Below are 132703 nucleotides of genomic sequence, written 5' to 3'. Positions count from 1 at the left end.
ACGTATAAACATAGTATATATAACCAGTAAAACCGTAATATATAACACAGTAAAGCAGTAATATATAACACAGTAAAACAGTAATATATAACACAGTAAAACAGTAATATATAATACAGTTAACAGTAATATATAACACAGTAAAACAGTAATATATACCACAGTAAAACAGTAACATATAACGCAGTAAAACAGTAATATATAACACAGTAAAGCAGTAATATATAACACAGTAAAACAGTAATATATAACACAGTAAAACAGTAATATATACCACAGTAAAGCAGTAATATATAACACAGTAAAACAGTAATATATAATACAGTTAACAGTAATATATAATACAGTAAACAGTAATATATACCACAGTAAAACAGTAATATATACCACAGTAAAACAGTAATATATAATACAGTTAACAGTAATATATAATACAGTAAACAGTAATATATACCACAGTAAAACAGTAATATATACCACAGTAAAACAGTAATATATAACACAGTAAAACAGTAATATATCACACAGTAAAACAGTAATATATAACACAGTAAAACAGTAATATATAACACAGTAAATAGTAATATATAACACAGTAAAACAGTAATATATAACACAGTAATATATAACACAGTAAAACAGTAATATATAATACAGTTAACAGTAATATATAATACAGTAAACAGTAATATATAATCCAGTAAACAGTAATATATAACACAGTAATATATAACACAGTAAAACAGTAATATATAATACAGTTAACAGTAATATATAACACAGTAATATATAACACAGTAAAACAGTAATATATAATACAGTAAACAGTAATATATAACACAGTAATATATAACACAGTAAAACAGTAATATATAATACAGTTAACAGTAATATATAACACAGTAATATATAACACAGTAATATATAACACAGTAAAATATAACACAGTTGTCATCAATCCAGATATAGACTATGATAAAAGCTATAGATCTGTGAACAATCCAAAGGCTAGGGGAAACAAATTTAGAAACTATTTACGATTACAATTTAGTCGATATCTATAGAGAGCAGCACCCAGAAATCATTAGATACACATGGAGAAAATCAAACCCATTGAAGCAGTCAAGATTAGATTTTTTTTTAGTTTCCGAAAATTTACTATCACATGTAAACGACTCTACAATTGAAATTGGTTACCGTTCAGATCACTCGTTCCCAAAAATAACTGTTTTATTTCAACTTGACAATGGTAAAGTTATAACAAATCAAGAGGAAATCTTACAAGAAATTAGATGTTTTTATGAAAAGCTCTATAGTTCAGATGATAACCTAGAAGACGCAACTCTAGATTCTATACTTGATTTTGAGAATATTCCAAAACTTACCGCTTCAGAGTCTATAAAATTAGAAGGATTGATATCAGTAGAAGAGGCTGGCAGAACTTTGAACAAAATGAAAAATAACAAAAGCCCTGGATCTGACGGATACACTGTAGAATTTTTTAAATTTTTCTGGAAGCAGTTAGGTAACTTTATTGTGCGATCTCTAAACTATGGGTATATGAAGGGGGAACTATCTATTACACAACGCTATGGGATAATTACTTGCATTCCAAAAAAGGACAAACCACGTCATTTTATTAAAAATTGGAGACCTATAACATTATTGAACATTATATATAAAATAGCATCAGGGGTAATAGCCAATAGAATTAAGTCAGTTTTAAATAAAATTATTAGCAAGGATCAAACAGGATTTTTGGCGGGGAGGTACATAGGGGAAAATACTAGGCTTTTATTTGATGTACTGCAATATACAGAAGAAAATGACATCCCAGGAATGGTTTTAATCGTTGACTTTGAAAAAGCTTTCGATTCGGTCTCCTGGAATTTTATAATTAAAGTTTTTAGATTTTTTGGTTTTGGAAACAACATATTAAAATGGGTTAAACTTTTCAATTTTAATGTGGGGGCCACTGTAAATCAAGGGGGAGATCTTTCGTCTTTTTTCAAAATTAGTAGAGGTTGTAGACAGGGCGACCCAATTGCACCATACATCTTCATTTTATGTGCAGAAATAGGAATATACATGGTGTTAATATTGAAAATATAGATATGTTATTATCGCAATACGCAGATGACACTTATTTGACCTTAGATGGAACGGAACAATCTCTGAAAGAATCATTAAAGGAATTGAATATGTTTGCATCTATTTCAGGTTTGAAAATTAATATTGATAAAACAGAGATCATATGGATAGGTAGTAAAAAGTATAGCCAGGAAAAAATGTTACCTGAATATAACTTACAATGGGGGAAAGAGAGGTTTACATTATTAGGAATGGATTTCTGTGTGGATCTACATAAAATGGTTAAAATGAACTTTGATAAAAAAAATAGTTAAACTAAAATGTATAATCAATGGTTGGAAATGGAGAAACATAACAACAATAGGGAAAATCCACTTAATCAAATCACTTATGATATCACAATTTAATCATTTATTCATTACACTACCTAACCCAGATGAAAAAAACAATAAAAAATATCAATTCCGTACTTTTTGAATTTTTGTGGAATAGTAAAGTAGATAAGGTGAAAATATCTGTTATAATGCAGGAATATAATAAAGGTGGCTTAAAAATGTTAAATATTCACAATTTTGTTGATTCACTAAAACTTAGCTGGGTAAAAAGATTATATTCATCCTCAGGAAAATGGAAATCACTGTTGACAAAAGCTGTAAATTTAGATAAACTCTTGAAATTCGGAGGGAAATTTTATAGATATAAGTCAAGAATTATCAAGTAATATATTTTGGAAAGATGTGCTAGGGGCATGGTCAAGACTGGAAAACTGTTATAATATGAAAGTAGTCAAAGGGAGATCACTCGTACAAACCCCAGTATGGTACAATAACAATATAAGAATTGGTGGTGAGACTGTTTTTTTATTCAAAATGGCATGAAAAGGGTGTTTATCTGATTAGTGATTTTTTAAAAGATATCAGATCCAAATCTTTTTTCTCATATGAAGAATTTACAGTTAGATATAACATTAATACAAATTTTTTGAAATATAATGGAATATTATCAGCCATTAGAAAATATTTACAAAATTTGGATACAAGTGATATTGAATTGTTATATCCTGTGTTGCCAACACATATTTCAGTATTCCTCGGAAATATCAAGGGGGTGAAAAGATTATACGAATTATTGAATACCAAAAACACACTTGAAGCCAAGGGCAAAGAAAAATGGGAAGAACACTTTGAATATAATGATGAAGATTGGATAACTATTTATACTCTTCCTTATAAAATAACTAAAAATTCTAAACTGTAGTGGCTACAATTTAGAATTTCTCATCACATTCTAACAACCAACTCTCTACCCTCTAAAACAAAATTATTAAATAACCCTTTTTGTAACCTTTGCCAGTCGGATAGAGAAACAATTGTGCATTTATTTTGGGAGTGTGATGAAGTACACAATTTTTTGGAAAGCTTTGATGAGCTGTTGATTGCATTATACATCCCTTTCACAATAAATAAACAAACTTTGTTATTTGGTAAAATAGATAATAACAATAATCCAGCTTTTAAAGTGGACAATCTAATTATTTTACTGATAAAGCAGTACATTTATAGGTGTAGATGTTTGCATCAATCGCTAAATATTCAATCATTTCTGTATTCTTCAAAAATAAAACAAATACAAAAAAAATATATAACACATTAATATATAACACAGTAATATATAACATAGTAAAACAGTAATATATATTACAGTAATATATAACACAGCAAAACAGTAATATATAACACAGTAATGTATTACACAGTAATATATAACACAGTAATGTAAAACAATGATATATAACACCTAACGCGGTTATAGAGTATCTCAGTAATGTATTACACAGTAATATATAACACCTAACGCGGTTATAGAGTAGCTCAGTAATGTATTACACGGTAATATATAACACCTAACGCGGTTATAGAGTAACTCAGTAATGTATTACACGGTAATATATAACACCTAACGCGGTTATAGAGTAGCTCAGTAATGTATTACACGGTAATATATAACACCTAACGCGGTTATAGAGTAGCTCAGTAATGTATTACACAGTAATATATAACACCTAACGCGGTTATAGAGTAGCTCAGTAATGTATTACACGGTAATATATAACACCTAACGCGGTTATAGAGTAGCTCAGTAATGTATTACACAGTAATATATAACACCTAACGCGGTTATAGAGTAGCTCAGTAATGTATTACACGGTAATATATAACACCTAACGCGGTTATAGAGTAGCTCAGTAATGTATTACACAGTAATATATAACACCTAACGCGGTTATAGAGTAGCTCAGTAATGTATACACGGTAATATATAACACCTAACGCGGTTATAGAGTAGCTCAGTAATGTATTACACGGTAATATATAACACCTAACGCGGTTATAGAGTAGCTCAGTAATGTATTACACGGTAATATATAACACCTAACGCGGTTATAGAGTAGCTCAGTAATGTATTACACAGTAATATATAACACCTAACGCGGTTATAGAGTAGCTCAGTAATGTATTACACAGTAATATATAACACCTAACGCGGTTATAGAGTAGCTCAGTAATGTATTACACGGTAATATATAACACCTAACGCGGTTATAGAGTAGCTCAGTAATGTATTACACAGTAATATATAACACCTAACGCGGTTATAGAGTAGCTCAGTAATGTATTACACAGTAATATATAACACCTAACGCGGTTATAGAGTAGCTCAGTAATGTATTACACAGTAATATATAACACCTAACGCGGTTATAGAGTAGCTCAGTAATGTATTACACAGTAATATATAACACCTAACGCGGTTATAGAGTAGCTCAGTAATGTATTACACAGTAATATATAACACCTAACGCGGTTATAGAGTAGCTCAGTAATGTATTACACGGTAATATATAACACCTAACGCGGTTATAGAGTAGCTCAGTAATGTATTACACAGGTAATATATAACACCTAACGCGGTTATAGAGTAGCTCAGTAATGTATTACACGGTAATATATAACACCTAACGCGGTTATAGAGTAGCTCAGTAATGTATTACACGGTAATATATAACACCTAACGCGGTTATAGAGTAGCTCAGTAATGTATTACACAGGTAATATATAACACCTAACGCGGTTATAGAGTAGCTCAGTAATGTATTACACAGTAATATATAACACCTAACGCGGTTATAGAGTAGCTCAGTAATGTATTACACAGTAATATATAACACCTAACGCGGTTATAGAGTAGCTCAGTAATGTATTACACAGTAATATATAACACCTAACGCGGTTATAGAGTAGCTCAGTAATGTATTACACGGTAATATATAACACCTAACGCGGTTATAGAGTAGCTCAGTAATGTATTACACGGTAATATATAACACCTAACGCGGTTATAGAGTAGCTCAGTAATGTATTACACGGTAATATATAACACCTAACGCGGTTATAGAGTAGCTCAGTAATGTATTACACGGTAATATATAACACCTAACGCGGTTATAGAGTAGCTCAGTAATGTATTACACGGTAATATATAACACCTAACGCGGTTATAGAGTAGCTCAGTAATGTATTACACGGTAATATATAACACCTAACGCGGTTATAGAGTAGCTCAGTAATGTATTACACGGTAATATATAACACCTAACGCGGTTATAGAGTAGCTCAGTAATGTATTACACGGTAATATATAACACCTAACGCGGTTATAGAGTAGCTCAGTAATGTATTACACAGTAATATATAACACCTAACGCGGTTATAGAGTATCTCAGTAATGTATTACACAGGTAATATATAACACCTAACGCGGTTATAGAGTAGCTCAGTAATGTATTACACGGTAATATATAACACCTAACGCGGTTATAGAGTAGCTCAGTAATGTATTACACAGTAATATATAACACCTAACGCGGTTATAGAGTAGCTCAGTAATGTATTACACAGTAATATATAACACCTAACGCGGTTATAGAGTAGCTCAGTAATGTATTACACGGTAATATATAACACCTAACGCGGTTATAGAGTAGCTCAGTAATGTATTACACAGTAATATATAACACCTAACGCGGTTATAGAGTAGCTCAGTAATGTATTACACGGTAATATATAACACCTAACGCGGTTATAGAGTAGCTCAGTAATGTATTACACGGTAATATATAACACCTAACGCGGTTATAGAGTAGCTCAGTAATGTATTACACGGTAATATATAACACCTAACGCGGTTATAGAGTAGCTCAGTAATGTATTACACGGTAATATATAACACCTAACGCGGTTATAGAGTAGCTCAGTAATGTATTACACAGTAATATATAACACCTAACGCGGTTATAGAGTAGCTCAGTAATGTATTACACGGTAATATATAACACCTAACGCGGTTATAGAGTAGCTCAGTAATGTATTACACGGTAATATATAACACCTAACGCGGTTATAGAGTAGCTCAGTAATGTATTACACAGTAATATATAACACCTAACGCGGTTATAGAGTAGCTCAGTAATGTATTACACGGTAATATATAACACCTAACGCGGTTATAGAGTAGCTCAGTAATGTATTACACAGGTAATATATAACACCTAACGCGGTTATAGAGTAGCTCAGTAATGTATTACACAGTAATATATAACACCTAACGCGGTTATAGGAGTAGCTCAGTAATGTATTACACGGTAATATATAACACCTAACGCGGTTATAGAGTAGCTCAGTAATGTATTACACGGTAATATATAACACCTAACGCGGTTATAGAGTAGCTCAGTAATGTATTACACAGTAATATATAACACCTAACGCGGTTATAGAGTAGCTCAGTAATGTATTACACGGTAATATATAACACCTAACGCGGTTATAGAGTAGCTCAGTAATGTATTACACGGTAATATATAACACCTAACGCGGTTATAGAGTAGCTCAGTAATGTATTACACAGGTAATATATAACACCTAACGCGGTTATAGAGTAGCTCAGTAATGTATTACACGGTAATATATAACACCTAACGCGGTTATAGAGTAGCTCAGTAATGTATTACACAGTAATATATAACACCTAACGCGGTTATAGAGTAGCTCAGTAATGTATTACACAGTAATATATAACACCTAACGCGGTTATAGAGTAGCTCAGTAATGTATTACACAGTAATATATAACACCTAACGCGGTTATAGAGTAGCTCAGTAATGTATTACACAGTAATATATAACACCTAACGCGGTTATAGAGTAACTCAGTAATGTATTACACGGTACTATATAACACCTAACGCGGTTATAGTGTAACTCAGTAATGTATTACACGGTAATATATAACACCTAACGCGGTTATAGAGTAGCTCAGTAATGTATTACACGGTAATATATAACACCTAACGCGGTTATAGAGTAGCTCAGTAATGTATTACACGGTAATATATAACACCTAACGCGGTTATAGAGTAGCTCAGTAATGTATTACACGGTAATATATAACACCTAACGCGGTTATAGAGTAGCTCAGTAATGTATTACACGGTAATATATAACACCTAACGCGGTTATAGAGTAGCTCAGTAATGTATTACACGGTAATATATAACACCTAACGCGGTTATAGAGTAGCTCAGTAATGTATTACAGAGTAATATATAACACCTAACGCGGTTATAGAGTAGCTCAGTAATGTATTACACGGTAATATATAACACCTAACGCGGTTATAGAGTAGCTCAGTAATGTATTACACGGTAATATATAACACCTAACGCGGTTATAGAGTAGCTCAGTAATGTATTACACGGTAATATATAACACCTAACGCGGTTATAGAGTAGCTCAGTAATGTATTACACAGTAATATATAACACCTAACGCGGTTATAGAGTAGCTCAGTAATGTATTACACGGTAATATATAACACCTAACGCGGTTATAGAGTAGCTCAGTAATGTATTACACAGTAATATATAACACCTAACGCGGTTATAGAGCAGCTCAGTAATGTATTACACAGTAATATATAACACCTAACGCGGTTATAGAGTAGCTCAGTAATGTATTACACGGTACTATATAACAGCTAACGCGGTTATAGAGTAGCTCAGTAATGTATTACACGGTAATATATAACACCTAACGCGGTTATAGAGTAGCTCAGTAATGTATTACACAGTAATATATAACACCTAACGCGGTTATAGAGTAGCTCAGTAATGTATTACACGGTAATATATAACACCTAACGCGGTTATAGAGTAGCTCAGTAATGTATTACACGGTAATATATAACACCTAACGCGGTTATGGAGTAGCTCAGTAATGTATTACACAGTAATATATAACACCTAACGCGGTTATGGAGTAGCTCAGTAATGTATTACACAGTAATATATAACACCTAACGCGGTTATAGAGTAGCTCAGTAATGTATTACACGGTAATATATAACACCTAACGCGGTTATAGAGTAACTCAGTAATGTATTACACGGTAATATATAACACCTAACGCGGTTATAGAGTAGCTCAGTAATGTATTACACGGTAATATATAACACCTAACGCGGTTATAGAGTAGCTCAGTAATGTATTACACGGTAATATATAACACCTAACGCGGTTATAGAGTAGCTCAGTAATGTATTACACAGTAATATATAACACCTAACGCGGTTATAGAGTAGCTCAGTAATGTATTACACAGTAATATATAACACCTAACGCGGTTATAGAGTAGCTCAGTAATGTATTACACAGTAATATATAACACCTAACGCGGTTATAGAGTAGCTCAGTAATGTATTACACAGTAATATATAACACCTAACGCGGTTATAGAGTATCTCAGTAATGTATTACACAGTAATATATAACACCTAACGCGGTTATAGAGTAGCTCAGTAATGTATTACACAGTAATATATAACACCTAACGCGGTTATAGAGTAGCTCAGTAATGTATTACACAGTAATATATAACACCTAACGCGGTTATAGAGTAGCTCAGTAATGTATTACACGGTAATATATAACACCTAACGCGGTTATAGAGTAGCTCAGTAATGTATTACACGGTAATATATAACACCTAACGCGGTTATAGAGTAGCTCAGTAATGTATTACACGGTAATATATAACACCTAACGCGGTTATAGAGTAGCTCAGTAATGTATTACACGGTAATATATAACACCTAACGCGGTTATAGAGTAGCTCAGTAATGTATTACACGGTAATATATAACACCTAACGCGGTTATAGAGTAGCTCAGTAATGTATTACACGGTAATATATAACACCTAACGCGGTTATAGAGTAGCTCAGTAATGTATTACACGGTAATATATAACACCTAACGCGGTTATAGAGTAGCTCAGTAATGTATTACACGGTAATATATAACACCTAACGCGGTTATAGAGTAGCTCAGTAATGTATTACACAGTAATATATAACACCTAACGCGGTTATAGAGTAGCTCAGTAATGTATTACACAGTAATATATAACACCTAACGCGGATTATAGAGTAGCTCAGTAATGTATTACACAGTAATATATAACACCTAACGCGGTTATAGAGTAGCTCAGTAATGTATTACATTATTATCTTGTGTAAGTCATTAGTCTGACTAGAGTGATCTCCCCTGTATAAAACATCGACCGTGTCGTTCGGCCTGACAGCTTTGTTTTCGATTTTAAAACCCTGAAATGTGTCCTGATGTGTCCTGATGTGTCCTGATCTTTTGTCATTTGTTTTTCTTTACAAAGTTGATATTGGTATATAACATAGTATATATATATAATAAAATATATTGTTAAATTGATTAAATTGATATTCTTGTCGATGAAAATATGGATCAAACATGTTGATAATTTATAATTTGTAATCTTAAACAAACAGACTAACCTTAACCATTGTTTACTATTTAATACATGTGTGTATGAGTCTCTATATCATGTACGGGTCTCTATATCATGTGCGGGTCTCTATATCACGTGTGAGTCTCTATATCACGTGTGAGTCTCTATATCACGTGCGGGTCTCTATATCATGTACGGGTCTCTATATCATGTACGGGTCTCTATATCACGTGTGAGTCTCTATATCACGTGTGAGTATCTATATCACGTGTGAGTCTGTATATCACGTGTGATTCTATATATCACGTGTGAGTCTCTATATCCATGCGGGCCTTTATATCACGTGTGAGTCTCTATATCACGTGTGAGTCTCTATATCACGTGTGAGTCTCTATATCATGTGTGAGTCTCTATATCACGTGAGGATCTCTATATCACGTGTGAGTCTCTATATCACGTGAGGATCTCTATATCACTTGCGGGTCTCTATATCACGTATGTCTCTCTATATCACGTGTGAGTCTCTATATCACGTGTGAGTCTCTATATCACGTGTGAGTCTCTACATCACGTGAGGATCTCTATATCACGTGTGAGTCTTTATATCACGTGAGGATCTCTATATCACGTGTGAGTCTTTATATCACGTGTGAGTCTCTATATCACGTGCGGGTCTCTATATCACGTGCGGTTCTCTATATCACGTCCGGGTCTCTATATCACGTGTGAGTCTCTATATCACGTGTGAGTCTTTATATCACGGGTGAGTCTCTATATCACGTGAGGATTTCTATATCATGTACGGGTCTCTATATCACGTGCAGTTCTCTATATCACGTGTGAGTCTCTATATCACTTGAGGATCTCTATATCACGTGTGAGTCTCTATATCACGTGAGGATCTCTATATCACTTGCGGGTCTCTATATCACGTGCGGGTCTCTATATCACGTGTGAGTCTCTATATCACGTGAGGATCTCTATATCACGTGTGAGTCTCTATATCACGTGAGGATCTCTATATCACTTGCGGGTCTCTATATCACGTGCGGGTCTCTATATCACGTGCTGGTCTCTATGTCATGTACGGGTCTCTACATCATGTGCGGGTCTCTATATCACGTGTGAGTCTCTATATCACGTGTGAGTCTCTATATCATGTGCGGGTTTCTATATCACGTGCGGGTCTCTATATCACGTGTGAGTCTTTATATCACGTGAGGATTTCTATATCACGTGTGAGTCTCTATATCACGTGTGAGTCTCTATATCACGTGAGGATCTCTATATCACGTATGTGTCTCTATATCACGTGCGTGTCTCTATATCACGTGTGAGTCTCTATATCACGTGTGAGTCTCTATATCACGTGAGGATCTCTATATCACGTGTGAGTCTCTATATCACGTGTGAGTCTCTATATCACGTGCGGGTGTCTATATCACGTGTGAGTCTCTATATCACGTGTGAGTCTCTATATCACTTGTGAGTCTCTATATCACGTGTGAGTCTCTATATCACGTGTGAGTCTCTATATCACGTGTGAGTCTCTATATCACGTGTGAGTCTTTATATCACGTGAGGATTTCTATATCACGTGTGAGTCTCTATATCACGTGCGGATCTCTATATCACGTGCGGGTCTCTATATCATGTACGGGTCTCTATATCACGTGCAGTTCTCTATATCACGTGTGAGTCTCTATATCACGTGTGAGTCTCTATATCACGTGCGGGTCTCTATATCACGTGTGAGTCTCTATATCACGTGAGGATCTCTATATCACGTGCGGGTCTCTATGTCATGTACGGGTCTCAATATCACGTGTGGTCTCTATATCATGTGTGAGTCTCTATATCACGTGTGAGTCTCTATATCACGTGTGAGTCTCTATATCACGTGTGAGTCTCTATATCACGTGTGAGTCTCTGTATCACGTGCGGTTCTCTATATCACGTGTGAGTCTCTATATCACGTGTGAGTCTCTATATCACGTATGAGTCTCTGTATCACGTGCGGTTCTCTATATCACGTGTGAGTCCCTATATCACGTATGTGTCTCTATATCACGTGCGGGTCTCTATGTCATATACGGGTCTCAATATCACGTGTGGTCTCTATATCATGTGCGGGTCTCTATATCACGTGCGGTTCTCTATAGCACGTGCGGGTCTCTATATCATGTACGGGTCTGTATAGCACGTACGGGCCCTATATCACGTGCGGGTCTCTACCATGTGCGGTGCAATACTCATGACATGAAGTTTACTGTCTGGGCATTAACGATACATTTTATAATAATAAGATTATTGTAAAATAAATATGAAAAAGACAACAATACCATTCGTGTCGCTGTCAAAATGCTTTAATATTAATGAACATCAACACATGTACAATTACAGAAGATAATACGTTAGGACTAACTATCGTGACAAGGTTAATTACGTGACAAGGTTAATTATCGTGTCAAGGTTAATTATCGTGTCAAGGTTAATTATCGAGTCAAGGTTAATTACGTGACAAGGCTAATTATCGTGACAAGGTTAATTACGTGACAAGGCTAATTATCGTGTTTAGGTTAATAATCGAGTCAAGGTTAATTACGTGACAAGGCTAATTATCGTGACAAGGTTAATTACGTGACAAGGCTAATTATCGTGTTTAGGTTAATTATCGTGTCAAGGTTAATTACGTGACAAGGCTAATTATCGTGACAAGGTTAATTACGTGACAAGGCTAATTATCGTGTTTAGGTTAATTATCGTGACAAGGTTAATCATCATGTCTATATTCATTATCGTGTTAAGGTGAAGATATAAGTAAGGTGACGACTACTTATCAGAGAGGTCCTCCAAACGTTTGACATTACCACATATTAAACCAAACTCTACCATGTCATTACTGATCTACGGTTGGTTGAATATTTTGAATTTGAATTTTCCCAGAGATGTTAACCGGGTATATAGATAATGTATAATGTAAGGAATTTGCTTGAAAATATCTCGGGAACATTTAAGATAAAAACATAAATAGATAGTATGAGAGATTTGTATTGAAATGTGCAGCTACCGGATGTCGCCGGATGTTACCGGAAGTGAACATTCTTCTTGCCAGACAATGGCTCCGTCTTCTTTCTCTGTCGTGACAATAGGAACGCTGATATGATCGTTATTAGCTGGAAAAGTAATAAACAGCATTACTGATGATCACCGTGATGACCACGTGTTTACTGGAATAAACAAATATATTACTCTGACGGCTACCGTCTTTAAACTTTGTTAGTGTTATTCCTTTGACTGCACCACGTGCTTTATGTGATTTGAAAGAAAGTTGAACACAGAATGCATGTTTAAACATTTTAATTTTCACAATAACATCAATGATGTATTGAATATTGAATTCTCACCAATAAAGAAGAAGAAAACCCCTCTCACTGTACACAAATCCCCTCACTTTTCTTTCTTTTAACAGCATCCAACCATCAAGTGACCGTAATCGTCATTTTTGACGGAGGTCTCACCAATAAAGAAGAAGAAGAATTTTGATGAAAACCGGAATATCCGTGTACCTCTGGGTGTGTTTACGTCACATCCCTGATACAATGGTATAATTCATTGATCCCCACATGCTAGTCTTAAGATATTACTCTATAACCTATCGTATACGATACGGGATGGATTTGTTTGTACAGTATAAATCTTATGACATGTAGCTATTGATATCTCACACAAGAAAAAACAAGTTTGGTTAACGTCTATTAATAGAGTTATCTCCCTTTACTCACCTCGAGGAACAAGATGGCACTTCCTACTCCTATAATATATGCCGCGTACGTATCCAGGAAATCCTTGATCTTGTCGTAACAGCCCTGGGGATACGAAATAAAAAAAACTGTCAAGTCTTACGAATATTCCAATAATGCATGGTAATTATCAAACAGAGACAATACAGGACGCCGACATAATGTATGGTAATTATCAAACAGAGACAATACAGGACGATGACATAATGTATGGTAATTATCAGAGACAATACAGGACGCCGACATAATGTATGGTAATTATCAAACAGAGACGATACAGGACGCCGACATAATGTATGGTAATTATCAAACAGAGACAATACAGGACGCCGACATAATGTATGGTTATTATCAAACAGAGACGATACAGGACGCCGACATAATGTATGGTAATTATCAAACAGAGACGATACAGGACGATGACATAATGTATGGTAATTATCAAACAGAGACAATACAGGACGATGACATAATGTATGGTAATTATCAAACAGAGACAATACAGGACGCCGACATAATGTATGGTAATTATCAAACAGAGACAATACAGGACGATGACATAATGTATGGTAATTATCAAACAGAGACAATACAGGACGCCGACATAATGTATGGTAATTATCAAACAGAGACAATACAGGACGCCGACATAATGTATGGTAATTATCAAACAGAGACAATACAGGACGATGACATAATGTATGGTAATTATCAAACAGAGACAATACAGGACGACGACATAATGTATGGTAATTATCAAACAGAGACAATACAGGACGCCGACATAATGTATGGTAATTATCAAACAGAGACAATACAGGACGCCGACATAATGTATGGTTATTATCAAACAGAGACAATACAGGACGCCGACATAATGTATGGTAATTATCAAACAGAGACAATACAGGACGCCGACATAACGTATGGTAATTATCAAACAGAGACGATACAGGACGATGACATAATGTATGGTAATTATCAAACAGAGACGATACAGGACGCCGACATAATGTATGGTAATTATCAAACAGAGACGATACAGGACGATGACATAATGTATGGTAATTATCAAACAGAGACAATACAGGACGCCGACATAATGTATGGTAACTATCAAACAGAGACGATACAGGACGCCGACATAATGTATGGTAATTATCAAACAGAGACAATACAGGACGCCGACATAATGTATGGCAATTATCAAACAGAGACGATACAGGACGATGACATAATGTATGGTAATTATCAAACAGAGACAATACAGGACGCCGACATAATGTATGGTAATTATCAAACAGAGACAATACAGGACGCCGACATAATGTATGGTAATTATCAAACAGAGACAATACAGGACGATGACATAATGTATGGTAATTATCAAACAGAGACAATACAGGACGCCGACATAATGTATGGTAATTATCAAACAGAGACAATACAGGACGATGACATAATGTATGGTAATTATCAAACAGAGACAATACAGGACGCCGACATAATGCATGGTAATTATCAAACAGAGACAATACAGGACGCCGACATAATGTATGGTAATTATCAAACAGAGACAATACAGGACGCCGACATAATGTATGGCAATTATCAGAGACAATACAGGACGATGACATAATGTATGGTAATTATCAAACAGAGACAATACAGGACGCCGACATAATGTATGGTAATTATCAAACAGAGACAATACAGGACGATGACATAATGTATGGTAATTATCAAACAGAGACAATACAGGACGCCGACATAATGTATGGTAATTATCAAACAGAGACGATACAGGACGCCGACATAATGTATGGTAATTATCAAACAGAGACAATACAGGACGCCGACATAATGTATGGTAATTATCAAACAGAGACGATACAGGACGATGACATAATGTATGGTAATTATCAAACAGAGACGATACAGGACGATGACATAATGTATGGTAATTATCAAACAGAGACAATACAGGACGCCGACATAATGTATGGTAATTATCAAACAGAGACAATACAGGACGCCGACATAATGTATGGTAATTATCAAACAGAGACGATACAGGACGATGACATAATGTATGGTAATTATCAAACAGAGACAATACAGGACGCCGACATAATGTATGGTAATTATCAAACAGAGACAATACAGGACGCCGACATAATGTATGGTAATTATCAAACAGAGACAATACAGGACGCCGACATAATGTATGGTAATTATCAAACAGAGACAATACAGGACGATGACATAATGTATGGTAATTATCAAACAGAGACAATACAGGACGATGACATAATGTATGGTAATTATCAAACAGAGACAATACAGGACGCCGACATAATGTATGGTAATTATCAAACAGAGACAATACAGGACGCCGACATAATGTATGGTAATTATCAAACAGAGACAATACAGGACGATGACATAATGTATGGTAATTATCAAACAGAGACAATACAGGACGCCGACATAATGTATGGTAATTATCAAACAGAGACAATACAGGACGCCGACATAATGTATGGTAATTATCAAACAGAGACAATACAGGACGCCGACATAATGTATGGTAATTATCAAACAGAGACAATACAGGACGATGACATAATGTATGGTAATTATCAAACAGAGACAATACAGGACGCCGACATAATGTATGGTAATTATCAGAGACAATACAGGACGCCGACATAATGTATGGCAATTATCAAACAGAGACAATACAGGACGCCGACATAATGTATGGTAATTATCAAACAGAGACGATACAGGACGATGACATAATGTATGGTAATTATCAAACAGAGACAATACAGGACGCCGACATAATGTATGGTAATTATCAAACAGACACAATACAGGACGCCGACATAATGTATGGTAATTATCAAACAGAGACAATACAGGACGATGACATAATGTATGGTAATTATCAAACAGAGACAATACAGGACGCCGACATAATGTATGGCAATTATCAAACAGAGACAATACAGGACGCCGACATAATGTATGGTAATTATCAAACAGAGACGATACAGGACGCCGACATAATGTATGGTAATTATCAAACAGAGACAATAAAGGACGCCGACATAATGTATGGTAATTATCAAACAGAGACGATACAAGACGCCGACATAATGTATGGTAATTATCAAACAGAGACAATACAGGACGATGACATAATGTATGGTAATTATCAAACAGAGACAATACAGGACGCCGACATAATGTATGGTAATTATCAAACAGAGACAATACAGGACGATGACATAATGTATGGTAATTATCAAACAGAGACAATACAGGACGATGACATAATGTATGGTAATTATCAAACAGAGACAATACAGGACGATGACATAATGTATGGTAATTATCAAACAGAGACAATACAGGACGCCGACATAATGTATGGTAATTATCAAACAGAGACAATACAGGACGCCGACATAATGTATGGTAATTATCAAACAGAGACAATACAGGACGCCGACATAATGTATGGTAATTATCAAACAGAGACAATACAGGACGATGACATAATGTATGGTAATTATCAAACAGAGACAATACAGGACGATGACATAATGTATGGTAATTATCAAACAGAGACAATACAGGACGCCGACATAATGTATGGTAATTATCAGAGACAATACAGGACGCCGACATAATGTATGTTAATTATCAAACAGAGACAATACAGGACGCCGACATAATGTATGGCAATATCAAACAGAGACAATACAGGACGCCGACATAATGTATGGTAATTATCAAACAGAGACAATACAGGACGATGACATAATGTATGGTAATTATCAAACAGAGACAATATAGGACGCCGACATAATGTATGGCAATTATCAAACAGAGACAATACAGGACGCCGACATAATGTATGGTAATTATCAAACAGAGACAATACAGGACGATGACATAATGTATGGTAATTATCAAACAGAGACAATATAGGACGCCGACATAATGTATGGCAATTATCAAACAGAGACAATACAGGACGCCGACATAATGTATGGTAATTATCAAACAGAGACAATACAGGACGATGACATAATGTATGGTAATTATCAAACAGAGACAATACAGGACGCCGACATAATGTATGGTAATTATCAAACAGAGACAATACAGGACGATGACATAATGTATGGTAATTATCAAACAGAGACGATACAGGACGCCGACATAATGTATGGTAATTATCAAACAGAGACAATACAGGACGATGACATAATGTATGGTAATTATCAAACAGAGACAATACAGGACGATGACATAATGTATGGTAATTATCAAACAGAGACGATACAGGACGCCGACATAATGTATGGTAATTATCAAACAGAGACAATACAGGACGATGACATAATGTATGGTAATTATCAAACAGAGACAATACAGGACGCCGACATATTGTATGGTAATTATCAAACAGAGACAATACAGGACGCCGACATAATGTATGGTAATTATCAAACAGAGACAATACAGGACGCCGACATAATGTATGGTAATTATCAAACAGAGACAATACAGGACGCCGACATAATGTATGGTAATTATCAAACAGAGACAATACAGGACGATGACATAATGTATGGTAATTATCAAGAGACAATACAGGACGCCGACATAATGTATGGTAATTATCAAACAGAGACAATACAGGACGATGACATAATGTATGGTAATTATCAAACAGAGACAATACAGGACGATGACATAATGTATGGTAATTATCAAACAGAGACAATACAGGACGCCGACATAATGTATGGTAATTATCAAACAGAGACAATACAGGACGCCGACATAATGTATGGTAATTATCAAACAGAGACAATACAGGACGCCGACATAATGTATGGTAATTATCAAACAGAGACAATACAGGACGATGACATAATGTATGGTAATTATCAAACAGAGACAATACAGGACGATGACATAATGTATGGTAATTATCAAACAGAGACAATACAGGACGATGACATAATGTATGGTAATTATCAAACAGAGACAATACAGGACGCCGACATAATGTATGGTAATTATCAAACAGAGACAATACAGGACGCCGACATAATGTATGGTAATTATCAAACAGAGACAATACAGGACGCCGACATAATGTATGGTAATTATCAAACAGAGACAATACAGGACGCCGACATAATGTATGGTAATTATCAAACAGAGACAATACAGGACGCCGACATAATGTATGGTAATTATCAAACAGAGACAATACAGGACGATGACATAATGTATGGTAATTATCAAACAGAGACAATACAGGACGCCGATATAATGTATGGTAATTATCAGAGACAATACAGGACGCCGACATAATGTATGGCAATTATCAAACAGAGACAATACAGGACGCCGACATAATGTATGGTAATTATCAAACAGAGACGATACAGGACGATGACATAATGTATGGTAATTATCAAACAGAGACAATACAGGACGCCGACATAATGTATGGTAATTATCAAACAGAGACAATACAGGACGCCGACATAATGTATGGTAATTATCAAACAGAGACAATACAGGACGATGACATAATGTATGGTAATTATCAAACAGAGACAATACAGGACGCCGACATAATGTATGGCAATTATCAAACAGAGACAATACAGGACGCCGACATAATGTATGGTAATTATCAAACAGAGACGATACAGGACGCCGACATAATGTATGGTAATTATCAAACAGAGACAATACAGGACGCCGACATAATGTATGGTAATTATCAAACAGAGACGATACAGGACGCCGACATAATGTATGGTAATTATCAAACAGAGACAATACAGGACGCCGACATAATGTATGGTAATTATCAAACAGAGACAATACAGGACGATGACATAATGTATGGTAATTATCAAACAGAGACAATAAAGGACGCCGACATAATGTATGGTAATTATCAAACAGAGACAATACAGGACGATGACATAATGTATGGTAATTATCAAACAGAGACAATACAGGACGATGACATAATGTATGGTAATTATCAAACAGAGACAATACAGGACGATGACATAATGTATGGTAATTATCAAACAGAGACAATACAGGACGCCGACATAATGTATGGTAATTATCAAACAGAGACAATACAGGACGCCGACATAATGTATGGTAATTATCAAACAGAGACAATACAGGACGCCGACATAATGTATGGCAATTATCAAACAGTGACAATACAGGACGATGACATAATGTATGGTAATTATCAAACAGAGACAATACAGGACGATGACATAATGTATGGTTATTATCAAACAGAGACAATACAGGACGCCGACATAATGTATGGTAATTATCAGAGACAATACAGGACGCCGACATAATGTATGGTAATTATCAAACAGAGACAATACAGGACGCCGACATAATGTATGGCAATATCAAACAGAGACAATACAGGACGCCGACATAATGTATGGTAATTATCAAACAGAGACAATACAGGACGATGACATAATGTATGGTAATTATCAAACAGAGACAATATAGGACGCCGACATAATGTATGGCAATTATCAAACAGAGACAATACAGGACGCCGACATAATGTATGGTAATTATCAAACAGAGACAATACAGGACGATGACATAATGTATGGTAATTATCAAACAGAGACAATATAGGACGCCGACATAATGTATGGCAATTATCAAACAGAGACAATACAGGACGCCGACATAATGTATGGTAATTATCAAACAGAGACAATACAGGACGATGACATAATGTATGGTAATTATCAAACAGAGACAATACAGGACGCCGACATAATGTATGGTAATTATCAAACAGAGACAATACAGGACGATGACATAATGTATGGTAATTATCAAACAGAGACGATACAGGACGCCGACATAATGTATGGTAATTATCAAACAGAGACAATACAGGACGATGACATAATGTATGGTAATTATCAAACAGAGACAATACAGGACGATGACATAATGTATGGTAATTATCAAACAGAGACGATACAGGACGCCGACATAATGTATGGTAATTATCAAACAGAGACAATACAGGACGATGACATAATGTATGGTAATTATCAAACAGAGACAATACAGGACGCCGACATATTGTATGGTAATTATCAAACAGAGACAATACAGGACGCCGACATAATGTATGGTAATTATCAAACAGAGACAATACAGGACGCCGACATAATGTATGGTAATTATCAAACAGAGACAATACAGGACGCCGACATAATGTATGGTAATTATCAAACAGAGACAATACAGGACGATGACATAATGTATGGTAATTATCAGAGACAATACAGGACGCCGACATAATGTATGGTAATTATCAAACAGAGACAATACAGGACGATGACATAATGTATGGTAATTATCAAACAGAGACAATACAGGACGATGACATAATGTATGGTAATTATCAAACAGAGACAATACAGGACGCCGACATAATGTATGGCAATATCAAACAGAGACAATACAGGACGCCGACATAATGTATGGTAATTATCAAACAGAGACAATACAGGACGCCGACATAATGTATGGTAATTATCAAACAGAGACAATACAGGACGATGACATAATGTATGGCAATTATCAAACAGAGACAATACAGGACGATGACATAATGTATGGTAATTATCAATCAGAGACAATACAGGACGATGACATAATGTATGGTAATTATCAAACAGAGACAATACAGGACGCCGACATAATGTATGGTAATTATCAAACAGAGACAATACAGGACGATGACATAATGTATGGTAATTATCAAACAGAGACAATACAGGACGATGACATAATGTATGGTTATTATCAAACAGAGACAATACAGGACGATGACATAATGTATGGCAATAATCAAACAGAGACAATACAGGACGATGACATAATGTATGGCAATTATCAAACAGAGACGATACAGGACGATGACATAATGTATGGCAATTATCAAACAGAGACGATACAGGACGATGACATAATGTATGGTAATTATCAAACAGAGACAATACAGGACGATGACATAATGTATGGTAATTATCAAACAGAGACGATACAGGACGCCGACATAATGTATGGTACTTATCAAACAGAGACGATACAGGACGCCGACATAATGTATGGTAATTATCAAACAGAGACAATACAGGACGCCGACATAATGTATGGTAATTATCAGAGACAATACAGGACGCCGACATAATGTATGGTAATTATCAAACAGAGACAATACAGGACGCCGACATAATGTATGGTAATTATCAAACAGAGACAATACAGGACGCCGACATAATGTATGGCAATTATCAAACAGAGACAATACAGGACGCCGACATAATGTATGGTAATTATCAAACAGAGACAATACAGGACGATGACATAATGTATGGTAATTATCAAACAGAGACAATACAGGACGCCGACATAATGTATGGTAATTATCAAACAGAGACAATAAAGGACGCCGACATAATGTATGGTAATTATCAAACAGAGACAATACAGGACGATGACATAATGTATGGTAATTATCAAACAGAGACAATACAGGACGATGACATAATGTATGGTTATTATCAAACAGAGACAATACAGGACGATGACATAATGTATGGCAATTATCAAACAGAGACAATACAGGACGATGACATAATGTATGGCAATTATCAAACAGAGACGATACAGGACGATGACATAATGTATGGCAATTATCAAACAGAGACGATACAGGACGATGACATAATGTATGGTAATTATCAAACAGAGACAATACAGGACGCCGACATAATGTATGGTACTTATCAAACAGAGACGATACAGGACGCCGACATAATGTATGGTAATTATCAAACAGAGACAATACAGGACGCCGACATAATGTATGGTAATTATCAGAGACAATACAGGACGCCGACATAATGTATGGTAATTATCAAACAGAGACAATACAGGACGCCGACATAATGTATGGTAATTATCAAACAGAGACAATACAGGACGCCGACATAATGTATGGCAATTATCAAACAGAGACAATACAGGACGCCGACATAATGTATGGTAATTATCAAACAGAGACAATACAGGACGATGACATAATGTATGGTAATTATCAAACAGAGACAATACAGGACGCCGACATAATGTATGGTAATTATCAAACAGAGACAATACAGGACGCCGACATAATGTATGGTAATTATCAAACAGAGACAATACAGGACGCCGACATAATGTATGGTAATTATCAAACAGAGACGATACAGGACGATGACATAATGTATGGTAATTATCAAACAGAGACAATACAGGACGCCGACATAATGTATGGTAATTATCAAACAGAGACAATACAGGACGCCGACATAATGTATGGTAATTATCAAACAGAGACAATACAGGACGCCGACATAATGTATGGTAATTATCAAACAGAGACAATACAGGACGCCGACATAATGTATGGTAATTATCAAACAGAGACAATACAGGACGATGACATAATGTATGGTAATTATCAAACAGAGACGATACAGGACGCCGACATAATGTATGGTAATTATCAAACAGAGACAATACAGGACGATGACATAATGTATGGTAATTATCAAACAGAGACAATACAGGACGCCGACATAATGTATGGTAATTATCAAACAGAGACAATACAGGACGATGACATAATGTATGGTAATTATCAAACAGAGACAATACAGGACGCCGACATAATGTATGGTAATTATCAAACAGAGACAATACAGGACGCCGACATAATGTATGGTAATTATCAAACAGAGACGATACAGGACGATGACATAATGTATGGCAATTATCAAACAGAGACGATACAGGACGATGACATAATGTATGGTAATTATCAAACAGAGACAATACAGGACGCCGACATAATGTATGGTACTTATCAAACAGAGACGATACAGGACGCCGACATAATGTATGGTAATTATCAAACAGAGACAATACAGGACGCCGACATAATGTATGGTAATTATCAGAGACAATACAGGACGCCGACATAATGTATGGTAATTATCAAACAGAGGCAATACAGGACGCCGACATAATGTATGGTAATTATCAAACAGAGACAATACAGGACGCCGACATAATGTATGGCAATTATCAAACAGAGACAATACAGGACGCCGACATAATGTATGGTAATTATCAAACAGAGACAATACAGGACGATGACATAATGTATGGTAATTATCAAACAGAGACAATACAGGACGCCGACATAATGTATGGTAATTATCAAACAGAGACAATACAGGACGCCGACATAATGTATGGTAATTATCAAACAGAGACAATACAGGACGCCGACATAATGTATGGTAATTATCAAACAGAGACGATACAGGACGATGACATAATGTATGGTAATTATCAAACAGAGACAATACAGGACGCCGACATAATGTATGGTAATTATCAAACAGAGACAATACAGGACGCCGACATAATGTATTGTAATTATCAAACAGAGACAATACAGGACGCCGACATAATGTATGGTAATTATCAAACAGAGACAATACAGGACGCCGACATAATGTATGGTAATTATCAAACAGAGACAATACAGGACGATGACATAATGTATGGTAATTATCAAACAGAGACGATACAGGACGCCGACATAATGTATGGTAATTATCAAACAGAGACAATACAGGACGATGACATAATGTATGGTAATTATCAAACAGAGACAATACAGGACGCCGACATAATGTATGGTAATTATCAAACAGAGACAATACAGGACGATGACATAATGTATGGTAATTATCAAACAGAGACAATACAGGACGCCGACATAATGTATGGTAATTATCAAACAGAGACAATACAGGACGATGACATAATGTATGGTAATTATCAAACAGAGACAATACAGGACGCCGACATAATGTATGGTAATTATCAAACAGAGACAATACAGGACGATGACATAATGTATGGTAATTATCAAACAGAGACAATACAGGACGCCGACATAAGGTATGGTAATTATCAAACAGAGACAATACAGGACGCCGACATAATGTATGGTAATTATCAAACAGAGACAATACAGGACGATGACATAATGTATGGTAATTATCAAACAGAGACAATACAGGACGCCGACATAATGTATGGTAATTATCAAACAGAGACGATACAGGACGATGACATAATGTATGGTAATTATCAAACAGAGACAATACAGGACGATGACATAATGTATGGTAATTATCAAACAGAGACAATACAGGACGCCGACATAATGTATGGTAATTATCAAACAGAGACAATACAGGACGCCGACATAATGTATGGTAATTATCAAACAGAGACAATACAGGACGCCGACATAATGTATGGTAATTATCAAACAGAGACAATACAGGACGCCGACATAATGTATGGTAATTATCAAACAGAGACAATACAGGACGATGACATAATGTATGGTAATTATCAAACAGAGACGATACAGGACGATGACATAATGTATGGTAATTATCAAACAGAGACGATACAGGACGATGACATAATGTATGGTAATTATCAAACAGAGACAATACAGGACGATGACATAATGTATGGTAATTATCAGAGACAATACAGGACGCCGACATAATGTATGGTAACTATCAAACAGAGACGATACAGGACGATGACATAATGTATGGTAATTATCAAACAGAGACAATACAGGACGATGACATAATGTATGGCAATTATCAAACAGTGACAATACAGGACGCCGACATAATGTATGGTTATTATCAAACAGAGACAATACAGGACGCCGACATAATGTATGGTAATTATCAAACAGAGACAATACAGGACGCCGACATAATGTATGGTAATTATCAAACAGAGACAATACAGGACGCCGACATAATGTATGGTAATTATCAAACAGAGACAATACAGGACGATGACATAATGTATGGTAATTATCAAACAGAGACAATACAGGACGCCGACATTATGTATGGTAATTATCAAACAGAGACAATACAGGACGCCGACATCATTATCAGACCATAATTCTCAAAAGTCACAATCGATAAAAACGTGTTAAATTTGAACAAAGACAGATTAACACGGAAATCATCGTACAAGGAATACATGACCAGGTACCCCGGGCGAGTAACCGTCTTCTGATTCATTGACGATACCCACCGTTCTAATGGTGGTGTACAGAGTGGAGATAAATGGAAAGATGATTAGTTGTGACGTAGTCAGTATCCCAGCATGACTACAACCCTGACTAGATTATACTAACAATGATAATAACAGGTTTAGATAAGGGTTAACTCGGATCAACAATAAATCCTCGTTTATAAGGATTCTTGTGAAGTTTAGTATTCAATATAAACGGGTATATTGCCATCCTTTCTCATTATCAAGCAATTTGAAATCTCGGCAACACTAAAACTTATTTGACGGTATAGCGTCTTGAGAATACCTTGACGATATGTAGGTAGTGCTACCCTGGCTGATTGGCATCACTACTTTACCTTTTAAACAGGCAATGTAATGGTGTCTACAGACGAGGACCGAATCACCAGGTAACTTCAGGCTCAACCACAAACCTGTCAGGTACATCTTTATTGTGGTTTTCACATCGGAATCAAGAAATACAGACATTTTGTTTTTAATTTTAAGCTTCTTCATCTTTTAAGAGTTGCTGGTTTTAATTAATTCTGACAGTGAATCCTCGTTTGAACCATTTTCTGGGGAATCCATAAGTATCCTGAATGTGGCTGCCATTTAATGCAAGGTATCTCTCGATGATTTAGACATTTAGTGAGATGCTCTCTTAGCTTATGATTAGGAACAATACAAAGGGCGCTTGTTACAGCATGTCACGTGACTGTGGATATATCGAGATGCTTTACGAGGAGTTGCTAGAAGGTCATCCAAGTTCAGCTGTTGTCGAGTTTTCTCCTTATCAAAAAGATTTAGAATCAATTGGTTTGAACTAACGGTAAGAAGTGACAGTAACATTGTGTGATACGGAGGATATTATCCGACACCATCATTTACTAAAACCTCTTCCTGTTTAGAGATTGGATCGTCAGGCCGGATATAACAATGTGTCCAGATATTCTAACTCTCTATAAGGAACGTTAACATACCCTGGAGGTGAACACTTACTTTGGAGGCGTAGGAATACATATCATGGAGAGTGAACACTCACGTTAGAGGCGTAGGAATATATATCATGGAGAGTGAACACTTACGTTAGAGGCGTAGGAATACATATCATGGAGAATGAACAATTACTTTGGAGGCGTATGAATACATATCATGGAGAGTGAACAATTACTTTGGAGGCGTAGGAATATATATCATGGAGAGTGAACACTTACTTTGGAGGCGTAGGAATACATATCACGGAGAGTGAACACTTACGTTGGAGGCGTAGGAATACATATCATGGAGAGTGAACACTTACGTTGGAGGCGTAGGAATACATATCATGGAGAGTGAACACTTACGTTGGAGGCGTAGGAATACATATCACGGAGAGTGAACACTTACGTTGGAGGCGTAGGAATACATATCATGGAGAGTGAACACTTACGTTGGAGGCGTAGGAATACATATCATGGAGAGTGAACACTTACGTTAGAGGCGTAGGAATACATATCATGGAGAGTGAACACTCACGTTAGAGGCGTAGGAATACATATCATGGAGAATGAACAATTACTTTGGAGGCGTATGAATACATATCATGGAGAGTGAACAATTACTTTGGAGGCGTAGGAATATATATCATGGAGAGTGAACACTTACTTTGGAGGCGTAGGAATACATATCACGGAGAGTGAACACTTACGTTGGAGGGGTAGGAATACATATCATGGAGAGTGAACACTTACGTTGGAGGCGTAGGAATACATATCATGGAGAGTGAACACTTACGTTGGAGGCGTAGGAATACATATCATGGAGAGTGAACACTTACGTTGGAGGCGTAGGAATATATATCATGGAGAGTGAACACTTACTTTGGAGGCGTAGGAATACATATCATGGAGAGTGAACACTTACGTTGGAGGCGTAGGAATACATATCATGGAGAGTGAACACTTACGTTGGAGGCGTAGGAATACATATCATGGAGAGTGAACACTTACGTTGGAGGCGTAGGAATACATATCATGGAGAGTGAACACTTACGTTGGAGGCGTAGGAATTCTCTGTAGTTGGAGACGATTTACACGTCGGATCTGACGGATTTCCATAATTAGGGTAACTTCCTGGTACTACACAACACGTGACCGGAATGACGTCACTACTTCCGGTTCTATTCCATTTCGTAGCGGAGTGGAGATCTGAATACGTGTTTATACCACAACATTTGTACTGTAAGGGAAAGTTAAAATATCGTCACCCTCTATAGATACTGTATCTATACCAAAACAAACTGTATCTATACCACAACAAACTGTATCTATACCACAACAAACTGTGCCTATACCAAAACAAACTATATCTTACCACAACAAACTGTATCTATACCACAACAAACTGTGTCTATACCACAACAAACTGTATCTATACCACAACAAACTGTGTCTATACCACAACAAACTGTATCTATACCACATCAAACTGTGTCTATACCACAACAAACTGTATCTATACCACATCAAACTGTGTCTATACCACAACAAACTGTGTCTATACCACAACAAACTGTATCTATACCACAACAAAACTGTGTCTATACCACAACAAACTGTATCTATACCACAACAAACTGTATCTATACCACAACAAACTGTGTCTATACCACAACAAACTGTATATATACCACAACAAACTATATCTATACCACAACAAACTGTATCTATACCACAACAAACTGTATCTATACCACAACAAACTGTCTTTACCACAACAAACTGTATCTATACCACAACAAACTGTGTCTATACGACAACAAACTGTGTCTATACCAAAACAAACTGTGTCTATACCACAAAAAACTGTGTCTATACCACAACAAACTGTGTCTATACCACAACAAACTGTATCTATACCACAACAAACTGTATCTATACCACAACAAACTGTTTCTATACCACAACAAACTGTGTCTATACCACAACAAACTGTGTCTATACCACAACAAACTGTGTCTATACCACAGCAAACTGTATCTATACCACAAACTGTATCTATACCACAAACTGTATCTATACCACAACAAACTGTTTCTATACCACAACAAACTGTGTCTATACCACAACAAACTGTGTCTATACCACAACAAACTGTATCTATACCACAACAAACTGTTTCTATACCACAACAAACTGTGTCTATACCACAACAAACTGTTTCTATACCACAACAAACTGTGTCTATACCACAACAAACTGTATCTATACCACATCAAACTGTGTCTATACCACAACAAACTGTATCTATACCACAACAAACTGTATCTATACCACAACAAACTGTGTCTATACCACAACAAACTGTTTCTATACCACAACAAACTGTATCTATACCACAACAAACTGTATCTATACCACAACAAAATGTATCTATACCACAACAAACTGTATCTATACCACAACAAACTGTGTCTATACCACAACAAACTGTGTCTATACCACAACAAACTGTCTCTATACCACAACAAACTGTGTCTATACCACAACAAACTGTATCTATACCACAACAAACTGTATCTATACCACAACAAACTGTTTCTATACCACAACAAACTGTGTCTATACCACAACAAACTGTGTCTATACCACAACAAACTGTATCTATACCACAACAAACTGTATATATACCACAACAAAATGTATCTATACCACAACAAACTGTATATATACCACAACAAAATGTATCTATACCACAACTAACTGTATCTATACCACAAACTGTATCTATACCACAACAAACTGTATCTATACCACAACAAACTGTGTCTATACCACAACAAACTGTGTCTATACCAAAACAAACTGTATCTATACCACAACAAACTGTATCTATACCACAACAAACTGTATCTATACCACATCAAACTGTGTCTATACCACAACAAACTGTATCTATACCACATCAAACTGTGTCTATACCAAAACAAACTGTGTCTATACCACAACAAACTGTGTCTATACCACAAACTGTATCTATACCACAAACTGTATCTATACCACAAACTGTATCTATACCACAAACTGTATCTATACCACAACAAACTGTTTCTATACCAAAACAAACTGTGTCTATACCACAACAAACTGTGTCTATACCACAACAAACTGTATCTATACCACAACAAACTGTGTCTATACCACAACAAACTGTGTCTATACCACAACAAACTGTGTCTATAACACAACAAACTGTGTCTATACCAAAACAAACTGTGTCTATACCACAACAAACTGTATCTATACCACAACAAACTATGTCTATACCACAACAAACTGTGTCTTTACCACAACAAACTGTGACTATACCACAACAAACTGTGTCTATACCACAACAAACTGTATCTATACCACAACAAACTGTATATATACCACAACAAAATGTATCTATACCACAACAAACTGTATATATACCACAACAAACTGTGTCTATACCACAACAAACTGTGTCTATACCACAACAAACTGTGTCTATACCACAACAAACTGTGTCTATACCACAACAAACTGTGTCTATACCACAACAAACTGTATCTATACCACAACAAACTGTATATATACCACAACAAAATGTATCTATACCACAACAAACTGTATATATACCACAACAAACTGTATCTATACCACAACAAACTGTGTCTATACCACAACAAAATGTGTCTATACCACAACAAACTGTGTCTATACTACAACAAACTGTATCTATACCACAACAAACTGTATATATACCACAACAAAATGTATCTATACCACAACAAACTGTATCTATACCACAAACTGTATCTATACTACAACAAACTGTATCTATACCACAACAAACTGTGTCTATACCACAACAAACTGTATCTATACCACAACAAACTGTGTCTATACCACAACAAACTGTGTCTATACCACAATAAACTGTGTCTATACCACAACAAACTGTATCTATACCACAACAAACTGTTTCTATACCACAACAAACTGTGTCTATACCACAACAAACTGTATCTATACCACAACAAACTGTGTCTATACCAAAACAAACTATATCTTACCACAACAAACTGTATCTTTACCACAACAAACTGTATCTATACCACAACAAACTGTTTCTATACCACAACAAACTGTGTCTATACCACAACAAACTGTGTCTATTCCACAACAAATTGTGTCTATACCACAGCAAACTGTATATATACAACAACAAACTGTATCTATACCACAACAAACTGTGTCTATACCACAACAAACTGTGTCTATACCACAACAAACTGTGTCTATACCACAACAAACTGTATCTATACCACAACAAACTGTGTCTATACCACAACAAACTGTATATATACAACAACAAACTGTGTCTTTACCACAACAAACTGTTTCTATACCACAACAAACTGTATCTATACCACAACAAACTGTATATATACCACAACAAAATGTATCTATACCACAACAAACTGTATCTATACCACAACAAAATGTATCTATACCACAACAAACTGTATCTATACCACAAACTGTATCTATACTACAACAAACTGTATCTATACCACAACAAACTGTGTCTATACCACAACAAACTGTATCTATACCACAACAAACTGTGTCTATACCACAACAAACTGTGTCTATACCACAATAAAATGTGTCTATACCACAACAAACTGTATCTATACCACAACAAACTGTTTTTATACCACAACAAACTGTGTCTATACCACAACAAACTGTATATATACCACAACAAACTGTGTCTATACCAAAACAAACTATATCTTACCACAACAAACTGTATCTTTACCACAACAAACTGTATCTATACCACAACAAACTGTTTCTATACCACAACAAACTGTGTCTATACCACAACAAACTGTGTCTATTCCACACCAAATTGTGTCTATACCACAGCAAACTGTATATATACAACAACAAACTGTATCTATACCACAACAAACTGTGTCTATACCACAACAAACTGTGTCTATACCACAACAAACTGTGTCTATACCACAACAAACTGTATCTATACCACAACAAACTGTGTCTATACCACAACAAACTGTATATATACAACAACAAACTGTGTCTTTACCACAACAAACTGTTTCTATACCACAACAAACTGTATCTATACCACAACACACTGTTTCTATACCACAAAAAACTGTGTCTATACCACAACAAACTGTGTCTATACCACAACAAACTGTATCTATACCACAACAAACTGTGTCTATACCACAACAAACTGTGTCTATACCACAACAAACAATGTCTATACCACAACAAACTGTTTCTATACCACAACAAACTGTGTATATACCACAACAAACTGTGTCTATACCACAACAAACTGTATCTATACCACAACAAACTGTGTCTATACCACAACAAACTGTGTCTATACCACAACAAACTGTATATATATACCACGTTTGTACTGTAAGGAACAGCTATAATGTCGTCGCCCTCTACAGTTAACTATCGTTACTGTCTTTAGTGTAAGGAACAGCTATAATGTCGTCACCGTTTACAGTTAACTATCGTTACTGTCCTTAGTGTCAGGAACAGCTATAATGTCGTCACCCTCTACAGTTAACTATCGTTACTGTCTTTAGTGTCAGGAACAGCTATAATGTCGTCACCCTCTACAGTTAACTATCGTTACTGTCCTTAGTGTCAGGAACAGCTATAATGTCGTCATCCTCTACAGTTAACTATCGTTACTGTCCTAAGTGTCAGGAACAGCTATAATGTCGTCACCCTCTACAGTTAACTATCGTTACTGTCTTTAGTGTAAGGAACAGCTATAATGTCGTCACCCTCTACAGTTAACTATCGTTACTGTCTTTAGTGTCAGGAACAGCTATAATGTCGTCGTCCTCTACAGTTAACTATCGTTACTGTCTTTAGTGTCAGGAACAGCTATAATGTCGTCACCCTCTACAGTTAACTATCGTTACTGTCTTTAGTGTCAGGAACAGCTATAATATCGTCACCCTCTACAGTTAACTATCGTTACTGTCTTTAGTGTCAGGAACAGCTATAATGTCGTCGTCCTCTACAGTTAACTATCGTTACTGTCTTTAGTGTAAGGAACAGCTATAATGTCGCCGTCCTCTATAGTTAACTATCGTAAGTGTAAGGAACAGCTATAATGTCGTCGCCCTCAACAGTTAACTATCGTTACTGTCTTTAGTGTAAGGAACAGCTATAATGTCGTCACCCTCTACAGTTAACTATCGTTACTGTCTTTAGTGTCAGGAACAGCTATAATGTCGTCACCCTCTACAGTTAACTATCGTTACTGTCTTTAGTGTAAGGAACAGCTATAATGTCGTCACCCTCTACAGTTAACTATCGTTACTGTCTTTAGTGTCAGGAACAGCTATAATGTCGTCACCCTCTATAGTTAACTATCGTTACTGTCCTAAGTGTAAGGAACAGCTATAATGTCGTCACCCTCTACAGTTAACTATCGTTACTGTCTTTAGTGTCAGGAACAGCTATAATGTCGTCACCCTCTATAGTTAACTATCGTTACTGTCCTAAGTGTAAGGAACAGCTATAATGTCGTCACCCTCTACAGTTAACTATCGTTACTGTCTTTAGTGTCAGGAACAGCTATAATGTCGTCGCCCTCTACAGTTAACTATCGTTACTGTCTTTAGTGTCAGAAACAGCTATAATGTCGTCACCCACTACAGTTAACTATCGTTACTGTCCTAAGTGTAAGGAACAGCTATAATGTCGTCACCCTCTACAGTTAACTATCGTTACTGTCCTTAGTGTTAGGAACAGCTATAATGTCGTCACCCTCTACAGTTAACTATCGTTACTGTCCTAAGTGTTAGGAACAGCTATAATGTCGTTACAGTTAACTATCGTTACTGTCCTAAGTGTAAGGAACAGCTATAATGTCGTCACCGTTTACAGTTAACTATCGTTACTGTCTTTAGTGTCAGGAACAGCTATAATGTCGTCACCCTCTACAGTTAACTATCGTTACTGTCTTTAGTGTAAGGAACAGCTATAATGTCGTCACCCTCTACAGTTAACTATCGTTACTGTCTTTAGTGTCAGGAACAGCTATAATGTCGTCGTCCTCTACAGTTAACTATCGTTACTGTCTTTAGTGTAAGGAACAGCTATAATGTCGTCACCCTCTACAGTTAACTATCGTTACTGTCTTTAGTGTCAGGAACAGCTATAATGTCGTCACCCACTACAGTTAACTATCGTTACTGTCCTAAGTGTAAGGAACAGCTATAATGTCGTCGTCCTCTACAGTTAACTATCGTTACTGTCTTTAGTGTCAGGAACAGCTATAATGTCGTCACCCTCTACAGTTAACTATAGTTACTGTCTTTAGTGTAAGGAACAGCTATAATGTCGTCCTCTACAGTTAACTATCGTTACTGTCCTAAGTGTCAGGAACAGCTATAATGTCGTCACCCTCTACAGTTAACTATCGTTACTGTCTTTAGTGTAAGGAACAGCTATAATGTCGTCACCCTCTACAGTTAACTATCGTTACTGTCTTTAGTGTCAGGAACAGCTATAATGTCGTCACCCTCTACAGTTAACTATCGTTACTGTCTTTAGTGTCAGGAACAGCTATAATGTCGTCACCCTCTACAGTTAACTATCGTTACTGTCCTAAGTGTAAGGAACAGCTATAATGTCGTCGCCCTCTACAGTTAACTATCGTTACTGTCTTTAGTGTAAGGAACAGCTATAATGTCGTCACCCTCTACAGTTAACTATCGTTACTGTCTTTAGTGTCAGGAACAGCTATAATGTCGTCACCCTCTACAGTTAACTATCGTTACTGTCTTTAGTGTCAGGAACAGCTATAATGTCGTCACCCTCTACAGTTAACTATCGTTACTGTCCTTAGTGTCAGGAACAGCTATAATGTCGTCACCCTCTACAGTTAACTATCGTTACTGTCTTTAGTGTAAGGAACAGCTATAATGTCGTCACCCTCTACAGTTAACTATCGTTACTGTCTTTAGTGTAAGGAACAGCTATAATGTCGTCACCCTCTACAGTTAACTATCGTTACTGTCCTAAGTGTAAGGAACAGCTATAATGTCGTCGCCCTCTACAGTTAACTATCGTTACTGTCCTTAGTGTCAGGAACAGCTATAATGTCGTCACCCTCTACAGTTAACTATCGTTACTGTCTTTAGTGTCAGGAACAGCTATAATGTCGTCACCCTCTACAGTTAACTATCGTTACTGTCCTAAGTGTAAGGAACAGCTATAATGTCGTCGCCCTCTACAGTTAACTATCGTTACTGTCTTTAGTGTCAGGAACAGCTATAATGTCGTCACCCTCTACAGTTAACTATCGTTACTGTCTTTAGTGTCAGGAACAGCTATAATGTCGTCACCCTCTACAGTTAACTATCGTTACTGTCTTTAGTGTCAGGAACAGCTATAATGTCGTCACCCTCTACAGTTAACTATCGTTGCTGTCCTAAGTGTCAGGAACAGCTATAATGTCGTCGCCCTCTACAGTTAACTATCGTTACTGTCTTTAGTGTAAGGAACAGCTATAATGTCGTCACCCTCTACAGTTAACTATCGTTACTGTCCTAAGTGTCAGGAACAGCTATAATGTCGTCACCCTCTACAGTTAACTATCGTCACTGTCCTAAGTGTCAGGAACAGCTATAATGTCGTCGCCCTCTACAGTTAACTATCGTTACTGTCCTAAGTGTCAGGAACAGCTATAATGTCGTCACCCTCTACAGTTAACTATCGTTACTGTCCTAAGTGTCAGGAACAGCTATAATGTCGTCACCCTCTACAGTTAACTATCGTTACTGTCTTTAGTGTAAGGAACAGCTATAATGTCGTCGCCCCCACAGTTAACTATCGTTACTGTCTTTAGTGTAAGGAACAGCTATAATGTCGTCACCCTCTACAGTTCACTATCGTTACTGTCCTAAGTGTTAGGAACAGCTATAATGTCGTCGCCCTCTACAGTTAACTATCGTTACTGTCCTTAGTGTCAGGAACAGCTATAATGTCGTCACCCTCTACAGTTAACTATCGTTACTGTCTTTAGTGTCAGGAACAGCTATAATGTCGTCACCCTCTACAGTTAACTATCGTTACTGTCTTTAGTGTCAGGAACAGCTATAATGTCGTCGCCCTCTACAGTTAATTATCGTTACTGTCTTTAGTGTAAGGAACAGCTATAATGTCGTCGCCCTCTACAGTTAACTATCGTTACTGTCTTTAGTGTCAGGAACAGCTATAATGTCGTCACCCTCTACAGTTAACTATCGTTACTGTCTTTAGTGTCAGGAACAGCTATAATGTCGTCACCCTCTACAGTTAACTATCGTTACTGTCTTTAGTGTCAGGAACAGCTATAATGTCGTCACCCTCTACAGTTAACTATCGTTACTGTCTTTAGTGTAAGGAACAGCTATAATGTCGCCGCCCTCTACAGTTAACTATCGTTACTGTCCTAAGTGTCAGGAACAGCTATAATGTCGTCACCCTCTACAGTTAACTATCGTTACTGTCTTTAGTGTCAGGAACAGCAATAATGTCGTCACCCTCTACAGTTAACTATCGTTACTGTCCTTAGTGTCAGGAACAGCTATAATGTCGTCACCCTCTACAGTTAACTATCGTTACTGTCCTAAGTGTAAGGAACAGCTATAATGTCGTCACCCTCTACAGTTAACTATCGTTACTGTCTTTAGTGTCAGGAACAGCTATAATGTCGTCGTCCTCTACAGTTAACTATCGTTACTGTCCTAAGTGTTAGGAACAGCTATAATGTCGTTACAGTTAACTATCGTTACTGTCCTAAGTGTAAGGAACAGCTATAATGTCGTCACCCTCTACAGTTAACTATCGTTACTGTCAGGAACAGCTATAATGTCGTCACCCTCTACAGTTAACTATCGTTACTGTCCTAAGTGTAAGGAACAGCTATAATGTCGTCACCCTCTACAGTTAACTATCGTTACTGTCTTTAGTGTCAGGAACAGCTATAATGTCGTCGTCCTCTACAGTTAACTATCGTTACTGTCCTAAGTGTCAGGAACAGCTATAATGTCGTCACCCTCTACAGTTAACTATCGTTACTGTCTTTAGTGTCAGGAACAGCTATAATGTCGTCACCCTCTACAGTTAACTATCGTTACTGTCTTTAGTGTAAGGAACAGCTATAATGTCGTCACCCTCTACAGTTAACTATCGTTACTGTCTTTAGTGTAAGGAACAGCTATAATGTCGTCGCCCTCTACAGTTAACTATCGTTACTGTCTTTAGTGTCAGGAACAGCTATAATGTCGTCGTCCTCTACAGTTAACTATCGTTACTGTCTTTAGTGTCAGGAACAGCTATAATGTCGTCACCCTCTACAGTTAACTATCGTTACTGTCTTTAGTGTAAGGAACAGCTATAATGTCGTCACCCTCTACAGTTAACTATCGTTACTGTCTTTAGTGTCAGGAACAGCTATAATGTCGTCACCCTCTACAGTTAACTATCGTTACTGTCTTTAGTGTCAGGAACAGCTATAATGTCGTCACCCTCTACAGTTAACTATCGTTACTGTCCTAAGTGTCAGGAACAGCTATAATGTCGTCACCCTCTACAGTTAACTATCGTTACTGTCCTAAGTGTCAGGAACAGCTATAATGTCGTCACCCTCTACAGTTAACTATCGTTACTGTCCTAAGTGTCAGGAACAGCTATAATGTCGTCACCCTCTACAGTTAACTATCGTTACTGTCTTTAGTGTAAGGAACAGCTATAATGTCGTCACCCTCTACAGTTAACTATCGTTACTGTCTTTAGTGTAAGGAACAGCTATAATGTCGTCGCCCTCTACAGTTAACTATCGTTACTGTCTTTAGTGTCAGGAACAGCTATAATGTCGTCGTCCTCTACAGTTAACTATCGTTACTGTCTTTAGTGTCAGGAACAGCTATAATGTCGTCACCCTCTACAGTTAACTATCGTTACTGTCTTTAGTGTAAGGAACAGCTATAATGTCGTCACCCTCTACAGTTAACTATCGTTACTGTCTTTAGTGTCAGGAACAGCTATAATGTCGTCACCCTCTACAGTTAACTATCGTTACTGTCTTTAGTGTCAGGAACAGCTATAATGTCGTCACCCTCTACAGTTAACTATCGTTACTGTCCTAAGTGTCAGGAACAGCTATAATGTCGTCACCCTCTACAGTTAACTATCGTTACTGTCTTTAGTGTCAGGAACAGCTATAATGTCGTCGCCCTCTACAGTTAACTATCGTTACTGTCTTTAGTGTAAGGAACAGCTATAATGTCGTCACCCTCTACAGTTAACTATCGTTACTGTCTTTAGTGTCAGGAACAGCTATAATGTCGTCACCCACTACAGTTAACTATCGTTACTGTCCTAAGTGTAAGGAACAGCTATAATGTCGTCGTCCTCTACAGTTAACTATCGTTACTGTCCTAAGTGTCAGGAACAGCTATAATGTCGTCACCCTCTACAGTTAACTATCGTTACTGTCTTTAGTGTAAGGAACAGCTATAATGTCGTCACCCTCTACAGTTAACTATCGTTACTGTCCTAAGTGTAAGGAACAGCTATAATGTCGTCGTCCTCTACAGTTAACTATCGTTACTGTCTTTAGTGTAAGGAACAGCTATAATGTCGTCACCCTCTACAGTTAACTATCGTTACTGTCTTTAGTGTCAGGAACAGCTATAATGTCGTCACCCTCTACAGTTAACTATCGTTACTGTCCTAAGTGTCAGGAACAGCTATAATGTCGTCACCCTCTACAGTTAACTATCGTTACTGTCTTTAGTGTCAGGAACAGCTATAATGTCGTCGCCCTCTACAGTTAACTATCGTTACTGTCTTTAGTGTAAGGAACAGCTATAATGTCGTCACCCTCTACAGTTAACTATCGTTACTGTCTTTAGTGTCAGGAACAGCTATAATGTCGTCACCCACTACAGTTAACTATCGTTACTGTCCTAAGTGTAAGGAACAGCTATAATGTCGTCGTCCTCTACAGTTAACTATCGTTACTGTCCTAAGTGTCAGGAACAGCTATAATGTCGTCACCCTCTACAGTTAACTATCGTTACTGTCTTTAGTGTAAGGAACAGCTATAATGTCGTCACCCTCTACAGTTAACTATCGTTACTGTCCTAAGTGTAAGGAACAGCTATAATGTCGTCGTCCTCTACAGTTAACTATCGTTACTGTCTTTAGTGTAAGGAACAGCTATAATGTCGTCACCCTCTACAGTTAACTATCGTTACTGTCTTTAGTGTCAGGAACAGCTATAATGTCGTCACCCTCTACAGTTAACTATCGTTACTGTCTTTAGTGTCAGGAACAGCTATAATGTCGTCACCCTCTACAGTTAACTATCGTTACTGTCCTAAGTGTCAGGAACAGCTATAATGTCGTCACCCTCTACAGTTAACTATCGTTACTGTCCTTAGTGTCAGGAACAGCTATAATGTCGTCACCCTCTACAGTTAACTATCGTTACTGTCCTAAGTGTCAGGAACAGCTATAATGTCGTCACCCTCTACAGTTAACTATCGTTACTGTCCTAAGTGTAAGGAACAGCTATAATGTCGTCGTCCTCTACAGTTAACTATCGTTACTGTCTTTAGTGTAAGGAACAGCTATAATGTCGTCACCCTCTACAGTTAACTATCGTTACTGTCTTTAGTGTCAGGAACAGCTATAATGTCGTCACCCTCTACAGTTAACTATCGTTACTGTCTTTAGTGTAAGGAACAGCTATAATGTCGTCGCCCTCTACAGTTAACTATCGTTACTGTCTTTAGTGTCAGGAACAGCTATAATGTCGTCGCCCACTACAGTTAACTATCGTTACTGTCCTAAGTGTAAGGAACAGCTATAATGTCGTCACCCTCTACAGTTAACTATAGTTACTGTCTTTAGTGTAAGGAACAGCTATAATGTCGTCGCCCTCTACAGTTAACTATCGTTACTGTCTTTAGTGTCAGGAACAGCTATAATGTCGTCGCCCTCTACAGTTAACTATCGTTACTGTCTTTAGTGTCAGGAACAGCTATAATGTCGTCGCCCTCTACAGTTAACTATTCGTCCGTATCTAGGTTTTCTTTATCAAATGTTGATGCTGATCACCGCTTTTTTCGATCGAAACTACTACATTGTTGGATTATGAACCGTTAATTGCAATAAAATCATTATTAATATGACAATATATTAAATAGATTAGATAATAAATAAGACATACGAATGAATGTAATTTGACATAATCCTCGATTCTTGTAAGTAAAACGGAACTCGGAACTCGGAACCAACCTCAGCCTCCCCATCCCGAATGTCTGTCTAGAGGTGGCGGCTTGTAGTCACCATTCAGGATATAACTATCCCCTAAATTGTCTATAAACATTACACATACTGTAACGAAGGCGTAGTACCAGGCGTTAGGGATTATATAAACATTACACATACTGTAACGAAGGCGTAGTACCAGGCGTTAGGGATTATATAAACATTACACATACTGTAACGAAGGCGTAGTACCAGGCGTTAGAGATTATATAAACATTACACATACTGTAACGAAGGCGTAGTACCAGGCGTTAGAGATTATATAAACATTACACATACTGTAACGAAGGCGTAGTACCAGGCGTTAGAGATTATATAAACATTACACATACTGTAACGAAGGCGTAGTTCCAGGCGTTAGAGATTCTATAAACATTACACATACTGTAACGAAGGCGTAGTTCCAGGCGTTAGAGATTCTATAAACATTACACATACTGTAACGAAGGTGTAGTTCCAGGCGTTAGGGATTATATAAACATTACACATACTGTAACGAAGGCGTAGTTCCAGGCGTTAGGGATTATATAAACATTACACATACTGTAACGAAGGCGTAGTTCCAGGCGTTAGAAATTCTATTGGTGACTTCAGCGCCTCCGTAATCGTCGTTGATTGTCGTCTGTAGAGCATCTGTTAGCCGCTCGTCTATCTGATGATTAAACAGAGGATCACGTGACCTCGGATAGAATAAAACAACGACAGAAATGCATCGGCATCGGGCTGTGTTTGTTTGATTATGTGTTTGCTTGTGTGTTTGTTTGTTTGTTTGTCTGTTTATTCGGTTGTTTGTTTGTTTGTTTGTTTGTTTGTTTGATTATTCGGTTGTTTGTTTGTTTGTTTGTGTGTCTGTTTATTCGGTTGTTTGTTTGTTTGTTTGTTTGTCTGTTTATTTGTTTGTTTGTTTGTTTGTTTGTTTGTCTGTTTATTCGGTTGTTTGTTTGTTTGTTTGTTTGTCTGTTTGTTTGTTTGTTTGTTTGTCTGTTTATTCGGTTGTTTGTTTGTTTGTTTGTTTGTTTGTTTGTCTGTTTATTCGGTTGTTTGTTTGTTTGTGTGTTTGTTTGTTTGTTTGTTTGTGTGTCTGTTTATTCGGTTGTTTGTTTGTTTGTTTGTGTGTCTGTTTATTCGGTTGTTTGTTTGTTTGATTATGTGTCTGTTTATTCGGTTGTTTGTTTGTTTGTGTGTTTGTTTGTTTGTCTGTTGATTCGGTTGTTTGTTTGTTTGTTTGTGTGTCTGTTTATTCGGTTGTTTGTTTGTTTGATTATGTGTCTGTTTATTCGGTTGTTTGTTTGTTTGTGTGTTTGTTTGGCTGTGTGATAACCCGGCTGTAATAACAATGTACATTGATAATTACATCAGACACACTGAATTACATGATTTCAAACACAAACATCGTATTCATTGTGTATATAACTACATCAAGGAAAGGTAATTCAATCCCAACCTCCAGAAATTAATTGAAAACTACAGACGGCATAATTGATAATTCACAATGTATTAATAGAAAATAAAAATGGCTGAAACAAAAACATTACGTAAGATTTGCTATTGTCAATACTGCAATTGAGCAAAATCGATCATAACATTTCCTAATATTACAGGAGATTTATAATGCTGTAAATTGCCTAATTATATACCACACCATGGGCGTGTTTACTTAGCTGATAATGTTTATGTAGATCAGATGCATATACGAATGTAATTGAAAACCCAAATCACAATTTTACCGGTAATTTACGGAACGGAATTTCCAACATTTTAAAGGATTAATTCCTACGAGATATTAATGCATAGTTCATTTATTAACGTTCGGCAATATATTATCTAGTATCAAACACGAGTAACTATCACAAAGGATAATGTCGGATACATTTACTGTATAAACATTTCACTATCACAGAGGATAATGTCAGATACATTTACTGTATAAACATTTCACTATCGAGGATAATGTCGTATACATTTACTGTATAAACATTTCACTATCACAGAGGATAATGTCTGATACATTTACTGTATAAACATTTCACTATCACAAAGGATAATGTCGGATACATTTACTGTATAAACATTTCACTATCGAGGATAATGTCGGATACATTTACTGTATAAACATTTCACTATCACAGAGGATAATGTCTGATACATTTACTGTATAAACATTTCACTGTCACAGAGGATAATGTCTGATACATTTACTGTATAAACATTTCACTATCACAGAGGATAATGTCTGATACATTTACTGTATAAACATTTCACTATCGAGGATAATGTCGGATACATTTACTGTATAAACATTTCACTATCGAGGATAATGTCTGATACATTTACTGTATAAACATTTCACTATCACAGAGGATAATGTCGGATACATTTACTGTATAAACATTTCACTGTCACAGAGGATAATGTCGGATACATTTACTGTATAAACATTTCACTATCACAGAAGATAATGTCTGATACATTTACTGTATAAACATTTCACTATCGAGGATAATGTCTGATACATTTACTGTATAAACATTTCACTATCACAGAGGATAATGTCGGATACATTTACTGTATAAACATTTCACTATCGAGGATAATGTCTGATACATTTACTGTATAAACATTTCACTATCGAGGATAATGTCTGATACATTTACTATATAAACATTTCACTATCACAGAGGATAATGTCGGATACATTTACTGTATAAACATTTCACTATCGAGGATAATGTCGGATACATTTACTGTATAAACATTTCACTATCGAGGATAATGTCGGATACATTTACTGTATAAATATTTCACTATCACAGAGGATAATGTCTGATACATTTACTGTATAAACATTTCACTGTCACAGAGGATAATGTCGGATACATTTACTGTATAAACATTTCACTATCACAGAGGATAATGTCTGATACATTTACTGTATAAACATTTCACTATCGAGGATAATGTCTGATACATTTACTGTATAAACATTTCACTATCGAGGATAATGTCTGATACATTTACTGTATAAACATTTCACTATCGAGGATAATGTCTGATACATTTACTGTATAAACATTTCACTATCGAGGATAATGTCGGATACATTTACTGTATAAACATTTCACTATCGAGGATAATGTCGGATACATTTACTGTATAAACATTTCACTATCGAGGATAATGTCTGATACATTTACTGTATAAACATTTCACTATCGAGGATAATGTCGGATACATTTACTGTATAAACATTTCACTATCGAGGATAATGTCTGATACATTTACTGTATAAACATTTCACTATCGAGGATAATGTCTGATACATTTACTGTATAAACATTTCACTATCGAGGATAATGTCTGATACATTTACTGTATAAACATTTCACTATCACAGAGGATAATGTCGGATACATTTACTGTATAAACATTTCACTATCGAGGATAATGTCTGATACATTTACTGTATAAACATTTCACTATCGAGGATAATGTCTGATACATTTACTATATAAACATTTCACTATCACAGAGGATAATGTCGGATACATTTACTGTATAAACATTTCACTGTCACAGAGGATAATGTCTGATACATTTACTGTATAAACATTTCACTATCGAGGATAATGTCTGATACATTTACTGTATAAACATTTCACTATCGAGGATAATGTCTGATACATTTACTGTATAAACATTTCACTATCGAGGATAATGTCGGATACATTTACTGTATAAACATTTCACTATCGAGGATAATGTCTGATACATTTACTGTATAAACATTTCACTATCGAGGATAATGTCTGATACATTTACTGTATAAACATTTCACTATCGAGGATAATGTCTGATACATTTACTGTATAAACATTTCACTATCGAGGATAATGTCGGATACATTTACTGTATAAACATTTCACTATCACACAGGATAATGTCTGATACATTTACTGTATAAACATTTCACTATCACAGAGGATAATGTCGGATACATTTACTGTATAAACATTTCACTATCACAGAGGATAATGTCGGATACATTTACTGTATAAACATTTCACTGTCACAGAGGATAATGTCGGATACATTTACTGTATAAACATTTCACTATCGAGGATAATGTCGGATACATTTACTGTATAAACATTTCACTATCGAGGATAATGTCGGATACATTTACTGTATAAACATTTCACTATCGAGGATAATGTCGGATACATTTACTGTATAAACATTTCACTATCGGGGATAATGTCTGATACATTTACTGTATAAACATTTCACTATCACAGAGGATAATGTCTGATACATTTACTGTATAAACAATTCACTATCGAGGATAATGTCGGATACATTTACTGTATAAACATTTCACTATCACAGAGGATAATGTCGGATACATTTACTGTATAAACATTTCACTGTCACAGAGGATAATGTCTGATACATTTACTGTATAAACATTTCACTGTCACAGAGGATAATGTCTGATACATTTACTGTATAAACATTTCACTATCACAGAGGATAATGTCTGATACATTTACTGTATAAACATTTCACTATCGAGGATAATGTCTGATACATTTACTATATAAACATTTCACTATCACAGAGGATAATGTCGGATACATTTACTGTATAAACATTTCACTATCGAGGATAATGTCGGATACATTTACTGTATAAACATTTCACTATCGAGGATAATGTCGGATACATTTACTGTATAAACATTTCACTATCACAGAGGATAATGTCTGATACATTTACTGTATAAACATTTCACTGTCACAGAGGATAATGTCTGATACATTTACTGTATAAACATTTCACTATCGAGGATAATGTCTGATACATTTACTGTATAAACATTTCACTATCGAGGATAATGTCTGATACATTTACTGTATAAACATTTCACTATCGAGGATAATGTCGGATACATTTACTGTATAAACATTTCACTATCGAGGATAATGTCGGATACATTTACTGTATAAACATTTCACTATCGAGGATAATGTCTGATACATTTACTGTATAAACATTTCACTATCGAGGATAATGTCGGATACATTTACTGTATAAACATTTCACTATCGAGGATAATGTCTGATACATTTACTGTATAAACATTTCACTATCGAGGATAATGTCTGATACATTTACTGTATAAACATTTCACTATCGAGGATAATGTCTGATACATTTACTGTATAAACATTTCACTATCACAGAGGATAATGTCGGATACATTTACTGTATAAACATTTCACTATCGAGGATAATGTCTGATACATTTACTGTATAAACATTTCACTATCGAGGATAATGTCTGATACATTTACTATATAAACATTTCACTATCACAGAGGATAATGTCTGATACATTTACTGTATAAACATTTCACTATCGAGGATAATGTCTGATACATTTACTGTATAAACATTTCACTATCGAGGATAATGTCTGATACATTTACTGTATAAACATTTCACTATCGAGGATAATGTCTGATACATTTACTGTATAAACATTTCACTATCACAGAGGATAATGTCGGATACATTTACTGTATAAACATTTCACTATCGAGGATAATGTCTGATACATTTACTGTATAAACATTTCACTATCGAGGATAATGTCTGATACATTTACTATATAAACATTTCACTATCACAGAGGATAATGTCTGATACATTTACTGTATAAACATTTCACTATCGAGGATAATGTCGGATACATTTACTGTATAAACATTTCACTATCGAGGATAATGTCTGATACATTTACTGTATAAACATTTCACTATCGAGGATAATGTCTGATACATTTACTGTATAAACATTTCACTATCGAGGATAATGTCTGATACATTTACTGTATAAACATTTCACTATCGAGGATAATGTCGGATACATTTACTGTATAAACATTTCACTATCACACAGGATAATGTCTGATACATTTACTGTATAAACATTTCACTATCACAGAGGATAATGTCGGATACATTTACTGTATAAACATTTCACTATCACAGAGGATAATGTCGGATACATTTACTGTATAAACATTTCACTGTCACAGAGGATAATGTCGGATACATTTACTGTATAAACATTTCACTATCGAGGATAATGTCGGATACATTTACTGTATAAACATTTCACTATCGAGGATAATGTCGGATACATTTACTGTATAAACATTTCACTATCGAGGATAATGTCTGATACATTTACTGTATAAACATTTCACTATCACAGAGGATAATGTCTGATACATTTACTGTATAAACAATTCACTATCGAGGATAATGTCGGATACATTTACTGTATAAACATTTCACTATCGAGGATAATGTCTGATACATTTACTGTATAAACATTTCACTATCACAGAGGATAATGTCGGATACATTTACTGTATAAACATTTCACTATCACAGAGGATAATGTCTGATACATTTACTGTATAAACATTTCACTATCACAGAGGATAATGTCGGATACATTTACTGTATAAACATTTCACTATCACAGAGGATAATGTCGGATACATTTACTGTATAAACATTTCACTGTCACAGAGGATAATGTCTGATACATTTACTGTATAAACATTTCACTGTCACAGAGGATAATGTCTGATACATTTACTGTATAAACATTTCACTATCACAGAGGATAATGTCTGATACATTTACTGTATAAACATTTCACTATCGAGGATAATGTCGGATACATTTACTGTATAAACATTTCACTGTCACAGAGGATAATGTCGGATACATTTACTGTATAAACATTTCACTATCACAGAGGATAATGTCGGATACATTTACTGTATAAACATTTCACTATCGAGGATAATGTCGGATACATTTACTGTATAAACATTTCACTATCGAGGATAATGTCGGATACATTTACTGTATAAACATTTCACTGTCGAGGATAATGTCTGATACATTTACTGTATAAACATTTCACTATCACAGAGGATAATGTCTGATACATTTACTGTATAAACATTTCACTATCACAGAGGATAATGTCTGATACATTTACTGTATAAACATTTCACTATCACAGAGGATAATGTCGGATACATTTACTGTATAAACATTTCACTATCACAGAGGATAATGTCGGATACATTTACTGTATAAACATTTCACTATCGAGGATAATGTCGGATACATTTACTGTATAAACATTTCACTATCACAGAGGATAATGTCGGATACATTTACTGTATAAACATTTCACTATCGAGGATAATGTCGGATACATTTACTGTATAAACATTTCACTATCCAGAGGATAATGTCGGATACATTTACTGTATAAACATTTCACTATCACAGAGGATAATGTCGGATACATTTACTGTATAAACATTTCACTATCACAGAGGATAATGTCTGATACATTTACTGTATAAACATTTCACTATCACAGAGGATAATGTCGGATACATTTACTGTATAAACATTTCACTATCACAGAGGATAATGTCGGATACATTTACTCTATAAACATTTCACTATCACAGAGGATAATGTCGGATACATTTACTGTATAAACATTTCACTATCACAGAGGATAATGTCTGATACATTTACTGTATAAACATTTCACTGTCACAGAGGATAATGTCTGATACATTTACTGTATAAACATTTCACTATCACAGAGGATAATGTCTGATACATTTACTGTATAAACATTTCACTATCACAGAGGATAATGTCTGATACATTTACTGTATAAACATTTCACTATCACAGAGGATAATGTCGGATACATTTACTGTATAAACATTTCACTATCACAGAGGATAATGTCGGATACATTTACTGTATAAACATTTCACTATCGAGGATAATGTCTGATACATTTACTGTATAAACATTTCACTATCACAGAGGATAATGTCGGATACATTTACTGTATAAACATTTCACTGTCACAGAGGATAATGTCGGATACATTTACTGTATAAACATTTCACTATCACAGAGGATAATGTCTGATACATTTACTGTATAAACATTTCACTATCACAGAGGATAATGTCGGATACATTTACTGTATAAACATTTCACTATCACAGAGGATAATGTCGGATACATTTACTGTATAAACATTTCACTATCACAGAGGATAATGTCGGATACATTTACTGTATAAACATTTCACTATCGAGGATAATGTCTGATACATTTACTGTATAAACATTTCACTATCGAGGATAATGTCTGATACATTTACTGTATAAACATTTCACTATCGAGGATAATGTCGGATACATTTACTGTATAAACATTTCACTATCGAGGATAATGTCTGATACATTTACTGTATAAACATTTCACTATCACAGAGGATAATGTCGGATACATTTACTGTATAAACATTTCACTATCGAGGATAATGTCGGATACATTTACTGTATAAACATTTCACTATCGAGGATAATGTCGGATACATTTACTGTATAAACATTTCACTATCACAGAGGATAATGTCGGATACATTTACTGTATAAACATTTCACTATCACAGAGGATAATGTCGGATACATTTACTGTATAAACATTTCACTGTCACAGAGGATAATGTCGGATACATTTACTGTATAAACATTTCACTATCGAGGATAATGTCGGATACATTTACTGTATAAACATTTCACTATCGAGGATAATGTCGGATACATTTACTGTATAAACATTTCACTATCGAGGATAATGTCTGATACATTTACTGTATAAACATTTCACTATCACAGAGGATAATGTCTGATACATTTACTGTATAAACAATTCACTATCGAGGATAATGTCGGATACATTTACTGTATAAACATTTCACTATCGAGGATAATGTCTGATACATTTACTGTATAAACATTTCACTATCACAGAGGATAATGTCGGATACATTTACTGTATAAACATTTCACTATCACAGAGGATAATGTCTGATACATTTACTGTATAAACATTTCACTATCACAGAGGATAATGTCGGATACATTTACTGTATAAACATTTCACTATCACAGAGGATAATGTCGGATACATTTACTGTATAAACATTTCACTGTCACAGAGGATAATGTCTGATACATTTACTGTATAAACATTTCACTGTCACAGAGGATAATGTCTGATACATTTACTGTATAAACATTTCACTATCACAGAGGATAATGTCTGATACATTTACTGTATAAACATTTCACTATCGAGGATAATGTCGGATACATTTACTGTATAAACATTTCACTGTCACAGAGGATAATGTCGTATACATTTACTGTATAAACATTTCACTATCACAGAGGATAATGTCGGATACATTTACTGTATAAACATTTCACTATCGAGGATAATGTCGGATACATTTACTGTATAAACATTTCACTATCGAGGATAATGTCGGATACATTTACTGTATAAACATTTCACTGTCGAGGATAATGTCTGATACATTTACTGTATAAACATTTCACTATCACAGAGGATAATGTCGGATACATTTACTGTATAAACATTTCACTATCACAGAGGATAATGTCTGATACATTTACTGTATAAACATTTCACTATCACAGAGGATAATATCGGATACATTTACTGTATAAACATTTCACTATCACAGAGGATAATGTCTGATACATTTACTGTATAAACATTTCACTATCGAGGATAATGTCGGATACATTTACTGTATAAACATTTCACTATCACAGAGGATAATGTGTGATACATTTACTGTATAAACATTTCACTATCGAGGATAATGTCAGATACATTTACTGTATAAACATTTCACTATCACAGAGGATAATGTCGGATACATTTACTGTATAAACATTTCACTATCACAGAGGATAATGTCTGATACATTTACTGTATAAACATTTCACTATCACAGAGGATAATGTCGGATACATTTACTGTATAAACATTTCACTATCACAGAGGATAATGTCGGATACATTTACTCTATAAACATTTCACTATCACAGAGGATAATGTCGGATACATTTACTGTATAAACATTTCACTATCACAGAGGATAATGTCTGATACATTTACTGTATAAACATTTCACTGTCACAGAGGATAATGTCTGATACATTTACTGTATAAACATTTCACTATCACAGAGGATAATGTCTGATACATTTACTGTATAAACATTTCACTATCACAGAGGATAATGTCTGATACATTTACTGTATAAACATTTCACTATCACAGAGGATAATGTCGGATACATTTACTGTATAAACATTTCACTATCACAGAGGATAATGTCGGATACATTTACTGTATAAACATTTCACTATCGAGGATAATGTCTGATACATTTACTGTATAAACATTTCACTATCACAGAGGATAATGTCGGATACATTTACTGTATAAACATTTCACTGTCACAGAGGATAATGTCGGATACATTTACTGTATAAACATTTCACTATCACAGAGGATAATGTCGGATACATTTACTGTATAAACATTTCACTATCCAGAGGATAATGTCGGATACATTTACTGTATAAACATTTCACTATCGAGGATAATGTCGGATACATTTACTGTATAAACATTTCACTATCGAGGATAATGTCTGATACATTTACTGTATAAACATTTCACTATCGAGGATAATGTCTGATACATTTACTGTATAAACATTTCACTATCACAGAGGATAATGTCTGATACATTTACTGTATAAACATTTCACTATCACAGAGGATAATGTCGGATACATTTACTGTATAAACATTTCACTATCGAGGATAATGTCGGATACATTTACTGTATAAACATTTCACTATCGAGGATAATGTCTGATACATTTACTGTATAAACATTTCACTATCACAGAGGATAATGTCGGATACATTTACTGTATAAACATTTCACTATCGAGGATAATGTCGGATACATTTACTGTATAAACATTTCACTATCAGAGGATAATGTCGGATACATTTACTGTATAAACATTTCACTATCACAGAGGATAATGTCTGATACATTTACTGTATAAACATTTCACTGTCACAGAGGATAATGTCTGATACATTTACTGTATAAACATTTCACTGTCACAGAGGATAATGTCTGATACATTTACTGTATAAACATTTCACTATCGAGGATAATGTCGGATACATTTACTGTATAAACATTTCACTATCACAGAGGATAATGTCGGATACATTTACTGTATAAACATTTCACTATCACAGAGGATAATGTCGGATACATTTACTGTATAAACATTTCACTATCCAGAGGATAATGTCGGATACATTTACTGTATAAACATTTCACTATCGAGGATAATGTCGGATACATTTACTGTATAAACATTTCACTATCGAGGATAATGTCGGATACATTTACTGTATAAACATTTCACTATCGAGGATAATGTCGGATACATTTACTGTATAAACATTTCACTATCACAGAGGATAATGTCGGATACATTTACTGTATAAACATTTCACTATCACAGAGGATAATGTCGGATACATTTACTGTATAAACATTTCACTATCGAGGATAATGTCGGATACATTTACTGTATAAACATTTCACTATCACAGAGGATAATGTCGGATACATTTACTGTATAAACATTTCACTGTCGAGGATAATGTCGGATACATTTACTGTATAAACATTTCACTATCACAGAGGATAATGTCGGATACATTTACTGTATAAACATTTCACTATCGAGGATAATGTCGGATACATTTACTGTATAAACATTTCACTATCACAGAGGATAATGTCTGATACATTTACTGTATAAACATTTCACTATCACAGAGGATAATGTCGGATACATTTACTGTATAAACATTTCACTGTCACAGAGGATAATGTCGGATACATTTACTGTATAAACATTTCACTATCACAGAGGATAATGTCGGATACATTTACTGTATAAACATTTCACTATCGAGGATAATGTCGGATACATTTACTGTATAAACATTTCACTGTCACAGAGGATAATGTCGGATACATTTACTGTATAAACATTTCACTATCACAGAGGATAATGTCGGATACATTTACTGTATAAACATTTTCAAATAATTTCAGTTTTAGTGTAACTCGGCGGAACACAATACTTTATTACAATAACATGTGCAACCTTAGAAAATAGGGTTTTTTTCTGGCGTTATTCACCACCTTTGAATGAAACAATGTATTGTAGTATTATGATACAACAGTTCAACTGAAATAAAAATAGATCAAAACACAAGTTTAGAAATGTACAAAAACATTGATATAAACACATGATTGACAGGCACATAAGAAAAGACACAACGGAAAAAACCCAATTAAAACACCCCGTGGGGCCTGAGAAATAAATAAATAATGATATCATATTGTGTGGCGTAAGTTAAGTGGGCCTTCTGTTCTATACCTAGTAAATATAACCCTCGCTACCCTATCATATCGATAACCTTTCCTATATATCAGGATGTTACGGCCCAATTCAAGAATACAAAGGGAAGTCGACTTTTTGATTTCTAGTATCGACATGGCATAGTTGTTTGATGGAGTGGTTCCCCGCACGCGCTAGTGACCGTGAATACGTAACAATCCGTGGTAATGTTAGTACACCCTATATAGCCGTAAGTGGTGGCATTGTTGTTTAGATGGTTTGATGCTATCACGTGCTAAAAGATTTCGGAAACTAAAGTAATGAAAATCGCCAGTTGAATAATTGAGATGACAAGCATGGCTGTCCAAAGAGAACTCCAGACCATCATTACCGAGATACCAAATGGCCTCATCTCGGTTCTTTTTCAGCATGCAGAGGCATGTCGACATCTTATCGAATCGTAATTTCAAAATCCACAAAAATGGCTAAATACAGTACGAACAAAACTGTTATGGATTTAATGGAGATCATCGAAAAACATCCGCGAGATTAGGACCAGGGTTCCATGAAGGTGTACCGTCTTTTGTTTATCAACACACCCGCCACAGTAGTCTAGAGAGAGAGAGAGAGAGAGAGAGAGAGAGAGAGAGAGAGAGAGAGAGAGAGAGAGGCCCAACCGGGTTAAATCACATTCTCAAAATGAGACCTTGAATCAAAGGAACCACTGGGTATATCAACAAGCTAGAATATATTTCTGAGTGAGTTTGGTTTTGTATCGTCCTACGTCATCAGCTAAGGTCAATGAAGAACCGACACCGACTTTATAGTGCTGCCTCATTGGAACATACTGTCGAAAACACCTGACAGAACACCCCACCCGGTCACAACCGACGAAAAAGTTTTCCCACTCCTAATATTAGTAAGTTTCGGTCAGGGGACAGAACCCAAAGCCTTTCTCACAGCGGCGAACGCTCAACTAAAGGCCAAAAGTGAGGCATTGTCAAGGGAGATATTAGTTAAGTAAGAAAAGAAAGATGACATCTCAAGTTTAGTCGCCTCTTACGAGTCATTCCAGGGGTGGGCAGCAGCTACAATTCGTACACCCTACCTGCTGGGCAGAAACGACACACATTTAAATATCAAGCTTTCATACACATTTCGCAACTATTTACTAAGAAAATAATGACAACAATTTAGAGGTTGGAGCATATAGTGGTTCTGTTATCATCAGCACTGTTTCCACGGAAGTGACGTCTACACTCCGCGGAAGTGACGTAAACATAGATAGTTAACTGTTGATCACAAGAATTACCTAAGTTTTATCAGGAAGAGTTTCCTAATTAGATTACAGTCTTCAGTAGAGAAAGGGAGGCCGATCAGATCCGTAATGGGAGAACACGACAAATCACAAACAATATACAAACACGACAAACAATATACAAAGGCGACAAAACACAAACAAGATACAAACAGAATAAAACACAAACAATATACAAACACGACAAAACACAAACAAGATACAAACACGACAAAACACAAACAATATACAAACACGACAAAACACAAACAATATACAAACACGACAAAACACAAACAATATACAAACACGACAACACACAAATGTAAAAATGAGGGCTAACGCATCATCTTTAGTTCCAGTTGTTTATTTCTATAGTTGAAAGCGTTAACAAAGTTAACGACCCTACAACATAAAACAATAACACCTATCATTACCTTATTTCATACAGTCATAAATTACTGCACTCTTTCTATTACATATATATGAACGTGTACTATAATTATATGAATACACATACATTGATATAAATATAGCTATATAATAATCCACACAGTTTATATTATGGATGTACAATCACTACAGCGATATGCTGTTCATACTATTAAATTCATACATGTACATGATTATCATAAACCATTTACTTTTACATCATATTGGAAATATTTACTTATACATATAATACCTACCCTAACAATGGGTCAAGGGTCAAATAACTATCATCTGGAATATCCAGGACAATGATGAATCTAAATACTGGAAATAAAATAAACCGCTAATAAGACAATGTTACACTTGGACCCGTAGGACAACAAAACTATTATCTTGTAAAAAGATTAACGGAACGTATTCATGAACTTAATTAACATCTAGCTGTTACCGAATATAAGGACTATAATCTTTTACTTATATAAAAGATTATTACATGCTATTTCATATTGTAAAATACATAAATGATAACTGCAATCATTTACAATTATTCTTAATCTTAACTGTACATAGTTTAGCATTGTAACATACCTCAAATCTGTCTTGACGGCGACTACATATTTGATCCGTCCGTAGACAATGGCTACCTTTTTAATTCCCGCCAAGTACAAACAAAAGTGACCACAAAGGACAACACATGGACACATATAATGATGACGTCACATAGGTATTAGTGGACAATACATACATGTATATACGTATACGGGCGATAATGAGTGGCTCACTGTAACCGACGCGACGGCCAATTCCGCGCAACGCGGTATAACAATGCGGTATAAAATGACAATGAAAATGACCCTATTACACAAACAATATACAAACACGACAAAACACAAACAATATACAAACACGACAAACAATATACAAACACGACAAACAATATACAAACACGACAAAACACAAACAATATACAAACACGACAAAACACAAACAATATACAAACACGACAAAACACAAACAATATACAAACACGACAAACAATATACAAACACGACAAACAATATACAAACACGACAAACAATATACAAACACGACAAAACACAAACAATATACAAACACGACAAAACACAAACAATATACAAACATGACAAAACACAAACAATATACAAATACGACAAAACACAACAATATACAAACACGACAAAACACAAACAAGATACAAACACGACGAAACACAAACAATATACAAACACGACAAAACACAAACAATATACAAACACGACAAAACACAAACAATATACAAACACGACAAAACACAAATAATATACAAACACGACAAAACACAAACAATATACAAACACGAAAAAACACAAACAATATACAAACACGACAAAACACAAACAATATACAAACACGACAAAACACAAATAAGATACAAACAGAATAAAACAAACAATATACAAACACGACAAAACACAAACAATATACAAACACGACAAAACACAAACAATATACAAACACGACAAAACACAAACAAGATACAAACAGAATAAAACACAAACAATATACAAACACGACAAAACACAAACAATATACAAACACGACAAAACACAAACAATATACAAACACGACAAAACACAAACAATATACAAACACGACAAAGCACAAACAATATACAAACACGACAAAACACAAACAATATACAAACACGACAAATCACAAACAATATACAAACACGACAAAACACAAACAATATACAAACACGACAAATCACAAACAATATACAAACACGACAAAACACAAACAAGATACAAACACGACAAAACACAAACAATATACAAACACGACAAAACACAAACAATATACAAACACGACAAAACACAAACAATATACAAACACGACAAAACACAAACAATTTACAAACACGGCAAAACACAAACAATATACAAACACGACAAAACACAAACAATATACAAACACGACAAAACACAAACAATATACAAACACGACAAACAATATACAAACACGACAAAACACAAACAATATACAAACACGACAAAACACAAACAATATACAAACATGACAAAACACAAACAATATACAAATACGACAAAACAAACAATATACAAACACGACAAAACACAAACAAGATACAAACACGACAAAACACAAACAATATACAAACACGACAAAACACAAACAATATACAAACACGACAAAACACAAACAATATACAAACACGACAAAACACAAACAATATACAAACACGACAAATCACAAACAATATACAAACACGACAAAACACAAACAAGATACAAACACGACAAATCACAAACAATATACAAACACGACAAAACACAAACAATATACAAACACGACAAATCACAAACAATATACAAACACGACAAAACACAAACAATATACAAACACGACAAAACACAAACAAGATACAAACACGACAAAACACAAACAATATACAAACACGACAAAACACAAACAATATACAAACACGACAAAACACAAACAATATACAAACACGACAAAACACAAACAATTTACAAACACGGCAAAACACAAACAATATACAAACACGACAAAACACAAACAATATACAAACACGACAAAACACAGAAACGAAACAAGAGGACAATAACACCAGAAAGAAGACCATGGATTTTCCAGGATATGACGACTTGTTTTTTTTACATTGCTCCAGACACACAATCAGACAATAGGGATTGATTGACAAGTTAAAATATTCATTGTTCGTCCACGGGGCAATAACGCAAAGCTAGTATTTACTCCACCTGCAAATTATTTCTGTTTTATATTAATTTAATCAGGTAGAGGCATTGTTTGTAAATATTGGACTCCTACTTCCTTCAGATATTCTGTTTATCACACGTCGATATACACATGATACAATGAAATAAGGAAGAGAAATAACAAAAAATATTTTTTAAAAAATATATAAACGACATAGTTTTAATGATGGTGGTTATAATGTTAAACTGCAGGTGAAATAAATCAACGAACTAATGCATTTTAGCACGGATAATAAAATTATGTCAGTTTGAATCATTTTTGGTGATAATAAGACTGCATTTGAATCAGGAATATAATTTTATTAATGTGTCATTTGAAAAGATACACCCACTTATTCAGCTTGTATTCTAAACCTTATTTCGTGTTTTACTGCATATCTGCATTTTGCATTTACCGTTACATTGACCAATCACATACTTCATCATGACCAGTAACGCCACCTGTCGCGTCATATCTGGGGCCAAAAGAATATTATACGGCTATGCCGAAAAAAGTGGTCGCTTTACTCACCCAGGTGTCCATAGTGGTACATACAATAATACCGGTCATCTTCCCGACCAACAGGGTCAGCAGCAATCCCGAGTACTGTAACATATCATTATAAACAGTGTCAGCAGGATTACCGAGTACTGTAAAACATCATTATACCACTGTCTACATAATAACGGAGTACTGTAAAATATCATTATACCACTGTCTACATACTGTAAAATATCATTATACCACTGTCTACATAATAACCGAGTACTGTAAAATATCATTATACCACTGTCTACATAATAACCGAGTACTGTAAAATATCATTATACCACTGTCTACATACTGTAAAATATCATTATACCACTGTCTACATAATAACGGAGAACTGTAAAACATCATTATACCACTGTCTACATAATAACGGAGAACTGTAAAACATCATTATACCACTGTCTACATAATAACCGAGTACCACTGTCTACATAATAACCGAGTACTGTAAAATAACATTATACCACTGTCTACATAATAACCGAGTACTGTACAATATCATTATACCACTGTCTACATAATAACCGAGTACTGTAAAATATCATTATACCACTGTCTACATAATAACCGAGTACTGTACAATATCATTATACCACTGTCTACATAATAACCGAGTACTGTAAAATATCATTATACCACTGTCTACATAATAACCGAGTACTGTAAAATATCATTATACCACTGTCTACATAATAACCGAGTACTGTCAAATATCATTATACCACTGTCTACATAATAACCGAGTACTGTAAAACATCATTATACCACTGTCTACATAATAACCGAGTACTGTAAAACATCATTATACCACTGTCTACATAATAACCGAGTACTGTAAAATATCATTATACCACTGTCTACATAATAACCGAGTACTGTAAAATATCATTATACCACTGTTTACATAATAACCGAGTACTGTAAAACATCATTATACCACTGTCTACATAATAACCGAGTACTGTAAAACATCATTATACCACTGTCTACATAATAACCGATTACCACTGTCTACATAATAACCGAGTACTGTAAAACATCATTATACCACTGTCTACATAATAACCGAGTACTGTAAATTATCATTATACCACTGTCTACATAATAACCGAGTACTGTAAAACATCATTATACCACTGTCTACATAATAACCGAGTGCTGTAAAACATCATTATACCACTGTCTACATAATAACCGAGTACTGTAAAATATCATTATACCACTGTCTACATAATAACCGAGTACTGTAAAATATCATTATACCACTGTCTACATAATAACCGAGTACTGTAAAATATCATTATACCACTGTCTACATAATAACCGAGTACTGTAAAATATCATTATACCACTGTCTACATAATAACCGAGTACTGTAAAATATCATTATACCACTGTCTACATAATAACCGAGTACTGTACAATATCATTATACCACTGTCTACATAATAACCGAGTACTGTAAAATATCATTATACCACTGTTTACATAATAACCGAGTACTGTAAAACATCATTATACCACTGTCTACATAATAACCGAGTACTGTAAAATATCATTATACCACTGTCTACATAATAACCGAGTACTGTACAATATCATTATACCACTGTCTACATAATAACCGAGTACTGTACAATATCAGTATACCACTGTCTACATAATAACCGAGTACTGTAAAATATCATTATACCACTGTCTACATAATAACCGAGTACTGTAAAACATCATTATACCACTGTCTACATAATAACCGAGTATTGTAAAACATCATTATACCACTGTCTACATACTGTAAAACATCATTATACCACTGTCTACATAATAACCGAGTACTGTAAAACATCATTATACCACTGTCTACATAATAACCGAGTACCACTGTCTACATAATAACCGAGTACTGTAAAATATCATTATACCACTGTCTACATAATAACCGAGTACTGTAAAATATCATTATACCACTGTCTACATAATAACCGAGTACTATAAAACATCATTATACCACTGTCTACATAATAACCGAGTACTGTAAAACATCATTATACCACTGTCTACATACTGTAAAATATCATTATACCACTGTCTACATAATAATCGAGTACTGTAAAACATAATTATACCACTGTCTACATAATAACCGAGTACTGTAAAATATCATTATACCACTGTCTACATAATAACCGAGTACTGTAAAACATAATTATACCACTGTCTACATAATAACCGAGTACTGTAAAACATAATTATACCACTGTCTACATAATAACCGAGTACTGTAAAATATCATTATACCACTGTCTACATAATAACCGAGTACTGTAAAACATCATTATACCACTGTCTACATAATAACCGAGTACTGTAAAATATCATTATACCACTGTCTACATAATAACCGAGTACTGTAAAATATCATTATACCACTGTCTACATAATAACCGAGTACTGTAAAACATCATTATACCACTGTCTACATAATAACCGAGTACTGTAAAATATCATTATACCACTGTCTACATAATAACCGAGTACTGTAAAACATCATTATACCACTGTCTACATAATAACCGAGTACCACTGTCTACATAATAACCGAGTACTGTAAAACATCATTATACCACTGTCTACATACTGTAAAATATCATTATACCACTGTCTACATAATAACCGAGTACTGTAAAATATCATTATACCACTGTCTACATAATAACCGAGTACTGTACAATATCATTATACCACTGTCTACATACTGTAAAACATCATTATACCACTGTCTACATAATAACCGAGTACTGTCAAATATCATTATACCACTGTCTACATAATAACCGAGTACTGTAAAATATCATTATACCACTGTCTACATAATAACCGAGTACTGTAAAACATCATTATACCACTGTCTACATAATAACCGAGTACTGTCAAATATCATTATACCACTGTCTACATAATAACCGAGTACTGTAAAATATCATTATACCACTGTCTACATAATAACCGAGTACTGTAAAATATCATTATACCACTGTCTACATAATGACCGAGTACTGTAAAATATCATTATACCACTGTCTACATAATAACCGAGTACTGTAAAATATCATTATACCACTGTCTACATAATGACCGAGTACTGTAAAACATAATTATACCACTGTCTACATACTGTAAAACATCATTATACCACTGTCTACATAATAACCGAGTACTGTAAAACATCATTATACCACTGTCTACATAATAACTGAGTACGGTCAAATATCATTATACCACTGTCTACATAATAACCGAGTAAGGTCAAATATCATTATACCACTGTCTACATAATAACCGAGTACTGTAAAACATCATTATACCACTGTCTACATAATAACCGAGTACTGTCAAATATCATTATACCACTGTCTACATAATAACCGAGTACTGTAAAATATCATTATACCACTGTCTACATAATAACCGAGTACTGTAAAACATCATTATACCACTGTCTACATAATAACCGAGTACCACTGTCTACATAATAACCGAGTACCACTGTCTACATAATAACCGAGTACTGTAAAACATCATTATACCACTGTCTACATACTGTAAAACATCATTATACCACTGTCTACATAATAACCGAATACTGTAAAATATCATTATACCACTGTCTACATAATAACCGAGTACTGTAAAACATCATTATACCACTGTCTACATAATAACTGAGTACGGTCAAATATCATTATACCACTGTCTACATAATAACCGAGTAAGGTCAAATATCATTATACCACTGTCTACATAATAACCGAGTACTGTAAAACATCATTATACCACTGTCTACATAATAACCGAGTACTGTAAAACATAATTATACCACTGTCTACATAATAACCGAGTACTGTAAAACATAATTATACCACTGTCTACATAATAACCGAGTACTGTAAAACATCATTATACCACTGTCTATATAATAACCGAGTACTGTCAAATATCATTATACCACTGTCTACATAATAACCGAGTACTGTAAAATATCATTATACCACTGTCTACATAATAACCGAGTAAGGTCAAATATCATTATACCACTGTCTACATAATAACCGAGTACTGTAAAATATCATTATACCACTGTCTACATAATAACCGAGTAAGGTCAAATATCATTATACCACTGTCTACATAATAACCGAGTACTGTAAAACATCATTATAAATTTACCAGTAAGTTAATTGATCATTAGATGTGTTTCCCCTTATATACAACATACTTAATAACATATACTGGCACACATCTTCGTACAGTATCAACCCAGGAAAAAATGTTTTTAGTTTTCAAAGATATTAAAATGCTGAAACAAACTACATGTAAATATATTAACGTATTTTTACATTACACTTTTTGAAATGATTGTGTAATGAAGTAAGGCAAGCTTTCCGGGGGGGGGAGGGGGGGGGGGGGGGGGGGGTGACCTCCGCCATCACATAGATCGATGTATTTTTGTGAGAATGAAGAGGTAATACACGAGTGTTTAATAGTAGACAAAAAGGCGATCGGTTTGATATTTGATATTTAACTGATGTATTTTGTGGAACGATGTTTCCACGTTGTATTCATAGTTTTTTCATGGTCAAATGTTTGTTGTTTTCACTTGGTATGTTCTTATAAAGAATCAACACTGAGATTATAACACTGATAACCCTTCCTTCACACCAGAATCAGCGTGTTTGTTCCGACTGTCGTGTGGCTGTTTAATATTCAGACTTATTGTATCAGAGACATAGATTAGTGTAGGACGTGTAGGAAATCAATAAAGAATGCTGGTTGTATATCTAAGACATCTAAAGTCATAAGTCAGTGTTAAGTTTGTGTAGGCGACATATATCACTTATCTACCGTAACGCTTTCCAGAGTTTATTTCTACACGTCGATCGACAAGTCTACGTAAAGCTGGAGGGCATTGTCTCACGATGCTGGCCGTATAAATATGTTTATTAATCAATAATGCTTTCTCGATAGATCACTAAGAATGAAGTATAGAACGACTCTGTCTTACAGACGATGATTGGGTCCATAGTTCCCCATACGTCCCTGTATATACAGACGATGATTGGGTCCATAGTTCCCCCGTACGTCCCTGTATATACAGACGATGATTGGGTCCATAGTTCCCCATACGTCCCTGTATATACAGACGATGATTGGGTCCATAGTTCCCCATACTTCCCTGTATATATAGACGATGATTGGGTCCATAGTTCCCCCGCACGTCCCTGTATATAAGACGATGATTGGGTCCATAGTTCCCCATACGTCCCTGTATATACAGACGATGATTGGGTCCATAGTTCCCCCGTACGTCCCTGTATATACAGACGATGATTGGGTCCATAGTTCCCCCGTACGTCCCTGTATATACAGACGATGATTGGGTCCATAGTTCCCCCATACGTCCCTGTATATAAGACGATGATTGGGTCCATAGTTCCCCCCATACGTCCCTGTATATACAGACGATGATTGGGTCCATAGTTCCCCCGTATGTCCCTGTATATACAGACGATGATTGGGTCCATAGTTCCCCCGTACGTCCCTGTATATACAGACGATGATTGGGTCCATAGTTCCCCGTACGTCCCTGTATATACAGACGATGATTGGGTCCATAGTTCCCCGTACGTCCCTGTATATACAGACGATGATTGGGTCCATAGTTCCCCCATACGTCCCTGTATATACAGACGATGATTGGGTCCATAGTTCCCCCGTACGTCCCTGTATATACAGACGATGATTGGGTCCATAGTTCCCCCGTACGTCCCTGTATATACAGACGATGATTGGGTCCATAGTTCCCCCGTACGTCCCTGTATATACAGACGATGATTGGGTCCATAGTTCCCCCATACGTCCCTGTATATACAGACGATGATTGGGTCCATAGTTCCCCCGTACGTCCCTGTATATACAGACGATGATTGGGTCCATAGTTCCCCCGTACGTCCCTGTATATACAGACGATGATTGGGTCCATAGTTCCCCCGTACGTCCCTGTATATACAGACGATGATTGGGTCCATAGTTCCCCCGTACGTCCCTGTATATACAGACGATGATTGGGTCCATAGTTCCCCCATACGTCCCTGTATATACAGACGATGATTGGGTCCATAGTTCCCCCGTACGTCCCTGTATATACAGACGATGATTGGGTCCATAGTTCCCCGTACGTCCCTGTATATACAGACGATGATTGGGTCCATAGTTCCCCCGTACGTCCCTGTATATACAGACGATGATTGGGTCCATAGTTCCCCCGTACATCCCTGTGTATACAGACGATGATTGGGTCCATAGTTCCCCCGTACGTCCCTGTATATACAGACGATGATTGGGTCCATAGTTCCCCATACGTCCCTGTATATACAGACGATGATTGGGTCCATAGTTCCCCGTACGTCCCTGTATATACAGACGATGATTGGGTCCATAGTTCCCCGTACGTCCCTGTATATACAGACGATGATTGGGTCCATAGTTCCCCCGTACGTCCCTGTATATACAGACGATGATTGGGTCCATAGTTCCCCCGTACGTCCCGATCGTTATGTGTTGATTTGAAGGATTATTGTCAATATCGGGATTGTCCTTATTTACCAAGAGAACACAAAAACAGATCGCGTCTTAACGTTTGTGTAGTGTGTTTATTTTCAGGACAGTTTACAACTATAATCTCTAGAAGCGTGATGATTTCAATGTTCCAATCCTTAATTTTCTTTTTCTAGATAGTAACATCTCTGTTTCCCCTGCCTACATTAACCATCCCGGAGCGTCTTAGCTTAATGAGTCTCCATGCAAATCTTAACGTTTGTTGTTTATAAAGAAACAGGGGGAACGTCAAAACCAAAATATCGGTGTGTACACAAAATATCGGTGTGTACACCTAAAGTAACATAACGATATTCGTTAGAATATCACAGTAAAATGTGGAGTGGCATCAGGAATTTACGAGTAACGATGTATCTGAATCGGGAACAGTCGGTATTTTCCGTCTCATTTAAGAAATCCCAAACATTTTGTAAAAGCTATACATATATTACACTGACCGTGTACAGCAATCGAGGGTTTACCCCGCACGCTCCAATACAGCCCAGCATCCCGAGGAGAAACATGACCGCTCCCACAAAAATCATAGTCGCTGCTACGTAGGAGAAAAATGACCCTAGTGACCCCGACACTTCCGGAAGTGCATTGAACAGCGCCACCAGGTAACCAGCGGTGAGGTTCTGTCCTGTGATAAGTATACATCCGAGGGATAGGATCGTCACTCCGAACACCTGTAAAAATAATTCAAGGTAAATATAAACAACTACAGGAATAAATAGTGGAGCGCGTTATAGCGACGAAATTGTCATTCTTACTCAGTAACGACAAAACACGGACAGTATATCAAAATAAAAATCTACGTCAAACTGACGACACCCGGGATAAAAATCTAGGTCAAATCGACGACACCCGCCATAAAAATCCAGGTCAAATTGACGACATCCGTCATACAAATCTAGGTCAAATCGACGACACCCGCCAAACAAATGTAGGTCAAACTGACGACACCCGCGATAAAAATCTAGGTGAAATCGACGACACCAGCTACACAAATGTAGATCCAATGCGAGATTCTAAAAATGAGAACAGATATGGTGCAAATGGAAACTTCGTAATAATGCAGTATACGTACATATCCCATCAAGGTAGGGAAGCAGGAATGTTACTATAGAGAAATAGAAAATTAACAGTCGGGAATTTAAAATCATCGCATTTCGTTTCTTCTTTTACGTTGTAACTGACGTTTTACAGGATATGTCGGATCGACATGGCTGAACATTTAATATAAAGAGTGGGAATGGTGGAGGTAAAATGACAATATGAAATATCAATCGATCGTTGACTTTGTTTCATTAAGAAGCATGTGTCCTTAAGTCACCTCGTTATGATGATAATAACAAACCTAGAATATAATATTTATATAATGTGTACTGGATTCCATGACCCTGGTATTGTCCGCCAAACACGGACTCATTTGTATGGGACTGCACCAGGTGCTGGGTAATATTGTATAAAAAATTAATTGAACATGGAAATTAAATTGGGTATATATGTATACCACAGCATCAGATAATGGCATCGTGGACAATCGAATCAATACAGAACTAAAGTGGCAGTATACCAATACATCTCACACCAGAACCTAAGGCTCGAGTTTAACCATTGATTCTTAATTAAATGATGCTGACAAAACATGCATTCATCTCAAATCGTATTCGTATTCAAATTGATTTTTATTGTCTGGACAATTATTTCTGAACAATATTCAATGACTCCTTTACATTTATAATGATTTATGGATATAATTCTCTCCTATATTAAGGTGAGTACACACTTAGAACAAACCATGTATACGTCATTATATATTATCCGTACAGTGTACCTACAGTCTGTACAATGTACCTACAGTCTATACAATATACCTACAGTCCGTACAATATACCTACAGTCTGTACAATATACCTACAGTTTGTACAATATACCTACAGTCCGTACAATAAACCTACCGTCTGTACAATATACCTACAGTCCGTACAATATACCTACAGTTTGTACAATATACCTACAGTCCGTACAATATACCTACAGTCCGTACAATATACCTACAGTCTGTACAATATACCTACAGTCCGTACAATATACCTACAGTCCGTACAATATACCTACAGTCCGAACAATATACCTACAGTCCGCACAATATACCTACAGTCCGTACAATATACCTACAGTCCGTACATTATACTTACAGTCTATACAATATACCTACAGTCTGTACAATATACCTACAGTCTGTACAATATACCTACAGTCCGTACAATATACCTACAGTCCGTACAATATACCTACAGTCTGTACAATATACCTACAGTCTGTACAATATACCTACAGTCTGTACAATATACCTACAGTCCCTACAATATACCTACAGTCCCTACAATATACCTACAGTCTGTACAATATACCTACAGTCCGTACAATATACCTACAGTCCGTACAATATACCTACAGTCCGTACAATATACCTACAGTCTATACAATATACCTACAGTCTGTACAATATACCTACAGTCTATACAATATACCTACAGTCCGTACAATATACCTACAGTCCGTACAATATACCTACAGTCCGTACAATATACCTACAGTCCATACAATATACCTACAGTCTATACAATATACCTACAGTCTGTACAATATACCTACAGTCTGTACAATATACCTACAGTCTATACAATATACCTACAGTCCGTACAATATACCTACAGTCCATACAATATACCTACAGTCTATACAATATACCTACAGTCTATACAATATACCTACAGTCTATACAATATACCTACAGTCCGTACAATATACCTACAGTCTGTACAATATACCTACAGTCGTACAATATACCTACAGTCCGTACAATATACCTACAGTCTATACAATATACCTACAGTCTGTACAATATACCTACAGTCCGTACAATATACCTACAGTCCGTACAATATACCTACAGTCTGTACAATATACCTACAGTCTGTACAATATACCTACAGTCCGTACAATATACCTACAGTCGTACAATATACCTACAGTCCGTACAATATACCTACAGTCTATACAATATACCTACAGTCGTACAATATACCTACAGTCTATACAATATACCTACAGTCCGTACAATATACCTACAGTCTATACAATATACCTACAGTCCGTACAATATACCTACAGTCCGTACAATATACCTACAGTCCGTACAATATACCTACAGTCCGTACAATATACCTACAGTCTGTACAATATACCTACAGTCCATACAATATACCTACAGTCCGTACAATATACCTACAGTCTGTACAATATACCTACAGTCCGTACAATATACCTACAGTCTGTACAATATACCTACAGTCTGTACAATATACCTACAGTCCATACAATATACCTACAGTCTATACAATATACCTACAGTCTGTACAATGTACCTACAGTCTGTACAATATACCTACAGTCTGTACAATATACCTACAGTCTGTACAATATACCTACAGTCTGTACAATATACCTACAGTCTGTACAATATACCTATAGTTTATACAATATACCTACAGTCCGTACAATATACCTACAGTCCATACAATATACCTACAGTCTGTACAGTATACATCATCAAAGTATTATACAACAGACACACAAAACAGTGGCTCCTTTTAATTTAAATCGAGAGTAAGATACAGTAGAGGCCTTCTAGGACTGGTTGGTGATGGTAAGGACCTATATGGCTGATATGACAGAGACAACACAAAAGAGATGACAGAAATACCTAGATAGAGATAGGTACAATTTGACCTACTTACCACAAATATGATATTGGTTGTCATCATCACACATCTGGCTGCAGTGGCCAGTTGACAGGCCATGATGACGTTGATCTATTTTGGCCAAATTATCAACTGGTCATTCCGTTAGTGGTCATTGTGTCTCCGGACTTCTGGTCATTGCATCTTAGGACTTCTGGTGCACTGAATGTCTTATGTACCGAAATTTTCACAGAAAAAAACACACACAATGTTGTATATAAGACACGTTGTTGTAACACAAAACTATACAATGTTGTATATAAGACACGTTGTTGTAACACAACACTATACAATGTTGTATATAAGACACGTTGTTGTAACACAACACTATACAATGTTGTATATAAGACACGTTGTTGTAACACAACACTATACAATGTTGTATATACGACACGTTGTTGTAACACAACACTATACAATGTTGTATATAAGACACGTTGTTGTAACACAACACTATACAATGTTGTATATAAGACACGTTGTTGTAACACAACACTATACAATGTTGTATATAAGACACGTTGTTGTAACACAACACTATACAATGTTGTATATAAGACACGTTGTTGTAACACAACACTATACAATGTTGTATATAAGACACGTTGTTGTAACACAACACTATACAATGTTGTATATAAGACACGTTGTTGTAACACAACACTATACAATGTTGTATATAAGACACGTTGTTGTAACACAACACTATACAATGTTGTATATAAGACACGTTGTTGTAACACAACACTATAAACCGCTTTGTAGCCTTTTACAGGTAATGTGTCTTTATTGTTTTAAACTGAAGCATTAAAAGATCCAGAAACTTGATAATCCCGGGTAGTTAGCGAATCTAAATGTTTCTAAGTAAGATGTGGTACTTCACCGTCACCTCCGGTCGGTATCAGTAAGATGTGGTACTGTACGGTCACCTCCGGTCGGTATCAGTAAGATGTGGTACTGTACGGTTACCTCCGGTCGGTATCAGTAAGATGTGGTACTGTACGGTTACCTCCGGTCGGTATCAAACGGTGGTACTTGTTAAGTACCGTCAACTCCGGTCGGTATCAGTAAGATGTGGTACTGTACGGTTACCTCCGGTCGGTATCAGTAAGATGTGGTACTGTACCGTCACATCCGGTCGGTATCAGTAAGATGTGGTACTGTACGGTCACCTCCGGTCGGTATCAGTAAGATGTGGTACTGTACGGTCACCTCCGGTCGGTATCAGTAAGATGTGGTACTGTACGGTCACCTCCGGTCGGTATCAGTAAGATGTGGTACTGTACGGTCACCTCCGGTCGGTATCAGTAAGATGTGGTACTGTACGGTTACCTCCGGTCGGTATCAGTAAGATGTGGTACTGTACGGTTACCTCCGGTCGGTATCAGTAAGATGTGGTACTGTACCGTCACCTCCGGTCGGTATCAGTAAGATGTGGTACTGTACCGTCACCTCCGGTCGGTATCAGTAAGATGTGGTACTGTACGGTCACCTCCGGTCGGTATCAGTAAGATGTGGTACTGTACGGTTACCCTTTTCTCTGTACCTCAGTACCGCCAATTTGTTTCTGTGGTACTCTGGGTGTCATACGCCTTTAATTCGATACATTAAATGATATATGACAGTTGACCGATATAAGAAAAGCCGATTGGTCCCAGATCACTACTGTCACGGTCTGATGTAGTCTATTACAGACCCCACGAGGTAAAGTCCGACCTTGGAAAGTAGCCTTGTCTTTGGGTTTCACGAGACTACCACTGGGACTGTCATTATAACAAAAACATTAAAGTGATACCATCATCTACACAACACATACAGCGTCGAGCACGCGCGGAAATGTTGACGGGTTTATCATCCCGATAATCAATGTCCCGCCAACTCTTACAGACTTACAGTCAGATGAATGTCAGCCTGATTACTAAAGGTCCCATTAATATATACCGAGATCTACGTAGTGTCGGGGTATATCACTGTATTATACTGAGATCTACGTAGTGTCGGAGTATATCACTGTATTATACTGAGATCTACGTAGTGTCGGAGTATATCACTGTATTATACTGAGATCTACGTAGTGTCGGGGTATATCACTGTATTATACTGAGATCTACGTAGTGTCGGAGTATATCACTGTATTATACTGAGATCTACGTAGTGTCGGGGTATATCACTGTATTATACTGAGATCTACGTAGTGTCGGAGTATATCACTGTGTTATACTGAGATCTACGTAGTGTCGGAGTATATCACTGTATTATACTGAGATCTACGTAGTGTCGGAGTATATCATTGTATTATACTGAGATCTACGTAGTGTCACAGTATATCACTGTATTATACTGAGATCTACGTAGTGTCGGGGTATATCACTGTATTATACAGAGATCTACGTAGTGTCACAGTATATCACTGTATTATACTGAGATCTACGTAGTGTCGGGGTATATCACTGTATTATACTGAGATCTACGTAGTGTCAGAGTATATCACTGTGTTATACTGAGATCTACGTAGTGTCACAGTATATCACTGTATTATACTGAGATCTACGTAGTGTCGGAGTATATCACTGTATTATACTGAGATCTACGTAGTGTCACAGTATATCACTGTATTATACTGAGATCTACGTAGTGTCAGAGTATATCACTGTATTATACTGAGATCTACGTAGTGTCACAGTATATCACTGTATTATACTGAGATCTACGTAGTGTCGGAGTATATCACTGTATTATACTGAGATCTACGTAGTGTCGGGGTATATCACTGTATTATACCGAGATCTACGTAGTGTCAGAGTATATCACTGTATTATACTGAGATCTACGTAGTGTCGGGGTATATCACTGTATTATACTGAGATCTACGTAGTGTCAGAGTATATCACTGTATTATACTGAGATCTACGTAGTGTCGGAGTATATCACTGTATTATACTGAGATCTACGTAGTGTCACATTATATCACTGTATTATACTGAGATCTACGTAGTGTCGGAGTATATCACTGTAGTATACTGAGATCTACGTAGTGTCGGGGTATATCACTGTGTTATACTGAGATCTACGTAGTGTCGGAGTATATCATTGTATTATACTGAGATCTACGTAGTGTCGGGGTATATCACTGTATTATACTGAGATCTACGTAGTGTCACAGTATATCACTGTATTATACTGAGATCGACGTAGTGTCGGAGTATATCACTGTATGATACTGAGATCTACGTAGTGTCGGGGTATATCACTGTATTATACTGAGATCTACGTAGTGTCGGGGTATATCACTGTATTATACTGAGATCTACGTAGTGTCGGGGTATATCACTGTATTATACTGAGATCTACGTAGTGTCGGGGTATATCACTGTATTATACTGAGATCTACGTAGTGTCGGGGTATATCACTGTATTATACTGAGATCTACGTAGTGTCACAGTATATCACTGTATTATACTGAGATCTACGTAGTGTCACAGTATATCACTGTATTATACTGAGATCTACGTAGTGTCGGAGTATATCACTGTATTATACTGAGATCTACGTAGTGTCACATTATATCACTGTATTATACTGAGATCTACGTAGTGTCGGAGTATATCACTGTAGTATACTGAGATCTACGTAGTGTCGGGGTATATCACTGTGTTATACTGAGATCTACGTAGTGTCGGAGTATATCATTGTATTATACTGAGATCTACGTAGTGTCGGGGTATATCACTGTATTATACTGAGATCTACGTAGTGTCACAGTATATCACTGTATTATACTGAGATCGACGTAGTGTCGGAGTATATCACTGTATGATACTGAGATCTACGTAGTGTCGGGGTATATCACTGTATTATACTGAGATCTACGTAGTGTCGGGGTATATCACTGTATTATACTGAGATCTACGTAGTGTCGGGGTATATCACTGTATTATACTGAGATCTACGTAGTGTCGGGGTATATCACTGTATTATACTGAGATCTACGTAGTGTCGGGGTATATCACTGTATTATACTGAGATCTACGTAGTGTCACAGTATATCACTGTATTATACTGAGATCTACGTAGTGTCACAGTATATCACTGTATTATACTGAGATCTACGTAGTGTCACAGTATATCACTGTGTTATACTTATATCTACGTAGTGTCGGGGTATATCACTGTATTATACTGTGATCTACGTAGTGTCGGAGTATATCACTGTGTTATACTGAGATCTACGTATTGTCACAGTATATCACTGTGTTATACTGAGATCTACGTAGTGTCGGGGTATATCACTGTATTATACTGAGATCTACGTAGTGTCGGAGTATATCACTGTATTATACTGAGATATACGTAGTGTCACAGTATATCACTGTATTATACTGAGATCTACGTAGTGTCGGGGTATATCACTGTGTTATACTGATATCTACGTAGTGTCGGGGTATATCACTGTATTATACTGAGATCTACGTAGTGTCGGAGTATATCACTGTATTATACTGAGATCTACGTAGTGTCACAGTATATCACTGTGTTATACTGAGATCTACGTAGTGTCAGAGTATATCACTGTATTATACTGAGATCTACGTAGTGTCGGAGTATATCACTGTGTTATACTGAGATCTACGTATTGTCACAGTATATCACTGTATTATACTGAGATCTACGTAGTGTCGGGGTATATCACTGTGTTATACTGATATCTACGTAGTGTCGGGGTATATCACTGTATTATACTGAGATCTACGTAGTGTCGGAGTATATCACTGTATTATACTGAGATCTACGTAGTGTCACAGTATATCACTGTGTTATACTGAGATCTACGTAGAGTCGGAGTATATCACTGTATTATACTGAGATCTACATAGTGTCTGGGTATATCACTGTATTATACTGAGATCTACGTAGTGTCACAGTATATCACTGTATTATACTGAGATCTACGTAGTGTCAGAGTATATCACTGTATTATACTGAGATCTACGTAGTGTCACAGTATATCACTGTATTATACTGAGATCTACGTAGCGTCGGAGTATATCACTGTATTATACTGAGATCTACGTAGTGTCACAGTATATCACTGTGTTATACTGAGATCTACGTAGAGTCGGAGTATATCACTGTATTATACTGAGATCTACATAGTGTCTGGGTATATCACTGTATTATACTGAGATCTACGTAGTGTCACAGTATATCACTGTATTATACTGAGATCTACGTAGTGTCGGAGTATATCACTGTATTATACTGAGATCTACGTAGTGTCGGAGTATATCACTGTATTATACTGAGATCTACGTAGTGTCACAGTATATCACTGTATTATACTGAGATCTACGTAGTGTCACAATATATCACTGTATTATACTGAGATCTACGTAGTGTCACAGTATATCACTGTATTATACTGAGATCTACGTAGTGTCGGAGTATATCACTGTATTATACTGAGATCTACGTAGTGTCGGAGTATATCACTGTGTTATACTGAGATCTACGTAGTGTCGGAGTATATCACTGTGTTATACTGAGATCTACGTAGTGTCACAGTATATCACTGTGTTATACTGAGATCTACGTAGTGTCGGAGTATATCACTGTGTTTTACTGAGATCTACGTAGTGTCACAGTATATCATTGTGTTATACTGAGATCTACGTAGTGTCACAGTATATCACTGTATTATACTGAGATCTACGTAGTGTCGGGGTATATCACTGTATTATACTGAGATCTACGTAGTGTCGGAGTATATCACTGTATTATACTGAGATCTACCTAGTGTCACAGTATATCACTGTGTTATACTGAGATCTACGTAGTGTCGGAGTATATCACTGTGTTATACTGAGATCTACGTATTGTCGGAGTATATCACTGTATTATACTGAGATCTACGTAGTGTCGGGGTATATCACTGTATTATACTGAGATCTACGTAGTGTCGGAGTATATCACTGTATTATACTGAGATCTACGTAGTGTCGGAGTATATCACTGTGTTATACTGAGATCTACGTAGTGTCACAGTATATCACTGTGTTATACTGAGATCTACGTAGTGTCACAGTATATCACTGTATTATACTGAGATCTACGTAGTGTCGGAGTATATCACTGTATTATACTGAGATCTACGTAGTGTCAGAGTATATCACTGTATTATACTGAGATCTACGTAGTGTCACAGTATATCACTGTGTTATACTGAGATCTACGTAGTGTCACAGTATATCACTGTATTATACTGAGATCTACGTAGTGTCGGAGTATATCACTGTGTTATACTGAGATCTACGTAGTGTCGGAGTATATCACTGTATTATACTGAGATCTACGTAGTGTCACAGTATATCACTGTATTATACCGAGATCTACGTAGTGTCACAGTATATCACTGTGTTATACTGAGATCTACGTAGTGTCGGAGTATATCACTGTGTTATACTGAGATCTACGTAGAGTCGGAGTATATCACTGTATTATACTGAGATCTACGTAGTGTCACAGTATATCACTGTATTATACTGAGATCTACGTAGTGTCACAGTATATCACTGTATTATACTGAGATCTACGTAGTGTCACAGTATATCACTGTATTATACTGAGATCTACGTAGTGTCGGAGTATATCACTGGATTATACTGAGATCTACGTAGTGTCACAGTATATCACTGTATTATACTGAGATCTACGTAGTGTCGGAGTATATCACTGTATTATACTGAGATCTACGTAGTGTCACAGTATATCACTGTATTATACTGAGATCTACGTAGTGTCAGAGTATATCACTGTATTATACTGAGATCTACGTAGTGTCACAGTATATCACTGTGTTATACTGAGATCTACGTAGTGTCGGAGTATATCACTGTATTATACTGAGATCTACGTAGTGTCGGAGTATATCACTGTGTTATACTGAGATCTACGTAGTGTCGGGGTATATCACTGTATTATACTGAGATCTACGTAGTGTCACAGTATATCACTGTATTATACTGAGATCTAAGTAGTGTCGGGGTATATCACTGTATTATACTGAGATCTACGTAGTGTCGGAGTATATCACTGTGTTATACTGAGATCTACGTAGTGTCAGAGTATATCACCGCCGAAAAGGGACATTTTAATGTCTTTTGAGGAATGTTTGATGAAATTAACAGAGTAGTATGTTAGTACCGAAATAGCTCTTCCAAACAGTGAGTAGTCACCTGTGAAGCCGACGATCAATAACATCAGGTATGAGATTATCATTATCGTACATTGTTACTAAATCGGACAATGAACGGCATCATCATCTTCATATTATCCGTGCGGCTGGTACTCATACCGACAGAGGTATAGCGACCCCCTCACCTGAGGTTACGTGGCCGGCACTCTAACCGACCCCCTCACATGAGGTTACGTGGCCGGCACTCTAACCGACCCCCTCACCTGAGGTTACGTGGCCGGCACTCTAACCGACCCCCTCACCTGAGGTTACGTGGCCGGAACTCTAACCGACCCCCTCACCTGAGGTTACGTGGCCGGCACTCTAACCGACCCCCTCACCTGGGGTTACGTGGCCGGCACTCTAACCGACCCCCTCACGTGAGGTTACGAGGCCGGCACTCTAACCGACCCCCTCACCTGAGGTTACGTGGCCGGCACTCTAACCGACACCCTCACCTGAGGTTACGAGGCCGGCACTCTAACTGACCCCCTCACATGAGGTTACGTGGCCGGCACTCTAACCGACCCCCTCACCTGAGGTTACGAGGTCGGCACTCTAACCGACCCCCTCACCTGAGGTTACGTGGCCGGCACTCTAACCGACCCCCTCACCTGAGGTTACGTGGCCGGCACTCTAACCGACTGAGTTATAGCGACCCCCTCACCTGAGGTTACGTGGCCGGCACTCTAACCGACCCCCTCACCTGAGGTTACGTGGCCGGCACTCTCACCGACCCCCTCACCTGAGGTTACGAGGCCTGCACTCTAACGACCCCCTCACATGAGGTTACGCGGCCGGCACTCTAACCGACCCCCTCACCTGAGGTTACGAGGCCAGCACTCTAACCGACCCCCTCACCCGAGGTTACGTGGCCGGCACTCTAACCGACCCCCTCACATGAGGTTACGTGGCCGGCACTCTGACCGACCCCCTCACATGAGGTTACGTGGCCGGCACTCTAACCGACCCCCTCACCTGAGGTTACGTGGCCGGCACTCTAACCGACCCCCTCACCTGAGGTTACGTGGCCGGCACTCTAACCGACCCCCTCACCTGAGGTTACGTGGCCGGCACTCTAACCGACCCCCTCACCTGAGGTTACGAGGCCGGCACTCTAACCGATCCCCTCACCTGAGTTTACGTGGCCGACACTTTAACCGACTGAGTTATAGCGACCCCCTCACATGAGGTTACGAGGCCGGCACTCTTAACCGACCCCCTCACCTGAGGTTACGTGGCCGACACTTTAACCGACTGAGTTATAGCGACCCCCTCACATGAGGTTACGAGGCCGGCACTCTAACCGACCCCCTCACATGAGGTTACGTGGCCGGCACTCTAACCGACCCCCTCACCTGAGGTTACGAGGTCGGCACTCTAACCGACCCCCTCACATGTGGTTACGAGGCCGGCACTCTAACCGACCCCCTCACATGAGGTTACGTGGCCGGCACTCTAACCGACCCCCTCACCTGAGGTTACGTGGCCGGCACTCTAACCGACCCCCTCACATGAGGTTACGTGGCCGGCACTCTAACCGACCCCCTCACATGAGGTTACGTGGCCGGCACTCTAACCGACCCCCTCACCTGAGGTTACGTGGCCGGCACTCTGACCGACCCCCTCACCTGAGGTTACGCGGCGGTACTCTAACTGACTGAGTTATAACGACCCCCTCACCTGAGGTTACGTGGCCGATACTCTAACCGACCCCCTCACATGAGGTTACGTGGCTGGCACTCTAACCGAACCCCTCACCTGAGGTTACGAGGCTGGCACTCTAACCGACCCCTCACATGAGGTTACGTGGCTGGCACTCTAACCGAACCCCTCACCTGAGGTTACAGCGAGGCCGGCACTCCGACCGACCTGAGGTTTATAGCGACCCCCTCACCTGACGGTTACGTGGACCGATACTTCTAACTGACCCCCTCACATGAGGGTTACGTGGCTGCCACTCTAACCGACCCAGCCCCTGAGGTTACGGTGGCCGCACTCTACACCGACCTGAGTATAGCTGGACCTCCCCCCCTCAACCTGAGGTTCCGTGGCCGGCACTCTAACCGACCCCCCCACCCTGAGGTTTCGGTGGCCCGCACTCTAACCGACCCCCCCTCACCTGAGTTTACGAGGCCGGCACTCTAACCGACTGAGTTTATCGCGCCCACCCCACCCCTCACCTGAGGTTACGTGACTGATACCTGCTACACTCTAAACCGACCGACCCCCTCACATGAGGTTACGAGGCCCGGCACTCTAACCGATCCCCTCACCTGAGGTTACGAGGCCGGCACTCTAACCGACCCCCTCACATGAGGTTACGAGGCCGGCACTTTAACCGACACCCTCACCTGAGTTTACGTGGCCGGCACTCTAACCGACCCCCTCACATGAGGTTACGAGGCCGGCACTCTAACCGACCCCCTCACATGAGGTTACGAGGCCGGCACTCTAACCGACCCCCTCAGATGAGGTTACGTGGCCGATACTCTAACCGACCCCCTCGCATGAGTTTTTTTTTTTTTTTTTTTGTTTGTTTTTTTTTTGCACTCAGAAATGATCTGATTGTCAGCTCTATTATATGGGTACAAAGCGACATACAAATAATAAATGTAATATTTTTGTGATGTTGTTAATTTATTCAATTATGTTTTATTTAACATTATCATATAAAGACAGAAAGGTAATAGAGAGGGGAGAGAGATGAATCTGGAGGGGGAGAGAGACGTGGGGGAGGAGGAGAGAGAAAAAAAAACGAGAGGCAGAGAGCTGAGGAGGTAGAGATTGAGAGGGGAGCGAAAGAATGTGTGTTGAGTTGAATAGAGGAGAGAGAGTGTCTTGTGACAAATACAAATATATGTCAGAAATGGAAATAATTCAAATATATGATACATGATAAGGATATGAGAATAGCTTAAAATATAAGGAGTAGGAAATATTCAAGGTAGATAGCTAAAGAGAAATATATAACCTTTCTTCCAGAACATTCTTTCAAAACTCTTTGTTCTTTCATTCTTTTTATTTGTTTATGCATGTAAGTCACGCTCAATCTTACTCCGAACTCATCTTTGCAATATCACATACAAACGATTGAAAAAGGTACGTTAGGATTAAAAGTTCAAAGGACCTAAATATCTGAATATTTTATTTGTATAATTTTCTTGTGTTGTTATATGTGTTTGAGATAATAATTATTCCATGTCGCATTTGTTCATATCTGCTGAAGTAGGTTTTTTCATATCATCATCGTGCAAGTTTTATCCTTATTATTTTATTATTTCATTCTTCATGTTTCACTTCTTATATTAATATAAATATTTGATGTCTATTCTATTATATCAAGAGTTCAGCTTCCCTCACATGAGGTTACGTGGCCGGCACTCTAACCGACCCCCTCACCTGAGGTTACGTGGCCGGCACTCTAACCGACTGAGTTATAGCGACCCCCTCACCTGAGGTTACGTGGCCGATACTCTAACCGACCCCCTCACCTGAGGTTACGAGGCCGGCACTCTAACCGACTGAGTTATAGCGACCCCCTCACCTGAGGTTACGTGGCCGCTACTCTAACCGACCCCCTCACATGAGGTTACGTGGTCGGTACTCTAACCGACCCCCTCACCTGAGTTTACGTGGCCGGTACTCTAACCGACCCCCTCACCTGAGTTTACGTGGCCGGTACTCTAACCGACTGAGTTATAGCGACCCCCTCACCTGTTAATCTACCATAATTACTCTTTGTCGGCGCTGTGGCGTGTTTAAAACAATTGGATAGAAATCTACCAGTAATATAGTTGTTAAACTTTAAACATCACTAAACCACGATAACTTGGTCCAGTTTTCAGTTTGTCATGACTTCGCCTAAGTTACGTATTTATCAGGTAGTGAATTGACCTGATTGAACAGAACATTGTCAGGTTTAAACGCACGCGCCGTCACCACGTGATGGCTGGTTTTATACGTTTTATTTGACAACCATACCTCATGCGTGAAGACAAACCCAGCCGTCTTTTCATGAAATATTTCCTCACAAAACACAATGTTAACGGCCATAGGAATGGTCATTGTTAACTGTAGGGTTATTAAACCCCGAAATCAATAACATCAACAAACTTTATCGATGGATTCGCAAATATTGTCAATTTAGTATTTCACTTGTTCTAAACCTTCAAAGGGACTCATTTGAAAACCAAGTACATAACGAACAAATCGAACAAGTATATATATATTATGTTTACTAGCGATTTGACTAAATACTCGACATGTTCTGAAGAAAGGCCATTTATCGTGACTACAGTTAATGATACAGCGGTGTGGAGGTGTGTCGATCTCTCTATACAGGGTTATTATCATCCTGACAGTTAATGATACAGCAGTGTGGAGGTGTGTCGATCTCTCTATACAGGGTTATTATCATCCTGATAGTTAATGATACAGCGGTGTGGAGGTGTGTTGATCTCTCTATACAGGGTTATTATCATCCTGACAGTTAATGATACAGCGGTGTGGAGGTGTGTCGATCTCTCTATACAGGGTTATTATCATCCTGACAGTTACTGATATAGCGGTGTGGAGGTGTGTCGATCTCTGTATACGGGGTTATTATCATCCTGACAGTTAATGATACAGCGGTGTGGAGGTGTGTCGATCTCTGTATACGGGGTTATTATCATCCTGACAGTTAATGATACAGCGGTGTGGAGGTGTGTCGATCTCTGTATACGGGGTTATTATCATCCTGACAGTTAATGATACAGCGGTGTGGAGGTGTGTCGATCTCTGTATACGGGGTTATTATCATCCTGACAGTTAATGATACAGCGGTGTGGAGGTGTGTCGATCTCTGTATACGGGGTTATTATCATCCTGACAGTTAATGATACAGCGGTGTGGAGGTGTGTTGATCTCTGTATACGGGGTTATTATCATCCTGACAGTTAATGATATAGCGGTGTGGAGGTGTGTTGATCTCTCTATACAGGGCTATTATCATCCTGACAGTTAATGATACAGCGGTGTGGAGGTGTGTCGATCTCTCTATACAGGGTTATTATCATCCTGACAGTTAATGATATAGCGGTGTGGAGGTGTGTTGATCTCTCTATACAGGGTTATTATCATCCTGACAGTTAATGATACAGCGGTGTGGAGGTGTGTTGATATCTGTATACGGGGTTATTAGGGGGTGGGGGGGGGGGGGGGGGGGGGGGGGGGGGGGGGTCGGTGAGATTAAATAAGCCACCTCTAGGTGAAATGTAGGGTAGTGACCTACTTATGATACACGACACCCCACCTCTAGGTGAAATGTAGGGTAGTGACCTACTTATGATACACAACACCCCACCTCTAGGTGAAATGTAGGGTAATGACCTACTTATGATACATGACACCCCACCTCTAGGTGAAATGTAGGGTAGTGACCTACTTATGATACACGACACCCCACCTCTAGGTGAAATGTAGAGTAATGACCTACTTATGATACACAACACCCCACTTCTAGGTGAAATGTAGGGTACAGTGACCTACTTATGATACACGACACCCCACCTCTAGGTGAAATGTAGGGTACAGTGACCTACTTATGATACACGACACCCCACCTCTAGGTGAAATGTAGGGTAGTGACCTACTTATGATGCATGACACCCCACCTCTAGGTGAAATGTAGGGTAGTGACCTACTTATGATACACAACACCCCACCTTCTAGGTGAAATGTAGGGTACAGTGACCTACTTATGATACACGACACCCCACCTCTAGGTGAAATGTAGGGTACAGTGACCTACTTATGATACATGACACCCCACCTCTAGGTGAAATGTAGGGTAGTGACCTACTTATGATACATGACACCCCACCTCTAGGTGAAATGTAGGGTACAGTGACCTACTTATGATACACGACACCCCACCTCTAGGTGAAATGTAGGGTACAGTGACCTACTTATGATACACGACACCCCACCTCTAGGTGAAATGTAGGGTACAGTGACCTACTTATGATACATGACACCCCACCTCTAGGTGAAATGTAGGGTAGTGACCTACTTATGATACATGACACCCCACCTCTAGGTGAAATGTAGGGTACAGTGACCTACTTATGATACACAACACCCCACCTCTAGGTGAAATGTAGGGTAGTGACCTACTTATGATACAGGACACCCCACGTCTAGGTGAAATGTAGGGTAATGACCTACTTATGATACATGGACACCCACCTCTAGGTGAAATGTAGGGTAGTGACCTATTTATGATACAGGACACCCCACCTCTAGGTGAAATGTAGGGTACAGTGACCTACTTTTGATACAGGACACCCCACCTCTAGGTGAAATGCATGGTAATGACCTACTTATGATACACGACACCCCACCTCTAGGTGAAATGTAGGGTAGTGACCTACTTATGATACACGACACCCCACCTCTAGGTGAAATGTAGGGTAGTGACCTACTTATGATACACGACACCCCACCTCTAGGTGAAATGTAGAGTAATGACCTACTTATGATACACGACACCCCACCTCTAGGTGAAATGTAGGGTACAGTGACCTACTTATGATACACGACACCCCACCTCTAGGTGAAATGTAGGGTACAGTGACCTACTTATGATACAAGACACCCCAACTCTAGGTTAAATGTAGAGTAGTGACCTACTTATGATACACGACACCCCACCTCTAGGTGAAATGTAGGGTAGTGACCTACTTATGATACACAACACCCCACCTCTAGGTTAAATGTAGAGTAGTGACCTACTTATGATACACGACACCCCACCTCTAGGTGAAATGTAGGGTAGTGACCTACTTATGATACACAACACCCCACCTCTAGGTGAATGTAGGGTAGTGACCTATTTATTATACAGGACACCCCACCTCTAGGTGAAATGTAGGGTAGTGACCTATTTATTATACAGGACACCCCACCTCTAGGTGAAATGTAGGGTACAGTGACCTACTTATGATACAGGACACCCCACCTCTAGGTGAAATGTAGGGTAGTGACCTATTTATTATACAGGACACCCCACCTCTAGGTGAAATGTAGGGTACAGTGACCTACTTATGATACAGGACACCCTGCCTCTAGGTGAAATATAGAGTAATGACCTACTTATGATACACGACACCCCACCTCTAGGTGAAATGTAGGGTACAGTGACCTACTTATGATACACGACACCCCACCTCTAGGTGAAATGTAGGGTACAGTGACCTACTTATGATACATGACACCCCACCTCTAGGTGAAATGTAGGGTAGTGACCTACTTATGATACATGACACCCCACCTCTAGGTGAAATGTAGGGTACAGTGACCTACTTATGATACACGACACCCCACCTCTAGGTGAAATGTAGGGTACAGTGACCTACTTGTGATACACGACACCCCACCTCTAGGTGAAATGTAGGGTACAGTGACCTACTTATGATACAAGACACCCCACCTCTAGGTGAACTGTAGGGTAATGACCTACTTATGATACATGACACCCCACCTCTATGTGAAATGTAGGGTACAGTGACCTACTTATGATACACAACACCCCACCTCTAGGTGAAATGTAGGGTAGTGACCTACTTATGATACAGGACACCCCACGTCTAGGTGAAATGTAGGGTAATGACCTACTTATGATACATGGACACCCAACCTCTAGGTGAAATGTAGGGTAGTGACCTATTTATGATACAGGACACCCCACCTCTAGGTGAAATGTAGGGTACAGTGACCTACTTTTGATACAGGACACCCCACCTCTAGGTGAAATGCATGGTAATGACCTACTTATGATACACGACACCCCACCTCTAGGTGAAATGTAGGGTAGTGACCTACTTATGATACAGGACACCCCACCTCTAGGTGAAATGTAGGGTAGTGACCTACTTATGATACACGACACCCCACCTCTAGGTGAAATGTAGAGTAATGACCTACTTATGATACAAGACACCCCACCTCTAGGTTAAATGTAGAGTAGTGACCTACTTATGATACACGACACCCCACCTCTAGGTGAAATGTAGGGTAGTGACCTACTTATGATACACAACACCCCACCTCTAGGTTAAATGTAGAGTAGTGACCTACTTATGATACACGACACCCCACCTCTAGGTGAAATGTAGGGTAGTGACCTACTTATGATACACAACACCCCACCTCTAGGTGAATGTAGGGTAGTGACCTATTTATTATACAGGACACCCCACCTCTAGGTGAAATGTAGGGTAGTGACCTATTTATTATACAGGACACCCCACCTCTAGGTGAAATGTAGGGTACAGTGACCTACTTATGATACAGGACACCCCACCTCTAGGTGAAATGTAGGGTAGTGACCTATTTATTATACAGGACACCCCACCTCTAGGTGAAATGTAGGGTACAGTGACCTACTTATGATACAGGACACCCTGCCTCTAGGTGAAATATAGAGTAATGTCCTACTTATGATACACGACACCCCACCTCTAGGTGAAATGTAGGGTAGTGACCTACTTATGATACATGACACCCCACCTCTAGGTGAAATGTAGGGTACAGTGACCTACTATGATACAAGACACCCCACCTCTAGGTGAAATGTAGGGTAGTGACCTACTATGATACATGACACCCCACCTCTAGGTGAAATGTAGGGTAGTGACCTACTATGATACATGACACCCCACCTCTAGGTGAAATGTAGGGTACAGTGACCTACTTATGATACATGACACCCCCACCTCTAGGTGAAATTATGCCCCAAGTATGAAGTACTGTTGGTAATTCTATAAACAAGCTGCTATACTAAAGATTAATCATCATTGTTGTGATCTAGCATTAGGGGATATTTCCCGGACAGGATTTGGGAAAATCATCCAAAACAATTGGTCAGTTTCACATTTTTTACTCTGGTATTCAGCGTAACTATATATCTATTCCTATCTCAGGCTAGTTGTGTCCATGGACAGGAAGATTACCCTAATTGTCCTGGATCACATGCGAAGGCTCTCCTGTATGTTGTGTCCATGGACAGGAAGATTACCCTAATTGTCCTGGATCACATGCGAAGGCTCTCCTGTATGTTGTTAGTGAGGTAGACACCAGCTGCTACAATGATGACCACAAAGTTTCAGGTTTTTTTTACCCTTTTTCATCTATTCACAAACATTTCTGGTAGAAAAACAACAAAATCCAGGTTTAGATCTAAAAGGTTTATTTCATCAAATTTTCTGGTGTCAGTTACGTTTGTTATGGCGTGAGAAATCCAATACACAAAGAAATGAAAGACGTCCGAAGGATAAAATCCCTGTACCAACTTCACTAACGACCATTCTGACTATAAAACACAACAATTCACCCAGGTCATCCGACACACAGTACAGGTCAAAGGTCAATCAATCCATCACCTGACCTTGGTGTGAAGGTCAAACACCATAACACGAAGGACAGGTAAAGGAAGGATTTGACCTCTGACCTGCTCTGATTACAATATGTGGTAAGACAAGCTGTAGGTCGATCACAACATGCAGATTTAACAGAAACATGGTCAGAAAAAAGCCGTAGGAAGCCGAGGAATCCACCAACAGAGATCGTGTCTCCTAAAGACACTGACAGTAGTGTTACCTTTGGCAATTAAAGAGAGAAATGCTCCTTTAAGACCGATCTTTAAGTCCCGTTTTATACTTCGGTGTCTCCCTAAGATAATAAAAATCGTTTAAGACCAATGACGATTAGCCTCCTATAGTGTTTGAGCATCTCTATAATAATAAAAAAAATCTACACTTTACACTCAGGGATGTTTAAACAAAAGATGTGTAAAACAGTTAACAGCCAGAATCTGATCCCTATACTCCAGACTGGCAAGTTACAAAAACATTCAACATATTAACAGAGAAACAAAACAATACCTTCCTGATTTACTATTAAGTTTTAGATTTAATGAGAGTTGTATTGCTTGGTTATATATATATTATTATTATGCCTAAATATTGGTACGGAGTTATGGGCCTTTATTATGAGGAGCCCTAATCTGGAATGTAGCTGGTTCCTGTTGCGTATACGTCATGTATGTCTAGGTCTCCATACTGAACAGAGGGTGTGAGCAAAGCTAACAAATACATTCAATTCACAACATTTTTGTTAAATATAAAGTATTGCAGATATCCGTAGGAGCATTTGACTTGACATCAAACAGTATCAACACTTCTCAGGAAATATCCATATGATCAGACTAATCTCATAGATATTCCCTGCGAAAATTCCACCTCAACATTTCACTGCAAATATCCCCGAGAAAGAGTGTCTCAGTAAATCTCAACCAAAAACATCTGACAAATAAATCTTAATCTGGAAAAATATATCACGGTAAATGCATTAAAAACTAAATCTATCTAACACCAGGTCCCCGTTTGCCTGAAACACATGAAGCAAGATTCCGGGGTGAAATGGGGACCAGACCAAAACTGTTTTTATTTTTCATCATCTACATCTACTGGTAAGATTTTCACAAGGAAACCATTTTTAAATTCACAAGGAAACCATCTTTAAATTCACAAGGAAACCATTTTTAAATTCACAAGGAAACCATCTTTAAATTCACAAGGAAACCATTTTTAAACAACTAAATGAAATTAAAAAAAGCAGAAGCTCTTCAAAGGCCTAGTAGCATACATTATGAGAGATGTCCCGTTACATCAACAACCAGGTATACACCCGGTAACTAGGTATACACCCGGTAACTAGGTATACACCCGGTAACCAGGTATACACCCGGTAACTAGGTATACACCCGGTAACTAGGTATACACCCGGTAACCAGGTTTACACCCGTAAATATACTTCATTGTTCCCATTTATCTCATCGTTCCACCAGACTTTTTACCAGTTGTACTACAACCTTTGTTAACCTGCAGTTTATAAAATATGAAGTAGAAATAATATTTAAAAATGATCATAAAATCCTGGAATTAAAAGGAGATCTTTGGTTTGTACCCCAAGACTACAGGATAGTACTTGTCACAATCAGATCTGTACAACTGCCGCTTCCATCCCCGAATTGTCTGTACCAGGACCGAGTAGATTTTGATTTTATAACAAAATATTGCAACATATTCCCAGATACTCAGACCTTTTGCTTCTATAAATGCAAGTTTACACTACTAACTCTGGAAACATGGCAAATCAGAATATTTTTGGTTTAATTCTAGATGAAAAAAAAATGAATCTATTGTGTCCTGTTCTTGAAATAATCTTTTTATATAATATACAAAAATATGTGGGATGTGATAAAATGAATCAAGAGTAAAATAAAAACAAATCTTAAAATCATATGGCTTCACATAATTCTGCATACTGTCCACGAAGGGCACCAAACACCCATACAAAAACACGACGATGACGGGCACATACACATCTGTAGGTTCTCCTCCGAGATACTGTTGGCCTAATTTAGTGTCACCTTGTCCCTCACATCCGGTGATGTCATTATGATAATGTATAAAGATAGTTACATCTGTCCATCCTCATCTTGTGACAAAATCTTTAACGAACTCGTTATCGTCACAAATTCACGACATTGATCGTGTTGTAAGCGATGGTATTTACAAACATTCCACAAGTTGTTGCCGATACCAGACCAGACATTTCATATCAACACATTCAAATGAATTGAAAATTCTTCTTTAATATAAAAAAAATCTAAGTTTGTCCATTTGTTAATAATATGTTTCCCTTTCCACAAATCCTCCCGGACTCCTCCGAATGATGGTCTTTCTACTCTCATCATAGATAAAGATGGCCAAACTGAACGGCATGGCAGGGAACCACCATGTCCACCTGTAAGAGAGAGAATCAATGGTCAGATATGTAACTTATCTAAACTTACCACAACACAATATAATGTCGGAAGCATACAACATCAAAAACAAAAAGTTTAAATGGCAACAAATAGGAGCTGGTTCACTGCGTACATGGCTCCATCTATCACGACGTTAAATCTCACCGACTACAGCCAGCGTTCTGTCTGCTATAGTTAGTTGCTTGTTCTGTTGGCTATAGTTAGTTGCTTGTTCTGTCGGCTATAGTTAGTTGCTTGTTTTGTCGGCTATAGTTAGTTGCTTGTTCTGTCGGCTATAGTTAGTTGCTTGTTCTGTCGGCTATAGTTAGTTGCTTGTTCTGTCGGCTATAGTTAGTTGCTTGTTCTGTCGGCTATAGTTGGTTACTTGTTCTGTCGGCTATAGTTAGTTACTTGTTCTGTCGGCTATATGGCTCAGTCTAATGCGATGTTTTGTCTCACTGACTATCTGCTATATCGGCGTGTAAGATTAGACCAATAGATTTATGAGTAGTTTTAAAGCCAACCTTATATGGACACCCTAATTATTTTACTTGTGTTTAAAGGTCCCTCAATGTCGCCATGGATTCCTTCCTATTTCTCTACACAATAACACCATATCATTAAAGTTACTATCCTCTACACAATAACACCATCTACACAGTAACACCATATCATTAAAGTTACTATCCTCTACACAATAACACCATATCATTAAAGTTACTATCCTCTACACAGTAACACCACATCATTAAAGTTACTATCCTCTACACAATAACACCATATCATTAAAGTTACTATCCTCTACACAGTAACACCACATCATTAAAGTTACTATCCTCTACACAGTAACACCATATCATTAAAGTTACTATCCTCTACACAGTAACACCACATCATTAAAGTTACTATCCTCTACACATTAACACCACATCATTAAAGTTACTATCCTCTACACAGTAACACCACATCATTAAAGTTACTATCCTCTACACAGTAACACCACATCATTAAAGTTACTATCCTCTACACAGTAACACCATATCATTAAAGTTACTATCCTCTACACAGTAACACCATATCATTAAAGTTACTATCCTCTACACAGTAACACCATATCATTAAAGTTACTATCCTCTACACAGTAACACCATATCATTACAGTTACTATCCTCTACACAGTAACACCATATCATTACAGTTACTATCCTCTACACAGTAACACCATATCATTACAGTTACTATCCTCTACACAGTAACACCATAAAGTTACTATCCTCTACACAGTAACACCATATCATTAAAGTTACTATCCTCTACACAATAACACCATATCATTAAAGTTACTATCCTCTACACAGTTACACCATATCATTACAGTTACTATCCTCTACACAGTAACACCACATCATTAAAGTTACTATCCTCTACACAATAACACCACATCATTACAGTTACTATCCTCTACACAGTAACACCATATCATTACAGTTACTATCCTCTACACAGTAACACCATATCATTACAGTTACTATCCTCTACACAGTAACACCATATCATTAAAGTTACCTGGCAAGTCTCTTTAGCAACTAATGACAAATGAAAGACAGGAAACCGGCAAATATTGGAAATATAACTACCAGATTGTGTTTATGATAAATAAAGCTATCATGAATGAAAACCCTGAAGTGACCGGACAGTAATACATACCGAAGATTTTGCATACGCAGACCTTGATCCAGACCTGGGCAGTAGGTAAGGAATGCAGCCAGTGCTGTCTCAAAGAACAGACCGAATGTAAGATGGTGATTCCTGTGGAAAACAAGACAAATGTAAGATGGTGATTCCTGTGGAAAACAAATCATATAATTCTCTTCTATACTGTTCGTTATTGTATTAAAACCAATTTCAAGATAATTCTATCTAGTTGTGAATGAAATGCAGTAATTGCTTCTCAAAATCAAACATAAAAATATGAATGTCAAGACAATTTTTCTGGTTTACACATTTTTTCCAGGATTGCTGAGTTAATGAGAACAACACTTACTTCATTCCTTGTTGGAATAGAGAAAGCCTTCTTGTTTTACAGATGATAAGATCGGCCCACTGCACAACCACGATGGACACGAAGAATGAAGTATGACAAGTGTACTCCAGGGTCTTCCTCTGAACGTACGTCTAAAATACAAACATTTTACTGTTACAAATCTCCTCTGAACGTACGTCTAAAATACAAATATTTTACTGTTACAAATCTCCTCTGAACGTACGTCTAAAATACAAATATTTTACTGTTACAAATCTCCTCTGAACGTACGTCTAAAATACAAACATTTTACTGTTACAAATCTCCTCTGAACGTACGTCTAAAATACAAACATTTTACTGTTACAAATCTCCTCTGAACGTACGTCTAAAATACAAACATTTTACTGTTACAAATCTCCTCTGAACGTACGTCTAAAATACAAACATTTTACTGTTACAAATCTCCTCTGAACGTACGTCTAAAATACAAATATTTTACTGTTACAAATCTCCTCTGAACGTACGTCTAAAATACAAATATTTTACTGTTACAAATCTCCTCTGAACGTACGTCTAAAATACAAACATTTTACTGTTACAAATCTCCTCTGAACGTACGTCTAAAATACAAACATTTTACTGTTACAAATCTCCTCTGAACGTACGTCTAAAATACAAACATTTTACTGTTACAAATCTCCTCTGAACGTACGTCTAAAATACAAATATTTTACTGTTACAAATCTCCTCTGAACGTACGTCTAAAATACAAACATTTTACTGTTACAAATCTCCTCTGAACGTACGTCTAAACCACAAACATTTTACTGTTACAAATCTCCTCTGAACGTACGTCTAAAATACAAACATTTTACTGTTACAAATCTCCTCTGAACGTACGTCTAAACCACAAACATTTTACTGTTACAAATCTCCTCTGAACGTACGTCTAAACCACAAACATTTTACTGTTACAAATCTCCTCTGAACGTACGTCTAAAATACAAATATTTTACTGTTACAAATCTCCTCTGAACGTACGTCTAAACCACAAACATTTTACTGTTACAAATCTCCTCTGAACGTACGTCTAAACCACAAACATTTCACAGTTACAAATCTCCTCTGTATGTACGTCTAAACCACAAACATTTTACTGTTACAAATCTCCCTAACCTTAACCCTGCTCAGCTTTAACAACTCTGAAACCAGTGACACACAAGTTCAGCTGGAAAATCATTTGTGTTTTGAATGAGGATATGGGAGTTACGTACAGATAACTAGAGAGGAAGAAAGATTTCAGTTTTAAGCAGTCTCAGACCTTTATTATTTATTCCAATTAAGTTTCTGTATAAAGATTTGGTTGTATTATCCTATTAAGCTATCAACAGCTCTAGTCATCTAAAGACGGCCATTTTGACACAACTTACCCATTCCTGTCCGTAGGAATCCTGCAAGTCGTTGACGGACATGGCGTCCCACTGTTCACGGATACCCAGGAGTTTACTTATCCAGAATCCGTTCTCGCCCATAATGACAAAGTAAACAAAGAAACCAGCGGACGCCTGAATCATACCAATCTGTCCATAGGCCATACTGATCAACCTGTGTAAGGGGAGACAATCCAATCATTTAACTTAAACAGAGTTATAAGTCGTGGGTTAACAACGACCAAATCATGACCAAAACATACCTAACCAAATCGTATATTATGACCAAATCACAGAAAAAGAATTCTGCATTACATCCGAGACTCCAAGTGGAGAAATGAACTGAAACAACCGATCAACGTTTGAAGGAATGTGTTATTAGATCATTTACAATACCTTTCGTTTACAAGTTTATCTACTATACCTTTCGTTTACAAGTTTATCTACAATACCTTTCGTTTACAAGTTTATCACCTATACCTTCTATTTACAAGTTTATCTACAATACCTTTCGTTTACAAGTTTATCTACTATACCTTTCGTTTACAAGTTTATCTACTATACCTTTCGTTTACAAGTTTATCTACTATACCTTTCGTTTACAAGTTTATCACCTATACCTTCTATTTACAAGTTTATCTACAATACCTTTCGTTTACAAGTTTATCTACTATACCTTTCGTTTACAAGTTTATCTACAATACCTTTCGTTTACAAGTTTATCACCTATACCTTCTATTTACAAGTTTATCTACAATACCTTTCGTTTACAAGTTTATCTACTATACCTTTCGTTTACAAGTTTATCTACTATACCTTTCGTTTACAAGTTTATCTACTATACCTTTCGTTTACAAGTTTATCTACTATACCTTTCGTTTACAAGTTTATCTACTATACCTTTCGTTTACAAGTTTATCTACAATACCTTCTATTTACAAGTTTATCTACAATACCTTTCGTTTACAAGTTTATCTACTATACCTTTCGTTTACAAGTTTATCTACAATACCTTTCGTTTACAAGTTTATCTACTATACCTTTCGTTTACAAGTTTATCTACAATACCTTTCGTTTACAAGTTTATCTACTATACCTTTCGTTTACAAGTTTATCTACTATACCTTCTATTTACAAGTTTATCTACTATACCTTTCGTTTACAAGTTTATCCTTTACGGGGTCACGAGGTTGTCTCTTCATGATGTCACTCTCGGGTCCTTCATAGGCGAGTGAGATAGCAGGCACCATGTCAGTTCCCAGGTCGATACACAAGATGGTGATGGTTCCCAGGGGTAGAGGGATGTCCAGGAGGATAAAGAACAAGAAGGGGCTGATTTCGGGGATGTTGGATGTCAGAGTGTAGGCAATGGACTTCTTCAAGTTGTCAAAGATCAGACGGCCTGAAAAGGTAAACATAGGGTAGTGATATTATCATGACTAATATTTAGCTGTGTAACAAATACCATCACTAAGAAAGTGAACACTCAAGTTTTAGTTTTACATGTCTATGTTGATATAACACTCAAGTCTTAGTTTAATATGTCTATGTAGATATAACACTCGAGTCTTAGTTTAACATGTAGACCTATGTAGATATAACACTCAAGTCTTAGTTTAATATCAACACTCAAGTCTTAGTTTAACATGTCTATGTAGATATAACACTCAAGTCTTAGTTTAACATGTCTATGTAGAAATAACACTCAAGTCTTGGTTTAATATGTCTATGTAGATATAACACTCAAGACTTAGTTTAACATGTCTATGTAGATATAACACTCAAGTCTTAGTTTAACATGTCTATGTAGATATAACACTCAAGTCTTAGTTTAATATGTCTATGTTGATATAACACTCAAGTCTTAGTTTAACATGTCTATGTAGATATAACACTCAAGTCTTAGTTTAACATGGCTATGTAGAAATAACACTCAAGTCTTGGTTTAATATGTCTATGTAGATATAACACTCAAGTCTTAGTTTAACATGTCTATGTAGATAGAACACTCAAGTCTTAGTTTAATATGTCTATGTAGATATAACACTCGAGACTTAGTTTAATATGTCTATGTAGATATAACACTCGAGACTTAGTTTAATATGTCTATGTAGATATAACACTCAAGACTTAGTTTAATATGTTTATGCTGATATAACACTCAAGTCTTAGTTTAATATGTCTATGATGATATAACACTCAAGTCTTAGTTTAACATGTCTATGTAGATATAACACTCAAGTCTTAGTTTAATATGTCTATGTTGATATAACACTCAAGTCTTAGTTTAACATGTCTATGATGATATAACACTCAAGTCTTAGTTTAACATGTCTATGATGATATAACACTCAAGTCTTAGTTTAATATGTCTATGTAGATAGAACACTCAAGTCTTAGTTTAATATGTCTATGTAGAACACGGAATCTTTGTGACTTACCTTCTTCTACTCCTGTTACAATGGAGGCAAAGTTGTCGTCCAACAAGATCATGTCAGCGGCCTGTTTACTCACATCACTTCCGGCGATACCCATAGCAACACCTAGTTAACATAAATATAATAACCATAGCAACACCTAGTTAACATACATATAATAACCATAGCAACACCTAGTTAACATACATATAATAACCATAGCAACACCTAGTTAACATACACATAATAACCATAGCAACACCTAGTTAACATACATATAATAACAATAGCAACACCTAGTTAACATACATATAATACCCATAGCAACACCTAGTTAACATACATATAATACCCATAGCAACACCTAGTTAACATACATATAATAACCATAGCAACACCTAGTTAACATACATATAATAGATATATTAAAGTATCTTATATACAGGATATAGGAAGGCTAGGGCCTGAAGGCCATTACATCACAACTGTAGGTCAGCTCTCCAAAATTGTCTATAAATATACAGATAACCACCAAAGTAAGGAAGTTAGATTTATCTACGTTTAAAGCAACACAAACTGTGTTTTTATTCCGTGATATTTAAAGGCAGAATCTTTGAACAGATTCTCCATTGTTTATCACTTACCAATGTCGGCCTTCTTCAGAGCTGGAGAATCGTTGACACCATCACCCGTGACGGCTACAATCTGTCCCTGCCTCTGACAACCTTCCACAATGATAAGTTTCTGCTGAGGTGAGGTTCTGGCAAACACGATCTCGGGATGGTCACGGAGGATCTCGTCAATCTGGGCGGGGGTCATGTCCCTAAGGTCAGCTCCATGGATTACAGCCGCGCGGGCATCTCTGGGGTCAACTTCCTCCACATTGATTCCACGTTCAGCGGCGATGTCCTCAACAGTCTTACTGCCGTCGGAGATGATACCTACACCCTTAGCGATAGCCTTGGCTGTGATTGGATGGTCACCAGTAACCATGATAACCTACAAGCATAGATAGGTCACACTATTGTTATTTATTCACAATTTTCAGTCCCAAACTTTTCACATTGAGAGAGAACATATGGTGGAGATTGGACCAGAGATATTCTATCACGGCTGTGAAGGCCAGAGTTTGATTTATCACTGTTATCATAGTTCTTGTTTGATTAATTTGTTAGTTATAATATCCTCAGTTCTAGTGTGTAATGATAAGTCTATGGTTTATATCGTACAGCGTCCTATCAACAGCTGAAGGGCACAGGGTGGTCTCCCTTGTGTGTAATGATGAGTCTATGGTTTATATCTTACAGCGTCCTATCAACAGCTGAAGGGCACAGGGTGGTCTCCCTTGTGTGTAATGATGAGTCTATGGTTTATATCTTACAGCGTCCTATCAACAGCTGAAGGGCACAGGGTGGTCTCCTTTGTGTGTAATGATGAGTCTATGTTTTATATCGTTCAGCGTCCTATCAACAGCTGAAGGGCACAGGGTGGTCTCCCTTGTGTGTAATGATGAGTCTATGGTTTATATCTTACAGCGTCCTATCAACAGCTGAAGGGCACAGGGTGGTCTCCCTTGTGTTTAATGATGAGTCTATGGTTTATATCTTACAGCGTCCTATCAACAGCTGAAGGGCACAGGGTGGTCTCCCTTGTGTGTAATGATAAGTCTATGTTTTATATATCGTACAGCGTCCTATCAACAGCTGAAGGGCACAGGGTGGTCTCCCTTGTGTGTAATGATAAGTCTATGGTTTATATCTTACAGCGTCCTATCAACAGCTGAAGGGCACAGGGTGGTCTCCCTTGTGTGTAATGATAAGTCTATGTTTTATATATCGTACAGCGTCCTATCAACAGCTGAAGGGCACAGGGTGGTCTCCCTTGTGTGTAATGATAAGTCTATGGTGTATATCGTACAGCGTCCTATCAACAGCTGAAGGGCACAGGGTGGCCTCCCTTGTGTGTGAGATGCTGGCGTGTGGTAAATGTTTGTGTGTGTTTGGGAGGCTTGCGAGAAGATCAACAGACAACCATCTATACGACCAGGACTTTAACACTTGACCAGTAACCCTTGACCAGTAACCGATCATCTCTACGATCAGGACTTTAACACTTGACCAGTAACACTTGACCAGTAACCAATCATCTATACGATCAGGACTTAACACTTGACAAGTAACCAATCATCTATACGATCGGGATTTCACACTTGACCAGTAACCCTTGACCAGTAACCGATCATCTCTACGACCAGGACTTTAACACTTGACCAGTAACCGATCATCTATACGATCGGGACTTAACACTTGACCAGTAACCGATCATCTATACGATCAGGACTTTAACACTTGACCAGTAACCCTTGACCAGTAACCGATCATCTATACGATCAGGACTTTAACACTTGACCAGTAACCGATCATCTCTACGACCAGGACTTTAACACTTGACCAGTAACCAATCATCTATACGATCAGGACTTTAACACTTGACCAGTAACACTTGACCAGTAACCGATCATCTCTACGACCAGGACTTTAACACTTGACCAGTAACCGATCATCTATACGATCAGGACTTTAACACTTGACCAGTAACCCTTGACCAGTAACCGATCAATTATACGACCAGGACTTTAACACTTGACCAGTAACCGATCATCTCTACGACCCGGACTTTAACACTTGACCAGTAACCCTTGACCAGTAACCGATCATCTATACGACCAGGACTTAACACTTGACCAGTAACACTTGACCAGTAACCGATCATCTATACGACCAGGACTTAACACTTGACCAGTAACACTTGACCAGTAACTGATCATCTATACGATCAGGACTTTAACACTTGACCAGTAACCGATCATCTATACGATCGGGACTTAACACTTGACCAGTAACCGATCATCTATACGACCAGGACTTTAACACTTGACCAGTAACCGATCATCTATACGATCGGGACTTTAACACTTGACCAGTAACCCTTGACCAGTAACCGATCATCTATACGACCAGGACTTTAACACTTGACCAGTAACACTTGACCAGTAACACTTGACAAATTACCGATCATCTATACGATCGGGACTTCACACTTGACCAGTAACCCTTGACCAGTAACCGATCATCTATACGACCAGGACTTTAACACTTGACCAGTAACACTTGACCAGTAACCGATCATCTATACGACCAGGACTTAACACTTGACCAGTAACCTTTGACCAGTAACCAATCATCTATACGACCAGGACTTAACACTTGACCAGTAACCGATCATCTATACGACCAGGACTTAACACTTGACCAGTAACCGATCATCTATACGATCAGGACTTTAACACTTGACCAGAAACTGATGAGAAAGCGTACCTTAATTCCAGCACTCCTACATTTTCCGACAGCATCAGGTACAGCAGCCCTAGGGGGATCTATCATGGACATTAGACCAACAAATCGGAGTCCGGTCAGAGGGAAGTTCTCCTCCTCACTGTCAAATGGATAGCCGGGCTGGTACTGGTCAGCGGGCAGGAAGTAATCACAGAAACCTGTAGAGTCAAGATTATAATATATATTATGTATTTAGTTAAAAATTAGTTTAAATATGACACGAGACATAAAAATAACCCCAGTAACTTGTGTATTTCTTACAAGAATGTGACCTACAAGATTCTGTCGATTACTGATAATGAATCAAAACAATGTGGATATTTTCACTGATACAACTGTTCACACACATTGAGTAGAAAACATTAAATTCAGGACATTCCCAATTCTCTAGCATTACAATACAACTGGCCAAATTATTCTTTTTTGTTTCATATGCTGTGTACTTTTCCAGCACTTATGTTGGTGTATTCTTACCAAGGACCCGTTCTCCCAGACCTCCCAGCCTTATGTTGGTGTATACTTACCAAGGACCCGTTCTCCCAGACCTCCCAGCCTTATGTTGGTGTATTCTTACCAAGGACCCGTTCTCCCAGACCTCCCAGCCTTATGTTGGTGTATACTTACCAAGGACCCGTTCTCCCAGACCTCCCAGCCTTATGTTGGTGTATACTTACCAAGGACCCGTTCTCCCAGACCTCCCAGCCTTATGTTGGTGTATACTTACCAAGGACCCGTTCTCCCAGACCTCCCAGCCTTATGTTGGTGTATACTTACCAAGGACCCGTTCTCCCAGACCTCCCAGCCTTATGTTGGTGTATTCTTACCAAGGACCCGTTCTCCCAGACCTCCCAGCCTTATGTTGGTGTATTCTTACCAAGGACCCGTTCTCCCAGACCTCCCAGCCTTATGTTGGTGTATACTTACCAAGGACCCGTTCTCCCAGACCTCCCAGCCTTATGTTGGTGTATACTTACCAAGGACCCGTTCTCCCAGACCTCCCAGCCTTATGTTGGTGTATTCTTACCAAGGACCCGTTCTCCCAGACCTCCCAGCCTTATGTTGGTGTATACTTACCAAGGACCCGTTCTCCCAGACCTCCCAGCCTTATGTTGGTGTATACTTACCAAGGACCCGTTCTCCCAGACCTCCCAGCCTTATGTTGGTGTATACTTACCAAGGACCCGTTCTCCCAGACCTCCCAGCCTTATGTTGGTGTATACTTACCAAGGACCCGTTCTCCCAGACCTCCCAGCCTTATGTTGGTGTATACTTACCGAGGACCCGTTCTCCCAGACCTCCCAGCCTTATGTTGGTGTATACTTACCGAGGACCCGTTCTCCCAGACCTCCCAGCCTTATGTTGGTGTATACTTACCGAGGACCCGTTCTCCCAGACCTCCCAGCCTTATGTTGGTGTATTCTTACCGAGGACCCGTTCTCCCAGACCTCCCAGCCTTATGTTGGTGTATACTTACCGAGGACCCGTTCTCCCAGACCTCCCAGCCTTATGTTGGTGTATTCTTACCGAGGACCCGTTCTCCCAGACCTCCCAGCCTTATGTTGGTGTATACTTACCAAGGACCCGTTCTCCCAGACCTCCCAGCCTTATGTTGGTGTATACTTACCAAGGACCCGTTCTCCCAGACCTCCCAGCCTTATGTTGGTGTATTCTTACCGAGGACCCGTTCTCCCAGACCTCCCAGCCTTATGTTGGTGTATACTTACCAAGGACCCGTTCTCCCAGCCTTATGTTGGTGTATTCTTACCAAGGACCCGTTCTCCCAGACTTCCCAGCCTTATGTTGGTGTATTCTTACCGAGGACCCGTTCTCCCAGACCTCCCAGCCTTATGTTGGTGTATACTTACCAAGGACCCGTTCTCCCAGACCTCCCAGCCTTATGTTGGTGTATACTTACCGAGGACCCGTTCTCCCAGACCTCCCAGCCTTATGTTGGTGTATTCTTACCAAGGACCCGTTCTCCCAGCCTTATGTTGGTGTATACTTACCGAGGACCCGTTCTCCCAGACCTCCCAGCCTTATGTTGGTGTATACTTACCAAGGACCCGTTCTCCCAGACCTCCCAGCCTTATGTTGGTGTATTCTTACCGAGGACCCGTTCTCCCAGACCTCCCAGCCTTATGTTGGTGTATACTTACCGAGGACCCGTTCTCCCAGACCTCCCAGCCTTATGTTGGTGTATACTTACCAAGGACCCGTTCTCCCAGACCTCCCAGCCTTATGTTGGTGTATACTTACCGAGGACCCGTTCTCCCAGACCTCCCAGCCTTATGTTGGTGTATACTTACCAAGGACCCGTTCTCCCAGACCTCCCAGCTCCATGTAGGCGGCGTTGAAGGCGGTCCTGAAGTTATCATCCAATGCAATTTCTTTGCCGTTAAAGAAGACAGTTGAACATCGGTCAAGAATCCTCTCTGGAGCTCCCTTCATGACCAGAAGGTAGCGGGGATCGTCAGGGAGCTCGGTCTCGTGGACAGATACCTAGAAAACGACAAAATTCAGGTGAAAACAACAAAATTGAGGTGAGATTTTTATTGACAGAGTGACATGCAATAGCTTAAAAAGATTTTCATTTTTCGCTATAAAATCTGAAGATTAAAGATGAATTTCTTACCACAATAATGATATGTTACAGCTTTACAGGTGTTTACTGATGTTTACTGATGTTAACTGGTGTTTACAGGTGTTAACGGGTGTTTACTGATGTTTACTGGTGTTTACTGATGTTTACTGATGTTAACTGATGTTAACTGATGTTTACTGATGTTTACAGGTGTTTACTGGTGTTTACTGGTGTTTACTGATGTTTACTGGTGTTAACTGATGTTTACTGATGTTTACTGATGTTTACTGGTGTTTACTGATGTTTACTGATGTTAACTGGTGTTTACTGATGTTTACTGATGTTTACTGGTGTTTACTTATGTTTACTGGTGTTAACTGGTGTTTACTGGTGTTTACTGATGTTTACTGGTGTTTACTGGTGTTTACTGGTGTTTACTGGTGTTAACTGATGTTTACTGATGTTAACTGATGTTTACTGATGTTAACTGATGTTTACTGATGTCTACTGATGTTTACTGGTGTTTACTTATGTTTACTGGTGTTAACTGGTGTTTACTGGTGTTTACTGATGTTTACTGGTGTTTACTGATGTTTACTGGTGTTAACTGATGTTTACTGATGTTTACTGATGTTTACAGGTGTTTACTGGTGTTTACTGATGTTTACTGATGTTAACTGGTGTTTACTGATGTTTACTGATGTTTACTGGTGTTTACTTATGTTTACTGGTGTTAACTGGTGTTTACTGGTGTTTACTGATGTTTACTGGTGTTTACTGGTGTTTACTGGTGTTTACTGGTGTTAACTGATGTTTACTGATGTTAACTGATGTTTACTGATGTTAACTGATGTTTACTGATGTCTACTGATGTTTACTGGTGTTTACTGATGTTTACTTATGTTTACTGATGTTTACTGGTGTTTACTGATGTTTACTGATGTTTACTGGTGTTTACTGATGTTAACTGATGTTTACTGGTGTTAACTGATGTTTACTGATGTTTACTGGTGTTTACTGATGTAAACTGATGTTTACTGGTGTTTACTGATGTTTACTTATGTTTACTGATGTTTACTGGTGTTTACTGATGTTTACTGATGTTTACTGGTGTTTACTGATGTTAACTGATGTTTACTGGTGTTAACTGATGTTTACTGATGTTACTGGTGTTTACTGATGTAAAACTGATGTTTACTGATGTTTACTGATGTAAACTGATGTTTACTGATGTTACTGGTGTTAACTGATGTAAACTGATGTTAACTGATGTTTACTGATGTAAACTGATGTTAACTGATGTTTACTGATGTTAACTGATGTTTACTGATGTTAACTGATGTAAACTGATGTTAACTGATGTAAACTGATGTAAACTGATGTTTACTGGTGTTACTGATGTTAACTGGTGTTAACTGGTGTTTACAGGTATTAACTGATGTTTACTGATGTTAACTGATGTTTACTGATGTTAACTGGTGTTTACTGATGTTTACTGATGTTTACAGGTGGTTACTGATGTTTACAGGTGTTAACTGATGTTAACTGATGTTAACTGATGTTTACTGGTGTTAACTGATGTTTACTGATGTAAACTGATGTTAACTGATGTTTACTGATGTTTACTGATGTAAACTGATGTTAACTGATGTTTACTGATGTTTACTGGTGTTTACTGATGTTACTGTGTTAACGATGTTAACTGATGTTTACAGGTGTATACTGATGTTAATGGTGTTAACTGATTTACTGGTGTTACTGGTGTAAGGTATTAACTATGTCTACTGATGTTAACTGATGTTTACTGATGTTAACATTGGTGTTTACTAGTACTGATGTTTACTGGTGTATGATGTTAACAGGTTACTGAGTTTACTGTGTTTAACTGATTTAACTGATGTTAATGGTACTGATGTTACTATGTTATGATGTAACTGATATGTTTACTGATTTAAATGTACTGATTTACTGATTTACTGAGTTACTGTGTTTACTGATGTTTACTGATGTTTACTGATGTTAACTGATGTTAACTGGTGTATTGAAGGACAACAGCTGACTTACCTGGTATTTGTTGGAGGAGTTGAAGGGAATTTCACAAATCTTCTTGTTTCTATGACGGAAGCCAGTAACATCCCCAATAGACAGTTCCACACATTTGAGCAGGGCAGACTCGGAAGCATCACCGTTACATTCTCTGGAAAAAAATTGTTATAATCCAAATTGTAAAATCTTACATTTATAAATCTCATTTTTCCCAAACAAAACCTCTCGAGCAAATAAATAGCTGATGGTTGATCCAATAAAACCATTTAATTAAATATTCATTAAATTAAATAAAATGCAACAAAGATAATGTTCCTCAGTGAAATCCATACTAACAAATAGACAGACTAGATGTAATATAAACCTAAACAGCCTACCTCTTCAGTACAGGAACATTTTCTTGGCCAGATTTAAACTCGGCCCTGTTACACAACATAGATACACGTGCTAGGGACATCCAGGTGTCATCTCCAGAGCCATATGTCGCATCTATAATGATAAAAAAATCATTCTCAAACATCTATACATGTCTCTAGAAAACCTCAAACATCCATACACACGTCTCCAGAAAACCTCAAACATCCATACACGTGTCTCCAGAAAACCTCAAACATCCATACACGTGTCTCCAGAAAACCTCAAACATCCATACACACGTCTCCAGAAAACCTCAAACATCCATACACGTGTCTCCAGAAACTCTCAAACATCCATACACGTGTCTCCAGAAAACCTCAAACATCCATACACGTGTCTCCAGAAAACCTCAAACATCCATACACGTGTCTCCAGAAAACCTCAAACATCCATACACGTGTCTCCAGAAAACCTCAAACATCCATACACGTGTCTCCAGAAAACCTCAAACATCCATACACATGTCTCCAGAAAACACAGTACTTTTTATTTTAACAAAACTTTTCAGAATCAATACTTTATATATTGTAATAAGTTTCTTATTCTGTGATAATCCTTGAATCTGGAAAACATAACCAAAATATGGCACTTTTTCATTTCTCATAATATCTTAAAGTTACAAATAAACTTTCTCCAAGCTAATAATCTAAACACATCTTACTTATTCATCTCTGATAATCTTAAAATATAATGCTTGATGGAAATAGATTACGTCGGTCATTATAGATTACGTCGGTCATTATAGGTCCACACATTATAGATTACGTCGGTCATTATAGATTACGTCGGTCATTATAGATTACGTCGGTCATTATAGATTACGTCGGTCATTATAGTTCCACACATTATAGATTACGTCGGTCATTATAGGTCCACACATCATAGATTACGTCGGTCATTATAGGTCCAAACATTATAGATTACGTCGGTCATTATAGATTACGTCGGTCATTATAGATTACGTCGGTCATTATAGTTCCACACATTATAGATTACGTCGGTCATTATAGATTACGTCGGTCATTATAGTTCCACACATTATAGATTACGTCGGTCATTATAGGTCCACACATCATAGATTACGTCGGTCATTATAGTTCCACACATTATAGATTACGTCGGTCATTATAGGTCCACACATCATAGATTACGTCGGTCATTATAGGTCCACACATTATAGATTACGTCGGTCATTATAGATTACGTCGGTCATTATAGGTCCACACATTATAGATTACGTCGGTCATTATAGGTCCACACATCATAGATTACGTCGGTCATTATAGGTCCAAACATTATAGATTACGTCGGTCATTATAGGTCCACACATTATAGATTACGTCGGTCATTATAGATTACGTCGGTCATTACAGGTCCACACATTATAGATTACGTTGGTCATTATAGGTCCACACATTATAGATTACGTCGGTCATTATAGATTACGTCGGTCATTACAGGTCCACACATTATAGATTACGTCGGTCATTATAGTTCCACACATTATAGATTACGTCGGTCATTATAGATTACGTCGGTCATTATAGGTCCACACATTATAGATTACGTCGGTCATTATAGTTCCACACATTATAGATTACGTCGGTCATTATAGGTCCACACATCATAGATTACGTCGGTCATTATAGGTCCACACATCATAGATTACGTCGGTCATTATAGGTCCACACATCATAGATTACGTTGGTCATTATAGGTCCACACATCATAGACTACGTCGGTCATTATAGATTACGTCGGTCATTACAGGTCCACACATCATAGATTACGTCGGTCATTATAGATTACGTCGGTCATTATAGATTACGTCGGTCATTATAGGTCCACACATCATAGATTACGTCGGTCATTATAGGTCCACACATCATAGATTACGTTGGTCATTATAGGTCCACACATCATAGACTACGTCGGTCATTATAGATTACGTCGGTCATTATAGGTCCACACATCATAGACTACGTCGGTCATTATAGATTACGTCGGTCATTATAGATTACGTCGGTCATTATAGGTCCACACATCATAGATTACGTCGGTCATTATAGGTCCACACATTATAGATTATGTCGGTCATTATAGATTACGTCGGTCATTATATGTCCACACATTATAAATGTATATATGTGTATTAACATGCTGGTGTATAAGGGAGCTTTTGTTTTCAGACCAAATTCCTGTTGTTCAACCTTTAGACAGATCTGTTTACTTTGAATTTGATAGTTTAAGCGAAGTATTTAATACAATATTTCATAAATAATGTTTTCAGACACAATTGTAACATGAACGGCTCAAAAGACAAAGTATTTTTTCCAGAACTTTGTTTAAATTTCCACACAGTTCCAGATTCAGAAATTAGTCATAAAACACCTGTATACAACAGCACATAACAACACGAGACAAACATGCTCCACTAATACAGGTGTATAACTGTACACAACTGTGCTGGGGAGGGTATCCTCAAATATTGTTAGGCAGGGATCAAACTTGTAATTATTTCAGACTCAGAGCTCAGCTGATTATCTCTGGACAGAGGACAAAATGTTATATAGAATTAATTCATCTTCTCAAGAATATCCAAATGAATTTATCTACAAACTGAGCCATTGTTTTAGATTGATCCCTGCCAGGGGAGACAAATCATGCTATTCAATGTCACATTTTGTTCAATACAACTATATCATTGTGTGATGTTTGGTGCCGGTGTTTATTGATAGTTTACCAGCTTTATTCCTGAGAGTGGTCTCTAGTGGTCAGAAAATATACGACATTTTTACACGTGTACTCAGAAAATCTCTAGTGGTCAGAAAATATACGACATTTTTACATGTGTACACAGAAAATCTCTAGTGGTCAGGAAATATACGACATTTTTACATGTGTACTCAGAAAATATACGACATTTTTACATGTGTACTCAGAAAATCTCTAGTGGTCAGAAAATGTAGGTTTTTACACGTGTACAGAGTTATCATGGTGATAGCTGTGTCTAATTGAGAACATTATATCAATTTACAAACAGAACCTGTTAATCAAAATAACAAACAGCATTAATGACAAAATAGTAATGTTCACAAACTGCTACTTTTTCTCCTTACTGTGTTGCTAACTTACTAAAGCGACCCTATATGTTCATTAACCTTGGAAATCTTGGTATCCCATTTATTTCTACAAATCAAAATATCTCGCCACATAAGACCACATTTTAAGATTAGACTATGGGAGGTGACCGATACTCACTAGACTGGTCATCACTAGTATCCGCCTCTACGATGTGTCCATCAAACCACATGTGGGCCACGGTCATTCTGTTCTGGGTCAGAGTTCCAGTCTTGTCGGAGCAGATTGTTGAGGTGGATCCCAGGGTCTCGACAGCCTCCAAGTTCTTCACAAGACAGTTCTTGGAAGCCATACGTTTGGCGGTCAGGGTCAGACATACCTGAAGACAGACATCTTGTGTTATAACGTATTGTCCTAACATTGACATGCTGCAGTGATTTACTGATAAGCCAAAATATATCAAGTGAAAAAGCTTTATCTTCCTGTAGATATGTAAAGTCTGTATCTTGATATTATACCTAGGGAAATGTTAAGAACGAGATGTGAAAACTATAAATTTGGAAAACTGTTAAATCTAGTTGTAACTTGGGAGCAAGATTTGCAGATTTTTTTACCCTTATTTTTACCGACAGTTTGAGGAGAATCTTCAGAAAGAGCATTATCATTACTTTAAAATTTCATATATTTTTCAAACTCTTTATCCTTGATTCTATCTGTTCAAGACTGTAACAATTTGTGACACGGAGAACTACTTACAGTGACAGTAGCCAGCAGACCTTCTGGTACGTTAGCAACGATGATACCAATCAAGAAGATGACAGCATCAAGCCAGAAGTATCCAAGGATGAAAGCAATGATGAAGAATGAAACTCCAAGGAACACAGCCACTCCGGTAATGAGATGGATGAAATGGGCAATCTCCTTAGCAATGGGAGTCTCTCCGACCTCGAGACCTGACGCAAGGTTGGCAATACGTCCCATCACAGTCTTATCTCCAGTCTTCACAACCACTCCACGACATGTACCTTACCAGGAAAAACAGTTGTAACTTAATCTTCTGTAATATCATAAGTCTATAATATCATAAGTCTGTAATATCATAAGTCTGTAATATCATAAGTCTGTAATATCTGTAATATCATAAGTCTGTAATATCATAAGTCTGTAATATCATAAGTCTGTAATATCTGTAATATCATAAGTCTGTAATATCATAAGTCTGTAATATCATAAGTCTGTAATATCTGTAATATCATAAGTCTGTAATATCATAAGTCTGTAATATCATAAGTCTGTAATATCATAAGTCACCAATAACAGTACCGACATCCTTGTTTATAACAGTAACAACTTCCACAAGTCCTTGACATAACACTTACCTTCAACAGCGTTTGTGGAGAAGAAAGCCAAATTCCTTGTTTCCAGAGGATTTTCATTAGTGAAGTCAGATGAACGAGAACATGGTTCAGATTCTCCAGTCAGGGAAGAGTTATCCACCTTGAAACAAAAATGGGCATTTAATAGCTACTGAAAACCTAAACAGTATGTCAGGCAAACATTCCAAAGTAGAAATATAAATTTTCAAGTTCTTACAATTAGTTAGAAAATTGGTCATCACTTGTATTAGACTGATCCTTTGTTATCCAGTTATCAGTGAAGTGAGTACATCACAAAACAACAGCTAACATCCCACTGTTGGGCTCCACATCATTTGTGTTCTGTATACATTCAAAAACACCAATCAAACTGCCCACCAACCAACCCCACCCCCAATTCTGCAGGTGTCAGATCCTCCAAACGAGTTGGGTTTTATAATGAAAACATCCAGCAGGACTCCCGGCTACTTATCTTCTGTTTAACAAACAATACAGCGGGATTAAGGTGTCTAATCTGTTACATTTAATAGGAGTATGACAGCAGTGATGACAGTAGAAATACCTTGAAGCCCTGGGCTGTGATAAGACGAATATCTGCTGGGACTCGATCTCCAAATTTCACATCAAGAATATCACCAACTACGAGGTTTTCAGCTTTCATGTCTACTTTAGTTCCACCTCGTGTCACAAGGGCAAACTGAAACAAGAATTACAGACAAAACTGAAACAAGAATTACAGACAAAACTGAAACAAGAATTACAGACAATGTCACTAGCTGGTGATGAATTACAAAACATGTAATCGAGCATTAATATGAATATATCCCACGAGATATTTACCAATTACATAACAATTCTCTCGAATCTTACCTAGCCAGTAAGTCAACAGAATCTTACCTAGTCAGTAAGTCTTACCTAGCCAGTAAGTCAACAGAATCTTACCTAGCCAGTAAGTCAACAGAATCTTACCTAGTCAGTAAGTCAACAGAATCTTACCTAGTCAGTAAGTCAACAGAATCTTACCTAGTCAGTAAGTCAACAGAATCTTACCTAGCCAGTAAGTCAACAGAATCTTACCTAGCCAGTAAGTCAACAGAATCTTACCTAGCCAGTAAGTCAACAGAATCTTACCTAGTCAGTAAGTCAACAGAATCTTACCTAGCCAGTAAGTCTTACCTAGTCAGTAAGTCAACAGAATCTTACCTAGCCAGTAAGTCTTACCTAGCCAGTAAGTCAACAGAATCTTACCTAGTCAGTAAGTCTTACCTAGTCAGTAAGTCAACAGAATCTTACCTAGCCAGTAAGTCAACAGAATCTTACCTAGCCAGTAAGTCAACAGAATCTTACCTAGTCAGTAAGTCAACAGAATCTTACCTAGTCAGTAAGTCAACAGAATCTTACCTAGTCAGTAAGTCTTACCTAGTCAGTAAGTCTTACCTAGCCAGTAAGTCAACAGAATCTTACCTAGCCAGTAAGTCAACAGAATCTTACCTAGTCATTAAGTCAACAGAATCTTACCTAGCCAGTAAGTCAACAGAATCTTACCTAGTCAGTAAGTCTTACCTAGTCAGTAAGTCAACAGAATCTTACCTAGCCAGTAAGTCAACAGAATCTTACCTAGCCCAGTAAGTCAACAGAATCTTACCTAGTCAGTAAGTCTACCTAGTCAGTAAGTCAACAGAATCTTACCTAGTCCAGTAAGTCAACAGAATCTTACCTAGCCAGTAAGTCAACAGAATCTTACCTAGCAGTAAGTAAAGATCTTACCTAGTCAGTAAGTCAACAGAATCTTACCTAGCAGTAAGTCACCAGAGTCTTACCTAGCCAGTAAGTCTTACCTAGCCAGTAAGTCAACAGAATCTTACCTAGTCAGTAAGTCTTACCTAGTCAGTAAGTCTTACCTAGCCAGTAAGTCAACAGAATCTTACCTAGTCAGTAAGTCAACAGAATCTTACCTAGCCAGTAAGTCAACAGAATCTTACCTAGCCAGTAAGTCAACAGAATCTTACCTAGCCAGTAAGTCAACAGAATCTTACCTAGCCAGTAAGTCAACAGAATCTTACCTAGCCAGAAGTCTTACTGCAGTAAGATCACCAGAATCTTACCTAGTCAGTAAGTCTTACCTAGTCAGTAAGTCAACAGAATCTTACACCAGTAAGTCAACAGATTTACCTAGCCAGTAGTCAACAGAATCTTACCTAGCAGTAAGTCAACAGAATCTTACCTAGTCAGTAAGTCAACAGAATCTTACCTAGCCAGTAAGTCTCACTAATCTACCTAGCCAGTTTAGCAGAAAATCTTACCTAGCCTAGCAACAATACAGTAAGTCCTTACCTAGCAGTAAGTCAACAGAATCTTACCTAGTCAGTAAGTCTTACCTAGCCAGTAAGTCAACAGAATCTTACCTAGTCAGTAAGTCAACAGAATCTTACCTAGCCAGTAAGTCAACAGAATCTTACCTAGCCAGTAAGTCAACAGAATCTTACCTAGCCAGTAAGTCAACAGAATCTTACCCTAGTCAGTAAGTCTTACCTAGCCAGTAAGTCAACAGAATCTTACCTAGTCAGTAAGTCAACAGAATCTACCTAGCCAGTAAGTCAACAGAATCTTACCTAGTCAGTAAGTCTTACCTAGTCAGTAAGTCAACAGAATCTTACCTAGCCAGTAAGTCAACAGAATCTTACCTAGTCAGTAAGTCAACAGAATCTTACCTAGCCAGTAAGTCAACAGAATCTTACCTAGCCAGTAAGTCAACAGAATCTTACCTAGCCAGTAAGTCAACAGAATCTTACCTAGCCAGTAAGTCAACAGAATCTTACCTAGTCAGTAAGTCAACAGAATCTTACCTAGTCAGTAAGTCTTACCTAGTCAGTAAGTCAACAGAATCTTACCTAGCCAGTAAGTCAACAGAATCTTACCTAGCCAGTAAGTCAACAGAATCTTACCTAGTCAGTAAGTCAACAGAATCTTACCTAGCCAGTAAGTCAACAGAATCTTACCTAGTCAGTAAGTCAACAGAATCTTACCTAGTCAGTAAGTCTTACCTAGTCAGTAAGTCAACAGAATCTTACCTAGTCAGTAAGTCAACAGAATCTTACCTAGTCAGTAAGTCAACAGAATCTTACCTAGCCAGTAAGTCAACAGAATCTTACCTAGTCAGTAAGTCTTACCTAGTCAGTAAGTCAACAGAATCTTACCTAGCCAGTAAGTCAACAGAATCTTACCTAGTCAGTAAGTCTTACCTAGTCAGTAAGTCAACAGAATCTTACCTAGTCAGTAAGTCAACAGAATCTTACCTAGTCAGTAAGTCAACAGAATCTTACCTAGCCAGTAAGTCAACAGAATCTTACCTAGCCAGTAAGTCAACAGAATCTTACCTAGCCAGTAAGTCAACAGAATCTTACCTAGCCAGTAAGTCAACAGAATCTTACCTAGCCAGTAAGTCAACAGAATTTTACCTAGCCAGTAAGTCAACAGAATCTTACCTAGTCAGTAAGTCAACAGAATCTTACCTAGCCAGTAAGTCAACAGAATCTTACCTAGTCAGTAAGTCAACAGAATCTTACCTAGTCAGTAAGTCAACAGAATCTTACCTAGTCAGTAAGTCTTACCTAGCCAGTAAGTCAACAGAATCTTACCTAGTCAGTAAGTCAACAGAATCTTACCTAGTCAGTAAGTCAACAGAATCTTACCTAGTCAGTAAGTCAACAGAATCTTACCTAGTCAGTAAGTCTTACCTAGCCAGTAAGTCAACAGAATCTTACCTAGTCAGTAAGTCAACAGAATCTTACCTAGCCAGTAAGTCAACAGAATCTTACCTAGCCAGTAAGTCAACAGAATCTTACCTAGCCAGTAAGTCAACAGAATCTTACCTAGTCAGTAAGTCAACAGAATCTTACCTAGTCAGTAAGTCAACAGAATCTTACCTAGTCAGTAAGTCAACAGAATCTTACCTAGTCAGTAAGTCTTACCTAGTCAGTAAGTCTTACCTAGCCAGTAAGTCAACAGAATCTTACCTAGTCAGTAAGTCAACAGAATCTTACCTAGTCAGTAAGTCAACAGAATCTTACCTAGCCAGTAAGTCTTACCTAGTCAGTAAGTCTTACCTAGTCAGTAAGTCAACAGAATCTTACCTAGTCAGTAAGTCTTACCTAGTCAGTAAGTCAACAGAATCTTACCTAGCCAGTAAGTCAACAGAATCTTACCTAGCCAGTAAGTCAACAGAATCTTACCTAGTCAGTAAGTCAACAGAATCTTACCTAGTCAGTAAGTCAACAGAATCTTACCTAGTCAGTAAGTCAACAGAATCTTACCTAGTCAGTAAGTCTTACCTAGTCAGTAAGTCAACAGAATCTTACCTAGCCAGTAAGTCTTACCTAGCCAGTAAGTCAACAGAATCTTACCTAGCCAGTAAGTCAACAGAATCTTACCTAGCCAGTAAGTCAACAGAATCTTACCTAGTCAGTAAGTCAACAGAATCTTACCTAGTCAGTAAGTCAACAGAATCTTACCTAGCCAGTAAGTCAACAGAATCTTACCTAGCCAGTAAGTCAACAGAATCTTACCTAGTCAGTAAGTCAACAGAATCTTACCTAGCCAGTAAGTCAACAGAATCTTACCTAGTCAGTAAGTCTTACCTAGTCAGTAAGTCTTACCTAGTCAGTAAGTCTTACCTAGCCAGTAAGTCAACAGAATCTTACCTAGCCAGTAAGTCAACAGAATCTTACCTAGCCAGTAAGTCAACAGAATCTTACCTAGCCAGTAAGTCTTACCTAGTCAGTAAGTCAACAGAATCTTACCTAGCCAGTAAGTCAACAGAATCTTACCTAGCCAGTAAGTCAACAGAATTTTACAATACTTTTCATACATCACTCAGCATTTTAATATCTCCCATACTTTACAATGTTTATACTGTACCTGAGGGACCATGCTCTTAAAGGAATCCATAATCTTGGAACTCTTGGCTTCTTGGTAGTATGAGAAACATCCAGTAACAACCACAACACCGGTCAACACAATTCCAAGGTACAACTACAACAGAGAATTTACAACATGTTAAACAGCATGATATGGACAGCTTATAATTGAAATTTTTCTTAAACATGATTCGTACAATTCCATTTTTGGACAAAGAATCCTCAAAACAATATCAGATTTATGGAATGTTTTATACGTACGTTATCGCCTGGTGGGTCGTCGTACTGACTCGCTTGGATGGAATAGGCGATGAAACAGAGGATAGCTCCAATCCACAGAAGCATAGAGAAACCGCCGAACAACTGTTTACAGAACTTCACCCATTCGGGAGTAGTAGGAGGTGGTGTCAGCTCATTGGGACCATCTCTGGCCAGAATCTGAGCAGCTCGCTCAATGCTCAAACCCTTCAGATAAAAACAACATCATTCAGTATGGCTTCAAAAAATTAGCGATGATTTTCTTTTTATGAGAATACTTTTGACAGTAAAAAGAAAGACAAAAAATAATTTGAATAACAGTTTTTGATAATTTCTTTAATCCGAATCCTTACATTGGTTGGATCTGTGCCAAGCCTTTCGTACAGCTCTTCAATGGGGATCTTGTGCTCGTCCATTTCCAGCTCCTGTTTGAGCTCGTCCAAGTTCTCCTTCTTCTTCTTCTTCTTGCTTTTCTTGACATCTTCGCCACCTGGTGTAATAGCTACTCGGTAGCTATCAGCCCGAGGCTGAAAAAACAAAACAAAAAGTTATAGATCTATCTATATTATACACAAAAAGACTGGTTTATTTGTCCTTATTTAGACCAATTCACATTGTTTATCTTTCTCAATGCCATCATCAAAATTCCAATAATATTCAAATTTGTTATTTATTATGTGAGGACATCAAATCTAAGTTCTGAACTCTGAATTTTAGATTTTCACACTTTTTCTGAGGGTTTTAAGGGGACGATAAATAAATTGAAATTATTTCATATTTTAACCAAATTCCCAAAATTTGTTGTTTAATCCTGAAAATTTCCTGAGAATTCATCAATTTTCTTCCCAAAATGAGGCAAAAAGGCCACCTCCCTAATCAGTGAAAAAAAGGCCTGAAGTGACAATTTCAAATACAGAAACGAATGATCTAAGATTATACTTCACAGAACTAGATGATCTTATTTTACATGACGATCTATGAACTATTCAATACTTCACAGAACTAGATGATCTTATTTTACATGACGATCTATGAACTATTCAATACTTCACAGAACTAGATGATCTTATTTTACATGACGATCTATGAACTATTCAATACCATTTAATCACATATTGACTATACCAGACAGTATACAAGACTTGATGTACTACACGGTTGTCGGTCCGGTACAACATACAGAGGAAAATCTAGACAATTTTCACTACCGTAATTAGGTAGTATTCTCCATTGATGGTGTTTTCCCCTTTGAATAAAAACAAATTCCCCATAAAAAATCCCATCAATCGGGAAAATTCTCCATAACAGGGCAAATCCCCCAAATTTTGATGAAATATGTAAAAATTATAGCAAAGAATAGCTGTAAAATGTTGAAATTCATAGAATAATTCAATACATTGATGCCATTCATTTCCCCTAAATTTCATAATGTGTAGTATTCCCCAAATCCTAGATTAACCCTCGACATACTGCACAACAAAATAAAAATTGAATTCCATATGAAAAACTAGCATTTTTGTCTTTAAAATGAAAATGAAATCTTAAGTGTGAATAAAATACCCGCAATCCTTCACCTTAGTGATTTGACACCCATACTATATTAGAGGTGACCCCCCCCCCCCCCCCCCCCCCACATTTACATAAGGGAATTAGCTTTCTTTATAATATTACACCATTACAATATAGGAAGCAACATTGATATGAACAACAACTTAAAGCTGCCATATAAAGTTTAGGATAAACACAAACAACTAGAGTTTGACAAATAGATTTTTTAACATTGACATTTTTCTCCAGTGTAGACAGTGTTCGAAAGTAAAGGTGGTCCGATGGCCCGAGGCCACAGAAAATCTGATCGGTCTATGTAAAAATTCATTGTGTTGGACCGATTGGCTATGCAATTTTTCAGTCTTGATATTAAATTTTCCTCATGACACATGATAACAAAATCTTTCCTTGTCTTTTGACTAATGATCCAGTAATAAATGAGCTCAAAATAAAAGTAAATCTTCCGAGAAAAGCGCGTCAGCAGGGTGTATTTGCTTCAAGCGTCTGAGTGATTTGACACCGAACGATGCAAGCGTTTGCATGACGCAGTTATTCAAAACAACATGGCGCACATGTTAAAGTATTATGAAGGTGCTAAACCAAATACGAAGCGAAAACATTCCTCTGCTTATTCCTCGGCGACACAGTTACATGCTAAACGAAAGGCATATGACGACAACACCAGAGAAAGGACTTTTCAATGCCACTGGCTTGTTCTGTTGGAAGAGACTGGTTATGTTACGAGGTCGAGGACAACGTGATGAAATGTAGGTACTGTTGTGATTTGATTTTGAACTTGATTATTTCTTGTAGATATTTTATGCTTTAATTTGATTATTATCTGATGAATGAATATTAAACCATGATTTGGAGTTTCTTGTCAGAATTTGAGAAATGTCTACATACTCTGTGATTCATGTAATTGTATTATTTATCCTATCATTTATCTGTTAGACAAAAGGTGCAGACTTACCATTGAGGCAATGACTGACGTAATGATCGTAAAGTCGCTCACTTCTTCTGTTGAACAATTTGACCCAGAAGATGCCATTAACAGGTTTTTGGTTAGTTTAATACCTTTTAGTTTAAAGTCACTTCAATTGAAAGTGTTTCAAAGTCCTTTAAAACAATAACATTAATTATGCATAGTGCATTATAGCATACTAGTTCATATCAGCCTCTCAAGATAACTTCAGAAGGCTTATTATTAACTAATTAATATTATTTTAACCAACACTGCAAGTTTGCATTAAACAGATGAAAACACCATCTGGAGGGATGAGGAGACCAGAATTTGAGAGGTCTGCACTAAAGGCAGCATCAACTTCAAAGGAAATAGAGGGTGAAGCTGTGATAGAAGGAGATGGACAAGCAGAAGCTGAAATAGATCATCAGATGGAGTCCGATTCAGAGGATGTTGATTCAGATGTTGAGGGGGATTTTGAGCCAGGCTTTGATAATATGGGTGACACATTCACCAAAGTGTTAAAGGAAGCGGCTGCGGTTGAGCTTGAGCACGAAACGGTCAAAGAAATAAAATTTAAAAAAGAACTGATTAACAATCGCAAATAAAAATCTTATTAACAATTACAATTGATTCTCATTTTTTTATTTCATTAACGACATTGCACTTATTTCACAATAAGTTTAACGACTATCACTCTGCTACTAAAAAGCATGTTGTAAAAAATGGGTCTATGGAAAAATTACTTGGGCTATGGAATTTCAGTTTTCTGTAGACCTATTGTCTATGGAGAATTCAGAGTTACTTTCGGACACTGTGTAGATCTGGGTTACCAGTAACTAGTGAGTTTTTTTTTTCATTATTATGTTTAGCATTCTAGTAATTGGGTTTATTCACCAATTCTAGACCAATCCATTCCATTATGGACTTAAGATAAAATCCAAATTACAATACACATGGCTAGATCAGGTAAAAGTAGAGATGAACTGTAATGTAAAATCAATTTGTAACTAAAGCTGATTCAAGGTTAAAAAACAAGTTACATTCAAGTCAAAATGATAATTATTCTTTAAGGTGCTTCAGTACACTTGTGCCAGTAAGATTTGAGAAATAACCAAACGGTTTGTAATCGATGTATTATGATGAACCCCTCCACAAAATAGTCTTGATGTGATTGAGCTTTTTCACATGGCACAGAAAAATACTAATTAATACAATGATATTATTGTAACGGTTTCACAAAAAAACAACATTTTAGATATTTATAAGCTGTTTGAATTGTTTAGTTTTACATTACACACAAAAAAGGTGTGTAAGTTAACCATACATAGGTAAGCGTGTGGCTAACCCATGTAGACTTATTCCAGGTGTGTCTCGACAGACAACCTTTACCCAGTTACATGTGCACATCCCTTGCCATTCAGACCAAACTTTTGTCAGCTTTTTATTTTTCATGCAAAAGTTTTTTGCCAATTACTAATCAACACCAGTCATTTATTCATATATCAACTAATTGGCCTAAATTTAATAATATTTTTAATATATAATATATTTAAACTGGCGTAATATGGGGAGTACAAGTCTCATGATCCACATTAATACATTTGAAACAACCAGATATTCTTTTTTAATCAATTCTAAATTTCTATGATTGCCCATCTCATGTAAACAGCAACTAAATGAGAGGGAGTTATTATGAAAATGAACTGAAAATCAACATTTGATAACTACCTTTCAGCGTACAAACATTTTCTGGAAAATTCTTTTAAAAATGTGAAAAAAAGTTACGATTATAGAGCAGAATTAGATTAGGCGGATTTTAATTTTTTTTTTTTTTACCTAATGTAGTATTAATATTAAGAAATACCGTGCAGTATATGTGTTGTGAAATACACGCTGTTTAATAAATCCCCGTGTACAATCAGTCAAATGTACAGCGATTACTTAACTCAAACGAAAATAATGGTACATGTCCACCCGACCAAAACAACTAATTTAATACGAAAAGTAGGCTACGATGACGAGGACAGCTTCACGCTCTGTTGAGCGAAGCCATCGCCATTCCCCAGCTTTCCATGCGACCTCTAGATATGACCTCTGTACGAATTTATGTGCAGAAGCCGGTTAAACAAACATCGTAGAAATACATTGCTATGTGCATTTAGTTTAACATATCAAAATAAAGATACTTAATATCTCTAAACTGGTGAACAATCTATTTAAACAGACGATTAGGCCTACAGATTCACATGTGGAAAACTCGGACCGGCTGATCGATGAATATTCATGAGGCTAGATTACCGTCGGTCTTTTCAATTATTTTCTGTACTACAATCTCCCGATCAAATTACAACATTATCAGATATTTCGATATATAATTACTGCATATTTAAAAGCAATAAAACCCCAGAGTAGTCAGGGAGACATCTAAATAGCACAAGAAAAATATATTTCCCATTGGCAATAGACGGCGCTGTCGTTAAAAGTATAAAGAAACACGAAAAAACAATGTTAATCCAAAAATATACGTCGAATAACTAAAACCTGCTATAAATGGCAGTAAATATATAAATTTGAGTTCGATATTACTGAAAATATCGGTGCAAATTTCCAAAATTCTAGGAAACATACCTGTTGTGAAGCTTTCACCTTGGACGACGCCATCTCTCTCCTGTCGGTCACAGAAAGGGGGCTCTGTAGTCGACCAATGAAATGTATTCTAGCAAATTACGTCACTCTAAAATAAGGAATGTATTATTCATAAAGATATGTACACGATTAAAATTAAAAATAACACATCACAACCTTTTAAAGTCTACAGAAAATATAGATTCGACAATAAAATATTATTTTCTTCGTGTAATATGTTAACAGTTCTTTATATTTCGCAATAGAAGTCACGTGACCTAAAAATGGCGGCGACCTTAAGGCAACGCCCAACGGCAGCACTGTGAATGTCACCTTGTGTTTTAATACCGATATGATGTGAGTGACTGAGGTTGTGAGGTGCAATTAATGCAACAGAGACACACATTAAATTAGCCTGAGGCATGTAGGATTTACATAAACCAAAGGACGTTAAATGATTGGTGATTTAACAAAACGTACTATAGGATGCACGAATATAATAGATCTACTCGACCTAAACCCTTTACACAGCTTGTGCTGAAATTATTTTGGATCATGTACTACTTACAGTTGTTGTAACTCCGAGTACTATAAAAGAATATGCTGTTAAAATATTGTGAAAGTATATAAACCACCTGTATATTTTGCAATCCATTCGGTATCATTTCGCAACTGCTAATTTACCGAGGATATTGATATTTCGTAATGAATGACTGGGTTCCAGGGACAAAGATGTGTATACGTCCCTGAATGTACGTGCAACTGTTAAGATTTACAAAGTTTACCCTGTTTAATTTCTTTGATTTTTATTTTAAACAATAAAGAGGACTAATAACGAACTGCATATACGAAAAAAGTCCTTACAGTGTAGAAATATCAGCTGTCAAATAACACGTAATTTTAATGACTTTAAACAGAGACCTATATACTTTAAACTGCTAAATAGATACAGTAAATAAATAATGCTGGATTTTATTGTGTTTGGCAATTACAGAGAGGTCGTGTAACTATATGACTGCTGGGGATATAGCCACAATTTCATGATCAGCCATTTTATTCTGACCTTGCTGTTTATTCGACTGTATTTTATTCTGTGTTCACCTGAAGGCATGTCAGAGATGTCGGAACAGGCCCGCGGCGACAGTCGGTGTGCACGGTTACCTAAAGACACGCGGTCATATGTAGGAGACATGTATCCCACGGACTCGGATATAAATCGTATGATTGTAGAACTCAAAACAATAAAGTTTTGTATTTAGAAGCCCGTGCTTTACTTGTACACTGTATGGGTTGGCCCTGTTTATGCACCTGATATTTCATGGAATATTTTTAAAAGTTGTAACATTTTGGTAAAACGGATTTTTATACAATTATAAGTGTCATGTCTGTTTAGATTTTTCTGCCCGTTTAGTCTCACGTATAATTCGTGGAAACCTCGAAACATTAAGTTTTCTAGGTTTTGTCCCCTGATCTACTGCTGTGTGGAGTGAGGCCGACATTTATTTATTTATGGTTGTATTGTCTGGTGATTTATAAGCTGCAGTGCTCACAGTGGATAGGAAAATCAATTATGTAGACCATATATACAGCGTATAGCGGACTTGGACTTTATTACGTCATTAATTACATCATTTATTATGTATACGAGTTCTGGGATCAAGAAATGTCCTACTGAACCTCATATATTTTATATTTCACTATAACTGAGCGAACGTTGGTGTAGATCTGATTGTCCTTTAACGTCAGTCTCCTTGGTGCCTCCTTCACCCCGGGACACTCGTCACTGAGATAAGTTATGGTGATTTCTGTCCTAAAGCTGGTTTACTTGACGAGCCTTACCTGGCCAGTCCCCTCGCGTGGAGTGATAGCTGTGTAACTGTAAAACGGTCTGGGGGACGTGGAGTGATAGCTGTGTAACTGTATAACGGTCTGGGGGACGTGGAGTGATAGCTGTGTAACTGTATAACGGTCTGGGGGACGTGGAGTGATAGCTGTGTTACTGTATAACGGTCTGGGGGACTTGGAGTGATAGCTGTGTAACTGTATAACGGTCTGGGGGACGTGGAGTGATAGCTGTGTAACTGTATAACGGTCTGGGGGACGTGGAGTGATAGCTGTGTTACTGTATAACGGTCTGGGGGACGTGGAGTGATAGCTGTGTAACTGTATAACGGTCTGGGGGACGTGGAGTGATAGCTGTGTAACTGTATAACGGTCTGGGGGACGTGAGGTGATAGCTGTGTAACTGTATAACGGTCTGGGGGACGTGGAGTGATAGCTGTGTAACTGTATAACGGTCTGGGGGACGTGGAGTGATAGCTGTGTAACTGTATAACGGTTTGGGGGACGTGGAGTGATAGCTGTGTAACTGTATAACGGTCTGGGGGACGTGGAGTGATAGCTGTGTAACTGTATAACGGTCTGGGGGACGTGGAGTGATAGCTGTGTAACTGTATAACGGTCTGGGGGACGTGGAGTGATAGCTGTGTAACTGTATAACGGTTTGGGGGACGTGGAGTGATAGCTGTGTAACTGTATAACGGTCTGGGGGACGTGGAGTGATAGCTGTGTAACTGTATAACGGTCTGGGGGACGTGGAGTGATAGCTGTGTAACTGTATAACGGTCTGGGGGACGTGGAGTGATAGCTGTGTAACTGTATAACGGTCTGGGGGACGTGGAGTGATAGCTGTGTAACTGTATAACGGTCTGGGGGACGTGGGGTGATAGCTGTGTAACTGTATAACGGTCTGGGGGACGTGGAGTGATAGCTGTGTAACTGTATAACGGTCTGGGGGACGTGGAGTGATAGCTGTGTAACTGTATAACGGTCTGGGGGACGTGGAGTGATAGCTGTGTAACTGTATAACGGTCTGGGGGACGTGAGGTGATAGCTGTGTAACTGTATAACGGTCTGGGGGGACGTGGAGTGATAGCTGTGTAACTGTATAACGGTCTGGGGGACGTGGAGTGATAGCTGTGTAACTGTATAACGGTCTGGGGGACGTGGAGTGATAGCTGTGTAACTGTATAACGGTCTGGGGGACGTGAGGTGATAGCTGTGTAACTGTATAACGGTCTGGGGGACGTGGAGTGATAGCTGTGTAACTGTATAACGGTCTGGGGGACGTGGAGTGATAGCTGTGTAACTGTATAACGGTCTGGGGGACGTGAGGTGATAGCTGTGTAACTGTATAACGGTCTGGGGGACGTGGAGTGATAGCTGTGTAACTGTATAACGGTCTTGGGGACGTGGAGTGATAGCTGTGTAACTGTATAACGGTCTGGGGGACGTGGAGTGATAGCTGTGTAACTGTATAACGGTCTGGGGGACGTGAGGTGATAGCTGTGTAACTGTATAACGGTCTGGGGGACGTGGAGTGATAGCTGTGTAACTGTATAACGGTCTGGGGACGTGGAGTGATAGCTGTGTAACTGTATAACGGTCTGGGGGACGTGAGGTGATAGCTGTGTAACTGTAAAACGGTCTGGGGGACGTGGGGTGATAGCTGTGTAACTGTATAACGGTCTGGGGGACGTGGAGTGATAGCTGTGTACTGTATAACGGTCTGGGGGACGTGAGGTGATAGCTGTGTAACTGTAAACGGTCTGGGGGACGTGGAGTGATAGCTGTGTAACTGTATAACGGTCTGGGGGACGTGGAGTGATAGCTGTGTAACTGTATAACGGTCTGGGGGACGTGAGGTGATAGCTGTGTAACTGTATAACGGTCTGGGGGACGTGAGGTGATAGCTGTGTAACTGTATAACGGTCTGGGGGACGTGGAGTGATAGCTGTGTAACTGTATAACGGTCTGGGGGACGTGGGTGATAGCTGTGTAACTGTATAACGGTCTGGGGGACGTGGGGTGATAGCTGTGTAACTGTATAACGGTCTGGGGGACGTGGAGTGATAGCTGTGTAACTGTATAACGGTCTGGGGGACGTGGAGTGATAGCTGTGTAACTGTATAACGGTCTGGGGGACGTGGAGGTGATAGCTGTGTAACTGTATAACGGTCTGGGGGACGTGAGGTGATAGCTGTGTAACTGTAAAACGGTCTGGGGGACGTGGAGTGATAGCTGTGTAACTGTATAACGGTCTGGGGGACGTGGAGTGATAGCTGTGTAACTGTATAACGGTCTGGGGGACGTGGGGTGATAGCTGTGTAACTGTATAACGGTCTGGGGGACGTGGAGTGATAGCTGTGTAACTGTATAACGGTCTGGGGGACGTGGAGTGATAGCTGTGTAACTGTATAACGGTCTGGGGGACGTGGAGTGATAGCTGTGTAACTGTATAACGGTCTGGGGGACGTGGAGTGATAGCTGTGTAACTGTATAACGGTCTGGGGGACGTGGAGTGATAGCTGTGTAACTGTATAACGGTCTGGGGGACGTGGAGTGATAGCTGTGTAACTGTATAACGGTCTGGGGGACGTGGGGGTGATAGCTGTGTAACTGTATAACGGTCTGGGGGACGTGGAGTGATAGCTGTGTAACTGTATAACGGTCTGGGGGACGTGGAGTGATAGCTGTGTTACTGTATAACGGTCTGGGGGACGTGGAGTGATAGCTGTGTAACTGTATAACGGTCTGGGGGACGTGGAGTGATAGCTGTGTAACTGTATAACGGTCTGGGGGACGTGGAGTGATAGCTGTGTAACTGTATAACGGTCTGGGGGACGTGAGGTGATAGCTGTGTAACTGTATAACGGTCTGGGGGACGTGGAGTGATAGCTGTGTAACTGTATAACGGTCTGGGGGACGTGGAGTGATAGCTGTGTAACTGTATAACGGTCTGGGGGACGTGGAGTGATAGCTGTGTAACTGTATAACGGTCTGGGGGACGTGGAGTGATAGCTGTGTAACTGTATAACGGTCTGGGGGACGTGGAGTGATAGCTGTGTAACTGTATACATTCTGGGGGACGTGGAGTGATAGCTGTGTAACTGTATAACGGTCTGGGGGACGTGGAGTGATAGCTGTGTAACTGTATAACGGTCTGGAGGACGTGGAGTGATAGCTGTGTAACTGTAAAACGGTCTGGGGGACGTGGAGTGATAGCTGTGTAACTGTATAACGGTCTGGGGGACGTGGAGTGATAGCTGTGTAACTGTATAACGGTCTGGGGGACGTGGAGTGATAGCTGTGTAACTGTATAACGGTCTGGGGGACGTGGGGTGATAGCTGTGTAACTGTATAACGGTCTGGGGGACGTGGAGTGATAGCTGTGTAACTGTATAACGGTCTGGGGGATGGACGGGGATTATAAACCTGCGCTAGAGGAAGGAGATGGAGTGGAGACGAGCTTGTCATTTATTTCCAGTAAACTCTTGTAGTATATTTTGTACCCAGACCCCGTCATTGTGTTGCCCCCTCCCGTCGTTGTTGTTTCCCCCACCCCCGTCGTTATGTGTTTTCCTTCCCGTCGTTATGTGTTGCCCCACCCCCGTCGTTATGTGTTGCCCCACCCCGTTATGTGTTGCCCCACCCCCGTCGTTATGTGTTGCCCCACCCCCGTCGTTACGTGTTGCCTCTATTAACCGTATGACCAGTTAACACTGATGTATCTGTACAATGACCAGTTAACACCGAGGTGCCCGTACAATGACCAGTTAACACCGAGGTGTCTGTACAATGACCAGTTAACACCGAGGTATCTATACAATGACCAGTTAACACTGATGTATCTATACAATGACCAGTTAACACCGTGGTGTCCGTACAATGACCAGTTAACACCGAGGTATCTATACAATGACCAGTTAACACCGTGGTATCTATACAATGACCAGTTAACACCGTGGTGTCCGTACAATGACCAGTTAACACCGTGGTGTCCGTACAATGACCAGTTAACACCGAGGTGCCCGTACAATGACCAGTTAACACCGAGGTGCCCGTACAATGACCAGTTAACACCGAGGTGTCCGTACAATGACCAGTTAACACCGTGGTGTCCGTACAATGACCAGTTAACACTGATGTATCTGTACAATGACCAGTTAACACCGAGGTATCTATACAATGACCAGTTAACACCGAGGTATCTATACAAAGACCAGTTAACACCGAGGTGCCCGTACAATGACCAGTTAACACCGAGGTGTCCGTACAATGACCAGTTAACACCGAGGTGCCCGTACAATGACCAGTTAACACCGAGGTATCTGTACATTGACCAGTTAACACCGAGGTGTCCGTACAATGACCAGTTAACACCGAGGTGTCCGTACAATGACCAGTTAACACTGATGTATCTATACAATGACCAGTTAACACCGAGGTGTCCGTACAATGACCAGTTAACACTGATGTATCTGTACAATGACCAGTTAACACCGAGGTATCTGTACAATGACCAGTTAACACCGAGGTATCTGTACAATGACCAGTTAACACCGAGGTGCCCGTACAATGACCAGTTAACACCGAGGTGCCCGTACAATGACCAGTTAACACCGAGGTGTCCGTACAATGACCAGTTAACACCGAGGTGTCCGTACAATGACCAGTTAACACCGAGGTATCTGTACAATGACCAGTTAACACCGAGGTATCTGTACAATGACCAGTTAACACCGAGGTGCCCGTACAATGACCAGTTAACACCGAGGTGCCCGTACAATGACCAGTTAACACCGAGGTATCTGTACATTGACCAGTTAACACCGAGGTATCTATACAATGACCAGTTAACACTGATGTATCTATACAATGACCAGTTAACACTGATGTATCTGTACAATGACCAGTTAACACCGAGGTATGTATACAATGACCAGTTAACACCGAGGTATCTATACAATGACCAGTTAACACCGAGGTGTGTATACAATGACCAGTTAACACTGATGTATCTGTACAATGACCAGTTAACACCGAGGTATCTGTACAATGACCAGTTAACACCGAGGTGTCTGTACAATGACCAGTTAACACCGAGGTGTCCGTACAATGACCAGTTAACACCGAGGTATCTATACAATGACCAGTTAACACCGTGGTATCTATACAATGACCAGTTAACACCGTGGTGTCCGTACAATGACCAGTTAACACCGAGGTATCTATACAATGACCAGTTAACACTGATGTATCTATACAATGACCAGTTAACACTGATGTATCTGTACAATGACCAGTTAACACCGAGGTATGTATACAATGACCAGTTAACACCGAGGTGTCCGTACAATGACCAGTTAACACCGAGGTGTCCGTACAATGACCAGTTAACACCGAGGTGTCCGTACAATGACCAGTTAACACCGAGGTATCCGTACAATGACCAGTTAACACCGAGGTATCTGTACAATGACCAGTTAACACCGTGGTGTCCGTACAATGACCAGTTAACACCGAGGTATCTATACAATGACCAGTTAACACTGATGTATCTATACAATGACCAGTTAACACCGAGGTATCCGTACAATGACCAGTTAACACCGAGGTATCTATACAAAGACCAGTTAACACCGAGGTGTCCGTACAATGACCAGTTAACACCGTGGTGTCTGTACAATGACCAGTTAACACCGAGGTGTCTGTACAATGACCAGTTAACACCGAGGTGTCCGCATAATGACCAGTTAACACCGGTGTTAATTTTATTCTTTTTGTCGCGTTTGTAATTGCATTAAAGTTGAAAATGTAATATAACAAACAACACATATTTGAATGAATCGTTTCAATATAAACAGTATCATTAAGCAAGATAGCCTATATTTCACCAAACCAAGATATACTGTTACTGAACCATTACGTCTGAATGTAGGAGTTTTGTTTACATTTTTATAACATATTACAGTACACAGTACAAAGAGAAAGCCTTCATTCACACTGTCTAATAACTGAACTGATTCTGAATAGACATGAACAAGTGGTATTGTATGATACAGGGATAATATTCAGCCCAAATTTCGTGTGACATAGTCGTGTGATTGGTGAGAGAGCTTCCACACCGAGTATATGTTACCTCACTAGACACGAGAAAAACAGAGAAAAAACGTCAAAGTATTATCAACGAATCAATAAATGACATTTAATCTGGAGGGTTTTTTAACTGTATTTTTCTCTTCTTTTCTTTTTTAATGTGAAATTACCTTAATTATGTCGGAACAGAATTGAAAAGAGGGCACATACAATAAATGACATATATAAACAGTTCAACAGACTTTTAAAAATGAAAAAAAAACTCAACATACATAATTTAAACATCCGATTAAAAATTCTACCAGTGGTTACCCAGTCGTTATAACATTTGCCCGACTTTATCGGTCAGATAGTCCTTTAGATCATACCTCCGTGTACAATAATCTCCCGTACGACAATGAACCCTCAACAATACATGTCCATGTTTTACACGATATACCACAGAGGTTCAGACTTAATTAAATGTTTAACATGGCACGGCATTGTTTCTGGACGAATTCCTCCCGATATTATCGCCGGATGATATATATTACTGGGACAGCTCGGTGCGTCCGTGTTATTTAGTCAAACTGGCCATTTAATTTTGGGGTCGTTTTGTATAATATTAAACTGTAATGTGATTAAGTACATGTTCATTGTATTATTGATTCGCTATTTTTGTGTTCTTTAAACGGATAACTTAACCTATGTCAGGTCTATAAGGTGATGTAGGACTCAGACAAGGTTAGTCCCTATGTCAGGTCTATAAGGTGATGTAGGGTCCAGACAAGGTTAGTCCCTATGTCAGGTCTATAAGGTGATGTAGGGTCCAGACAAGGTTAGTCCCTATGTCAGGTCTATAAGGTGATGTAGGGTCCAGACAAGGTTAGTCCCTATGTCAGGTCTATAAGGTGATGTAGGGTCCAGACAAGGTTAGTCCCTATGTCAGGTCTATAAGGTGATGTAGGGTCCAGACAAGGTTAGTCCCTATGTCAGGTCTATAAGGTGATGTAGGGTCCAGACAAGGTTAGTCCCTATGTCAGGTCTATAAGGTGATGTAGGGCTCAGACAAGGTTAGTCCCTATGTCAGGTCTATAAGGTGATGTAGGGTCCAGACAAGGTTAGTCCCTATGTCAGGTCTATAAGGTGATGTAGGGTCCAGACAAGGTTAGTCCCTATGTCCAGGTCTATAAGGTGATGTAGGGTCCAGACAAGGTTAGTCCCTATGTCAGGTCTATAAGGTGATGTAGGGTCCAGACAAGGTTAGTCCCTATGTCAGGTCTATAAGGTGATGTAGGGTCCAGACAAGGTTAGTCCCTATGTCAGGTCTATAAGGTGATGTAGGGTCCAGACAAGGTTAGTCCCTATGTCAGGTCTATAAGGTGATGTAGGGTCCAGACAAGGTTAGTCCCTATGTCAGGTCTATAAGGTGATGTAGGGTCCAGACAAGGTTAGTCCCTATGTCAGGTCTATAAGGTGATGTAGGGTCCAGACAAGGTTAGTCCCTATGTCAGGTCTATAAGGTGATGTAGGGTCCAGACAAGGTTAGTCCCTATGTCAGGTCTATAAGGTGATGTAGGGTCCAGACAAGGTTAGTCCCTATGTCGGGTCTATAAGGTGATGTAGGGTCCAGACAAGGTTAGTCCCTATGTCAGGTCTATAAGGTGATGTAGGGTCCAGACAAGGTTAGTCCCTATGTCAGGTCTATAAGGTGATGTAGGGTCCAGACAAGGTTAGTCCCTATGTCAGGTCTATAAGGTGATGTAGGGTCCAGACAAGGTTAGTCCCTATGTCAGGTCTATAAGGTGATGTAGGGTCCAGACAAGGTTAGTCCCTATGTCGGGTCTATAAGGTGATGTAGGGTCCAGACAAGGTTAGTCCCTATGTCAGGTCTATAAGGTGATGTAGGGTCCAGACAAGGTTAGTCCCTATGTCCAGGTCTATAAGGTGATGTAGGGTCCAGACAAGGTTAGTCCCTATGTCAGGTCTATAAGGTGATGTAGGGTCCAGACAAGGTTAGTCCCTATGTCAGGTCTATAAGGTGATGTAGGGTCCAGACAAGGTTAGTCCCTATGTCAGGTCTATAAGGTGATGTAGGACTCAGACAAGGTTAGTCCCTATGTCAGGTCTATAAGGTGATGTAGGGTCCAGACAAGGTTAGTCCCTATGTCAGGTCTATAAGGTGATGTAGGGTCCAGACAAGGTTAGTCCCTATGTCAGGTCTATAAGGTGATGTAGGGTCCAGACAAGGTTAGTCCCTATGTCAGGTCTATAAGGTGATGTAGGGTCCAGACAAGGTTAGTCCCTATGTCAGGTCTATAAGGTGATGTAGGACTCAGACAAGGTTAGTCCCTATGTCAGGTCTATAAGGTGATGTAGGGTCCAGACAAGGTTAGTCCCTATGTCAGGTCTATAAGGTGATGTAGGGTCCAGACAAGGTTAGTCCCTATGTCAGGTCTATAAGGTGATGTAGGGTCCAGACAAGGTTAGTCCCTATGTCAGGTCTATAAGGTGATGTAGGGTCCAGACAAGGTTAGTCCCTATGTCAGGTCTATAAGGTGATGTAGGGTCCAGACAAGGTTAGTCCCTATGTCAGGTCTATAAGGTGATGTAGGGTCCAGACAAGGTTAGTCCCTATGTCAGGTCTATAAGGTGATGTAGGGTCCAGACAAGGTTAGTCCCTATGTCAGGTCTATAAGGTGATGTAGGGTCCAGACAAGGTTAGTCCCTATGTCAGGTCTATAAGGTGATGTAGGGTCCAGACAAGGTTAGTCCCTATGTCCGGTCTATAAGGTGATGTAGGGTCCAGACAAGGTTAGTCCCTATGTCAGGTCTATAAGGTGATGTAGGGTCCAGACAAGGTTAGTCCCTATGTCGGGTCTATAAGGTGATGTAGGGTCCAGACAAGGTTAGTCCCTATGTCAGGTCTATAAGGTGATGTAGGGTCCAGACAAGGTTAGTCCCTATGTCAGGTCTATAAGGTGATGTAGGGTCCAGACAAGGTTAGTCCCTATGTCAGGTCTATAAGGTGATGTAGGGTCCAGACAAGGTTAGTCCCTATGTCAGGTCTATAAGGTGATGTAGGGTCCAGACAAGGTTAGTCCCTATGTCCAGGTCTATAAGGTGATGTAGGGTCCAGACAAGGTTAGTCCCTATGTCAGGTCTATAAGGTGATGTAGGGTCCAGACAAGGTTAGTCCCTATGTCAGGTCTATAAGGTGATGTAGGGTCCAGACAAGGTTAGTCCCTATGTCAGGTCTATAAGGTGATGTAGGGTCCAGACAAGGTTAGTCCCTATGTCAGGTCTATAAGGTGATGTAGGGTCCAGACAAGGTTAGTCCCTATGTCAGGTCTATAAGGTGATGTAGGACTCAGACAAGGTTAGTCCCTATGTCAGGTCTATAAGGTGATGTAGGGTCCAGACAAGGTTAGTCCCTATGTCAGGTCTATAAGGTGATGTAGGGTCCAGACAAGGTTAGTCCCTATGTCAGGTCTATAAGGTGATGTAGGACTCAGACAAGGTTAGTCCCTATGTCAGGTCTATAAGGTGATGTAGGGTCCAGACAAGGTTAGTCCCTATGTCAGGTCTATAAGGTGATGTAGGGTCCAGACAAGGTTAGTCCCTATGTCAGGTCTATAAGGTGATGTAGGACTCAGACAAGGTTAGTCCCTATGTCAGGTCTATAAGGTGATGTAGGGTCCAGACAAGGTTAGTCCCTATGTCAGGTCTATAAGGTGATGTAGGGTCCAGACAAGGTTAGTCCCTATGTCAGGTCTATAAGGTGATGTAGGGTCCAGACAAGGTTAGTCCCTATGTCAGGTCTATAAGGTGATGTAGGGTCCAGACAAGGTTAGTCCCTATGTCAGGTCTATAAGGTGATGTAGGGTCCAGACAAGGTTAGTCCCTATGTCAGGGTCTATAAGGTGATGTAGGGTCCAGACAAGGTTAGTCCCTATGTCAGGTCTATAAGGTGATGTAGGACTCAGACAAGGTTAGTCCCTATGTCCAGGTCTATAAGGTGATGTAGGACTCAGACAAGGTTAGTCCCTATGTCGGGTCTATAAGGTGATGTAGGGTCCAGACAAGGTTAGTCCCTATGTCAGGTCTATAAGGTGATGTAGGACTCAGACAAGGTTAGTCCCTATGTCAGGTCTATAAGGTGATGTAGGGTCCAGACAAGGTTAGTCCCTATGTCAGGTCTATAAGGTGATGTAGGGTCCAGACAAGGTTAGTCCCTATGTCAGGTCTATAAGGTGATGTAGGGTCCAGACAAGGTTAGTCCCTATGTCAGGTCTATAAGGTGATGTAGGGTCCAGACAAGGTTAGTCCCTATGTCAGGTCTATAAGGTGATGTAGGACTCAGACAAGGTTAGTCCCTATGTCGGGTCTATAAGGTGATGTAGGGTCCAGACAAGGTTAGTCCCTATGTCAGGTCTATAAGGTGATGTAGGGTCCAGACAAGGTTAGTCCCTATGTCAGGTCTATAAGGTGATGTAGGGTCCAGACAAGGTTAGTCCCTATGTCAGGGTCTATAAGGTGATGTAGGGTCCAGACAAGGTTAGTCCCTATGTCAGGTCTATAAGGTGATGTAGGGTCCAGACAAGGTTAGTCCCTATGTCAGGTCTATAAGGTGATGTAGGGTCCAGACAAGGTTAGTCCCTATGTCAGGTCTATAAGGTGATGTAGGGTCCAGACAAGGTTAGTCCCTACTGTCGGGTCTATAAGGTGATGTAGGGTCCAGACAAGGTTAGTCCCTATGTCGGGTCTATAAGGTGATGTAGGGTCCAGACAAGGTTAGTCCCTATGTCAGGTCTATAAGGTGATGTAGGGTCCAGACAAGGTTAGTCCCTATGTCAGGTCTATAAGGTGATGTAGGACTCAGACAAGGTTAGTCCCTATGTCAGGTCTATAAGGTGATGTAGGGTCCAGACAAGGTTAGTCCCTATGTCCAGGTCTATAAGGTGATGTAGGGTCCAGACAAGGTTAGTCCCTATGTCAGGTCTATAAGGTGATGTAGGGTCCAGACAAGGTTAGTCCCTATGTCAGGTCTATAAGGTGATGTAGGGTCCAGACAAGGTTAGTCCCTATGTCAGGTCTATAAGGTGATGTAGGACTCAGACAAGGTTAGTCCCTATGTCAGGTCTATAAGGTGATGTAGGGTCCAGACAAGGTTAGTCCCTATGTCAGGTCTATAAGGTGATGTAGGACTCAGACAAGGTTAGTCCCTATGTCAGGTCTATAAGGTGATGTAGGGTCCAGACAAGGTTAGTCCCTATGTCAGGTCTATAAGGTGATGTAGGGTCCAGACAAGGTTAGTCCCTATGTCAGGTCTATAAGGTGATGTAGGGTCCAGACAAGGTTAGTCCCTATGTCAGGTCTATAAGGTGATGTAGGGTCCAGACAAGGTTAGTCCCTATGTCAGGTCTATAAGGTGATGTAGGGTCCAGACAAGGTTAGTCCCTATGTCAGGTCTATAAGGTGATGTAGGGTCCAGACAAGGTTAGTCCCTATGTCAGGTCTATAAGGTGATGTAGGGTCCAGACAAGGTTAGTCCCTATGTCGGGTCTATAAGGTGATGTAGGACTCAGACAAGGTTAGTCCCTATGTCCAGGTCTATAAGGTGATGTAGGGTCCAGACAAGGTTAGTCCCTATGTCAGGTCTATAAGGTGATGTAGGGTCCAGACAAGGTTAGTCCCTATGTCAGGTCTATAAGGTGATGTAGGGTCCAGACAAGGTTAGTCCCTATGTCAGGTCTATAAGGTGATGTAGGGTCCAGACAAGGTTAGTCCCTATGTCAGGTCTATAAGGTGATGTAGGGTCCAGACAGGGTTAGTCCCTATGTCAGGTCTATAAGGTGATGTAGGGTCCAGACAAGGTTAGTCCCTATGTCGGGTCTATAAGGTGATGTAGGACTCAGACAAGGTTAGTCCCTATGTCAGGTCTATAAGGTGATGTAGGACTCAGACAAGGTTAGTCCCTATGTCAGGTCTATAAGGTGATGTAGGGTCCAGACAAGGTTAGTCCCTATGTCAGGTCTATAAGGTGATGTAGGACTCAGACAAGGTTAGTCCCTATGTCAGGTCTATAATGTGATGTAGGGTCCAGACAAGGTTAGTCCCTATGTCAGGTCTATAAGGTGATGTAGGGTCCAGACAAGGTTAGTCCCTATGTCAGGTCTATAAGATGATGTAGGGTCCAGACAGGGTTAGTCCCTATGTCAGGTCTATAAGGTGATGTAGGACTCAGACAAGGTTAGTCCCTATGTCAGGTCTATAAGGTGATGTAGGGTCCAGACAAGGTTAGTCCCTATGTCAGGTCTATAAGGTGATGTAGGGTCCAGACAGGGTTAGTCCCTATGTCAGGTCTATAAGGTGATGTAGGGTCCAGACAAGGTTAGTCCCTATGTCGGGTCTATAAGGTGATGTAGGACTCAGACAAGGTTAGTCCCTATGTCAGGTCTATAAGATGATGTAGGACTCAGACAAGGTTAGTCCCTATGTCAGGTCTATAAGGTGATGTAGGGTCCAGACAAGGTTAGTCCCTATGTCAGGTCTATAAGGTGATGTAGGACTCAGACAAGGTTAGTCCCTATGTCAGGTCTATAATGTGATGTAGGGTCCAGACAAGGTTAGTCCCTATGTCGGGTCTATAAGGTGATGTAGGGTCCAGACTAGGTTAGTCCCTATGTCAGGTCTATAAGGTGATGTAGGGTCCAGACAAGGTTAGTCCCTATGTCAGGTCTATAAGGTGATGTAGGGTCCAGACAAGGTTAGTCCCTATGTCAGGTCTATAAGGTGATGTAGGACTCAGACAAGGTTAGTCCCTACGTCAGGTCTATAAGGTGATGTAGGGTCCAGACAAGGTTAGTCCCTATGTCAGGTCTATAAGGTGATGTAGGGTCCAGACAAGGTTAGTCCCTATGTCAGGTCTATAAGGTGATGTAGGGTCCAGACAAGGTTAGTCCCTATGTCAGGTCTATAAGGTGATGTAGGGTCCAGACAAGGTTAGTCCCTATGTCAGGTCTATAAGGTGATGTAGGGTCCAGACAAGGTTAGTCCCTATGTCAGGTCTATAAGGTGATGTAGGGTCCAGACAAGGTTAGTCCCTATGTCAGGTCTATAAGGTGATGTAGGGTCCAGACAAGGTTAGTCCCTATGTCAGGTCTATAAGGTGATGTAGGGTCCAGACAAGGTTAGTCCCTATGTCAGGTCTATAAGGTGATGTAGGGTCCAGACAAGGTTAGTCCCTATGTCAGGTCTATAAGGTGATGTAGGACTCAGACAAGGTTAGTCCCTATGTCAGGTCTATAAGGTGATGTAGGGTCCAGACAAGGTTAGTCCCTATGTCGGGTCTATAAGGTGATGTAGGGTCCAGACAAGGTTAGTCCCTATGTCCAGGTCTATAAGGTGATGTAGGACTCAGACAAGGTTAGCCCCTGTCACGTGTTATCAGCGATGACCACGGAATTATAGATAACACTAGATCGTACCTACGACAAAGAGTTAAAATGTTTGTACAGTTTTAGAATCAATCCCATTTATTAGACACATTACAATAAAGATACATTCATGAACTTCGTAATAACCTCTATTTAACGGTTTATATCAATTTATATGTTAATGAAGAGCTTGTCGGGAAGATACCAACTGTAGGTGCAATTATTCAGATAAATATGCATTTATGTAAATCGTATTTCTAGTGTCATTTCGCTGTTAGCTTGATATTTATAAACTCTTAATTCAAATATTCCATATATAGACATGTCAATCATCGGTGTCCTTTTCTTAGATTTTTATTTTCATGTCCCTATTATTAGTGTGATTTTATGTTGTAAGTAAAAGCCCGGATGTTGATGTCTTACTGTGGTACTGATGACCTGTGATATACAGACATCAAGCTAACCATACTTCTGACACCTGGTCAGATTCTACTTGTATATTACAGGTAAGACAAAAGGGCAGAACAACCGTCGTATGTCACCTTGGTAGTCCCACCGTGTTAATTCACCTTCACGTGTACATGGTGATATGGCTGTAAACGACAGCTACAGGTGGAGAGGGGGGGGGGGCAGACCTGGGGGGGGGGGGGGGGGGCAGACCTGGGGAAAGTTGTTACTACAGACGTTTACT

At 38.2% G+C, this 132703-nt stretch overlaps 3 protein-coding genes and 1 long non-coding RNA gene across 7 annotated transcripts; 1 reads left to right on the top strand and 3 right to left on the bottom strand.

Annotated features, from left to right (window-relative positions):
• Window positions 1–12319: 12319 nt before the first annotated feature.
• LOC117341339 (tetraspanin-1-like) lies at window positions 12320–68548 on the bottom strand. The gene is made up of 7 exons (XM_033903199.1): window positions 68486–68548; window positions 65135–65365; window positions 58002–58076; window positions 41025–41132; window positions 28104–28289; window positions 13755–13838; window positions 12320–13145 (listed from the first exon to the last, which is right to left on the bottom strand). The coding sequence occupies exons 1-7, from the start codon at window positions 68546–68548 to the stop codon at window positions 13056–13058; spliced, it is 837 nt and encodes a 278-aa protein (XP_033759090.1). The 3' UTR covers window positions 12320–13055.
• Window positions 54557–55525, bottom strand: LOC117340188. 2 transcript variants are annotated; one of them, XR_004535387.1, is made up of 3 exons: window positions 55257–55525; window positions 54926–54992; window positions 54557–54641 (listed from the first exon to the last, which is right to left on the bottom strand). It is a non-coding gene; the product is annotated as an uncharacterized LOC117340188 (long non-coding RNA). The 2 variants fall into 2 exon arrangements; XR_004535386.1 differs by having other exon boundaries at window positions 54588–54992.
• Window positions 68549–84935: 16387 nt separating the features above from the next.
• LOC117341055 (sodium/potassium-transporting ATPase subunit alpha-like) lies at window positions 84936–116780 on the bottom strand. 2 transcript variants are annotated; one of them, XM_033902877.1, is made up of 19 exons: window positions 116660–116780; window positions 111870–112043; window positions 111520–111723; window positions 111260–111373; window positions 106905–107039; window positions 106346–106463; window positions 105723–105991; window positions 105147–105345; window positions 101846–101957; window positions 101487–101619; window positions 99148–99340; window positions 96824–96999; window positions 94091–94445; window positions 93471–93572; window positions 92182–92431; window positions 91030–91204; window positions 89619–89749; window positions 89282–89383; window positions 84936–87573 (listed from the first exon to the last, which is right to left on the bottom strand). In XM_033902877.1, the coding sequence occupies exons 1-19, from the start codon at window positions 116690–116692 to the stop codon at window positions 87453–87455; spliced, it is 3096 nt and encodes a 1031-aa protein (XP_033758768.1). In that variant the 5' UTR covers window positions 116693–116780; the 3' UTR covers window positions 84936–87452. The 2 variants fall into 2 exon arrangements, with proteins under 2 accessions (XP_033758768.1, XP_033758769.1); XM_033902878.1 differs by lacking the exons at window positions 84936–87573; window positions 89282–89383; window positions 89619–89749 and adding an exon at window positions 90603–90689 and having other exon boundaries at window positions 116660–116765.
• Window positions 113325–114657, top strand: LOC117341056. 2 transcript variants are annotated; one of them, XM_033902879.1, is made up of 3 exons: window positions 113325–113831; window positions 114019–114128; window positions 114322–114657. In XM_033902879.1, the coding sequence occupies exons 1-3, from the start codon at window positions 113765–113767 to the stop codon at window positions 114634–114636; spliced, it is 492 nt and encodes a 163-aa protein (XP_033758770.1). In that variant the 5' UTR covers window positions 113325–113764; the 3' UTR covers window positions 114637–114657. The 2 variants fall into 2 exon arrangements, with proteins under 2 accessions (XP_033758770.1, XP_033758771.1); XM_033902880.1 differs by having other exon boundaries at window positions 113325–113835.
• Window positions 116781–132703: the final 15923 nt, after the last annotated feature.

The sequence above is a fragment of the Pecten maximus genome, chromosome 13, assembly GCF_902652985.1.
Source record: "Pecten maximus chromosome 13, xPecMax1.1, whole genome shotgun sequence".
NCBI lineage: Eukaryota > Metazoa > Mollusca > Bivalvia > Pectinida > Pectinidae > Pecten > Pecten maximus.
This window is presented reverse-complemented; position numbering and strand designations above follow the sequence as displayed.

Bases quoted from the DNA above. Each gene is read 5' to 3' on its own strand.
- LOC117341339 (XM_033903199.1), bottom strand. From the start codon at position 68,548: ATGGCCTGTCAACTGGCCACTGCAGCCAGATGTGTGATGATGACAACC. The intron at 65,366-68,485 runs GTAAGTAGGTCA...TTATTTTTACAG, and splicing joins CAACCAATATCATATTTGTG to GTGTTCGGAGTGACGATCCT. The intron at 13,146-13,754 runs GTGAGTAAAGGG...TTACTTTTCCAG, and splicing joins GTGCCATCTTGTTCCTCGAG to CTAATAACGATCATATCAGC.
- LOC117341056 (XM_033902879.1), top strand. From the start codon at position 113,765: ATGCCACTGGCTTGTTCTGTTGGAAGAGACTGGTTATGTTACGAGGTC. The intron at 113,832-114,018 runs GTAGGTACTGTT...TTTATCTGTTAG, and splicing joins CGAGGACAACGTGATGAAAT to ACAAAAGGTGCAGACTTACC. The intron at 114,129-114,321 runs GTTAGTTTAATA...TGCATTAAACAG, and splicing joins ATGCCATTAACAGGTTTTTG to ATGAAAACACCATCTGGAGG.
- LOC117341055 (XM_033902877.1), bottom strand. From the start codon at position 116,692: ATGGCGTCGTCCAAGGTGAAAGCTTCACAACAG. The intron at 111,724-111,869 runs GTAAGGATTCGG...TTTTATCTGAAG, and splicing joins TTGGCACAGATCCAACCAAT to GGTTTGAGCATTGAGCGAGC. The intron at 99,341-101,486 runs GTAAGTCAGCTG...GTCGTTTTCTAG, and splicing joins ACTCCTCCAACAAATACCAG to GTATCTGTCCACGAGACCGA.